A 144,179-nucleotide genomic window follows, 5' to 3' on the forward strand; every position below is an offset into this window, starting at 1 on the left:
AACATCTTAGTTTTCTTCTAATCTCTGAACAGTTTTGATTAAATAATGAGATTAACAGTTTACAAGTTGGGAGAGTGCTGAGCTAAATTTTCAGGAGAGTTTGGCTCTTTAAAGGGACTGAAATAATTACCAAGTAGTCAGGAGGAGGTTTGCGTGCTTTCTAAGGTGTGAGAGACATGCAAAGGCAAATTTTATGACAAAAGGAGAACAGGCAGTGCGGGGAGAGAAACTGAAGATGGGGAGATGAAAAATACTAATTTTTGGTGGGAACACTGGGATATAGAACGTGTGGATTAAATACAAAAACATGGATATAAAATGCTGTGTCATGTTTTGTTCCCATTTTGAAGGAATTCTTGTCTGGTGTAGATGGCTGCAAACCTACCTTGTCAGTAGGAAGAACCAAGGAGATCTTTCAGGCAAACCCTCATTTTGCTGGTGAGAAACTCCAACTGAAACGTGATTTGCCTCAGATCATGTATACATTGTTAATCGTGCCGCTGGGATTTGAACAATCCCCAAATCCGTATTTGCTCTGTCTCCCTGCCCAGTCTGAAACGCCTGTCCCCCCTCTGATGGGATCCTATGTTACTAAATGTCACCTTTCTGAAGCCTTCCCTCCACGCCCCTCTCAACTCCCTCATTCAGGCACAGTAATTTTTTTCTGGACTCTCGTTCTTTGTGTATACTTTGATTATAGCACACATCATACCGCACTAGCACAATTTGTTTTTTATGTCTTTTCCTCCTTGAGGGTTGGAATTGTGTCTTTTTACCTTTATCCCTAGCACAGGGACTGACTGGCAGAAAACCGGTCCTCAATATACTGTCTTCAGATTGGAACTCCACTTCTTATGAAATTTCCCAAAGGTGCTTTTTATAAACCGTGCCAAAGATAACCAGGCACTTTATGCTCATACCCAAAATTTTGGAAACATAGGACATTTAAATAGCTAAACAGAAATGTAAGATGTCTCAACTCAAAGTCCTCAAAGGACTTGGGTAATTCTAGGTCTTAGTGATCAGCGTTGAGGCCTGTGTGAAAGGCTGTTCTAAGAAATGAGCTGGAAAAGAGCAAAGCGAATTGAGCTCTGTTTATAAGGGCCCTGTATTGTATTTTTCTTTGAAGGGTCTGGTCTGTTTCTGCTCTACCTCCTTTCAATACTTTTTTATTTATACCTTGACAAAAGCAAAAAAGATTTGAGGCAAGTTTTAAGAGCAAGTGGAATAAATTAATGATAAAATAATTGTATTAGGGCCAAGGAGAAGAGACTGGAATCAAGACCAAAGGATAAGACAATGCAAGCATGAAACTGCCGTACATCCCAGAGTGCTTATGCCCTCTCAAAGGGGCCCAGGCAAAGTACGGTCCGTTCTGTGTTCCGTCCCAAGCTAGGGTCTCTGGATAATGTCCATTTCTTTTGTTACTCTGATCCTGTCTAGATAATGTGTGTGACCTGTGGACTAAATTGGAAAGTTAGCTACCAAAAAGTACTCTTCATAAAATAGTTCAGAAAAGTGGAAAATTTTTTCAAATAGATTTAAAATTGTATATAAATTGCTAAAGTATGTAAACATATGTGACCTAAATAATGTAGTAAGAAATGCAGTCCATTGCTGCAATCCTTCCATCTGCAGCTGGTCGTGAGGCAATAGTCGACAAGCATCCCCACTGTGATTTCCCTGTGTCTAATCCAAATTCACCTTCCATTTAGCTAACACCTCAATAGACTGGGGTGTTTTTCAGTAGGATGCTAGACTCTCTGGCTTCCTCCCACACTCCTGCCTCCTACTATTGTGGGACAGTAATGATTTCCCTATTAAATAGCCTAGTTCAGTCACCCTAATCAATATTGCGACAGTTTCCTCTCAGTGACATACCTGTGTATTCAACATCTGGAGTGGATCATTTTTAATACCCTTTTTGCTACAAAATTATTTTCAGTAATCATGAAATGATACAAAAAAGTACACAGTGAAAATTTTCTTTTGTTGAACTTCATATATGTATAATATCACAATTTTACAGGAAAATAATAGACTAAGTTTTAATATATTTTTGAGAGAAACCTACGTATTAGTCTGTTGTACAAGGAACAGTATTCCAATTTCTATTTTTGAGCCTCCTTCAAATTTATTAATGGTATTATCAAAATTGATCTTTTTATATTAATGTTCAAAAAACACTACACCCAGATTTTTCATCTGTGCTCACTCATAGGTGAAGACCACTTTTAAAAAGCACTTCATGAAGCAGCAGCTAAATTACAGGTAAAGCCTTAAACATGAGGATAAGTGTGTCAGAATTTCATAAAAGTCCCATATCACTGTATATTCCAGAAATTGCATTACTGTCAGTGTTTGTGCTTTTCAGGATTGATTCTAGCGACTTTAATACAAAAAACTCAAAATCTCAGAATGACAAAATTGAAACAAGTTCAGTTTCTTATTGTTTTGAATCTAGGGCTTCTGTCTAATGCCTGGAATGCAGAAGGCTGTAAGGAAGGTGGTTTCTACCCTCACAAGAAAAAAATGATCCACAAAATCACAGCTTTTCTTGAACCCATCAGAGAACTTAATAAACAAATGGACAAATCTAAAGAAAGGCATCTCAGACACTGGCAGAGTTTATACCTACTCATAGATGCTTCTAGATGGCCCTTTACTGGCACTGAGGAGCTAAGCTGGGTGCAGGTGGAGGCCAGAGATAAGCCTCTGGGAGATGACCAGTTGCTGCTGCGGGAAAGGAGCCAGGCCCCGCCCGAACTCTCCGCCCCTGAGTAACAGAACTAGCTGCTGGGAAAGGAAAGCAGCCTTCACCTCAGAGTAGAGTGAGATCAGAGGGGGCTGGGGAGAGAAGAAGACAAGAACCCCTGTCCCATGTGGAACCAGACCATAAGGACTCCTGCTGCTGAGCAAGGCCAGGCTCCCCGAGGAAGCCCTGCCCCTCGGTGGTTCTCTGCCGGCCTCTCTCTCCCTGGGCTGGAGATGGCCACGCTCTTGCTGTGTCCTGACATGGCTTTTCCTTGGTTTATGGAGGCGGAGAGAATGCACAAGCGAGTTCTCTGTGTCTTGTCTTGTGAGAACACTAATCCAGTTGGGTCACTGCTCCACTCCTATGAACTCATTCAACCTTAATGACCGTCTAAAAGCCCTGTCTCCAAATGCAGCCACATTGGGCTTAGGGCTTCAACATGTGAATCTGAGGGGATCTGCTGATCTTTTGACCACTGTGTCCACAGTCTGCTGAAGTCCCATCCCTTAGTATCGGCCAGATTTTCACTTCCTTCTGTCCTAACCAGGCACAAGGGCTAATGCAGATCACCCCCATTTACCTGAGTGCTGCCTGCAACTACTCCTGGCACCAACTGATTAGTCAGAACTCAACTCCAGCTAATTCAAGAAGAAAAGTTTATTAATGGGTATCGAGTAGCTCAGACTCTGGGAAATCGTGGATGTTATAAGCCAGAAGTAGTCTCACAGAACAGGCCTCCACTGCCAGTACCCGGGGCATCCATCCAGCCAGGAACGTGTGTGCCACCCAGGGTGGGATGTGGGACACTACGGCCCAGCACTTCCAGCTTGGCGTGGTCCTCAGTCTGTGGTGTCACGATCCACATCTCAAAGGGGTGGGCGTTTGGTTGACAACACTCAGGTCAGGCCTGAGTCTGAGCTCCAAGGGAGGTTGGGAAGGTGAATATATGGTGTTCTCAGCTTTTACAGAGGGAAATGGGCTCTGCCTCACGAGGTGGCAGTTGTTGGGTGGTTCCCCAAACACAAAAAGGGAACTCAGTATACCGATTGTCCACAAATGATAAACTTTTACTATAGGTATGGCCTCTGGGGCTGATCTGTATGGTATTGTGTGGAAGTGGAAACTTTGTACCCTGGCTCAAGAGAAACTAACAGAAGTGGGGTGGCTGGCCCAGAGCCTGGAAACCAGATACAACGAACAGGAACAAAAGTCTCAGAGTCTCTTCAATTGCTGCCCAAGGATATCCTTTTTTATTTTATTTTTATTATTTCAAATCCTCACCTGAGGATATTTTTTCCACTGATATATATTTTTTTAATTTATCTTTATTGTTGAGAGTATTACAGGTGTCCCATCTTTTCCCCCCAATTGACCCCCTCCACTTCGTTCTTACCCACCCCCTCCCCAGGCCTTCAGCCCGTTATTAACTGTGTTCATGGGTTATGCATATAACTTCTGTGGTTAATCTCTTCCCACCCTCAACCCCCCTTCCCTCTTTCCTCTGAAATATGACCGTCTGTTGCATGCATCAATGTCTCGGGATCTATTTAGTTGTCAGATTCTTTTGTTCCTTAACTTCTTCTTAAAGAAGACCCTTCAACTTTTCCTGTAGTGCTGGTCTGGTGGTGATGAACTCCTTTAGCTTTTTCTTATCTGTGAAGCTCTTTATTTGACCTTCAATACTAAATGATAGCTTTGCTGGGTAGAGCAATCTTGGTTGTTCCATGTTTTTCATCACTTTGAATATTTCTTGCCACTCCCTTTTGGCCTGCAAAGTTTCTGTTGAGGAATCAGCTGACAGTCGTATGGGTGCTCTCTTATAGGTAACTAACTGCTTTTCTCTTGCTGCTTTTAAGATTCTCTGTTTGTCTTTAACCTCTGGCATTTTAATGATGATGTGTCTTGCTGTGGGCCTCTTTGGGTTCCTCTTGTTTGGGACCCTCTGTGCTTCCTGGACTTGTAAGTCTATTTCTTTCCCCAGGTAGGGGAAATTTTCTGTCATTATTTTTTCAAATAGGTTTTCAATTTCTTGGTCTCTTCTTCCCCTTCTGGCATCCCAATAATACAAATGTTGGGCCTCTTGAAGTTGTACCAGAGGCTCCTTATACTATTCATATTTCTGGATTCTTTTTTCTTTTTGCTCTTCTGATTGGGTGTTTTTTTGTTTCCTCATGTTCCAAATTGCTGATTTGATTCTCAGCGTCCTCTACTGTACTGTGGATTCCATGTAAATTACTCTTCATATCAGTTCCTGTAGCCTTCATTTCAAATTGGTACTTTATTATGTTATCGATTTTCTGTTATTTCCCTAATAGCTTAAACATCCTTATAAACAAAATTCTGAACTCTGTATCTGTTAGCTGGCTTGGATCTATTTCATTTAGTTCCTCTTCTAGAGATTTCTTCTGTTCTTTCCTTTGTGACATGTTTCTTTGCCTCCCCATTTTGGCTGCTTCCAGATATTTGTTTCTATGTATTAGGTAGAGCTGCTCTGTCTCCTGGAATTTGTAGAGTGGCTTTGTGTAGTAGGTGTCCTGTAGGGTCCAGTGGCTCAGCCTCCCCAGTCCCCTGAGCTGGGCCTTCTAGGTGCTCCCCTGTGTGGGCTGTGTGCAGTGTCCTGTTGTAGTAGAGCCTTGGTTGCTGTTGGCATCACTGGGAGGAATTGACTCCCAGGCCAATCAACTGTGAGGACCAGATGCAACTACAGCCAAAGAGCTGCTGTGCTGGAGACACCCCTATGGAGCAGGATTTACTTCAGTGGAGCTTTGGTGTTCACCAAGTGCACCCCTTGAGTGTGTCACTCGTGGATGTGGTAGGGTTGTAATACAGTGTGGTCGAGTCTGATCACCAGGTGCACTGTCTCTGGGGCCTCCCTGGAGGTGCAAAGTTGGTCTCTGCCTTTGCCTTGCCCAGGGCCACCCAGCATGAGCTACATGCAAACTGTAGTTGGCTGCTACTTGTGCTGAGCTTGGAGGAGCCCAGGAGAGGCCAAGCTATGAGCCAGTGCAGCTGCCGCTAGTGCCAGACCTGGGGCCGCTTATCAAGCCGTATGGGGCCCGCTGCTGCTTGTTTGAGAGATTTTAGGAAAGTCCTAAGCATGAGGCTGGAGAGGCCACTTGCACAGAAAAGCCCCTGGCAATGGCCTGGATGAGCTGCAGGTGGGGAGGGGCGGGGCCTCCGGGAATCACGGGGCGGGGCCAAAGGTGTGAGTCAGGCGCTGGCGATTCAAACATGGCGCCCGCCTGCCTGCAGCTGTGCGGGGAGGACTCACCACGGGAGCCATGGCCTCTGGCAGCCCTTCTGCCTGGGAGGAAGCCGCCCTCCACCTCTCGCCCGATTTCAGGCAGGTTAGTTCCTCCCCAATGTCCCAGTTTCCTTTCCAGCTGCTGCCCGGCGCTGGGCTCAGAGGGAGCGTCCGAGTGAGTCCGTGCCAGGCCCTTTAGAGGAGCTGCTGGGGCTCCCGCAGCCTCCACCACCCTCAGGGACAGTCCCCGCTGGTTTCACAGCCCGAAGCTGTGGGGACGTCTCTTCCCAGCCCTGGAGCCCTGGGTTGGGGGCCTGCTGTGGGGCTGGGACCCCTCACTCCTCCCGGAAACCCCCACCGCCGAGATTCCCTCCTAGGTTTACCCGGAGGCACCGGGTGTGGGCCCGAGGCTGCGTCTCCGGGATTCAGCCCCGACCCGCCCGAGTCTCGGTGCTTCTTCAGCTCCCTGGTTGTGGGGCTTCTGTTCAGCCAGGTTTCAGGAGGCTCTGAGTGACGGTGGTTCTGTATTTTAGTTGTAATTTTGATGTGGTTGCGGGAGGCGGCGGGTGCAGCTGCTACCTACCCGCCATCTTGTTTCTCCCTCCAGTGATTTTTAGAGAGAGTCGAAGGGGGGAAGAGAGAGAGAAATGTCGATGTGAGATACATCAATTGGTTGCTTCCCGCACACTTGATCTGGAATCGAACCCTTAGGTGCCGAGGCCGACGCTCCAAACACTAACCCACAGCAGGCCAGGGCCCCCCCAGGTTATTCTGGTGGCAGCTGGGGCCGCCCACTGTGCTTGACCGGTGACGACAGCCTTGGCAGGTGAGCACTTGCTCTCCCGGCCCAGTGTGAGGTGCTTCCCGTATTTACCTCATTTTACCCTCGCGACCGTCCCCGGAGCAGTTACTATTTGTCGGGTGAGGAAACTGAGCTGTAGGAGAGCCTATGAGGTCTCCAGGCCCTCCCTGCTCCAGGTGTATCGGAAGAGAGGCGGATCCCCCAGAGTTTCATGAGGATGACCCAGCCCGCTGTCCCGCGGAGCCTGCGCTTCCCAGGCCTCGTTCAGACTCAGCTCCCACAGGCACTCCCCAGGCTGAGAAAAGGGAGCGGCCACTGTGAACCCGCTGGCCTCTGGTTAATGAGACCAGTGCTGGGCCCGGCCATAGTGGCGAGAGCTTTCAGACCCTCCTGGCTGAGCACCAGGCTGACCCCAGCGGGTGACCTGCGAGAAGTGGAACTCACTAATGACGGCGCTTTGCTGGTAAACTCAATTCGTGGTAACGGTGCTTTTGACGTGGATTTGACCACCTGTACGTAAGCAGATGCTGCTTTGCTGTGTATAGTCTCATTTATCTTAACCAGCTGAGCCACTCTGGCCGGGCTTATCTTCATTTCTTTAAGATACTGCTTGCTGAATGTGTACTTGGAGGCAGCAGAATTCAATAGGTGGTCTCACCCCAACTTCTGCCCAAGGTCTTGTGTTTATTACCCACTCCCTTGTCCCATGTTTCCTTCCAGAGAGGGTGTGGGCCTCTCCGTAACCTGGTGGAAAAGCTTAAGCAGGAAAACGAAGTTGTGTAGTCAGACCGTCTGGGTTTAAACTCGGGCCGAAACTGCCCTATTTTTGCTGAGGCCACTTGGGCTTATTTAGCATTTCTAAGCTTAAATGGATGTGTAAAATGGAGATGAACACAGTAGCTACTTTATTGGGATTATTGTGAGGATTAAATATGCCAGTATATGTAAAGTGCTAAGCTTTTGATAACCACCATTTTCATTAGCTTTTGGTGTGGGGTGAGAGACTAGGTGTTAGAACAAATAGCCTCTTCTGTGCCTCGCTTTCTTCATAGTTAAAACAGCCAGGGAGCTGGGCCCGAGTGACTCAGTTGGCTGAGCATCACCCTGTGCACTGAAAGGTTGCCAGTTCGATTCCCGGTCAGTGCACATGCCTGGGTTGCGGGTTTGATCCCCGGTTGGGAATCGTACTGAGGGCAACCGATGACTGTTTCTCTATCACATCGGTGTCGTCTGATTGTCGCTCTCTCCCCTTCTCCCCCTCCCTCTCCCTCCCCCTCTCCCTCCCCCTCTCCCTCTCTCTCTCTCTAATCATGTCCTCCGATGAGGATTAAAAGAAAAAAAAAGAAAGGCAGCCAGGGCAGTTGAGGCAATCAAGGAACAGCACTCCCTGGTCTGATGGTCATGGTGGGAAAGGTGCCGCGTGGCCATTTCCCAGGAGCCCGACTGAACCCTGCCCCGTGAGAGGAGGGGGCTTTGGGTGTGAGGAAAATAGAAAGCATCTCTGGCACTAGGCGTTTTGAAGCCCAAAAAAGCAACTCTTAATATTCTGGTCTCCACAGCACCCACTTCCAGCACAAATGAAGGCCTGTGTGCCAAGCTCACACCTCCAGGGGGGCCCCTCCGCAGCCTCGAGAGTTCCTCAGCTGGGCTTCCCGTGGGGCATTGCCCCTTCTGAGTATCCAGAAGAGGTGTTAAGGCCTCCAGGGAACCCCTTTCTCCAGCAAAACCAGGTTTGGCCTCCTGGACTCTGCATTATCTTAAGGCACATTTCCACCACCTCCTGGTTGCTACCACTTGACACTGGGAGGCACTCAAGCCATTCCTTCCAGGGTTTCTGCCGGAATTCACAGAGCAAAGATTTATCTTGTGTCGGCGCAATCTGTGCTCTCAGGATTACGTTTTCCTAGGACGCAGAAAATCGAGTTGCAATTCTAGCCCTTTCTGAGCCTCTCTGCTCAACTATTATTGTTGAAAAACATCAATCCTAAGCAGGGATATTAAAATGAAAGGGAGCTCAGGCAGAAATCTTTCTAATCTCCTCCCCACTTTCAGAACTCTGTTCTCCCAAAGTCAAATGGCAATGGACGTGCGTTTGCGCAGTGGCTTTCTTCTTGTTTCCACTTAATTGTTATGGAACATTTGTAATCTCCCTCCTTCTGGAGGAACTGTAAAATTTAGGTAACTCTGACCCTCTGCCACGATTATCAGTTAGAAATCATGCATCAATGAAGACCGGGCGCTTGGACAATGAACACTCCACTGCCATTTATGTTGCCATTGTGATGAAAATGTGGCATTAGGAGACTGGAGATTGTCTAATATTTGAGTTTCTAAAACCTTTGTGGAAGTTTTCCTCTGAATCAGCTTTGGAGACTGGGTTCTGCTTGACTGCCGCGGTGTGGTGGATGCCTTGTGATCCAGAAAAGGTCCTAGTTAAGTGGGTGTGAGGAGAGAAGGTGATCTGTCTAGTTTTGACCCCAATGAGCCATGACTTCTAAAAAGAGGCAGGATCTGCTGCACATAATTCTAAGCCAAGCTGCCGAATGGTTGATAAAGGCAGAGCCCAAGACTTCCTGGGCTGATTCTACACACTACATGTAAAGGAGCTCTGTAAAAACGGTCCTGTTAGGCAGTTTTAGGGGTACCAGCCTTCTGTCAGCTCGTAGCCTGAAGTGGGATGGAAAAGGGCAGGTTCTCTTCCGCCTTGGCAGCTGACCTTTCTCCTGGAGGGTGCGCGCCGTCACAGGCCAGGGGAAGCCAGATGCCAAACTGCCCAAACCTTCCTGAGGAAAAGGGTTTCAGGAGATGGGGACGTGGCCACCAGGGCGAGTATCTTCTTGAAAAGGTTCACAGCAAAACTAAAATGGGTGCTTGGGTCCCCACCAAAATTTGCTTCCTGGAGAAGCCCCCTAAGTCCCAAGGCTTACACAGTTTGTCCAAAGAAGACATAGGAATGATCGACACGCCTGAACTTGTGCCTGGGATGGGGTGCACTCAGGATGGTGGATGAGGCAGTGTGGAGGCTGGGACCAGGTGTTTCTGAGTCCGAGAGTCGAGCAACACTTTCCACACGGGAGCGCTCGGGTGGGGTTTGTATTGCTGAAGGAGCAGTCTTCCGGCCCTTCCCTAGCTGGAGTTTGCCCACCCTTATGATCACCTCTGCCAGGGGGCCCTCAACCTAGAGAGCCTTGTCCTGTATCAGGTCCAGCTCATCCCGGAGGTGGCACCTTCTCAGTCCAGTCATCTCTTTAGGGGCAGTTATAAGAACTGCACTTCTCTACACAGAAAAGGTAAGGATTTTCTGCTCCTAACAGCCTCTATCAGGGCTCTGAAGTCCAGACTTAATGTATCACCTGGAACAGCCACATCTACCTGTGTTGCCCTATTGTTTTATATTGTGAGTCCTTCGAAGGCACCTGTCCTAAGTGTTTTTGTCAGCCCCTGGCATTGTGCCTAGTCTGTACAGATGAAAATACCCAAAATTTAAGTCCTGATCAGCAGGCTGGCCCTTGGAAATGGAACCTTGTACGTGTTCCTGTTGGACTTTGAGCTAAGACCCTAACTTGGAGCTGTGGTTTGCAGGTTGTGTGATTAGACATGCTCATTTCCATCGCTCTACACTGTCGCTGGCTTGCAGCAAACTGTTGGCTTGTAGGCAATGCCATTACTACTATCTAAGCAGGCTGCAAAGCTCCTTGTCAGACCACTGGAGACTGCGTGGTCTCGTGTTTTCTACTGATAGTTTATCCATGTGAACAGGGAAGACAGCAAGGTTTTGACAACACAAGTCAGGTGTGGCACGATCATCCCGTTACGGGTAAAGTACAGAAGCAGGCCCGACAGCTTCTCTTCCTTTCACCTCTTATTCCAGACACATTTATGTAATCTACTTGCTCTCCATGAAGTAGCTTTTAAACTAAATAAGCATGCTTGAAATTTGTGATAAATAGATGTATCATAGATAGTACAGGTGAAAGGCCACTTCTAAGTTTTTAGGATAAAAACAACTTCTAAAGTTTCCCAAATGTGCATCAGAATCTATCATCTACTATGCTCTCCCCTCAGTCACTGAAGTTTGAAGGTGGCATTTGATTTCTTAGGAAGATCTGTAGGCTCCAGAATCTAAACAGAAAATATACAAAGACATTTCACCAACTTGTGACATACCAGGAGATACAGGAATATTCAGGTCTCCACACTACTATATAATGCTGCATTTCTTGATTTTATTTGAAACAATGCATATTTTTTTAGCATTTTATGGTAGGATTTTACACGTGTCATTTACACAAATTACAAGGTTCTGCTTCAAGTCTTTAAAAAAATTTTAAAAATTCAGCCCATGTGCAGCACAATAATATGCAAAACTACTTTACATTATACACACTTTTTATCAAAGGAGATACAAAATTCTGGCTTGTAGTTTTAGACAAATACAAGAAGCTTCAAACTAGACACAAAGGGTTAATTAACATTAAGTCTCAAAGATAAGTCTGCACTTTGTGTTGTATTTCTCTGAGATGTAAATACCAAATTCCTAAGGGATTTTACTTTTTCCTTTTTCAAAGGAAAACTGACAAACTTCCCTTACACAAGTCCCTCCCCATCAGCTCAATCTCTCCACCAGCCCCCTGTCCCTTCCCTTAGTGTCAGACACTTGCATGGTATTACAGAATCGGGGTGGGCCATGTACGGCCGTTTGTGGACCAGATCGTTCTAGTGAGCTCCGCTCCTGCAAAAGTCTCAGCAGCCACCGCTGATGCAAATGGTTCCGCTTCGCTGTTAAACAGGACACCACTAGGTAATCCAGTCAGCTGTGACGCTGAGAAATTCAACGATAGGAGTGGAGAGAAAGGAGGTCCCTACCAGTGTGCTTTTCATTGGTGACAAATTCATGGCATTAAGAATCAAGTTGTCTGATGCTAAGAGAACATTAAAATCTTTCTAAACAAAACACGCCCACTGATTGCTTGAGGGACTTCTCTGATGCTTATGCATAGATATTTTTTTCAGCATGTCGGAGGCAATATTTTATACGTTACTTCTAAAGGGTTATAAAAAGAGGCAATAAGGAAGAGTAGGGCTTTTTCTGCCCTCTTAAGATATTTTTCTATCACTGGCATCCACTGTTCCCTAACCACCATCTGATGCCTAAATGTGTGTATATATGCATATTTAAAAGAATTACCCATTTTTCATTCAGTCAATATGCAGCCAACTCTTGATTATCTATGAGAACATAAGTGACATTTACTACCAGTAAATTTCACATTTAACATAATCATGCTTTTTGGACACAGCTCATGTTCACTGTTCATCCCATGGAGGCCACAGCCTATCAAGACCAAGTTCTAATGCAGAATTGCTTATGTACTCCATCCCCCACCAGGGATGCGTGAGGAAGCTGAGTGACATTTGGCTAGGGCTTTGGGAAAGACCCTGAAGTGGAGGAGGGGGGCAGGCTCTAGCTCGAGTGTGAGAAAGGACAAATTTTTAGTTTCTCCTGATTTACCTCTTACAATATGCCTTCATTAAGTTAACGATTACTGCAAAATTCAAAACCTGAGGCATAGTCACTATTTTATATAGATAATGGAGAGTTGACTGTAATCATGTTTTTTTAATGACTTTAGCCCTTTCACATAAAAAATTTCACAAGAAAACATGATAAAAAGATTAAAAAAGACTACCATATGACATCTAGAAGCATTTATTTTATGCAAAAAACTTAAATATGATTATGTGTACACAAAAGTGCACACATTACCTATGCTGAACAATGCCAAGAAACAATATATTGATGCAACAGTTGTCTTCTAAAATAAACATTAAAACTGAGCCCAGACTGCCAGACAAAAGCAAAACACTTCTTTCCCAATAGCACAATGCTGAAAATTGATCGCAATCCTAAACACCTCCAACGTTCCTTACAGAGCTGCCCAAGTCCAACTGTTTTAAAAAACTGACTTTTTTTTACATCAATAAAAATCTGGTGACAAACATTATAAAACCAAATGCTGGACAGTCTTTACTCCTTTAAAATTCCAAATATTCCAACATAATCACAGGAGTAAAAACCATTTTTAAATGATATGCTTTATGAAACAATAATATGTACATTTATTGCAAATTATATTAAACTAAAATGGAGGGGGAAATCAAAATATGAAGTGATATGAAATCAACAATAATTTTAATTATTTTCTCACTCTGATAAAAATCAGAAAGCAACATTTATAAAATCGCCACCACATCACTTTTCATAGCAGGGAACGGAAATCTGTACATCTCATTTTTGCAGAAAAGTAGGCAGGCAGAAAGAATTATACATAAAAGTTTCCAAAAGGAAAAACAAATATTTCATCTGATCTCTTTTCTTCTAAAAAATTAATTCAGTAGACTTCTACTTTTTTCTTTGTAACAGGGGAATTCCTGGCTCTAAAACTGATGAATTTTCAGTGTCAGTGTAAGGACATCCTGTTACTTTCTTTAACATAAAAAATGCAGCATGGAAATTAATGGTGTATTTATGCCTTTAAACTCCAGATATGCAGGAACTGGAACCAAGTGTTAAGCAATTTGCTTAATTATTGACTTTTCATAAGAAAAGTCTGGGGGAGGGTAAAACAGAGTTGCTTTTAGCCTCTCTCAAGAGTTTCTGCTGTACATTTCCATCAGAGGACTGGTCATGAGAAAAGGAAGTAATAGTTTCTTTCAGTTTTCAAGGCAGAAAGTGTGTCTTCTGAAGTTAACTTATTTTCTGTTCAGGGACATTTTGAATCCAAGTGTTTGCAGAAGCTGGAGATGCTTCTGTTTGGCCTTCATTTTCTCCCTTTGCAAATGAGTTTTCTTTTTACCTTGGGGATAGGAACAGAAGAAAGTAAAGTTAGAAAATATGTAAACATGAAAAAAAAAATGGATTATTTCATTTCTATAGTTATAAGCTAAAATCTGAAAATATTATTTTTCACTTTTCCCCTGAGACTTTACTTGGTTTAAGGAATCTTTCCCTAAACTATATAAAAACTAAATGCCAGTGAGGAAGTTTTTCAACCATTCAGTGCTGCTACCCAATGCTCAATATGCTTACAACAATAGAACAAAATAAAAGCTATTATTTGAAATAATTGTCCTTTTTACTAATACTTTCAAAATATTGTTATGGAAGAAAAGTTACTGGATACTATGGCAAAATAAATTTATAAGCAGCAAAATAAGTTCTGACTCCTGAACTGGGTAAACAGATATTTTAGTATACTAAAAGAATAGAGAAGAAAATGTCGCTTAATTCTCTTAAGTTAGGAGTCCCCCAGGCTCTGGAGGCATGGAGGAGTGGGGCACGGTCTTTCTCTTCTCCCCCCACCTGCCCCTCCTTTCTGGGAGGAGGAAAGGCCCATCTAATAGGTGAGGGAGCAAGAGAGGAACAGGGCACGCAGGGCTTGGCCTCAACTAGACTTGTTCTCTTTTGCTCCCAAAAGGTGATTCTGGTTAGCCTGAAGTTGTTCAATTTAAGGGCAAGGCAGTAACAGCCACCTGGCCTACATTAGTCCACATTTGAAATCAGCCGTATCAGCATTAAGACTGTGTCTCCTCAACAACTTCAAACTTGGGAGAGAAAAGTAAGGGAGTTGTTTACTTATATTCCCAAACCCCACTACATATACATATCACAAAATACCAATGCTTTCAGAAAAGGGCTAGGTGATTAGGATTCTTACAGGGGTTATTAACTTGTGATTTTATACAAGATAGGTTTAACAATATGATATAAAGGATCCTCTACAAGCTGCCTGCTGCACCTTGAGGAAGCTTTCCTTTACTAGCTCTGAGTCCTCAGTCTCTTCCTGGCTGCTCTCTCAGACTTTTAAACGATCCAGCTCACTGGAAGAATTTCCTGGACTGGATTCTATGTCCCAAAGTGAATCTCCATCACTTCCGAGCACTTGGCTTCTGAAACATTTCATATCATTTTGATAAAAATTCGTTTGTTACTAAAAGAATAATCATATCAAACTGATATACAGTTGTTTAATACATGAGGATACACACTTAGGGGTTACTTTAATTTTAAGATATGAACCCATGTGATGTGAGAAAACTTTCTCAACATACAAATAAGCACAGGAGATCAGGAAATTCTTTGCTTAAAAGAATAGAAATCCCAAGATTCTCGAACACGCCACACTAAGCCTGCTAAGCGAAACGTATTAATCCAAAGATGGGAAAATTGTAATGTTATCCTATAGGGAATTTCCTTTAAATTTACAGTTTCCCCAGAAGTCCCAAGTTTAAGGACTGTTTCTTCACTGGTGTGGAAGAATTTGGCCTTAAGTGTAAACAAAACATCCTCAAGAATCAGCAGACCACCTGGCCAGCGTGGCTCAGCAGGTGAATGTCGACCTATGACCCAGGAGATAGAGGTTTGATTCCTGGTCAGGGCACATGCCCGGGTTGTGAGCTCAATCCCCAGCAGGGGGTGTGCAGGAGGCAGCCGATCAATGACTCTCTCTCATCACTGATGTTTCTATCGCTCTCTCCCTCTCCCCTCCTTTCTCTGAAATCAATAAAACAATATATACATATACACTTACATATATATTAAAGAATCAGCAAACCTATAAAAACACATTTTTAATGCAAAATGTTTGGAATTGTTTACCATTTGGATAACAGCTTAAAAACGTAAAAAAAAAAAAAAGTGAACTAAATAACTTAAATAATTATCAATCTTTCATCCAAAACTCAGAAAGCCAACATTAATTGTCCAGTTGTTCAGATACTGTTTCCTGACCGTACTTATACAAATGGCTGATTTTTATAAAAGTATAGAGTGAATTCAAGGAATTTTCTCACAAGAAGTTAACACTACCAAATGCAGCTCAAAATGTAAACAGGAACATTTATTGGAACATACACATGAAGACACAATAGCTAAGGGGATAAAATACATTTACTGCAAAAATCCAAAGGGATCTAAAAATTCTAATTGCTCAGCATCAACTCCCAGATTAAGAAGTAAAACCTAGCCCTAGTGGCTCAGAGCGTCAGCCAGCGGACTGAAGGGTCCCAGGTTAGATTCCAGCCAAGGGCTCATACCTCGGTTGCAGGCTCGATTCCCCAGCCCCGGTCAGGGCTCGTGTGGGAGACTACCAATCGATGTTTCTCTCTCTCTCTCTCTCTCTCCCTCCCTTCCACTCTCTCTGAAAGTCAATGGAAAAAAATATCCTTGGGTGAGGACTGGGGAAAAAAAACAAAAGCAAAATCTATGCCAGTAAATTTTTGTATACATACTATCCATGTTTGGTAGAATAAAATATCCATCCTTGAGTCAGTAAATAAATTATATAAGTAGGAATCATACGAAAAGTATTGTTTACCTAATGTTGTAGAGGAATTCTAGAGGGCTTAGCACTTGCCACACTATTATAAGTAATGGTTGTGGTATTAAAATGGCTCAGAGGCTACCATTTATCAAGAGTTCCACTTAACTCAGCTGGTGTTTGGTCATGGTTTGATTCCCGGTCAGGGCACATGCCTAGGTTGTGGGCTCAATCCTTAGTAGGGGATGTGCAGGAGGGAGCCAATCAATGATGTTTCCTCTCATAAATATTTCTTTCTTTTTTTAAACATATATATATTTAAAACATATCTTTATTGATTTCAGAGAGAGAGGAAGGGAGAGTGAGAGAGAGAGAGAAACATCAATGATAAGACAGTCGTCACTGATTGGCTGCCTCCTGCACGCCCCCAACTGGGGATTGAGCCCACAACCCGGGCATGTGCCCTGACCAGGAATTGAATCTCGATCTTCTGGATCCAAGGCCAATGCTCAACCGCTGAGTCACGCCCGGCCAGGCTCATAGATGTTTCTCTCTATCTTTCTTCCTTCCCCTCTCTCTCAAAATCAATAAAAAACATTTAAAAAATAAAAAAGTTCTACTTAATAGGGCTGAAGGATTAAATGAAGTAACAAAGCATCTAGACTATAACTGGCATATCCTAGGGCCTCAAAAATGATTTTCATTAATTATTTAATAAGTTTTAAGAATCATATAATAAGATATAATATAAATACCAAGTAATAAAACTGGGTGAGTTTTCCAGAGGTTGGTATTAGCATAAGGTATAGAGACTAGCTACTTTGAGGAGATCCTGTACTAAGATTTACAAAGAAGTACATGGAGTAAAGATGATTAGGGTAACATCACGAGGAAAGGCTCTTTGCAGATGTTACTGTGGAGACAGACGTGGCCAGAGCAGAAGCTCTTGCCTGTCTCTATGAATCTGACTTCTCTAGGCACCTCCTATAAGTGGGATGATACAGTATTTGTCCTTTTTGGTCTGGCTGATTTCACTTAGCATTAATTAATATCCTTAAAACTTATACATATTGTAGCATGTATCAGAATTTCATTCCGTTTTACGTAGTAATTATAAAAATAATTCTTGTCCTAGTCAGTCTGGCTCAGTGGATGGAGCGTTGGCCTGTGGACTGAAGGGTCCCAGGTTCAATTCCAGCCAGGGACATATGCCTTGGTTGCAGGCTCGATCTGCTGGGAGGCAAATAGTCGATGTGTCTCTTTCACATCAATGTTTCTCTCTCCCCCTTCCACTCTCTCTGAAAAGTAATGGAAAAAATATCCTCAGGTGAAGATTAAAAACAAAAACAAACAAACAAATAGTTCTTACAGTTTTACTGTATCAGTCAATAGACTTAAACTGAAAGTTATCTGTTCTCTTCTGGAGTTGACAAGCTGGGGAACTATATTCTTTTGAGGGCAAGAAGCTATCCATCTTGAATAATTTTGTACTGCCAATGTCTAATACTCTAATCACTAAAGTGTTTTTTTAAAAATTTAAAATATTTATTGATTTGAGAGAGAAGAAGGGCGTGCGGGGGGGGGGGAGGAAGGGAGGGATGGAGGGAGAGGGAACCATCAATTTGTTGTTCCATCCTCTATGCATTCATTGGCTGATTCTTGTTTGTGCCCTGACCAGCGATCGAACCTGCAATCCTGGCATATCAGGGCGATGCTCTAACCAACTGAACTACCTGGCAGGGCCTTAAGTGTTTGTTAAGAGTGAATGGGAAGTACAGGAGCAATATTGATGTGCCTATAATCCATTCAATTCTATGCAAGGGGATATTGTAAGCAATACAGTGTTTCTGGAGTAAGTTAGGTTTTGCTGAATAGTTCATCAGGATTCTAAGCCTAAGGTGATGTCAAAATTAAGGGCAGAGTTGTATATTAGGGTCAGAAAAGAATGGAGAAGACAAAAGGAAGCTTAGGAAAAAGTTTCAGAAAGAACTTCTATATGTGTTAATCATGAATTAGCAATCAATAATTTAATCAGAGGTTTCTGAAATATGTGTGCCAAATGTTGGATCTATTTTATTGAATTAGTGTAATTTAATGTTATTATGAACATCTTACTTAACCATCTAACTTCACTGAGATTATAAAACCATCAAAGAATTCTGTATATATATTTAAATATATTTTTATTGATTTCAGAGAGAGAGGAAGCTCGGGGAGGGAGAGATAGAAACATCAATGATGAGAGAGTCATTGATGGGCTGCCTCCTGCACAACCCCTGCTGGGGATGGAGGCCGCAACCTGGGCATGTGCCCTGACTGGGAATCAAACCTAGATCTGGATCATAGGTCGATGCTCAACAGCTGAGCCATGCTGACAGGGCAGAATTCTGAATTTTGAATAACATACTGCCCACTGATCTACTAAGTGGTATACTTAAGACTTCTAAGGTGCTTTTTCACTCTTAAAAAAAAAAAAAAAGACATTTTAAGGTTTTTAAAAAGGTCCAGTGCCATTTTAAATCAAAATCAATCTGACATGTAATGTTTGTTTAATGATGTTGGGGCATATGGTGTAGCTAAAAGTATAACACTGGGTTTTACAATAACCTAATTCAGAGACAAGGTCTGCTTACTACTGAGGTATTTCACCTGACTATTTTGGTTATGTGGTAAATGGACAGCCAAGGAGAGGTGAGGTAAGGTCAGGTCGCTCAGGTGGCCTCTGTGTGATGACCAAGTACTATTTTGTGTAGGTGAGGAATGGCTAGAATTCTCGAAACCCTTTACAGAAGTCTGGCAATCTCCAAGGAAACTGTTCTACTTTTTTGTACCCGAAAAGTGTATTAAGGGGTAAAGCAACTAAAATTCAGAACAATGGTTATAATAATTGAGCATTTATTCTGTGCAAGGCATTTTATTATTTATTTATAAATATGTTTTTATTGATTTCCAAGAGAAGAAGGGAGAGGGACAGAGAGCGAGAAATCTCGATGAGAGTCACTGATTGGCTGCCTCCTTAAAATACAAGAAACTTTAATAGCTCCAAACTTCAGAATTTCATAAATGATAATTTTTACAATGTACTTACAGATAGGCCTCAGCAAGATTGAACTTTATAAAAATACTGAAGCAGGGTGGTGGGAGTAGCCTGAGATGACAAAAGCTGGCTCTTTCCTAAAAGAAACTCAGATGCTTACACCCGATTCATGGAGAGATGATTTAAGTACAGGTATACAGGGAAAAAGACAGGGGGAGGGCTAAGGTCAAATTACAGGCCAAGTATGGGAGGGGCCAACTTCTAGGTCTCCAACTGGGGCTCTACTGTTCCATTGTGGAAAATCTGAAATTCCAGCCCATGAATGATCAAAGACAAGTATCTTGTGAGGTCATTTCATTGGGGGAGAGGTCAGTTGTTGATTTACATTAAAATTAACAAGAGGAATTAAAGAGTAGGAATATACCTTGTTCATGTGTCAGGACTATTTCTCCATTCTGGTACTTTTATATCTAAAGGGTTGCCATTTATTTTAAGTAAACCTGGTGCAAGTATGTGAAGAACACCAAGCAAAAGATTATATTGTCCTTGCTGATTTACAGAAATGTCAAAATATCATATCCTAATTAAAAAGTGACCAAAGGAAAAAAGGAGATCTCTCTTCAAATTGATGTCCTGGAGGATATGAAATCAAAACAAATGCCATCAGAACCTCCTCAGGAAAACCAAGAGCTGTTTATACTCCTGAATGCCTGCGTCTGGGGTGACTGACACATACTAAGTAGAGTTAAAAGTTCAGAAAGAATAGGTTAGTTACCTTTGTAAGTCAATCTGCCTCTCTGCTGGTGCTGCCTTTTTGGCCATGTCTTGCAGTTTGGGTGCTTTGGCATTACCTGCTTCCAGACCCCCGGGGCTTTCCTGAGTGCCCCCGGCTCTCTTCCTTCCCTTGCTAAGAGGTTTACTTATGTCATCATTTTTGGTTGCATTGCCCTGAGATTCAGACTTGGGTCGACGTCCTCTCCTGGGCTTTGAAGGGGCAGGTGTTCCCGATTCATCTACTTCCTCATCTGTTTTTTGTTGGATATTCTCTGCACCAGCTGCTGTTACTGTTCTTTTCTTCCCTCGGTCACTGCTGATGTTGCCCTGGGTAGCTTGATCAGAATTAATCTCCTAAAAGAGCACAAAACAATTCTATAAACACAAATTCTTTAAATGTCAATAATTTGTACTAGAAAGAAAGTATTCTGAAAGTATTTTAAAGGAGTTGGGATTCCAGGGCTTCTTGTTAACTACTTGTAGCCCAGGAGGAATGTAAACTCCTTGAGGGTAGAGATTTGAATGTGTGCTTGACACATATAATGTACTCAATAAATGCTTATTAAAAATGCATCGGCAGTATACATAAAACAGAAATCTCAGTTTTTCTATCACACCCATTCTAAATGAAAAGGTCTTAAAAAAAAAAGTATTTATTGATTTCAGAGAGAAGGGAAAGGGGGGGGGAGAGAAACATCAATGATGAGAGTCATGGATGGGCTGTTTCCTGCACACCCCCCACTGGGGACTGAGTCCACCACCTGGACATGTGCCCTGACTGGGAATCGAACCTTGATCTCCTGGATCATACGTTGATGCTCAACCGCTAAGCCATGCCGACTCAGCTGAAAAGATCCTTTTTATTGACAATATACTCTACATTTATCACTTTTCAAAAGAGAGGAGCATGTTTTCATAATTCAATATGCTATTTTTTTCTCTACAATGCACCTAACTACAATTATCTTTGTAGTTTTGCAACACAAACCTCTTTAATTTCTCACTCCTCATTCAAACTTCTGTCTCTCTCTCTCTTTTTTTTTTAAATATATCTTTATTGATTTCAGAGAGAGGAAAGGAGAGGGAGAGAGAGAGAAACATCAATGATGAGAGAGTCATTGATCGAGCCCACAACCCGGGCATGTGCCCTGACTGGGAATCGAACCCTGATTGCCTGGATCCTAGGTCAACGCTCACCCGCTGAGCCACACCTGGCCAGGCCAAACTTCTGTCTCTTCTTATTGTAACACTGATCATTAAGTTTCTACTTTTTCTGAAAATATTTTTGTCCTAGTTTAGCATACATATTACATGTATCTAGAATGTTTAAAGTAATAAATCCCATTTTAATATAAGAGACAATATTCTGTAGGAGGAACAATAGTTTTCAGAATGAAAGTGACCTTTATATAAATGATATTTAGGAATCAATTATAATTTTAATCACTGTTTCTCTCACATCAATGTATCTCTCGGGCTCTCTTCTCCAAACCCCCGTCCCCCCAAAACATATCCTTGGGTGAGAATTTTTTTAAAAAAAGTAATTTGAATTATGTTTGTTCTCTTCAATGACTTTATTAGCACTTTAAAAAATTGGGTTTCTTAACATGTCCTAAGGATTAACAACAACAGAGGAGATTCCTAAAGGATGGCACTGGCAATACTGTTTGCCCTAATCCACAGGTGTGTCTTGGTTCTTCTTTTAACCATCTCCCTTATTCATCCTTCATATTTCAATCTGATTTCCCTCATAGAGAACGTAACAGGAGAGAATGTGCCAATTTGTAACCATGCATATTCAGTCTGCTGAATATTTTCATATATATAACTAAAAAACTGGTTTATGAATCAAACTCTTTGAAAAACTGGCTAGCAAGAAACATTCCCTTAGATTTTTATCCTCTTTTAGTATACTAACAATATAGTTTTTTGAGCCTACAAGACCGAGGACCAGACCCTAAAAAGAAATGACCACATCAACTTATGGGAGATCTGACAAGGAGTCTATCAGACTTTTGCCAAAATACGACCAACCTGTCCCCGCTTCAGACTATAGTGAAATTTGTTAAAGCATTCTTTGGAAATGTGAAAGAGTTAAAGTAACAGTTTGGAACAATATATTATTATAGATCAATCAGAATGTAACATTTTAGTCTCTCAGAAATTAGAATTTAATGTCCAGTTTATTTTATATAGAATTTTACAGAAGAGGCTGGAAAGATTATGGATAGCTTTTTGACTTGATATACACTTGTATCTGTACCATGTCTTAATATGTACTGTATGTTTCACTGAATGTCTGTGGCAGCATGCAATTTTGCATCTAAATTTGTTTACATTATGACTGTTTAATTCTATACAAGGATCCAGCAATATTAAAATCGATTGCTTTCTGAGTTCCAAGAGTTTTGACAGTGAGAGGTTCCTTGTTAGTGAAATCCATGGACATAGTGAATATCATATAGCAAATGGCAAGAGTTTGGATGAGAGACTGATCTAAAATGTATCCTTGGGGGGATCACTTTGTAAACTATGTAAATGCCCAACCACTGTACACTGCCATACACCTGAAACTAATATGTTTCTGAATATCAACTGTAATTGAAAAACATTAAAATAAAAATGTATCTTTACCCATTTAGTTTAAGTTCAGATAATGAATCTGGATAGGAAAAATTCAGCTACTGTGGCATAACTGTATAGTCCTATATTTTAAGTCCCCAAAGGCGATTCCTAAAATATTTGATAAATACCATAAATATACGGTGGGTAATACAAAGATAAGTATGTCAAGAATATAACCTGTGTGAAGAAAAACAATAGTATTTTCATGTGATTCTTACTGAGGAATGCTATTAATTACATTCTACAGTTGGATGGAAGCTTAGAAGTCAAGCAATCTGCCCAAGTAAACACAGAGCCAGTGAGGAGCAGAGCCAGGATTCAGACTCAGGTGCATCTGATGCTCCTACCAATATTATACTCCTTTCTATCCTACCAAAAAATTGTTAAGAAAATTGGATGCTGTAGTTAAAAGGTCAACAGCAAAGAATGCAGGTTTTAAACAAAAATGCAAACACATTATAAAGGGTTAATTCATAAATTTAACTTTTAAAAATATAATAGAAACAAAATGATGTTGACCCTGGCAGGAGTCAATAAACTTTTGAAAGTAAGATTTCAAAAACTCAAATCCTTTTCTTTCAAGGTGTTGGGAGAAGCAGTGTGGGTTACCCTTATGGGTGACCACATAAACTCCTGTAAAATGAAGTCAGCAGCTGTGGGCAGAACCTTTTTTGGAGAGTGGAAGCACACTAAATATAGCAAGGGGTGGTATACACACTTGTAATAATATGTAGTATATATTAACCTCTTACTGTGGGATTCTTGTCCCTACCATGAAATTTGTAATAAGAATCATCATGGGAGAAATCTACTTGTTAAACTTTAAGATTTACCTTATTCTTTACTGGGTCAATATTCTTTACAGGTGTGACAGAAATAATTCTCACAGGGTTCTCTTCATTTTCACTAACTCCAGTTTCTGCTGCCTCTGAACTCTGTTCCCTGTTGAAAAATAAACCAAAGCTTTTTTTATGTCACCACATGAATAGAAAGTTTGTTTTCTCACTATACCAATAAAGAAACCAAGGCTAAGGCTGGTTTAGAAGAAGCAATGTTTATAAGATTCAGATTTGTGGTTAGAGACCACTCACACTGGTCTATCATATTGTGTTATTGATTTCCATTTAACCTTAACCAACGTAAGACAGAAATGGCTACCTAAAACCACCTGAGAGAAAGATTAGTTGCCAAGAAAAAAAATAACACAACTATTCTAAGCCTATCTCTTGGGGGTGAAAAACACTAAAACAAAACAAAAATACAATGATAGCTCACAGTATAGTTGTTTCCAGTCTGTGTTCCTAATGTTCTGCAAAGGTGGGGGCTGTAAGAGGCCACAGGGGATGTGATTGAGCCCCACCATCTCCATAAACAACAGATTTCACATTAATGTATACTATATTTTAGGGTTCTATTGATAAAAATGTTTTAAAACACCACCAGTTGAGTTTATTCTTAAAATTTCGATAAGAATAAAATCTTTAAAACCACAATATTTAATGTTGCTAAGAGTAGTCAGGTGGAAATTTTTATGCAGTAGCTACAATAGTAAATGTTTGACATGTTAAAATAAACAGGAATATTTTTTAAGTGGAAAGGTTATTTTTACTCAGCTCATGCATATAAATTCAATTTATTTAAGAATTTTCATATTTTCATAAGAGTTAAAATTTCATACATAGATATATAAAACATTTCCATGTGAATTAGTTACATTATAAATCCTTGTTTTTCCATTTAACTTTATACACATTTAAAATGCTGTAGTATTTACAGCATTTTACATTAATTTACATCATTAGTGCTACTTTAGCACTACTATTTTGTACCAAAATATTTCCTAAAGTCTATTTTTGTGATACAGTGCTTTAGGAAAAAATTGAAAGATGAACTGAGTTGTGAGTGACAGTAACAAAAACAACTGGGGAAAAAAAATGACCTTGATCGATTTCCGGTTGAAGAGTTCAGCTCTGAATTTACATTAATATTGCTTCCAGTCTCAGCTCCAGTGCTTCTAACATATGGTTTCCTTCCCGTTGCTGATAAAGGCTTGTTTACCGCACCTAGTACTCCAGTAGGTTTTGGCTAAAAATTAAACATACATATGTTATTTTATACCTTACTGAAAAGAATACATATAAATTTAGGCAAATGTAAGAAATATTGTTTAGCTTAAGCCAAGGAATTGTTATTTTAGAAAGTTAATCCTAAATTTGTTAGAAATGATAATTCTATAAAACTTTCATCTTAAATCAATAATTACAAGTCATAAGTATTATGTATCTCTAATTATTCTCTATTGCACAATTGAAATAAAAGTGCCCCAAAACACACTGAATATAATATGAATATAATATAACATGAATATAATACATAATAATATGTATTACAAATAAACTATTGAGTGTCTATCGTAATAGTTCAGATAGTGTTGATCAAAAATTAAATTTACTTTTGCTCTTTTAGATGTCATATTACTTTTATAGAATATAAATTATCTAATTCATTAATATTTTAAAATTATTTCTTCTCTTTACCTTACACACCTAATTTATTATACTAATTTTCAGGAAAATCTGCTTTGTGGATTCTAATCTTTAGAATCAAGATTGATGGGAACACCTGATCAAATTCAAAAGCGTGGTTCATAGCAAAAAAAGCCCAAGAGATAACCTAGCCAGTTTGGCTCCGTGATTAGAGCATCAGCCAGAGGACTGAAGGGTCCAAGGTTCGATTCTAGCCAAGGGCATGTACTTCCGTTGCAGGCTTGATCCCTGGCCCTGGACGGGACATGTGCAGGAGGCACATGTCTCTCTCACATCGATGTTTCTTTCTCCCCTCCTCCCCCTCTCCCTCTTCCCCTCCCTCCCCTCCCCCTCCCTCTCTTCCACTCCCTCCCCCTTCCACTCTCTTTGAAAAGCAATGGAAAAAATATCTTGGGTGAGGAGTAAAAAAAAAAGCCTGAGACGACAAATGCTTTAGACACCACGATCCACAACATGATCCCTAAGATCAGGAACTATAAAATCTGGGGGACGGTTAATGATTCTAAGAGTATCAAAAGTAATATACACGTGGAAACAAAGATACCCAGATTTTCTAGGACATACCTTTCCTGTTAACAGAAGTACTCTTGTCTCTTCTGAAATGTAACTCTTGTCATTACAGAAGTCCTATAAAAAAAACAAAACCCCAAAAAACACCCCAAAGTGAACATATGTATTTTTATTACATTTGTGCTTACCTATCAATCAAATAAAGCATATTTAATGAACTATACCATAAGTCTAGCTTTAAAATTAAATCAATGGCACATAAGACATAGGCAAATGTCTGAAATAAATTACTTAAATCTTATTGCATTTTTTCATATTTTGATTTTGTCCAAACCAAAAGGGTAAATACACGACCAAATTATAATTAAGTGAATTACAATGTATAACGTTCTTTGGCAGCTGTGACCCTGACCAGCTACTAAATGAATTAAACCAAATGTGGACACCGAAGACACCTTTCTGAAAATTATATCTAGAGTTCAAATTTGATACTTTGGTGTCTCTCTAATATCCTGGGAATAGCATACAAATAAACCATAATGGTGTCACAGAAACAAAATGATTTACTACAATCAAGTAGTTCACTAGTTTGTAAAGTAATTTTTTTCTTTTATTATGTTTCCCATCACATTAGTGTTACAGGAAAGAACAGAGGGCTTAAATGTGCCCATAAAGCCACTTTTGGCATGTGTTCTAGGCAAAGCTGTATCTGTTTTTCTTTTCTTTTTGCACAAAGGCTTTATGTCACTAAAATAAATGTTACAAAGTCTAGGCACCAAAGTTCATTTATTTTATTCATGAAGATATACTATAGCTTTACTAGGCTCACTATCTTAATATGTCTAGTTTTCTAGTGTTTCAATTTATATCAGATTCAAAGCAATATATCAGAAAAAGAAATGAGGAAAGTTGCTCACTGGAAACAGAAAAAACCCAAGTTATTATTAAGAAAGCTAAAAACACTAAGTTTCAAATATCAAATAAAAAACTATTAAAATTATGTGTAGTGACAAAACAATTTAATTCTTTATCACTATTGTACGAAGATTCTATTTGGGTACTATTCCAGGCATGACAGTCCTGGGTCAACAATAAAATAAATTCAAGAGCTCAGTTAAGAATGTGAAGGTGAGTAAATTCAATTAAAGGGCAAATAACTTTGCAATCCTTATTATTCCTATCAAAATCCAGGCACAGTAAATGCCAAATATTAAATCATTATAGAAAATCTGATTAAAATTTTTATCAAAGTATGGTATTCAAAGTAGGAAGCTCCATTTCCTGGAATATTCTTCTGTAAAATGAGAGAGAGAGAGAGAGAGAGAGAGAGAGAGAGAGAGAGAGAGAGAATAAAAAAAAGTTTTATAAAATGTTAATACTAAATCATTATTAAAGGAAATAGTCAAAAGAAAAATGTTCACTACTCAATATTCTTTCTCGCCTTGGTATGACTAATTAAAAAAGCTAGAAAAACTTAAAGGAGCTTGAGTTAGCTGGAAAACTTATTTACACAAAATCAACTTGCTGATTGCAGAATAAATGTATTATCATACTAGTAATTGTTCATAGATCAGTATCATTTGAATTTCAGAGATGAAGAGACTGAGGCTTAAAAGAGTTAACTTGTCTAGTCTCTCAAATTAGAAGTGGTTGATTAGAATCCAAATCTATCAATTGTCAAGACCAATTCCATTAATTCTAACTTTTTTATTTCATATATATAATGATATGTATGTGTGTATATATAGTCACACTGTATCAAACATTACATACTAGAAACATCCGGGCAGAAAAGCTCACTTAAGAACACCCTAAAAAGCTTGATTTGTATTGTCCGACTCTGTCAGGTGAGAATGATATTGTTCAGGGCTCTGGAAAACAAGCTCCCATTTCTTCAATGACTCACAGAGTTATCTTTAACTCTATAGTCAAGACAATCCAGTATTTACCACTAGGGTTGATGGTAACTGAAATTAAATCAGTTTGTGTGGTAGAAAAATGAGGGGAAAGAAAATTACCTTTTCAGGTTGTGTAAAAAATTTCGTTGGAAGGACTGGATCTTTTGGTGAATCTGCATTGCACAAAGCACTTTTACTACTTATGACACACAGAGCCACATCACATACTGTATAAAGTTTCTAGGGAGGAAAAAAAGAAAGATCATATATAGCTTTCAGTAGTGCAAAACAAACAAGAACCAATTCTACCCAATGCATAAAATGGAATCAAAAGAAGGATGTGTGGTTATTATTTATTCCTTGAATATTTCACATTTGGATTTGACATTTATTCTTATGTAGTCTCCTGGTAAACAAAAAATACCCCTTTAATTTAACATAAATGTCAAGTACGCATTAAAAACAGCAAACAAACAAACTGAAACAAAGGAAACATACAAAAAGGATATCTACTTGTCTATAACTCTTACTAAAGTGTGTAAGATGGTATAGTTATAAACTTTATTAGTTCTCAACCCCTTTGCTTATAGAAGTTTTAATGTCTTTTTCAGAGTAATAAACAGTCCTCAAATAATTCAACTGTAATGAAATGCAACAAAAACTGACTATAAATATGTATTTGTACAAACATTCTGTAATCTAATATATTACATAATAGTCAGAAAAAACAAGTGGGACAAGGGCCATAATTTTTCCTACAACATCTTACTGGACTAACATATCTTACCTCATTTGTCTTGGATTCATCTGGAGATTGGGCATCTTTTGTTAACTTGATGTTCTCTGCCATCTTCTTCATAAAGGCATGGCTATTATTTTCATTCTTTGTCATTAAAACCTCAAGCATGAACCATAGGCACCTAAATGGAAAACATATTATTTACCTATTAAAGAGACTAAATGTAGATGTTTTTGCTTAAATGGATTAAATATATTCTTGTAAAGTTCCTTTACTTGAATATAGTAAGAGTAAAATATAAAGAAAATCCTAATGATTAACAGAAACATCCTGTTAATAATATTCAATTCAAATGGAAAATTAAATCACCAAAATATTAAAAATGAAAACATAGCTTAATATGAGAAAATATGACAGTTTCATGGGGCACATAAAGACTGGCTGGTATGGCTCAGTTGGCTGGAGTGTTGTCCCGTACACTGAAAGGTCACGGTTTGATTCCTGGTCAGGGCACATATCTAGGTTGCGGGTCCCCAGTTGGGGTGTGTATGAGAGGCACTCAATCGATGTTTCTCGCATTGATGTTTCTCTCTCTCTCTCTCCCTTCCTTTCTCTAAAATCAAACATATCCTCAGGTAAGGATTAAAAAAAAAAAAAAGAGCACAAAGCAAAAGCCAGCAATGGGCAAGAAAGTAAGTATCACTTTCAAGTTTCTTGGAAGTCATTTGTAGGCCATCTCTCTCTTTCACCCTACATCATATACAAAATTCTAGTTTAGCCCTGGCCGGTGTGGCTCAGTGGTTAGAGCATAGGCCTGCACACCTAAGGGTCATGGGTTTGATTCCTGGTCAAGGGTACGTACCTCAGTTGTGGGTTTGCTCCCCACCCCCGGTTGGGGTGAGTGCAGGAGGCAACCAGTCAATGTATCTCTCTCTCTTGCACCGATGTTTCCCTCCCTCCCTTTCTCGAAAAGCAATGGGAAAAATATGTCCTCAGGTAAGAATTAACAAAAAAATAAAAAAATAAATTCTAGTTTGCATAAAGAATACTTTAAAAAAAATGTTTTTATTGATTTTTAGAGAGACAAAGGGAGAGGAATAGAGAGATAGAAACATCGATGAGAGAGACACATTGACTGGCTGCCTCCTGCATGCCCTCTACTGGGGATCAAGCCCGAAACCCTCACATGTGCCCTGACGGAATCAAACCAGTGACCTCGGTGCATGGGATGATGCTCAATTCACTAAACCATGCTGGCGAGGCTACCTTTTTTTTTTTAATGTTTTTATTGATTTTAGAGAGAGATGAAGGGAAAGGGACAGAGAGAGAGAAGCATTGATGAGAGAGAAATGTCAAATGGGTGCCTCCTGCACGCCCTCTACTAGGGACGGAGTCTGCAACCTGGGCATGTGCCATAACTGGGAATTGAACTGGGGACCTTTTGCTTCATGGGTGAATGCTCATCCACTGAGTGACACTGGCTGGACAAGAATACTTTTGGAACCAGTGTTTTGTAATTGTTTACTTGCCTTTCTTCTAGAGACAAATCTGTGCCTGGTGTAACAAATCTAATTTTGTATTGCCATAGTCTTACCACAAAATATTTTGTGTGTTCACACATATTTTTAGGCATTATCTTTTGCGGTTGGAAGTAAAGTTTGTTTAAAGGAGAGCCATTTTTACTACATGGCTTTCTAAATTGTCAAACTGAAGTAACTGAAATCTGTATTACTACAATCAGTAAAAAAAAAAAAATACTATAAAAAGGTTTTTATTCTAATGGGAATAGTAAAAACAATTTAGCATTTTTTAAAAAGTAAAAATAAGAATTCTTGAAAATCAGCATGACTTACTCTTTAATATCACGAAGCTGATCAACATCTTGTGATCTTGTAAAATCTGGATCATGTGCTAGCAGATGAATCATGTATGGAACTACATATTCAGGCAACAGTGACAATAATTTCTCTAAAGTGAAAGCATTATTATTAACAACAGTAATAAAAGTTTTTATAAAATCCCTCTCTAGTTTTGCATTTTAACCACTTCCATTTCCATTCCTCCCCACCCAGTTATTCTACATTACAGACAACATAAAACCTAATACTAAAATACTTTTATTTCTATTTTAAAGGCTATAAAACCTAAAGAATAAATATGATGACACAGAGGGTCCCTGGCAAAGCTAGAATAATTTTTTACTCATTGACATTTGAGCGAAGTGTTCTAATCAAGCCATACTACTGATCCTATACGAAAAATGCAGTTTCCTCAAACAGTACTATGCATTATAAAGAGAACTCAGAAACCAGAACTTTAGTTTTTAGTACATCAGAACTACAAAGATAGCATTCTATAAAAATCCCAGTGTTATTATAAACGACAGCAGAAATATATAAAATACTCCCCCTCAATGATATCTTGATAAGATACATTTGCACACCAGAAACTTTCAAAGTTACTTACCAGTAGCCATAGGGTTCTGTTTAATGTACTCCCTGCGTATACTGATATTTTTTAGTAAACACTGTCGTGCATGTGCTCTTCTCTCCTTCACAGGATCTTTGGCACACAAGGCAAAAATCGCCATATACTCCAATGGAAGAAGTAACTTCACAAGGGCCTTATGCAGTTTCTGAGCAAATATCTGTCTTACTTGGTAGCACTCATCCTACAGCAGCATAAAAACAAAAATACTTAAATACAATCCCTTTGTGCACATATCCATACAGTTAATGGATCTACACCCATAGAAAGTAAATGTATTTAATTTTGAAGGCCAAGTAATTGACAAAAATAAGATCGTTACTTACATTAATAACAAGTGCACAGAGCTGAAACTGTTCTGGGGTTATAATTTCATGGTAACAAGGTTCCTGAGCAAGCTTCATTATGGCACTACCAGCAGCTAATCGCAAGCGAGACATATCAGATTTACTATAAACAAAAAAGAAATAAACATTTCCTATAACCATTATCTTTCATAAAAATTCCCTGATCCCTTTTTTATTAAGATCTTCAGCATAATTTATACTTACAATCACAATGTACAAATATGGGAAAGCTACTTTGAATCCTTGGACTCAACACAGGTAAAAAGGCTCAAATTATTGTGACTATCTGATAATAAATGTATCTGCCTTCATTTTTAATTATGCTCTAGCTTAGATCCTCCATCACAGCTTAGAAACTCTGCTTACAATCACAACCACAATAACTGCAGCTCTAGGAAGAACATTAGGAGCTATATTTCTCATGTTAAGAGGAATTCACATTCTCTGTAGAAAATCTGATTTAAAAAAAACAGACCTCAAATTAAAAATCACCCATTAATTTAAAAATCTATTTCCAACTATTTTTAAATGCAAATGCATGTATACAAGCATGTAACAGAAATCTCACTTCAGCCTACATATGAAATGTTTGATGAAATGAGGAGCTAAAAACTAGAAATTGATTTGTACCAGAAAAGGGGAGGTATCAGACAAATACCCAGAAGGAAAGGATACCACCCTGGCCGATGTGTCTCAGTGGTTAGAGCCTTGGTGGGGACCTGGGTTGCAGGTTTGATCCCTTGCCCTGGTTGGGGAGCGTGCAGAAGGCAACCAATCGATGTATCTCTCATATCGCTATCTCTCTTTCTCCCTCCCTCCCTCCCTCCCTTCCTCTCTGTCTAAAAATCAATGGAAAAAGTATCCTTGGATAAGGCTTAAGAAGAAAAAAATCTAAAGGAAAGGACATGGAGATGAGAGCCAGTGTCTATCTCAGGCACCAATCTCCGTGGGGGAGACTTTCTTTTGCACCATTAAGTTTTAAAAGGGAACTTGGGAGGTCCATGCACTCCCACCTCCCTCTGCCCAGTGGACTTTTCACCTAAATAGTAAAAAGTGACACTGAATGGGATGTAAGAACCATCTTCTTTCTTCAACTTCTATGTGGAACACAGCATGGCTTTGAAGGCTGTAGGAAATGTGGAAATCTGGTCTGAATCTACAAGGGACTATTATGTAGCATACAAGAGGGGAAAACATGGCACTCCTGGATAACAAGACTGTCAAAGTGAGCACGGTAACAATGAGGAACCCTTAAATGGCTTCTGAGGCAATGATTTAGGAATTTAAAAAAAAAAGAAGCTGCTATTTGGGCGCTTCTCTGTGTCAGGCAGCATGAGAAACACTTCACAGGCTTTAACTTATTTAATTTTCATTCCATTAGATGAGGAAATTGAGGCTCAGAAAAGTGATAAAAGTTACACAGTCAGGACTGTAGAATGTGTTAAGTTTCTGATTCTACAGCCCAAGTTATACCATAGGTATGTAAAATCTAATTATGATCTGCCTAATATTTTATGATATTTGTGTTCCATAATTAACCATTCCTCTATCTTTTGCAATGATAAAAAAGCTGGAAAGAACGTTTGCGTGTCTTTTTTCTCCCATGTATCTTTTTGTATGACTCTTTTATTATTTCATGAGTGTAAAAACAGAGTGAAAAGATAACATTTTTAAGGATCTAGACACAAAATGCCAAACTGTCCTGCCAAGACTGTGCCAATATATACTCACGGGAGTAATGAGGGATCCCATTTCCCTGATCCCACGTAACAATGATTGCTTTAAATACACACACACACACACGCTATTCTGATAGGCAAGATATATCACTTAATTTTAAATTGTATTTAGTGACATTAAACATTTTTAAAGGTAAACTGGTACAACGTAGTCTTCATCTCCACTAAAGATCCTGCCTATTTATCATTGATTTGTAAGAGGTAATTTTATTAAGCCTTTGCCATGCACTGTACAGTTTCCCTAAATTTAAAACTACTCATTATTCCTAACTCAGCTCTAATCTTCAATCTGTTCATACAAAGCTATACTTGGCTTATTCTATGCTAAAAATAATTTTTCATGGTTTTCTTCAGTTTATCAAAGCATGCAGCAACTCTACTATAATTGCTCATTTCCTATCTCTTCCACTAGAATGCATATTCCTTGGAGGGAATTTTGCATGTTTGAAAAGCATAGCAGTACCTGATATGAGAGTACTCAATAAATACTGTATGCATAAATGAATAATGAAATCTGTCCTTAAACACCAATTTTAAAGCAGGAATGCATCTCAAGTAGAATTCTTTAGTTATTTTTGTTGGTGCTTTAGAAACCTAGTACATCAAGAATTTGAAATAAGCCAGGATCATAAAAACTTTGGCTTTTATTTTCCTCTTAAAAAGAATAGGAGAGATGGTGATTTCACAGATTTGAAGAAGTAAAAATGTGTAGAACTGAAAACATTTATTTTGCATTTGTAGAACCTTGTATAGTCTTCTGCAATCTACCAGGAGGTTGCAACTCTTTCTTTGAACCTCCACTGCAATTTTTATTCCTTTCATGGTACCAAGTCATTCCACTTCTTTAATCACTATACTACGGGTAAGTTCCCTGAAGGCAGGAACTGAATCTTATCTGTTTTTGCTACAATGCTTTTCACAGTGTTTTGCAAAGAGCAGTAATTCAACAAATGATTAACTGAACCAAATGCTGATGCTAACTGTAACATTACTATAGCGATTATGTCTAAAAATTTACTGGGAAGAGTTCAGTCTCCAGGAGTGAAGTAAAATATACCATCACTATTGAGATATAAACCCCAAGTGAGTATATAAAATCTGATTCCAAAGTACACAGCACAATTACAACATTCAATATTAATTAGGTAAATAATTCCTATGTAAGCTCTACCAACATTTTGAGCTAAAAAATTTAAAAAGCAAGAAAAATCTCACCTGATCCTCTTCTGCTCTGTCAGGTCACCCTCACTAACCAACATCGCTGATAATAACCGAAGAGTTGAATTGGCAGATTTAGACTGGTTGTTTTTCATACCCAACAGCCACCTTACCAGAAGTTTAATTGCCTGTACCTATAAAATATTAACATGCTAAAAAAAGAAAGCAACTTAAAAATTCCAATTAAATAAGTGAGATTCCTTGCCAGCAGACATGTTTTATTAGACAAGTCTGTAGAATAATAACAATAAGGACTAATATTTATTCTGTTTAATCTGCACCAGGCATTTTTCCTAGGGCTGTACATGTATTAACTTATTTACTTTCCAAGCAACTCTATGAGGGAAGTATTATTTCCACAGTAAGGAAACTAAGACATTATTATGACAGATAGCTTGCCCAAGGTCTGGCTCCTGAACTCAGGCCTTTCACACTTCCCCAATGTTTTCAAATTATTTGAAAATGTACTGTTTAAAATAAACTATACCAATTATAGTGATTAAAAGTAACTATAACTATTTAGATAGGCTGGAATATTTTTTGTAGTACTGAAAAACTATTTTGGCAAAACCATCAAGTCTAATGCAGTCTCACTTAACATTCTGATTAAAAAAAAGCAACCACCCTAGGAGATTCCATAATTACTTGTGGTTATAATTACATGGCGACTTATACTCAAAAGATTGTTACCAATATATGTGAAAGCACTAGCTAAAGGATCTAGGTATTACTGACTATATTATTGACAACTTGGAAAAAGGAATTGATGGAATATATGACGACTATGAAGTTACACAAGGTGAAACAGATTATCAAGGAAGATAATGGAGAAGTCGTTTTAAATCCCAACACTACCACTTTAAAAATCAGCTTTATGAAGTACAATTCACATCTACTGAAAGTTACCAATTCGATGACAGCCATCTGTTTTTGACAAGTTAATATTAATATGCTTGTAGGTAGTTAGACAGTGGTGGTGAGGCTAGACCTCCTGATGTTTTTGAGCATCAAGTCTGCAAAAATCTCTGAGTAAAACAGCCTCACAGAAATTGTTTTAGCAGGCAGGAAGGTTTACACAAGATTTAGACATATATCTATATATAAATAACTCAATGACAACTACAATTTCTTTTGAGAAACATACTTTTGATTTAAAAATAAAGCACCTCATTTAAAAATGATTAACTATTAGATGAAAAAAAGGCTATCTATGAATGTTCATTATTTCAACATAAAAATTATCAAGACCAAGACCTTTACCTTTGCTAGTACTTCAGGGGAAACCTCTTCATCTGGAGACCATAATTTTCCATTCTTCTCACCTGTTGACTGTAATCAATTGAACAAATTTAATTTTTAGAAAGAGTTTTAAAGCTTTGCTCATTTTTTTCATGTTGAACAATACAGTACTATAGGGAAGTCACCAAGCACAGCTTAGAGAAGAACTCTAACTTCCTGATTTTGAAGCTTACTAGAGGTCTACAGGAATCAAGACAGTGTGGCTGGTACTGATATTACGTATAGGCATTTAGAGCAATGAAGTGAAACAGAGAGCCCAGTAAACCCTCACATATATGGTTAACTGATTTTTAAAAAGAGTGCTAAGATCAATTATTAAGGAAAGATGAGTCTCCTCAACAAATGGTACTAGAAAACCTACATATCCACAGGCAAAATAATAAAGTTGTTACCTTATATCATATACAAAAATTAACTTGAAATGGATCAAAGATCTAATTCAAGAACTAATAAACTCTCAGAAGATAAAGGGGAAATTTTCATGATCTTGGATTTAGAAAATATCTGACAAGGCTTTAATACTCCAAAAATATAAAGAATTCTTGTAACTCAACAATGACAGACAACCCAATTAAAAGTGGTCAAAGGACTTTGAATATCCAAAGAAAATATAAAAATGGCCAATAAGCACATGGAAAAAAAAAAAACCCTTAACATCATTAGGGAAACATAAATCAAAACCACAAGATAATACTTCCCACCTACTAGGATAGCTATTAATAAAAACACACCAGAAAATAGTGTTGCAAAGATGTATTGGAATTGGAAGTCTTGTGCATTGCTGGTGGGACTGCAGAGCTGCAATGGAAAACAGCTTGGTGATCCACCAAAAAGTTTAACATAGAATGACCATGTGACTCAGCAGTTCCACTCCTAGGTATATACCCCAAAGATTTAAAAACAGGGACTCAGATGTTCATATTAGCATTATTCACAATAGTCAAAAGGTAGAATAATCCAAGTGTCTATCAACAGATGAATAAATCACATGTAGGCTACACACACAATGGATTATTATTCTGGCATAAAATAAAGTTCTGATACATACTGTAACACAACCTTGAAACCATTATAATCAGTGAAATAAGCCAGACACAAAAGGACAAATATTGTATGGTAAGAGGTATTAGAAAAGGGAAATTCATAGTAGAACAGAGTTAGCAGGGACTAGGGGGGAGGAGGCAATGGGAAGTTACTGGTTAGTGAATACGGAGTCTCTGTCTGAGATGATAAAGTTCTGGAAGTAGATAGTGGTGATGGTTACACAACAATGTGGGTGCATATTTTAGGTGGTACCTTGGGCCATTTTGGAAGAGTTACTTGGCTTTCCTGATTATCTCCCATGTATACAGGAGGTATATACACATTATTAAACTTGTTTTTTTTTAAAAAGAAAAACACCCAACAAAAAGAACAAGAATGAGGGTGAATATAGCATAGGTGAACTGTTCACTTAATGGTAAAAATGGCAAAGTTTATTTTATGTATATTTATCACACAAAAAAGAGCCATCTTAAATTAGGATACATCAAACAATTAAGTCAAGAGGTGCCTTAAATTTCACATTTGTTGCCAGCCACATCTAGCAATAGTGCAAAGAACAGCATGAAAATGTGGAACAGGAAAGAGACTTTGGCCATGCTCTTCCATTCTTGTCTATTACATCCAAATGGGCAAGGGAAAGGAGGAGGGAGTGTACTGCCAAGTATCTTTCTTTCTAAGTTCAGATATTGAGGGCTCGAAGACATCAGACAATGTGGAAGGATTAGGTAAACTGGGGAAGTTAGCTCTGAAGTGAAAGGCACCCACAATGATCCAATAGGTAAGACTGGTTTGTCTTTCTTAAATAACTCTTTAGCCCTGGCTGGTTAGATCAGTTGGTTAGAGTGTCATCCCGATACACCAAGGCTGCAGGTTGGATCCTGGTCAGGGCAAATACAAACAGCAACCAATATAGGTATAAATAAGTGGAATAACAAATTGATGTTTCTCTCTCTCTCCACCCCCCTTCCTCTCATTCTAAAATCAATTTAAAAATTCAATAACTAAAATAGAATACATAAATCTAGTGCCAAAGTGCAATGTAATTACATTTCAAAATCCTAGTCAAATACAATTCTACTTACATTAAAAAAATTTTTTTTCGGGTTAATCCTCACTTAAGGATATTTTTTCCATTGTTTTTTCAGAGAGAGTGGAAGAGAGAGAGGGAGGAAGAGAGAGAGGGGGAGAGATGTGAGAGAGACACATTGAATGGCTGCCTCCCGCATGCACTCTGACTGGAGGCAGGGAGCAAACCTGAAACCCAGGTATATGCCCTTCACCCGGAATCAAACCTGTGACCCTACAGTGCCCAGGCTGACATTCTAACCACTGAGCCACACCAGCCTGGGCTCCACTTACATTTTTAACAATGTTTGATGAAACAAAATTCTGGCACTCAAGTAAATTGTCCTTCAAATGTTAGGATAATAGCATTTGACTTCTATTTTTTACTTCATAATTCATCCATCTCATGTTCTCATTTTTTCTTTCTTAAACATTAATATCTAGTAACAGCTAAACGGAAGTCCGAATATCATTTGGAAATTAAATAAATAAGGAGGAAAACATACAATAATTTAACAGGGAAAGAGAATTATATATAGAAAGAAGCAGAAATGTTGTTTCTGTGATAAAGATGTAGATAGTAGTCTTAATCTCATGATTCTAAATTTAATTAAATGAGAAACTTACCCTGTCATTCATTAGCAGATCTTTCACAATAAAATTTGCTACTACAGATTTCATTGGGGAAGCAAACTGATCTGGTGCTAACATAGAAATGTGGCCCAATGAAACTAATGGAGTTATAAGTTGTTCTGGTACATCAGCATTCAGACTCCTACTGAGTGGCTATAAAAATAAAAGAGTCAAAATTACTAGTTTGTTTTGTAAATAGCTAGACATTCTATGGAAAGAGTAAATGTTCCCAAGTCCTTCTGAATTTTTCATGCTCAAACAAATCTGTTCTAATGATATGATCAAAAATAACTTCAGCCATATTAGACACTAGATTCTTATTTCACCTACTAAAATTGTTATAACAAGTCTAAAGAATACAGAAAATAGATAATAGGGGGAAAAAAGCCCAAAAGGTAGAAGTGAAAACAAGAACATTTCTGCGTCATCAAATCAGCATTATTTTTGAGCCACTTACAACAGGTTTGTTATGTTAGTGGATTTTTTATCCTGTGGGGACATTTTAAATGACCATGAATCATAAAAAATCAGAAGTTACCAGGTCCTATTCATATTGTATCCAATTTATGATAATAGGAATACCTTTCTAGTAGTGGAATCAGGACAAGAATCATACATAAGGAAAAGCCAACAGGACTAATTTTCAGATAGGGTGTCAGGTACTTTAAACTTGGTGGTTCAAAGTCATCTAATACTTTTTGAGGATAAATGGATGACTGAGCCAATAAAGTTAAAATTAAGTAAAATGTTCTAATACAGACACACAAAAAATCCTTCCATATGTAGTATTTGAACATATAATCTGAGTTAAAGGCTGGGAATATAGTGCTGAGTAAAACAGAGAGAGTCCCTGCTCCCATGGAATTTATATTCTAGGGTGGGATAAAAAACTAAAAAAAACCCCTACCTTCACAGACCATAAAAATCAACATAAACACACCCTACATATTATATATACCTCAAAAATCTGTGCAAGCTGGACTTCTTTATTTGTGAATATGGCATGTATACAGTGAACAGCCTGTTTTGCTTGGTGTGGAGTACCTCTCTTTGCTTTCTGATGTAAAATAGGAATTAAAGTCCTGTAAAAAATAAATCATAGTTAAAAAAAACAAAAGCCTATAAACTACAAGTAGTTCTTTTGGTTGCCTCCTAAGCCCTCTTCCATAACTATTTGGATGTATGCTGGTAGAAAAGTCCTCTTAAAAACTACCAGCTCTACAGAAAGATATAAAGCTCCTTCTCTGTCCCCAAGTATAATTCAAGAAATACAATACCTCAAGAAAAAGGCTACTTCAGGGGACAATTTCTGTTTTAAAGCCATCTCGTGAATATGGAGAAATAAACAAACCACCCTTAATTTATAATCTCAAACTTGCCCCATGCTGTATTTTTACATTTACTTTCTAAGTAGATATCACTAATTTTTCACTTCCCTTTCACAATCATCTTCAGTTATTTTAAAGTAGCCATGGGGGGGAAAAAGTAGCAAAAGACCAAGTTTTATTAAAAAGCTGAAGTGATTATACTATATGCAAGGACAGACACATACATATTGGTAGAAGAGTAATAAAAACATCTAACAATTATTGAGTACTTATGCCAACTACGATTCTAAGTATTTTTACATGAATTAATCCTCACAATCACTCCAAGAGGATTATCACCGTCAATAAACATATGAAAAAAATAAAGCACAAAAAGCCTCTTAAGGTAACAGAGCTAAGAAATGGCAGAGCTGGAATTTGAAGATAAGCATTTCTGCTCCAAAATCCATGCACTTCACTTCTGTACTGACAATGAAGGTCAAAGTAAAACAATCTTTTTATGGGACAATGTGGAAATACATTATTACAGTCTTAAAGCATTAAATGTTGATGATACGGGAAAAGTGGAATGAGAAAGAAGCATGTTTATATCAACCTATAAAAAATAGATATACACATCAAGTAGAAAGATAAAACAGTCATAAAAGATATATATAAAATGTTAATAGTGACTTTTTTCCTTAAAATTTTAAAAGTTTCAGCTTCTTACAATGAACATATATGTATTTTTCTAACGAGAAAAAAAATCTATAAAGCAAAATAAAAAGTTAAGGAAAGATACCTTATCATACATTTAATGCAATTATCCTATTTTATAGATTATAAGGTCAGTGGTATTAAATACAGTGGTAACAAAGGGTCCTCTTATGATAATGGAAGGCTAGGCATTAAAGAGCAATACCCCAGACTCCATGTCATGTACCTCAACAACAAAAAAATGGGAACATATGCTAGTCAGTGTAGGTCTGATTTGATATGAATATGCCATGTTTATCTCCATGTAGGTTTGGAATTATGAGATAGGGATTTCCATGCCCAAATAGCCTCCTTGATGAAGTAGTGCTTAAGTCTTTTCTTTCACAAACTCATTTACTAGAATAGTTGTTGTAAATAATACAAGTAACAAAGAAAGATGTGTTGTCCCAATTGTTGTTAAATGCATTATTAATTCTTCTCAGCCTCATGAAGTGATAATATATAAATGAACTTCAACCTTTCTTCTTGCTTTTCTGGTGTGCTGTAATTCCATGATGCCATCAGGGCTGTTACTGAGGTCTACAGCGCTGTGCTTCTGTTTTTCAGTGATTCTCTCCTTCCTTCCATATTAGTCTTTTAGAAAAAGGTTTTATTCTTTGTGTCCGAAGTAAACTATTTCACCTATACCCGTTTTCCCACTACTTCCTTTGGGACAGAATTCCTTCATGAGTAAATCCTTTACCTTAAAAAAATGTATAGCCCAGCCGGAGTGGCTCAGTGGTTGAGTGTTGACCTATGAACCAGGAGGTCACAGTTGGATTCACTATCAGGACACATGCTTGGGGTTTGGACTCGATTCCCAGTAGGGGGCATGTAGGAGGCAGCCGATCAATGACTCATCACTGATGTTTCTCCCCCCCCTTCCTCTCTCTGTGTAATCAATAAAATATATATATTTTTAAAAGTACAAATTTTCCTACTTTGAAAAACGAGAAACTATCCTACTGTGTCAATGATTTTTTTCTATAATGTACAGATATAAAGAGTCTTATCTCTAGACTATAAACTCCTTGAGAGCAGGGACTGACTGGTAATTCTTTCATATTAGCCAGTACAGCACTGACAATAAAGAGAATGTACAAAAGTACTGAATTATTTCTCAATTTTAACTATTTGTTCACAAATTTAATAAAAACCTTAGAAGCCATGAGGCTTCTTTTTCTATGATTACCCTGTGAGGAAAAACTGGTTTGATTTGGATATAACAAAAACTATTTGCATATACTCTGAACATCTGATTCAACACCTATCAGCAATAGTATTCTTCCTCCAAAAGATATCTCCCACATCTGATGTTTAAACATAGTCTCAGCACAAGTTTGATCCTAAGAAACCTCTTTAAGATGCCAAAGTGAAAATACAAAATGTGCTTCATTCTTATGAGAGGGGAGGTTATCCAGAGGGAGAGATCAAAACAATAAAAGCACCACTGCCAACAACGATGCAACTAACAAAATATTTTATTAAGCCCACTAATTGATTATCCTGTTATGTGGTGGGATATGAAGGTAGGAGTTATTGAATTTATAACTAGTTGGAGAGAAAAAGGTGAACATACATAGATTAGGAAAATGTATTAATCACAAATTCTAAATTCTGTGCTAACTCTTGATTAATATTAGTATTTTAAAATCATACTGTTATAAACAAAGTTTCAGTTTGTTCCTCCACCTATATGCTAATGGTAGGGGAGAAATGAGGCAGAGAAAAGATGAAACAAAGAATACGGAAAAGCAGCTTCTAAATAAAAGTTGTCTTTCTTCTCTCCTGTCTTCCTATGTGAAAGGGAAACAATGATCCTACGGCTCCCACACTTAGAAAACTTGTGTTTACTATGAGAAAAAATATACTCACGATCGTATCTGGGGCAGGTCTGTTTCTATTTTGTGGCCTGTATTTCTAAAAATTTGTATAGCAGCTTCTGCTACCTTGTCATCTTCCATCCGGAGGCACTGTAACAGGGACTCATAAGTCTCTGCAGAGTGGAACGAGGTAGGATGTGTGAAAGACAGAACCTGGAGGAACAGATACAGATTTAGAACACAGACAATGGTTTTAATCCATTAAAAGAATATAACTATAAACATGATTTAAAAATATGGGCTGCATAAGCTAGCTACACAGAATTAAGATTTCTATCTAGTAGTTAGGTGTGGCTAATGAGACGCTGACATAAATATTGTGAAGTAGATTCCTTAAGACAGTTGATATACAGCCCTTACCCTATTTTCTTCTTAATCTCTTAGTTTATTCTGATAGTGGGAATGCAGAAAATGTGGCTCCTCTTTTATGGTGTATGATGTTGTGATTTGAACAAAATGCTAACACAGAGCTTTATTTCACAGCAAAAGACACTCTATAAGGAAATATTTTAAGTGAAATCTATCACAAAATGTTCACTTATCATAACTATAAACAAAGAAGCCATTATTGTGAACTTTTAATCTTGACTACAGACATATAAATAATTATTTTCTACTTATTATCACCTAAATCCCAGCCTATCCTTAAGGAATTTATAGCAAGTTACACATGTCTACAAAGTTTATCTTCCATGAAGCGAAAACAATTTAGTTAGCATAATATTGGAAATAAGGGTTAAAGTTGAGAGGCAGGGAGAAGAGGTAATGGAATATATAGTCTTCATTAACTTATGCGATAATCATTTATTTAATGAGTAATTAAGTGGAGACTGTCCCATTTGGTGAGTTTTACAGTGATAATATTTAGTTATGAGGTTTTAATTACTTACAGAAAAAATGGAGAATCAAATGTAAAAAACCAAATCAAACAACCTATTAAAAATGTTAATCTTTGGGTGTCATCCCATGCACCAAAAGGTTGCTGGTTTGATTCCCAGTCAGGGCACATGCCCAGGTAATGGGCTCGATTCCTGGTAGGGGGTGTGCAGGAGGCAGTGGATCAATGTTTCACTCTCACATGGATGTTTCTCTCTCTCTCTCTCACCTTCTTCTTTCCTCTCTCTCTAAAAGAATGAATTTTTAAAAAAGTTTTAAAAAATGTTTATTTTAAAATATATCCTTATTGATTTCAGAGAGAGGAACGGAGAGGGAGAGAGAGAGATAGAAACATCAATGATGAGTCACTGATTGGCTGCCTCCTGCACGCCCCCTGCTGGGGTTCGAGCCCGAAATCCGGGCATGTGCCCTGACTGGGAATCGAACCCCGATCGCCTGGATCCTAGGTCGACGCTCAACCGCTGAGCCATGCACGGCCGGGCAAAATGTTTATTTTAAAGATGATTTCACTCTTAAAACTATTTAAAAACATAACCCTATTATTAAAAATATAATTAAGGTATTTCTCATGAAACAGCATATCAATTATTTCCATGAATAATATTTAAGACCATTCCAAAACAACCCTCTTTTCTAATGCCCATTGCACTGGTTTGTCTCTTCTCCCTTAGTTTATATGCTGTAGTGGTCTAAAAATGTCGTTTCCTTCCATTTCTTCTCTTTACTTCATCCAATAAAAGCTCTATCAAACACTGTTATCATATTAAAAGCAAGGTTACAAAGCCTTAATAATAACTTTCTGCCCCAATGGCACGCCACAGTCTGGAACCAACCTCGTCCCCCATTACTCCTCAGAGCAATCCTTTTCCCTAGGAAGGCTAGATTCCTAATTATCCCTAAAATACGCCAAATTTTATTCTCTTTGATGATGCTGTTTTCCCCCTAGATTAAGTCATATATTTTCTACAAAGTCTTGACTGACCTCTTACTAGTTGCTCAATTCTCTGAATATTTGGCATCAATTACAATTACCAATTGTTTAAAAATTCCTTGATCAGACAGATGCTGTCATGTAATATTCCTGTGAGCGTCCTACTACCCCAGATGCAGGTTTTTAAAAAGGTACTAGATAATTTAACACATACTGTTAAAAGCACAGCAGACATGCAAATGATGAATGAAAAAGCAGAAACCCAAAAATGTTATTTTATAATGTAAAATAATTACATTATTATAATGTAAAACCATATATTATTTTCATAAAATATTACCTCTACCAAAGTTTTAAATCTTTTGAATAGTTTTCAATGAAATAAAGCCTGACTCTTGCAAATCCTTAACAACATTCAAATTGTGATTCCTTGTGGAACCTAATGAACAAAATAAACTGAGATGAACAAAATGGAACCAGAAGCATGGATACATGGGACAGAAAGGCAGGAGCCAGAGGGGAGTTGGGTGGGGGTGACTGGATAAAGAAGTTGAAGGGATCAGCCAAAGAACATATATATGCAGATCCCATGAACATGGAAAATAGTGTGGTGAAGATTAAAAGAGGGGTGAGATGGGGGTAGGTGGAGATGGGCAAAGAGGGTAGGGTGGGGTGGGGGAAGTCTGCAATAATATCAACATTAAAAATTTTTAATAATAAAAAAATTGTGATTACTGAAATGCCTGGAGACAAAATTGTTTCAAAAATACCTTAAGAAGTTCAAGTCCTGAACGAATAGCTGTATCTGGACTTACACCCTCCTCTTCATCATCTGCTGTCCCCTCTATTGATTTGTTCATCAGTTTTACCAGTGCACTATTAATACAAGAAAATCTAAATTAGTAACACCACTAGATTAGTAAATGTCCTAATTGCATTGTGGCAGGACATACACAGAATCTAAACATCAGATTAAAATCTGTTCCTGGGAGGAAAAGTTACTTTGTAACTTTTTAAATTTTGCTCTCTACTTTGAGCTTATTTTCAGTTTATTACCCTACACCCTTGAACTCAATGTGTAATAACTCTACTGAAAAACAACAAAACTAAAATTAAATGACACACGTTAGAAATGTAAGTATAAGCAATTTAATATTAATTTTCATATATAAAGAGATCATTTACAATTTTTAGAAAACAGCTGCTAAATGGACAAAAGATAATTCACTCAAAGCAACAAACAAATACATGGGCAAAGGCATTCAATTAATCACTGGTAAGTAATTTGCTGAATTAGTAATTCCATTCTAGAGATGTCTGCAAAGAAGTAATTCATCAGGTACATCATGTTACATTCATAAACAGATTCACCAATGAAAAGCCATTTAATTGTCCAATATCATGGAATTAGTTTTTCTAATATACCTAATCACCACTAGTGTATTACTTGGTCAATAAAAATCAGACTGTAGTAACATGGTACTATTTTAAGTAAAAGCAGATGTGATTTTTAGTTTTGAGACTGTTTCCTTATCAGTAAACTGAAAAAAGTACTACCTTCTTTTGAGAACAGTAAATCATTACAGCAAATGGTCTAGTACATAGTCAATATTCAAAAAATGGAAGCTAATCAGAAAAGTTTTAGGTTAAAATTTTTCCCCTTTGGTATTACACATTTTAATAAAATTATTAAGAAAAAAGTTTAAGTACAAGTATATATATAATGCACAGATGTTAAAATTTAAAACACTTTTAGTACTTTCATTACCCCTTTAACATCACAAAAATTTAAAAACTTCAGTATCAAATTAATAAACGCATTTTTTATAAAACAAATTGGATATGTGAATAAACATTAGCTTGAAAAGAAATTTATATACCATACAATTCACCTATTTAAAATGTGTAACTCAATGGTTTTTAGTATATTCAAGGGTTGTACAATCATTACCGTGATCTAATTTTAGATTTTACCCCATTCTCAAAGTTCACCCACGTTGTAGCATGTATCCGTGCTTCACTCATTTTAATTCTGAATAATGTTCCAGTATATGTATATAAGACAATCTATCCATTCATCAGTTGATGGACATTTGGGTTATTATTGCTGTGTGGCTATTATGGTAATGTTGCTATAAACATTCATATACAGATTCTGTATAGATATATTATCTACAATTCTCTTGGGCATATATTTAAGAGTGGAATTGCTAGGTCATATGGTAACTCTATGTTTAACTTTTTGAGGAACTGCCAAACAGTTTTCCAAACTAGCCCCATGATTTTACATTCCCACTAGCAATATACAAGGCTTCTAATTTTTTCACATTCTTACCAATTAATCTTTTTTATTACAGCCAGAAAAAATGGCCTTATGTCCCTTCTGTGGTTAATCCCCTTCACCCAAGCTGAAAATCACTGATGTACTTTCTCTTGCTATTAATTTTATCTTTTCTAGAATTTTATATATTTTGTGTCACACATCTTTTATGTGACATAATGGCTTTGTAATTCCTCCACTGGTATTGGCAGAATCGGTAGTTTGTTCCTTTCTACTGTTGAGAAGTATTCCATTGTATAGATCTATCACACTATGTTTATCCAACTAACTGAAAGGCTTCAGGGTATTTCTAGTTTAAAGATATAAAAACCTGCTACAAAGTCTTTATGGCAGTCTGTACTTTCTTACAGGCAAGTATCTAGTATTGAGAAATTTTTTTTATCCTCACCTCCACTACTTTTCAGAGAGTGTGAGGGAGAAACATTGATTGGTTGTCGCCAGCACACGCCTCAACCTGGGATCAAACCTGCAACCTGGGGACGTGCCCTCACTGGCAAGTGAGCTGGAGACCTTTTGGTGCATGAGACGATGCTGAATGGCCTGAACCACACAGGGCAGGATCCATGCCCTTCTTAATCAACAGTAATCTGGATTTGTCCTTGCTACCAGAAAGAAACTGTTCTGGCTATTGTGATGCTTTTCCTTTTTCTAAGTCTAATGGATGCTATTTTACTTATGGGTGGCATTTCACCCTCTCTACCTTTAAGTCCCTCTTTGGAACTCTAGCCTGAGTTTCCACTTTAAAAACATTTTATTTTCTTATCCTCACCCATGGATACTTTTCCCATTGCTTTTCAGAGAGAGTGGAAGGGGGAGAGAGGGAGAGAGAGAAACATCGATGTGAGAGGGACACATCGATTGGTTGCCTCCTGCATGAGCCCCGACCAGGTTCAGGGATGGAGCCTGCAACCAAGGTACGTGCCCTTGGCCAGAATTGAACCTGGGACCCTTCAGCCCGCCAGGCAATGCTCTAACCACTGAGCCAAACCAGCTAGGGCAAGATTTCATTCCTTAAAAAAAAAAAGAAAAAGAAAACTCAAAGGTTGATTGATAGTCTATAGATTTAAATTTTCTTCTCTGTTCTTATGTTCTAGGTTTTCTTTAATGAGCACAAATAAACACAAGAACTCTAAAAAAATAAAAAAGCACTGAAGTAAGCCAAAGACTGGAAAATGAACAGGCCCTTCTTTCAACTTGAATGACGTATGCTTCTATTAGAAAGGTATACAGGGAACCATTTTAGGTCCACTTAGGGACCAAGAATTTAAATTTATAACACTGTAGTTTCAGATTATATTTTATTTTCGAGTAAATGTATTTCCTAGCTTACCTTATGGCTTCTGAATCAATATGCACAGGTGCAATTCTTTCCAACAGAAATTTGACCATCTCTAAAAAAGGATTTGTTGGCTGCTTAGGATTTGCAAGTTTCCGAGCTATTTCTCTCTATAAAAAGGAAAGAGTTTTACAGTAAGTATGATTCACTTTCAGGTTTTTCGAAGTAAATATGATTGTAGGCATCAAAAGCATTTAAAGATTAAGAACCAGCAGAAGTAAAAAAAACAACAAAACAAGCTTCTGCTTTAGACTCTTACTAAAATTATACACTCCTTAGGCAATCACTGCAAAATCTGGAATGTGGACAATGAAAAGGAGATAACATGGTGTGATTTATGCCTTTGTCTCATATTTCTCCCATTAAATTATAGTTTAATAAATAATTTTTAATGCTCTACTTTTGAAAAAACAATGCATACTATCATAGATATGTTTTATTGGTTTATTTCATAATTTGACAGAATAATGTGTTTTATTTCAGTAATTTTTTTTAAGAGATAGATTCATAAGTGTATACATATTTATAAAGATTTTCATTTCTGGAAGGACATAGCTGAGTTTGAATATGGTGGCATTACATCAAATAGATCCTACAAAGAAAGGTATTGCTGGAAGGGCCTAAAGAATATAGGACTTACTGATAATAGAGACTGAATTCCCTAAAGACAAGGTCAAAGTTACAATATGCTGGGCACTGGGGAAAGAAATTTAACAACAAGGCTTTTAACTGAGTATCTCTAATGAGTAAATGTAAATTTTAGCTGACAAGATAATGCATATTAAAGTGCTTTCAAACTATAAAGCAATAACAAATAGTCCTTCTATTTATAAGCTTTTTCTAAATACAAACCTCTTTTAAAGTATAGTTAACATACAATATTGTATTAGTTTCAGGTGTATAACACAGTGATTTGACATTTATATACCTTAAGTGATCACCCTGAAAAGTCTAGTAATCATCTGTCACTGTACAGTTATTGTGATATTATTGACTATATTCCCTACGCTGTACTTTACATCTCCATGCCTTATGTTTTAAGTTTGTACCTCATAATCCCCTTTACCTTTTTGCCCATCTGCCCACCACCCCAACCCTCTGGCAACTATCAGTTTGTTCGCTGTATCTCTGAGTCTATTTTGTTTTGTTTGTTCATTTGTTTAGTTTTTTAGATTCTACATACAAGTGAAATGATACAGTATTTGTCTTTTCTGACTTATTTCACTTATCATAATACCCGCTAGGTCCATCCATGTTGTTGCAAACGGCAAGATTTCATTCTTTTTTCATGGCTCAGTAATAGGCCAATGTGTGTGTACCACTTTCTTTTTCCATTCGTCTATCAATGGACACCTAGGTTGCTTCCATTTCATGGCTATATAAAATATACCTATGTATATAAACAATACTACTAGACATAATTACTGGTCTTTTTAGATCTACTTGATATCCTATATCCCTAGACTGAATAAAAAATACCTATTCCATGCTCTCAAACAACTGTGTATATACATCTTTTATAGTCCTTATACATTATCACATATTTAAATAATTATCCCGTCCTAATTCTTTCTAGAACAAAGTCAGACATAAATATATGAATTTTTCTTCCTCTTATCTTTTAAGGCCTGGTCCCATCACAGTATTTGTTATATATGTGTAATACCATAGAAATACAATTTATTTAAATCCTAAAGGGCAGTAAAGGGCCATGTATTAGGAGATATATATCTTTTAATGACCCTATGAAGGTGTTAATATTTATAGATGAGAAAAGCAAGGCTCAAAAATATTGAAGAACTTACTAAAGATCACATTAGTAGTACATGCTATGGAGAAATTCAAACATAGAACTGTTTCATAAAATGCTAAATAAATGAATGAAAGAAGTTTTCCTTCCTGATATTTTCAATAATATTGGTTTTCTATAAAATAAGGAGTCCAAGAATAGAATGAAGACAAAAGCATAAATAGGAATTACCTTATCTATAAATACATATACAGCAATGTAACCATTGCTGGTTTATTGACAATTGCTATTTCCACACTAATAAATGGGAGAAGATGCATAACATACAAGCATTAGAAATTTCTTATTTACTTAACGAATGTCTACCAAATACAAAGCACTTTAGCTTGTTCAATTCCTAGGACCAATCTCCCTGGCTTAGTTCTCCAGTGTTTTTCCTGGAATTTGGTTAAAGAGTGGTAAGTAACGAGAACTAAGCTGACCACAGATATACTCCCTAAGTAATTCAGAGCTCACAATATTGGTAAATTCACATAAATAAAATAATCTCTGTAAAGCAGGTTTTAATAAAATATAAATTTCTATAAGCATAGAAGAACAAATGTAAAAGTATAATTTACTAACCACACAAACATCTGCCTGTTTGCATGAACAGGTTGGGCTGATTAATAACTCCAATTGAGACCGCAGTTTCTCATCATCACCAAGAACCTGGTTAAATTTCTTTACAAAATCTTGTGCTTTCCCAGGGTCAGGCAAATTCTCTGTAAAATTAAAAGAGAATCAATATTATATAAGAAAACTACTCCAGTAAGCTAAAAAGAAGTGGTCTTAAAAATAATGCTGAGCCTAGCCAGCGTGGCCCAGTGGCTCGACCTATGAACCAGGAGATCATGGTTAGATTCCCAGTAAGGGCACATGCCCGAGTTGTGGGCTTGATCCCCAGGAAGGGGTGTGCAGGAGGCAGCTGATCAATGACTTTCATCATTGATGTTTCTCTCTCTCTCTCCCTTTCCCTTCCTCTCTCTGAAATCAATAAAAACATATATTAAAAAAAAAAGACACAGATGTTTAAAAATAAATAAATAAATAATGCTAAGCCAACAAGAGAAAATCAGCCTAACTGGTACTTAGAAATAAAAGTGCTAAGAAAAGGCCCATTTTCTCTTACTTAGATTAAATTGATAGTCCCATTGGGTAAATTATGTGTCTGTTTTGATGTTTATTATATATCTACTGAGTGAATAAACATACTCACTTGCTATGGTCATCAGTTTTCCAAACATGGCAGAACAGTTAGCCTCTGACTGAAATTTAAAACAAAACCAAAAGAAGTCATATGTGCAAACAAATTTCTGTAAGAAAATCTATGCTCAGTGTTAGATATACTTTTAAAGTTAAAAAAAAAATCACCATTTACCCATTAGAAAATTACCATATCTAGGATTATCAAATCTACACCCTAAATTGGTAACAAAAAATTGTGAAGCAGCAACAATTATTAAGTTAGGACAAACAGAAGGAAAGGAGATGTCAGCAGGAACAGGTATTTAAAAATTTAGAGTATGTAATTTTCATAGGGAAATTATCTTGCCAGAAGATTGAACTAGGATAACTTTGATATAAAACAATTATATCAAAATTACTATGAAACCATACACCAAAGAGAGTTAACTAATAATGTGAAGAGTGTAAGAGTTTTCTTCCTGAATAGAGTTCTTTTAGTTATTTTGTGGCCCATTACTTAACCTCAGAAAATCACCTCCCCTGCAAAATGTGCTTCCCTTTCTTCCATTACAATAAAGAATGACTTAAATTTGTATGAAACTTGAGTAATTTGGATCAGAAACTGGTAAACTGATTGCATGGACCATCTGTTTTTGCACTACAAAGTCAGAGTTTAAAGTTCACTAGCGAGTGTGTGGTTAGCAAAGCTGAAATTTTACTACCTGGTCATTTACAAAAAAAGTCTGCCAACTCTTGCTTTAGTGTCCATGGGCCCTTGAAAGGTTTCATTCTATGGTTCCCTGATTAAGAGCATGTATTCTAGCAAACACATTTAGAAGTATGTTAAGTGATTATTAAATTTCTTTCCTCTACCTTCCAGAGAATGTTGGGCATCTTTCTTCATTAATTTGACTTTGGCATATTTATAGGATTGACAGCTGATGTGATACTGATTCTCTACTGAAGGACCAAAAATCATGGAGTAAAAATAATTATTACTTCTAATATAATTTTATCTTGAGGTTTAATTCTAATTATTTGAAGATTGATAAACCATGTATAAATACTTGATAAACCAGAAAACACCATTTTCTTTCTTCGTAGTGGAAAATAAGATTTTGTTACACTCATCTGAAGTGGAAATTTAGTGTGGATAACTGGAGATTACGTTTAACTGACATTTGGAAAATAAAACACTTGAGATGCTTGCTTGCTTCATTATATATAACTACAGAAAAAAGAATGACTATAACACTGAATTTAAACAAGTCAGAACTTACTGTGGGCTGCTTGTGCAAATCCAAGAGTTCTCGTACATGACTTCTAAGCATGTTCTGACATTTCCACATTTCATTGAGAGCTCTGTAAATAAAGTTATAAATATGAAAAAAGTGCATAATATAATACTGGTAATTACTCAACTTTATTACTTTTCTTATTGCATGGTGTAGATGTATCATTCTTCTACATCTGCCTAAAATTTTAAGCACCAGAAAATTTATAAGTATTAAGGTAGTTTAATGTAAAATGGTAAATATAAGGCTTCTTATGAGAGAAAATATTTGAGAATTTTAGAAGAAAAAATAGCATCTTGTCAGGTAAATGAAGGGAAAGGCATTCTAAACAGAGGTAGCTAGAAATGTTCTGGTACAAACAAAGATAGAATGTTATAAAAATGCATGGCCTATGCTATAGAAAGGGATCAAATGGTGGCCTTTTCATGCTAGGCTAAGGGGCATGCATAAATGGTGGAGACTATTTCAAAATATGAATTTATTAGAAATGTAGATTTCAGGTGACACATTTAAATTGAGTGTGTTTAGCCCTGTCAAGTGTTGTTCTTAGAGCATTGGCCTGCGCATGGGAGGGTAGCACGTTCAATTCCTGGTCAAGGGCACATGCCTGGGTTGTAGGTCTGACCCCTGTCCCAGTTAGGAGGCGTGTGGGAGGCAACCAATCAATGTGTCTCTGTCACATCGAGGTTTCTGTTTTTCTCTCTCTCCCCCCAACCCATGCTCAATGGAAAAATATCAATTCCTCAGTTGAGGATTAAAAAAAATAATAATAATAATAAATAAATTGAGTGTGTTTATTCTAAACTCTTCTCTCCATGAAAGCAGATTTTCAGGTGCCCAGATGACCTCTGAGAAATTAGTCTATCCCTGAGTATTCTTTGCCAAATATTCTGTAATATACACAGAGACCAAAACTTTAGGCCAGGGGTTTACTACCTAGAGTGAATATTAGGAACCACTTGCAAATGTTTTTAATAAGGATAACTAATACCTCCTAACATGATATACTAAGATACAATGTTACCTCTGTGGAATTTTTTCTGAAAAAACATAATCTCAGTCTAATAAATACCAGGTGAACCTAAATTGAGGGAACATTCTACAAAATAATCGGCGTGCTCAAAATTCTTACAAAAAACCATCAAAGTCATAACAGACAAAGAAAGACCAAGGAATGATTCCATATTGAGAGACTAGAGACATGACAACCAAATATGCAATGTGTAAACCTACAAAGAGAAAATAAATATCCATGAAGAACATTATTTAAACAATGGAGGAAATCAGGATACACATTAGATTAGAAAATAATATTGTATCAATGTTAAACCTCTTGATTTTGATAAGGTACTCTGGTTATATACGAGAATATCCTTCTTCTTAGGGGATACAGACTGAAGTATTTAGGGATAAAAGAATCCAATGTCTTCAAATCACTCTCAAAAGGTATGAAAGAAAATATGTATATGGACATTCTACATAGAGCTGATCTGGATAATCTTGCCTGACAAAGAACCAGTCTGAGGTTTAGTATGGTAAAGCTCCAGCAGTGTAATTTAGACTCCAGTCAACAGGTGGACAAAAGATAATTTTGACATGGGAAGTTATTTGGATCCCCGAAACCATATTACTGATTCAGTTGCCAAATATGCCTATGCCTATAGGAATCTTCTTGCTTTTGACTTAACCTGATCTTATAAAATTTCTCTCTATATATTTATCTGAGGTTCTTGATTTAACCAGAAGCAACAACCCCCAAAACAATTAATTAGATCAGATAAAGTAATTTTATGAAATTCCAGGAAATAATTCAAACAATCATTAAAATGTAACTTACTTGACAGCATTTGGATCCAAACTAGCATATAAATAATACAAGCATTTCATTCTCTCTTCTGTTTCCAGGTTGTGGGGGACAAGATATTGAGCAAAGATTTTCTCTACCAATAGCCTATGAAACAAAAAAATACCAAAAAACAAAATTACTCTAAGAGATTTTTCTCTAGTCTATGAAATAAAAAAAAATCCCTAAATAACACTATTATTTTTTTTTCTAAATAGCCATTTTGTATTTTAACTACATCTTGCAAAGATAACATACCAATGGTAATATGAATGTGTATAAATACAATAAAAAGATCAGTATGTGATCAGTGATCAGTTCTTTTCCTTGGAGGTACAGTGGTGGTTTTTTTTTTAATATTTAGAGCTATGGTAGCTATTTGTGGCTCTACTTTTGGTCAGTATGAAACAGGTGTTCTAAAAGGGTTATATGTTTTTCCTAAACACAAGGTGCTAGGATACTAAGTTACCTATTCTTCCAATGGTCTGAAATTATAACAAATTACTTAACACTACATATATAAAACTATGATCTCAAGAATAGCTAATGCTCAAAAAGCCCCCACATTAAATTCCTTTGATTACAGTTCAGATCCTTTCTCATGTTGTCATTAAGAAAAATCAGGGGGATCTTCCTTCATACTATTTCCTGAAAATTTAGCTTTTCCTGTATACATCTGATCTCTCCTCTTTCCAGTCTTGCTAAGCTTATATTTATTATTCAATATCACTAGAATAAGATAATACAAGGGCTCTTCATTAATTAATAAAATACAAATCCAGTGATGCAAAGTAGTCAATCTAATTCAATAACACATTTCCAAGTATTTTGCAAACACCAAACATTATTACAATCCAATATAGAATAATAAGCAACATTCACACAATAAAAACAAGGTAAAGCCTCATCACATGAAAAAAATAATTGTAACTATGTATGAAGCATAAATATTTCACCAGACTTACTGTGGTGATCATTTCACAATATATACAAATATAGAATCATTGTGTTGTATATAATTATATCAATTATACCTCAATTAAAAACAGTAACACCTCTATTGGTACTTACAGTATTGCAAGAAGAAAAAATAATAATTAGAAATTATTAAATAGTGCTGTATTGCCAGGCATAGGTCAAGGGTCTTTACATTCATTATTTTATTTAATCCGCATGACAATTCTTTAAGGAAGGCTTTATTATTACTCCTTTCTAAATAAAACTGAAGTGGTAAAGAAGTTGTCAGTTGTGCAAGAGTACACACCTAATAAAGGGCAGAATGAACATCTGGTCTCTAATCTGACTCCAAAGCCTATGCCTATTTCACTATTACTATGCTACCTTAAAATTTTGGCTAGAGTCTTATTTAAACCTAGTATGTATAAATACACAGAAAATAGTTTCTAGACTTAGAATTACCAAAAAATTAAACAGAAATTGAATTTTTTTAAAAATTAAAAGCACTTTTATATTCAACCAGTCTATCAACATATTACTCACTTGTCATCGATGCTATTCTGATAATAAATATGCAGAAGTTTGTCTTTTATCCAGCTGACTTTCTCTGCAGCTTCCTTTCCTGCTTCACCATGAAGACAGTATTTCTTATAAAGCTGAGCCAAACCCATCATAGCTTCTTTTCTTACTCGCCACTAGAAAGTATAAAGTTTATTGGATGAGCTAGATACCAAACTTCAGTATACTTATTTGCAAAATTTGCCAATTCTTTTACTAGTTTGCATAATTAGACTTATATGTACAAAAACTTGCACAATATTTATTTTTCATAAGAGGCAGACAAACTGCTTAACCAACGATTCTGAATATGCTCAGACTTAGAAATCAGGCTACTTTAGAAATTATCCAGTGAAAATACTGCTAAGTCATCTGCCAATTTTTTTATTTCCCTCAAAGCCAAGCAACGGTAAATCTTACAGAGGATTTCATTCAATTCTGTCTAAAAAAAATTTGGCCAAGTTTTAGAAGCGATTAAAAGGTCAAATAAAGTGTGTTATGCACCCTGTAAACAAAAAAGGAATCATTTATCCTAGTTACATCCTATTTGATGTTAGCTCAGAACAAGAGCAAAATTTAGTACTGAGATACTGGAATACTAAATTGGAAAGCACATTAGTGATCATCTTAAGCGAAGTTCCTTACTTTATAGATTCAGAGGGCAAATGATTTACCTAGCCACCACATCCTAGTTAGGGAACAACTCTGTGGAACTTCTAGTTTGGGAGGGTTTACTAGTTGGAAAGAAAGGTGGAAGGAGGATAGTGGACAGAAAAGGAGACTATAAAAATGTAGAGTTAGAACCATGATTGTAAGGTGCAATAAAAGCAATAACCAAAAAACGTTTTTGTCTCAATAACAAATCAAAGAATACTAGCTTTAGTTTATTTAGATTAATATTCCCTTATACAATTTTTGTAGTGGATGGAATTAAAACTTTGTTCCTATACAACAGGTAAAAGATGGCTTTTGACATTTCTTACATGAAACCAAATAATTTAAGCAATAAAATCTAAGATTAAGTCCTGTCCTTACATTTTACAGAGAAAACAAATTTCAGAAAGGCTATACACAAGGTCATCTAATTTATTACACCTAAAATGTCCAGTAAGTGCTAGTATGATATCACATATACAGTCTCCGGAACATTCATTCCTCTTTCTGGAACTATAAACATAGACAGAAAAAGGAGTAAAATAACATAAACAGAAATACTTTAAACTGGTTGTGTGTGGGCTTTGGGGTGGGCCAATTACCAAGTAACCACTAAGGAGAGTATAATTTCATTTAAATTAAAGTCAAGGGGAAAATGCTTCAAAAGTCTGAATTACTGATATAGCTAAACAAGTTAAACAAGTATCCATGGTACATAACTGTTTCCTTTGACTATTTTAAAAGAACTTAAATACTTCTTGCTTTATTTTAGAACCAAGAAATACCACTTTTCTACCCTGAAATTATAAATAACTCAATGGATTTGGGAGAACAGGTTTTCAACTATGCCCCACATAAAATAGCACAGTGCAAAGGCAAACTTCTGTTAAAAAGCAGCATGTCTAACCAGCCTGCCTTGCATGTCTCTCTTTTGCTTATGGATGACACTATGCCTTAGCAATTGCTATTGCTGTTCCTAATACCACTTGTCCATATCAACCCATATTTTTAACTGCTTCCACATGGAGGAAATCACATAGAGAGTAAATAAACATACAACTGTCATTTCTGCCCTTAGATTGGCACAGCAATATGAAAACATCACTGTCATAGAAAGTGTGACATTCTTTTAGTTAAATGATTGACAGCCAGATCCACCTAAGTTATAGTCACTTCTGAAAATGCTAAATATAGGTAATAAATTAGATGATCAGTCACTATGCTTTTGAAATTCATCATGTAAATGAAAAGGTAAAATAGAACTTTAATTTAGCTGTTCTTTTTTAAAAGGTAAGCTAGAAGGTAAACCCATGCCTAAGATCTGAAAAGCTATAGAATCCACTGTATTCATTTATAAAGGAAATTTAAAAATATACAAAAATACAAATTATTACCTCTTTATTTGGCATTGTATTAATTTGATTTTCACACAGAAAACCTTTAAATAGGAAATAATTTCTATTGCACTTAGTAAATAATTTAAACAAAGTAAATTACAAAAGAATATGATTCCTTAGAGTTTACCCGTTTATCCAGTGTTCTTTCCCTTACAAAGCCAAGCAACTGATCATTTACTAAGGCAAGGTCTCTTTTGGCAGCTGTTATTATGGTAACAATGACATCATGACGAATAGCTTCTTCTGGATCATGTGATCTAACTTTCAAATATTCTGTAATAAGAGAAAAAACTCAAATGTTAGCTATGATAACTGTCACGTTCAGAATGACAGACTAATGCTTTAAGTTTTTGTCCATACTGACACAATGTTTGTAAAATGTGGCATGAATTAAAAATATTTTATTTTCGAGGAAGCAATACTCTATACTCTGTATACTAAACTACACCAAAGTGTTTACTACTGCATAGTCAATAAATAATGTACATCAACTATTCTGGAAAAGTCAGATCACAATGCAATACCTGATTAAACAGATTACAATTCAAATTACAATACAAATCAAAGGACTTAAAAGAAAAACAGTAAAAATACTTATAAGCAAGTTTGCTGATAGGCATATTATCTGCACATTACACAATATAAAACACAGAATTAACATTCTATGACCTATAAAAAAATTTTCTAATTATTTACAATACAAACAAAATCAAAACAAAAAATATTACTTCCTCTTTTTTGGTGAACAGCATTTTGATAGAAGCCATTTATTTGCTATTTCCAAATAAAAATATGTACATTCAAATGCTCTATGTTCAAGTGAAGAATGAGAAGTTCTAGTTTGGTCCAGAAGATAATAACTTTTCTACTCATTAATTGATATGTTACTATGTTTAATTTTCACGTGGTTATAATGATTTCATAAGATATCATAATAGCCTACTTCCTCAAACTATGATTTCCAAAAAATTCTACAGGATTACAATATGAAGATTTCAAATGTAATTTTATTGTATAAACATGAGATCACTCCCTAGTTCATGGCTGATACAGACCTGAAATAGTGCCCGAGTTAAAACCTAATTCAGAAACTGAAGTTAAGGTTAAAGGCCACATCTAAAAGATATTAGTGTGATTACTCTTATATTTGTAATATAAACCAGCTACCTTACCTGTGAGATCCTTTGCTAAATCTGGGTGATTCATTAAACAGTGACTGGCAAACTTCACACTTTCTAATCTCACAGGAACATGAATGTCATTAAATCTACATATAAAAAGATTGCTAAGTGTTAGTTGTAAGGCAAAAAATTATTTTTTAAAATATATCTTTATCGATTTCAGCGAGTGGAAGGGAGAGGGGTAGAAACAGCAATAATGAGAGAGGGGCATCAGCTGCCTCCTGCATGCCCCCTATTGGAGACTGAGCAGGCAACCCAGGCATGTGCCCTGACCAGAAATCAGACCATGACCTACTGGTTCATGGTTCAACAACTGGCCGAGCTCATAGATATTTTTTTCAACCTTACCATGAAGTTGCTAGAACATAATAATTCTAAGTTCTTGAGAATATTAAAAACTATTTAGTGAAGAGGAATGATATTTTCAATTTTGAAATCATGTAATACCAAATTATTTCAAAACACACATCTTGCAATTAGATAAGCTACAGGCCTAAAAGATATGCACTAGTAAACGAATTGCTGGACTGAAAAATGGCATGTGTTCAATTTCATGATTTATTTAAAAATATTAGGATTTTGAACATTCCTAGATGTTGCCTATTTATTCTAATAACATTATTTAGCACAAAAAAAGATTAAAAGTGTTACGTGGGTAAATAATAAGCTTTCTTCATAAAAATCTGCTCTCTAATTTGTTCTCCAAGAAAGACAGCAATACAGATACTAAAGAAACAAACATATATCAATTAAAATTTTGATACGTGTGCTTTTTTTTAATCAAGTGGACCATATTGACTGGCCTCCAAAATATAAAAGAATTCATAGAATTGTATGTTCTCTTACCGTCCAAGAAAACACTGCCAAAGAGGACGATTCTGTGTTGCCAAATCAGAATCTTTAGAACCAAACAATTTAGCTAAAAGTCGAACAACCGCTAATCGTTCTTCTCCATCATTGCTCTAAGGAAAAAGAAAAAAACAAATGAATGCAGCAATTTACTCACCAGATCACAGGAAATAAAATGAAACATTCCCAAGAAGCTATAATTTCATATTATGCTTATAATGATGAGAACTTTAAAATATATGCTCTCCTTTACTAAGCAGAAATTGCTGATTCTATGTTAGATCATCTGGTTCTTTGCTCTTCAAACCCTCCCAACTGCTAATTTATGCCCACTTCACTGCTTGTTTGCAGTCTACACAGACATTGTGGAAAAAGGCAATCATTCAATTCTAATATTCCCTAAGACTCCTAGAAAAAATTCTGTGAAAGGCAAAGCCGCAAATTCTCATCCTAATAAGCTTTCTTTACAAGACATTTTCCTGTAATTTGAGCTCCAACATAAACCCATATCAATTAAGGTTTTGATATGTGACCTTTTAAACAAGGATCCCCTACTGACTGGAGAACAAGACACAGAAGAATGTCATAATTCAGCAAAACTCATTTTAATAGAAGAACAAGAATGTTAAGAGGATCTAAAAGTGAACTGAATACTACAAAAAAGCAAAACTTAGTTTTTGATAAGGGTGTCCTATTTTCTTGTCTTGACTCAATATATCTTATGAAAATTCTGTTCCAGTTTCACTAGTGATATCAAGTCTTAATATAAATTAAATTATTCTGAAAACATATGGTGTGAAACTTTTTAAAAAAATCACATATTTACTACGAAAATAAAGACAGTAACTAAAAGCAACTGCTGGATTTTTAAGTTCAAATATAATGTCTAAAGCAATACCAGAAATCCAATAAACAAATATTCACGGGTAAAGGCAGTAAGTTAAAAAGCAAAATAAAGACCATGGTGTATCTTTACCTTATGAATATCTTAACTTTCAGGAATAGGGATTTTATGAGTAAAATAGGCACACGTATCAAACATGTAAAAGTGAAAATTTAATCAAGCTTTAAGATTTATAATTACAAAATTACTTTCTTTGGCAAAGTTTTTCTCAAGCAATGTGACAACAATGCAGATTAGTGCTGCTTTTTAATAAGTACAATTGACTACTCAACATGATTTTTTTTTTTTAAGAAATCAATCTATCCCTTAAACGTCAAACACTAGAATAAGGGGAAATTATATTCTACTTGCAAGTGACAACTTTTGTGGCTTAGTGATCATTATCAAATGATGTGACATTTCACATCTATATATTTAACTACTGAAATAAAAGTAAGTGAGAACTCACCCCACTGTTCAAAATTTTAAATAAATTTCTTGAGTGAGGTGGGAATATGATTATAATGATGGTAATTCTTTTGTTACAAAAATAATCATGCAAAAATGATGTACAGCGATATTATCAATCTATCCCAAAGTGTAAAATTATCTCATTAAGATATTACATAATACAGTGCTTGAATACAAATACATATAAATCTTAATAATTAAAACAGTGGACAAATATTAGGGATTCTGCATCAACAATTTACCAGTGACTTTCTAAAAAAAAACCTCAAAAGGCTACTCTTAGTTTTTAATTTCTCTTCATTCTAGGTAGAAAAGGTAAATAATTATTATTACTTCTAATTGCAAAGTAACTGATTCAGAATAATTCTCTGAAAAATTTCACTCCAACCAAAATAAGGCAATAGTAACTGTTTTTAATTAAAAAAAAAAAATGTATCTTTATTGATTTCAGAGAGAGGAAAGGAGAAGGAAAGAGAGCCAGACAGAAACATCAATGATGAGAGAGTCATTGGGGATCGAGCCCGCAACCCGGGCATGTGGCCGGACCGGGAATCAAACCCTGATCGCCTGGATCCTAGGTTAACGCTCAACCGCTGAGCTGTGCCTGGCTGGGCTAAATATTTTTAAATTTTTATTGATTTTTAGAGAGAGGAAGAGAGAGAAACATCTACGTGAGAATAAAACATTGATCGGCTGCCCCCTGCATGCCCCCTACCAGGGATCGAGCCCACAACCGGGGCATGTGCCCTGACCGGGAATCGAACCAGCAACCTTTTGGTGCGTGGGATGACATCCAACCAATTGAGCCACACCCTGAAACATATGAGAATAACACTTTGTGGACCTATGCAGTAGACAGTGTATATACTGTAGTTGCATGCAGTGGCCCAGTGTAGACTAAAATCAAACAAATTGTAAGCTGTGACTCTTTAACTATTAGAAGCTGTAGCTATATGATTCAGAGACATAACTAATGAAAAATCACCACAGTCGTAAAAACTTCCTAGGCTATCTGCTTAGCACATACTGGTAACTCAAAATGGGGCACCCTAATTATATATAGATAGTACCTAAACTACTCTGAATCTCAGTTTCTTCATTCATGATGAGAAAAGTAATACTGGTACAGTCTAGGGTTGCAGTCAGGAGCAAATAAGAATACAGGTGATGGCACCTGTTGTAAGACAATAAACAAATATTCCATTATTACTATTATTTAGATACAGTATTAGTTCAGTATAAAGTCTAAAAAGATGTGAATTTATCTAGGAACATAGAAAAACAAAAATAAATGGCTTTGTGTTTTATATATATGGTATTAAAACAGACTATATAGAAATAACAATAATTCATTATAGTGTTAATTTTTTAAAAAAAGGAATGAGAAGTAACTGGGGACTGTGGTAAACTGAAAAGCTCATAATTCATTTAAGAAAGTGCTACAACCCAGTTTTAGCCATTTTGTTGTCATGTAGAAATAGGACTCAATGTTGCCAAATTATCTGAGTTTTTTTTATTGTTGACACTATTACAGATGTCCCCCGTAGAAGAAAATGCATCCATCTGAACTTTTAAACAAAAGTTGGCTTTTAAACTTATTAATCCAGTCAATGTTAGTAACTAAAGAGAGAAGTTTTTTGTTATGAGATTTTAAAAAAATCTATCAAATAAAACCTATTTTCAGGCTGCTTTCAGCTTGCTAGAAACCTCTGCTTTAGATTAAATGAACCTACAGAAGAATGGGGTATGAACAACCACTACAGCTTAGCTTCCCTCAGTTTACATAAGTGCATACACAGACATCTAAAAGTTAAGTTTCTAAATCCTTCCCACAATCTATCATGGCAATCTTGTTTAAGGATTAAAGATGCTTGACTTTTCATATTCAGACTATGAATACATTGGGGGAAAATATTTTAATGCTTTATACCTAGAAATAATTTGGCATGGAAACATCTATAGGCTGTTGTGAAAATAAACTCACAATAAAGACGATGTTCTCTATATAACATTTTCCACACAGCAGAGTTTCTTAGAAGCCTGGTACCAATTAGTCCTTTATATTAAATAACAAATGCTTGTAATAAAGATAGTTTGGACAATTCTTAATTATCTATACATATTTCAATAGCCTAAAATACAAAGTTTTAATCCTGAATCTGTTTTAACTGTGTAACATATGTCATCTGTGTAACATAACCGAGCCAAATATTTCATCTAAGTTTGTTATCTCCAAAATAAAAACTGTAATGTTGGTCCTAATTACACATAGCTTGATTTAAGAATCAAGTAAGATACTGGATACAAAAAGCCTTTCAAAAAGTCTAGAATATTAAGCAAACAAAGGTATTATCTTGTGTAAGCTATGATAGGGGATCAAGTGTCAAATTTAATATCTTTTGAGGAGTTATAAGTTTCTTATTTAGTTATAAAAAAAATACACCCCAAGTCCTAAAGTAAAATTTTTGTCCTTGATCTATACTATGAAAGGGTCATAGAGTTGTAATCAAGACCCTGTGAGCACTCAGTTTGAAATCTTTTGATATTCAAAAACATACCTAAATAATAAATAACATTGAATAACATGCATCATCAGTTTCTGGGATACTATATTTCATATCTATTATTTGTGTCACTGTGTTTATCAGATATTTAACAACTATGTAAGTTATAATTTTGCAATGTATACTTGACTATGATCTAGATAAGAAATACTATTTTATTCAAATTATTCAAAAATGTATACCTTAACTACACACGAAAAGATAAATTGAACTCATATTTTTTAGCTAAAGAAAAACTAAGTCATATATATTTTTCTCTTAAAGTTTAAAGGGCTTAAAAATTATAGTCAGTCCTACCTTCAGTTTGAATTCAAGCTGCGGCATGACAGATAATAATAAATGAGGATCTATAGCAAAAAGTTCCTGAATCAGATCAAATACATGTTCTGACAAATCACTTACTGACGATCTTCCCAGCACCAGGACTTGATTGAAAAACTATAGGAGATATTAAAACAAAGATAAAATATCCATTTCATTTAAAAACTTGGATAAGTTTTTTAATAAGCATGGGTTAAAAAAACTATATAATTAGACATTACATAAACAACAGAAGGGGTTGAAACAGATGTTTCAATTAATACATGATATGACAGTCACCAAAACAGATAAAATAAACCTCTAAACATCAAATTATGAATACTGCACAGAGTAGAAAGGTAAAGAAGAACTGGATTGTTAGCTTTCTTTCAAATTAGGATGACATTTCTAGAGATCTTAATTTTCATTAAAAGAAAAACTTAGTTTATGTAACTCATCCTTGAAAATTTTATAGAGAAATTTCCTAATAGCAGAGGAAACATTTTAAGTCTTAATTAATCTTTTTTATTTTTATTTGAATGTGACCAATTTTTCCATGACTTTAGTAATAAAGAATATTTAAAGGTGGGGATGATTTTTTAAATACTCAGAGAAAGTCAAATACATTGTGAACCAGAGGACAAAGAGAAGGAAAAGTTGATGATATAAAAGCTAACTGATAATTTAAAAGAATGTTAGGCTAAAAAGAGAATATCGAGAGCACAATTAAATGACACCTCCACTCCCTGCCAACACACATACACACTTAGAAAGTATTAAATTTAAAAACGCTAAAGAGGAAGTTGTATGCAACTGATACAGGCATATATTTTTCTGGTAGTATCATCGAAATATATTTGGTTTTGAAAAGCAGCATACTTTTGTTCTAAATAGATGAAGCTGTATAGGCTAAATAAACCTGTATGTCAAACGTTCTACTAAATTAGTACACAGATTAAGAATTACACAATTATGGAACAAATATAGGCAGAAATACATACATTGGCAATGCATGCCTCAATAGTCTGGACTGTCCTTTTCAATAGGACTTTTGCGAGGTCAAAGGACTGTTTATTTAAGTTCTGAAACACAATAAAAAATACGCAAAGTTACAAATGATTTGGTGAATTTATGATAACACCATTAGATCACTACAGTCTTTAAATCTACAAAACATAAAGCAAAAAATACAATGGAATCCCATTCAGGGTTTTATGCAATATCCTCTAGTAAAGTGCCTTTAAATGCAGAAATTGGTATTGCACAACTATGAATCAAAAACTAAAATAATACATTAATTAGCCATAAAGTAGATCAAGTTTAACTTTACTAAACTCAAAATCGACCTAAGGCTTTTTTGTTTGTTAACCAACTAGAACTGGCAATTACACCCATGTATCCTAAACACACCCCCACACCCCTCTTTAACCCATGACCAGTATTTCATTGTCTAATCAACATGTGCTCTGAGGAACAGTAGACTGGAAAGTTTTCAAAGTAAAACTGTCAATAAATTATATTTTTGAAATGCTGAATACTGTGTTCAACTCTTCAAGATTCCCAATGCACTGTAACATATTAAAGGGTCTAAAAAAGACTAGAAAAAAATACATACTTAATTTTTATATTATTTATTTTTAATCCTCATCTGAGGATATTTTTTCCATTGCTTTTCAGAGTGAGTCTGTGTATGTGGGGGGGAAACAAAGACACTGACTGGTTGTCTCCCACACTTGCCTGGACCGGGGCCGGGGATAGAGCCTGTAACTGACTTGGCGGAATTGAACCCTGGACCCTTTAGTCCTTGGGCCGACGCTCTAACCACTGAGCCAAGCCAGCTAGGGCAATACTTAATTTTTAAAAACTTATTGAAAATGGAATTCTTGGGAGAGTATCTATTAACATCTCTATACTCTGAAGTTTTGGACAAAAATTTTGCACCTCTCCCAAAAAGAAACTGGGAAGCTCTATACTCTAGGTCAGTAGTCAGCAAACTTTTTATGCCAAGAGCCAGATGGTAAATCTTTTAGGTTTTGTGAGCCATATGGTCCATGCTGCAGCTACACAACCTGCTGCTGTAGTGTGAAAGCAGCCATTGACAAAATAAAAAGAAATGAGCATAACTGTGCTCAAATAAAACTTTATTTGCACAAACAGGCAGTGAGCCAGGTTTCTGACCGTTGTTCTAGGCTTTTACTCCACTGGCAAAAGGACAAGATTAGCTCAAAATTAAGGCAACCTTTATATTTGTTACAGGGGTATATTATTTCCTACTCATAAACATACTAACTAGAATATAAACACCAAATGCACTATCTATTCCTCTCAATGTTTTTCCTCTTATTTTATCTGATATATACTATCTCTGCCATACTCTCAAAATTTTGGCCAATTAGATTCATTTAAATCAATAAAATGCAAATAATATTTAGAGAATTAGAGAGTCTAGAGAGAAGAATTTATAATTAATTACATCTAACATCTGATAAGAAGTTACTGAACCATTAGAGGAAAAGAGTAGAAGGATAAAAATGAATAGGGGGGCAGGCCTAAGTATAGCCCAGTGGTGGAGCTTGTGGGAAGCAAAATCCTTCAGCTCCTTAGGAGGGCCTAGCAGAGAGAAACAGAAAAAGGAAATGGAGGAATGCACAGCTCTGAATCATCCTTTCCCCTTAACATTAACCCTAGTTAATGTTAATAACTATGATTAGCATGAACCATAGTTCCTGCTTCTGCCCAAATCTTTTTCTGAAAGTTCCTAAGAAAAATGTAGGGTATGGGTTCTGAGAAGAAATACAAATTCCTATGCTTTATATCTATGTTACAAAGGAAAAATACATTTTCTTTTCTTAAAAAACAACAAACTAACCAAGACAGTACTCTAACCCCTTATAATTCCAAGATTATATGAGTAGTAAATTTGAAACATTTTTAATTTTCCAGAAAATAGGTAGCGCTTAACTGAACGAAAATGTTCCACAATATAATGTTAATCAATGTATCTTCTAAAAACAATAAGAGCTGCAAGATTGATGTGTGTTACATTTTGTTTGGGCTGGATAATCATAGTAGGAATAATTACGTGGGCTCGCAAATGGTGAATAATTATTTTTAATGTGTGTAGTATTCCCTTTAAATATTAACTATTAATATTTTCATATATACAGACCTTATGCGCAGGAATGAGGTTAATAAGAATGGAGTCTAATAATTCTTGAGTTACTCCATCACCTTCCATGATGATAGAACTCATCAAGTCTAGCATGTGCATTTGTACCTTCTTATTGTGGCTATTGCTAAAAAAAAGAAACGGAAGGAAAGAAAAATAAAATCAAGGCATACAAAAAGAAAATGAAAACTTTTCCAGTTAAAAAAAACCCAAATCTATGTCAGATGTATAAGGATTTTCAGTTCAGGGAACCATGCCAATAATGACAAAGATTTGGCTACTCTACTTACTTTCTCCTTCTGCTGACTATTACAATAGCCGTAAAGTATTGTTGTAAAGTATAAAACAAAGACCTTTAAAATGAATTCAGTCCTTATACAATTAGAATTCAAGCAGTGGGTTAAACTCAATAACAAAAATGTCAACTTGAAAGAACATCTTGGCTTACATGGCCCCAGATTTTAAAATGTGACAAAATTTTAAGTATGAACACACATACAAAAAATGACAGATAATGAGGATAGATAGTTTTCACCCTTTTATCCTTTTAGATCTTAATACATTCCCCAAAATAAAACTAAATACACAAAAAAGCCTAAGCAATAAATTACACGTAAGTTATGGTACATACATTTGTCACTAGAAGTTTTAGTTCACCAATACCGAAAATTAAAAGTCCGATATAAAATGCTTACCAGAACATAGGACTAGAAGGTCCTAAAAATGTCATCCTGGTATCTCTCAAAGAATTTCAAATAAACAAAAAAATCAAGAAGGTATAGGGCCAAGAATCAGTTTTGGTCCTGCTTCCTTAGCCAGTGAAGAGTCAACTGTAGTCCTCAATAAATATGTCTACTGCTGATACAAACTTACCTAAAGAGATTGGCTACAAAACTATTATAACTAGTAGAACTAGATACCCAGGCTTCTCTCCTTATGACTTCTTAACTAAAGACTTGACTTATCCATTTTCACACTTGTCAGAATTATGCAAAGACAAATCAAGAGAAATATTATAATTTAGTTATACTGCTATAGATACAGGAAAGTTTAAATCAAGACAAACCTAACTTTTAACACAACTTATGTATCTCTCACCTATAATTTAAAAATTTTTACTTGAAATAATTTATAATAGACCTGCTGGGCACTTAGTGGTAAAATGCAGAGATGAAAAATTTTAAAGTTGGTGGAAAAAATGTCATGTCATTAGATACACAGTTTTCTATAACATTTAGAAAGACACCCTTTTTGCATGCTCTCTCAAATATCTTCGTTAAGTCTTCTAAGAAAAACATTTCCGTATAACTTTGAAATATCTTAGTGTATATGCATAGCAAGAAAAGACAAACAGAAATGTTTCAAAAATAACTTACTTGATTACTGAGAAGAGAGTCCTAAAAAGCTGAATAAAAATTTCATTGCAATCTTCCAATTCGAAGCAGATGTTATATGATTTAACCCAAGCTAAATTCTTAAAAAAAAAAAAATAATTCACACACAAAGAATAGTTACACAAAAGCAAATTCATTAATAAAATTTAATTTTTAGAATTAAAAAATCCATTTAAAGCTTATAAAAGTCCAACATATAACATTACAATTGTTAAAGTAGTTGTGTACTCTGACCTTTAATAAGATATATATCTGTTGTCATTAACCTTCTCTAATTGAAAAATATGAAATTGTTAGACATACATAATATACAACATATAAAAAGCAGTGAAAATTAATTCAACTTAATCCCTTTTTGGATTAGAAAAAAATAAAAACAGAAGGATGAAAATAAAGTTTTAAATAACAGTTTTCCCAGTGGAATATACTTTTATCTTTTCAGGATATGAGGAGGGAGCAAAAAATAAAAAAAATAAAAGATGTTTTATTAAGTGAGCTTTGTGTAAAACAAAAAGATTCATTTTACATTATAAAGTTACTATTAAGAATTTTCTACTACATGAAACGGTGATATTTTTAAAATAAAAAAATTTTTTTTACCTCTAATAAATAAAAGTATCTATTAAACTGTGGACTCTTTGTATCCTCCAAACCTTTTAACTGTCTGGTAATAAACAAAAATATGTCCTGTTAAAAAAAGAGGAAAAATATATTAATTTAGACACAAATATTTATCATTCTTTCACAATACATAATTGTGTGTGCAGTGTAGTCTCTCTTATAAACTACAAAAAAAGAAAAGTCTCCTTTAGCCAAATGACTTGGGACTGGCCTATTCAAAATAAGAAGAAAAGAGCAAATCATATAAAATTACATCCTTTAGAAGCAAAAATAAAGAGCAGGATTTGACGAGCTCTAGGGAGATCTAGGCCTCCTCTCAGGCTGGTGCTCACCAAGGCGTAGGCCACGTTTAGTTTGAGCACCACCAAGATCAAGAAGCCCAGTGGCGAGAAACCAGATGAGTTCGAGTCTGGCATCCCCCAGATTCTGCTGAAGCTAGAGATGAACTTGGACCTCAAGGCCCAGCTATCAGAGCTAAACATCAAAGCAGCCAAGAATACTGAAGGTGGTGGTGGTAGGAAAGCTATTTATAATCTTTGTTCTGGTTCTTCAACGGAAGTCTTTCCAGAAAATCCAAGTCCGGCTGGTATACAAGTTGGAGAAAAAGTTCAGTGGGAAGCACATTGTCTTAGTTGCTAAAAGGACAACTCTGTCTAAGCCAACTCGAAAAAGCGGTATAAGGAAAAGTGTCCCAGGAGCTGTACTCTTGACAGCCAAGCATGACATGATCCTGGAGGACTTGGTTCTCCCAAATGAAACTGTCAGCAAGAGAATCTGAGTGAAACTGGACAGCAGCTGGCTATAAAGGTACATTTGGATAAGGCCCAGCAGAACAACATGGAACACAAGGTTGAAACTTTTCTGGTGTCTATAAGAAGCTCATGGGAAAGGATGTTAATTCTGAAATCTCAGAGTTTCAGTTGTAAACAAAAATGACTAAATAAAATATTGTTTTCAGTAGAAGCAAAAATAAAGATTATTACTGCTATAAATCTTTAGGCTATCTCATTCTGAGAGAACCATAGGTTCTACGTCTTTTTTTATTTTATTTTACTTTATTGTTGAAAGTATTACAGATGTCCCCCATTTACCCCCCTGCCCCCGGTTCTGTCCTGTTACCTTTCTTCTACAACAGAACTTCCATTTTACTATCTTCATGGCAAACAATTATTTTCATTTTGAGGACCTGGACACAAGTCTTTCCATTACTATTTCCTACATGTAAATAATAATTTTCAGTACCTACTTTTGAATTTGATGTGTGACTTCAAAGATGTGTGGAACAAAAGGTTGTACTTTTCAGGATGATAGTGCTTCATTACTTAATTAGCTTTCTTTAGAAGTTTTAACCAAAATAATATTAATATGGGACAAACTCATTTTAGGACTACTTAAAAAAGAAAGCAGGCATCCTGGCTGGTGTTGCTCAGTGGTTAAAGTGTAGGCCCACATACTGAAGGATCTCAAGTTTGATTCCTGGTCAAGGGTACGTCCCTGAGTTTCAGGTTTGCTCCCTGCCCTGGTAGGAGGCACGTGAAGGAGGCAACCAGTCGATGTCTGCCTGTCTGCCTGCCTGTCTCTCCCTCTATCCCTCCATCCTTTCCTTCTACTCGCTCTGAAAGGCAATGGAAAAAATAACCGCAGGTGAGGATTAACCAAAAAAATAAAATAATAAAAAAATAAAATAAAATAAAAAATAAAAAATAAAATAAGTATATATATATTCAAGGTGAAGGCACTGGGGTGGGGTGCTGGGTGGAGGGAGTCAATGAGGGAAAAAGGGGACATCTGTAATACTTTCAACAATTAAGATAAGTTTTAAAAAATAATTCAAAATATGAAATCAGCTCAAGATCAAAACAGGAGCTCCTCAAACATTTCAAACAAAGGCAGAACCACCAAGATGAACATAGTTTTGCATGTAGAATAACTTGCAGGGAAAAATAATCGTTTGAATATGTAAGTTCTGTTATACTATTGTTTTAAAAGGTGTCATTAATACACTACTTATCCCTTCAATTCAGCCATCTAGGCTTTGTGATGGGTTATCCTGAAGGTTAGATATGAGCAGACAAGGACTAACTTTGATCTGTACTTTTCAGTCTTATAAAAAAGACAGTCATTTTTGTAGATATTCAATAAAAATTGAATTAATAGTTTGTTTTGCAACTTATGATATAATTTTAAAAATTTTTTTAAATTGATTTTTTAGAGAGAGAGAGAGAGAAACACTGATTTGTTGTTCTACCCATCCATGCACTAAAGAGTTGATTCTTGTATGTGCCCTGGCCGTGGATCAAAGCCACATGCAACCTTGGCATATAGGGACGACACTCTTACCAACTGAGCTACCTGGTCAGGACTTACGATATAATCTTATGACAAGATAAATAATAAAAAAGCTATGTTCCTAAGGATAAGAAAACTATAAAAGGGAACCAATTTTGTAAAGATTATATTTACCTTAAGTTTATCGTGGGAAGTATATGGAGCTTCTGGAGCATAGATTCGAAAGATGTCAGCCAAACAACATGCTACAAGGAGACGCACATCTTTATTGGGATTCCTGAGGAAAAATTCAGATGCAAGATGCAAGGCCAGTGGGAGATACTGCTGTTTTTCATCTTCTGAGTCCTGATCCATATCCATAAAAGTTTTTACTACCATCTGTAAAAATGTATAAAAGAAAAAATGTAATCAACACCTGACATTCAGAAATTAGTGGAGGATATATATATATTTTTAAATTATCATTACAACACAAATGAATAATCAATTAGTATTAGAACACCACAATCAGTTTTTTGTAAATCTTCAGTTAAGAATTTCGGTAAAGCCCAGCTGGGCGTGGCTCAGGAGCTGAGCATCAACCTAGGATCCAGGAGATCATGGTTCGATTTCCGGTCAGGGCACATTCCCGGGTTGCAGGAGGCAGGCGATGATCAATGACGACTTTCTCATCACTGATGTTTCAACTTTCTCTCCCCCTCTCCCTTCCTCTCTGAAATCAATACAGACATATTAAAAAAAAAAAAAAAAAAGACACGAGCATGAACAAGTTTCAACTTTTGTATTACTCATAGACACATTTATCTGTATTTGTACCAGATTTATGAAGAATATAAGACTCTCATTATTCATTTTATATCTAGCGCAGGTAAAAAGTTTTTGGCCTCATATGCACAACCAAATTCATTTGATATGGAATATCATCAATTATGTTTCTTTTATATTTTATTACTAAAGCTGCCTTGATTTAGGCTCCTTAAAACTGCTATTTTATTCACACTTTAAGAAGTTTCCAATTCACAATAGAAAACCATGTTTAAATATTTTTATGTACTTGTACTTCTTATCAAAAGCTTTAATTATAAAATAACCTCTGTTATTTATGGTTATAAAATTAACAAATACACATTTTAGAATTACTCTAAAATGCAAAAAAAGTATAATTTTTAAAATTTATAATTTCTCAATGTCAGATAATTACTATTTACATTTTTGAGTATGTTATGTTGGTTTGTTTTCTCTGTAAAGATGCAAATAACCACACTATAATTCTTTATTCATTTATCAAATCACAATCATTTCCTTCTGCATTCAAATTTCTTTAAATAAGTCAGACTTTACCAAGCCAGTCACCATTGTCAGACACTGAATTTGTACATCGATTTCTATTTTGCCAAGACTTTTTATCGTGAGCAAGTGTTGAATTTTATTAAATACTTTTTCTGCACTGATTGAAGTGATCATTTTCCTACAAATTCTGTTAATAGAATAAATCCCACTGATTGATTTCCTAATTTTAATCCAAGTTGCATTCCTAAAATAAAGCCAACTAGGTCATAATACTTTTGTGTATTGCTAGGAGTGATCTGCTATTATACAGGGTAGGGCAAAGTAAGTTTACAGTAGTTTATATGGAAAATAATACAATTAATAAATAACAATACAAGAATAAACTGTTTCATGTACTCAAAACTATAAACCAACTTTTGCCCCACCCTGTATTGTTTCAATTTTGGCATTTATATTCATGAGAAATTTACCTGTAACTTCTTAAGACAACCATGTCAATTTTAGCACTGAGGTTATAATGACTTAAAACAAACTGGTAAGTGATTCTTCTTTTTTTTCCATTTTATGAAAAGTTTGTATGACTGGTTTTCTTTTTCTTCCTTAAATATTTAGTGAAGTTCTTTTGATTGAAGAAGGAATCATAATGGAATTTAGAAAATATTCTGAACTGAATGACAATGAAAATATAAACTATCAATACTTGTGGAAGTATTGCAGTTAAAGTTGTACTCACGGGAAATTTATAGCCTTAAGCATATATACTACAAAAGCAGAAGGAATGAAAAATCAGTGAGCTATATTTTCATCTCAAAAAGTTAAGAAAATCACCCAGCTGGGCATGGCTCAGCGGCTGACCATCGACCTAGGATCCAGGAGATCAGGGTTCGATTCCTAGTCAGGGCACATGCCCGATTGCGGGCTACAGCCAATCAATAACTCTCATCATTGATGTTTCTATATCTCTCTCTCCATCTCCTTTCCTCTCTCTGAAATCAATAAAGATATATTAAAAAAAAAAAAAAGTTAAGAAAATAAATTAAATAAAAAGTAGGTAAAATCAAAGGGGGGGAATAAAGAACAGACATCAGTGAAATGGAAAATAAACATACAAAAGAGAAAAACCAACAATGCCAAACACTGACTGTTGAAAACCTATGAAAAAGAGGACATATTATTATACATCCTAATAACAATACATGGGAGGGGGGAGGACCTGTCACATAAGGTAGAATATCTAAAAAATCCTACTTCTACAAAAAGAAACTGAATCTGAAATTAAAAACCTTCCCACAAAGAAATCTCCAATGCCAGAAAACTTCATCAATGAAAAGTCCTAAATAAGACAACCATATATAGATATGTATAGTATTAGCTATTCTGCTCAAAATATCAAGCCCCTCCTTGCTATTCTGCTGTTGCAGCTTCATATCTTAGTTTAGTTACAGTCACACTCTGTGAGAATCTGCTTTTAAAATACAAACATCCCTGTGAGAGTTAATAGTTAGTAAGCCTTATATCTTAGTTATCTATTAACATTTTAGTAGAGATTGTTATATCTAGTTGGAATTAAGAATGATACAGCAGGTAAATTTAGGAATTCTTAGAGAAGTAAAGGAGCATTAAAATGGAAGTTGTGAAGAGATTAAAGATAATCATAACATTCACTTTGGTAGGACTAGCCACTCCACCTGAAACAATCTTATGTAGAACCCTTCTACATAGACATAATTCACCTACCCTCAACCAACAAAACTCATATTCACAGATAAGTAACTAAGACAGTTTAAATCCTCATGCAAGCTGACAAAAGTCAAAGGACAGAGCACACAAACCATAGAGATATTTGGCCTTTATCTTACAGGCATGAAAGAGCCACTGAATTGTTTTAAGCAGTAACATAATATGATCAGATCTGCATTTCATGAAAATTCTTCTTCAGTTAAGAGGTAGCCAATAAAGGAATGCCTCACTCACAAGGTTGATGGATCCATGAAAGCTAAGTCAGCAAGACTTTCAAGTCATTAGACCAACTATTAGATGACTTTCAAGTCATCTAACCAACTATTCTGAAGCAGTCAGAGCAAGTTCAGTGGGAGGTGAGAGATGAAGTGAAATGGGCAAAGTATATACTCCTAAACATCGTAACTAAGGAGTTTAAAAAAAAATTATATTGGATATGGAGTCACAAAAAATGTGTTGTCAGCTGAAAGATGAAAGATATATTTCTCAGTAACAAAATACTCCAAAACAGTAATAAACATTTACTTACCACATAATTTCTATGAAAAAGGATTTGGAGAGTGGCGTAGCTAGGTGGTTTTAGCTAGGAATATCTCATGAGATTGTATCATCAGTCAAGGTTACAGTCACCTGAAGGGCTTGATTTGTTGAATTACGGATGAAATAACTAGTTCAGATAATCTCTACATTTACACTAATCTTTCAACAGCAAAATCCACCTATCCAGGGTAAAAACATGTAAGCTTTGGAGTTCAATAAACCTTACAATTTTCATATTAAGTAGTGGTTTACTCACTAAGTACATACACATGGAATGTCAGAAAAGAATGAGCACTGAAATATTTGCCAAAATACTCCTTTCTAGTATCATATAATTATTTGTAACATAAATTCTTTGATCTAATATACATTTAAGGTGAAATCTGAGAGAAACAAAGCAGGGGCATACTTAATGCCTAATCCATTAGAACTACAAAATTTAAAGTTCTACCTACTACACATTCTAATTTTGGAGTTCAACACATTAGAGCAACTTTTGAACCTAGAGCTCAAAGATCAAGCAACTTACTGACCAAATCAATAATATTATTCCTGTTTTCCTGTTGTACCTAGATTGTAAATTTTTAAAAAGAAAACACCAGTATTCTTAAGAGCCCAGGACTGCTAATTCCAAGTGATTTAGCTTCATACTGAATACAATAATAAAACTTACACTCCACTGTTATCACACCTAGTTTAGGTCCCTCTTATCTCGTACCTGATTTTAGTCTCCTTAATTCTCAAAATCAAAGGCAGAGCTACCAAATAACTCTTAAAATATCTATTTTAAGGTTATCCTAATTCAAACAATGATTTCCCACTGCTCAGTACCTTATGACACTTAAAACAATCAGTTTATAGTTTTATCTTTTATGGGTATATATACGTATATATGTATATACAGGGGGCAAAAGTAGATTTACAGTTGTTTGTAGAATAATACAATAATTAATAAATAATAACACAAGAATACTGTGTTTTACGTACTCACAACTCTAAGCCTACATTTACCTCACCTGTATACATATGTATATATTTATATGTAAATATAAAATGTTATATTAATTTCAACTATCTATCCTTAGAATCTTTACAGATCTCACAGAAAAAAGAACTTAGAGAAAGCTCCAACACTTACTGAAGAAATATGTGAATGTCTTAGAATTGCTTTTACCCCTCATAACACTTTTCACCTCAAACACAGACTTAACTAAAACCTTACTTGTCCTTAAAGTTTTTGCCCAAATTCTACTTTTTAAAAAAATTTATCTTTATTGAAAATATTACAGATGGCCCCCTTTTCTCCCCTCCCACCCTGCTCCCACCCTCTTCTTCTTTTTTTTAAAATTTTAAGTATATCTTTATTGATTTCAGAGAGAAGAAGGGAGAGGGAGAGAAACATAGAAACATCAACGACTCGGCTGCCTCCTGCATGCCTCCAACTGGGGATCGAGCCTGCAACCCAGGCATGTGCCCTGACCAGGAATCAAACCACAATCTCCTGGATCCTAGGTCAACACTCAACCGCCGAGCCACGCCTGGCCAGGCTCCCACCCTCTTCTTGAAGCCCTACTTGCAACTCTAGTCTTAAGGATCACTGACTCCTTTGAACTGAAAACACTGTACCAATTAAAAAGCAATTATCTCAGTGTCTCCTTGCTGTGGTTATTAGTATAAATACCATGTGTCCTCAAGAAGATTGTGATCTCCTAAGGGCCATGGGCCAAGTTGTACATACTATTCTATATTAGTCTTATAAAGTAAGATATAAATGCATAACATATTATGAATGAATGAAATGTTATTAGTTTACTTTTTTACATACTCTGGACTTCTTCAGTGGTTGACCAAGTCTGAGAATAGAAACCCCTCTGAAATTCTGATTTGTTAATAGCTATGCAATAAATATACATTTCAAGACTAAGTGCTAATATTAAGATAAAACAGAAAATTAAAAATAGAATTACCACATGATCTAGCAATTCTACTTCTGGTATTTATCTGAAAATAAAAACACTAACTCAAAAAGATATGTGCATCCTCATGTTCATTACAGCATTATTTACAATAGCCAAGATGTGGAAGCAACATAAGTGTCCACTGACAAATAAATGGATAAATAAATAGTGGTGTGTGTGTATGCACACACTGAATACACACAGACACAGAATATATACACACACACTGAATTATTAGTCAGCTATAAAAAATAATGAAATCTTGCTACTTGAAGTAACATGGATAGACCTTGAGGGCATTATACTAAGTGAAATAAGCCAGACAGAGAAAGACAAATACTATATGACTTTCTTATATGCATTATCTTAAAAACAAAACCAAACACTAAGCTCATAGATGCAGAGAACAGATTGATGTTTGACAGAGGCAGAGGGTGAGGGGTGGGAGAAATGAATGAACTGTTTGTGGGTTGTTTTTTTCCATTTAAATAAACTGAATAATTTATAATTTTCAAAAAAGAAACAAAGAAACCCTGCACCTGAATAGGAGGAACAAACAACAAAGTATCAATATAGCTATTTTATTCCATTTCAACAAATTAAGTTATTCTTTGGGAAAAATTCAATAACCTGTTTTTCTAATAAACCACTAGAGACTACTTGAAGATATAATTTGTTTTGCTACTAACACAGTTAAGTCAAAGTTAGTATTCGTTAATGAAGCAAGGATATTATTTCATATCTAAATTGTATGGTATGGAAAAGTTAGATGCTACACATTCATTATCCTCTCCCTGAACTCCAAACCCAATTCTACCTGAAAGGTTCATTCTATGAGCCCCAAACATTTAATAAGCATATGCTATAAAACTATACTTTTAATAATTCCTGAAAGTTTCTAAATTAGAGGAAATGGTTTACTCCATTTATTTCTACCTTAGAGATAACCAGTATGATTAAGGTTCTAAAAATAACCTGAATACTGGTTACAACAGAGACAGTCATCACAGAAGCTATTTTTAGCTTCAAGGGAAATTTCTAAGGTCCTAAAAATATTATGAGTAGCCTTAAAGCCTTATAAAGTCTAACACTTACATTGAGGCTTCAAAGGTTTTGACTTTTGGTTTTAACATAACCTTACATGTTCTCTATCTTGGGTATTAGTGAGGTAAAAGGACAAAACCAGTGAAGGAAACACAACGTAAACCAATGAATTATTCTACAGTTTGACCCTTATATAATTAAGAAAATTTTCAATTCAGAAACCATATTTTTAATAGGTGAAATATTTATAATAGTGCTTATAGCTATCACTTATTGAGTTCTTTCTGTGTGCCACACATATTTCAAGTAAATTAAATGTACCATTAACTCATCTAATACAATGATTCCTTGTGGGAGGATTATTATCATCCCCATTTAATAGATGAGAAAACTGAAGCTAAGTAGTTTATTCACAGGCATAAAAATTCAAATCCAGACAGTGTGATAATTAACTCTTACTTACTTCTTACCACTCTTAACCTATAGTATATATAGTGCAGTATAGGACAAGTGGTAATGCAAAATGACTAGAGAAAAATAAAAAGAAATATACAGAGCTATATCTTACATAGTACTATAACTTTTAAGTGCTGTAACTATTATAGTGCTATTACTATTAAGTGGTCATGTTACCAGGCCAAATAAAAAAGCCCACCTTTCTCATAATGTAGTTAGGTGAAGACAAAAGTAGAGAATTTAGATAGGAGCACAGAGCAGCTCAATAGATGACTTTAATATATTAATTTAACTAAGTGTTCTAGTTTTCCTTTTCCTTGATAAAAGTGGATCATTTGCCTTACTCTTAAAATGATCAATCGTTATTACTTAAGGTCTTTTTACTAAAAAATGCAATGAAAAGCAGTTGGCTTTTCTTAAGGTTAAATGAATTAGGATTTGGAAGAAAGGAAAAATGGGGTTCAAGCAGACAAGTATATATATGTGGGGGGAAAAACAGATGGAATTAATTACGGTCCAAGCAGTAAGAGCCAGAGGATAAGCAAAAGTAAGTCCAGGGAAATTCCCTAGGGGCAAGATGAAAAGGGGATGGTGGGAAAGAGTATACAGCAGCAGAGAAGTGAAACTGGGCAAAGGTTCCCTAAATCAGTTGCCAGAAAAATACTTCTGCCCAGAATCACTTGAAGACTGCTAGAGAAAGGAAACAACAAAAGCAGGTTCTTTGACATCAACAAAATAAACAAATCTTTAGTTTGACTAAAAAAAAAGAGAGAAGACTCAAATTACCAGATTCTGAAATGAAAGAGGGGATACTACTACTGAACTTATGGAAAAGGATTATAAAGGAAAACTACACACAAAGAAAAGCCCATGCCCAGATTTAATTCAGATTTACTGCTGAATTCTACTGAACACTTCAAGAATACCAATTTTCCCCAAACTCTTCCAAAAATAAAAGGTGGTAAAACACTTCCAATTTGTTCTATGACGTCAGTATTAACCGGTTTCCAAAACTAGACTAAGATATCAGAAGAAAAGAAAATTCTAGACTAATATATCTTATGTATATGTATGCAAAAGCTTCAATAAAATACTAACAAACCAAATCCAGGAGCATACAGAAAGAATTCTATACTATGAACACGTGGGATTTATGTCAAGAATGCAAGGTGGGTTATTTAACATTCGAAAACCAATTAATGTAATACATTATTAATTAAAAAACCCAAAAAACAAAAACAAAAATCACATGATCTTAATGGATGCAGAAAAAGCATTTCACAAAATCCAACACCCTCTGATGATAAAAATACTCAAAAAACTAGGAATAGAAGGGAAATTCCTCAACACGTTCAAGGGCATTTGTGAAAAATCCACAGCCAATATAATACTTGATGGTGGAAAACTGGATGCTTTCCTACTAAGATCAGGAATAAGACAAGGGCATCTGCTTTCGCCACTTCTATTTAATGTTATACCGAAGGTTCTAGCCAGGGCAGTTGGGCATATTAAAGACATAAAAGGCATTCAGATTAGAAAAGAGGTTTATCTCTATTCACAGATTATATGATCTTGCATATAAAAACTCCTCCTAAGAAATCCATTAAACCAATTAGAATTAATAAATATGTTTAGCAAAGTTCCAGGATATAAGATCAATATATAAAACTCAATCAAATTTCTAACTACTTGGAATAAACAATCTGAAAATGAAATTAAGATAACAATTCAAGCCTAGCCAGCTTGGCTCAGGGGTTGAGCATCGACATAGGATCCAGGAGATTTGAGGTTTGATTCCTGGTCAGGGCACATGCCTGGGTTGCGGGCTCGATCCCCAGCAAGGGGCGTGCAGGAGGAAGCTGATGGCAATGATTCTCTCTTATCATTGATGATTCTCTCTCCCCCTCTCCCTTCCTCTCTCTGAAGTTAATAAAAACATATTTAAAAAAATAAAATAAAAAATAAAATCTGCATCCACCTAAAATGAGTAAATTTGGCACTTAGAGCTCCACCTTGGCCAAGCAAGAAAAGTCCAAATTAGGAATATTAAGAGCACAATAAATCTAACTTTGATAAAAAACATAAGCAATATATAAATAATTAACATTTGGGCTTTTCCATACTAAAAAATACAGTACAGGATGCAGGGGGGGATAAATAAGCAGAGCGCAGATGGTTTTTTTAGGGCAGTGAAAGTATTCTGTATGTAATTATTTGTCCAAACCCATAAAATGCACAACATCAAGAATTAACCCAGGTAATCTATGGACTTAGGGTGACTGTGATGTGTCAATGTAGATTCATCATTGGCAACAAAACATACCATTCTAGTGAGTGACTCTCATAATGGGGAGGGCACGCATGTGTGGGGAAAGGGGGTATATGTTTAAAATGTCTATACCTTTCCCTCAAATTTGTTATGAAACTAAAACCACTCTAAAAAGAGTTGTTTTTTAAAAAACACAAAAAACAAATTATGTTTTAAAGGATTACTTAATGACATGGATATACTCATATTGTTCCATGAAAATTAAAATATATTTACACTATAATTAAAATTTTATTTAGTCCTGGCTGGTGTGACTCGGTTGGAGCATCATCCCCTACACTGAAAGGCTGTGGGTTTGATTCCCCATCAGGGCACATACCTGGATTTCATGTTTGATCCCAGTCGGGGTGAGTATGGGAGGCAGCCCATTGATGTTTCTCTCCCCCCGCCCTTCACTTTCTAAACTCAGTAAGCATATCCTTGGGTGAGGATTTAAAGAAAAATTTTTTTAAAAAAGGAATCTAGCCCTAGCGAGTTTGTCTCAGTGGTTAGAGCATTGGCCTGCGGAGTGAAGGGTCCTAGGTTCAGTTCTGGCCAAGGGCATGTACCTTGGCAGCAGGCTCGACCCCGGCCCTGGTCGGGGCACATGCAGGAGGCAACCAATCCATGTGTCTCTCTCATATCGATGTCTGTCTCTCTCTGTCTCTCTCTCTCCCCGCCCTTCTACTCTCTCTGAAAAGCAATGAAAAAATTATCCTCGGGTAAGGATTGAAAAAAAAAAGGAATATAAACTTTGAGTGATGATGATGTGTTAAGATTGGCCCATGGATTGAAAAAAACATAGTACTCTGGTGATGGATGTAACATGTTGGTGAAAGAGGTAGGGCTAGGGAGGAAAGGCAGGGAGTTGTTGGAAACTCTGCACTTCCCACTTAATTTTGCTGTGAACTGCTCTAAAAAATAGCATCTAGTGGATAAAAACAAGCATTAACAATTAAATAATTAAAAAAAGTGTAGAAAAACATAAAGAACAACCGACACAGCAGCAGTGTATATAAGGAGACCACTTTGTTTCTGGAATAAGTTTAAATCATGCTTACACACATCACTCTTCAGCTCAAATGTCTGAGTGATTTTTTTAAAAATTCTAATTCCTTTCTTGTCATTTAAGGACTTAATTATAATTTTTAAAATCAGATAAAATATCAGTTAAAGGATGAGAATTGAATATAGTAGGCCAAATTGCATAGCATTACTCCCAAGAGATCAAAAACCAATTTTATTTTATTACTGCCTGATGATTTTTACTACTTTCTTCAAAACTATTTAGGTAGATGCTTCAAGAAGAAAACCATTTTCTATACTTCTCTCAGAAACAGTAGTCTTCTTATGTACACCAAATCAATCCTTATGACTATCAAATTAAACACTTTTATTCAATGATTTTCTTTTTGCAGATGAAGAATTCACCTCTATGTATAGTAGCTAGATGAAGGTTATTTAATTTAACAAACAACTGAAATTACAGAACAATTATACATGGCCACTGAATTTAATTTTCAAGTATTAACCTTAACAAAATAATCTGGCATCAATTTACTATAAACGTTCACTTAGAAATCCTTCCACAGAAATTCTAGGAAATTTTGGACAAACACACACTGAATATATGTGATAAAAATCCAATTCATATTACAATAATCTAGTATATAAAATTCTACTAATCATGCTTTTAAATTTTACTCATCTGCAGCCTTGACACCTAGAGTCATATGACAAAACTCTTCAGACAGTATCATTTTCAAATGGATTACTGTTCAACAAAGGTGCTATTTGGTCTGGACAAGAGGATAGAAAGACTCCACAAACTGATCACAAAGAAAGGGTGGTATTCATGTACTTAAGAAATTGCTTGGTCAGGCTTAGACACACCACTCTTCAGCTCGAACGCCTGAGATATTTTTTTTTTAATTGAAATTTCTTCCTTTGACATTTAAAGACTTTAACAATTTCATAGGTACTATCCTCTTTTTCCTCCCAAACTATTCTCTTTTAAGATGTTTTAGCAAAACTGTTCTACTCATTTTATTCAAACACAACAAGCTGCTATTTATCTGTATGGTATGTTTTACCGCCTATTTGCCTACCAAAGTCTGAGCCTTCAAATCCCAGTCCAACTGTCACCTTCTCCATGAAACTTTTGACCATCAAAATTCTTAGTATTTCTTTATTCAAAGAAACATATGCAATCCTAGCATATGATTGGCATTTAACTTATAAAATATATGATAATCTTGAATATTCTTCATATAACTGGAAATCCATTTCAGGGCTACTCTATTATAAATTCAGTTTCTCCAAATGGACCAATGCTATTTAAAAGTTGGATTTATCGGATCAATCACAGTGTTCCTACTTTGGTAGAGTTTTAAATGTGTGATTTTAATGATAATTTTATAACATGAAAAACAACAAATACATATTATGGCAGTTCCCAACTTTTAAACAATCACATAATATTAAAAAAAAATGATATATTTGTGACCCCCAAAGGCTGAGGGTCTCTATATTTAGGCACACCTATAACTATGTAGAATTACACCAGTTGGGAGGCTCTGCTTTAATGTAAAAGACCAAATGCCAACAGTAAGGAAAAGAAATTCCTTTGTTATGTTTGTGTTTGTCTTCCTGTTGAAACTGTTATCTAGAAATGTCTTGATTTGTTGTCTTCAAAAAATAAAAACTTGGTAGTTTTTTTATATAATGTATAAACTCCACTCATTTTCTCTTTCTGACTGAGGAATTCAACTAGACATACTTCCATGTGCCAACAATCTCAGCAAAGTGGTGTTTAACTTAATTAACTCTGAAAACAGAAGCTAATAGAAACAAAATTCATTGATGTCCTTAAATCTGTTTTCCTCGTGCAGCACCAGTCAGTTTATCTTTGGATATCTACAGATTTCTGATATAGGGAAAATAAATCACGTACTGGCGTTCTATATACCAATGTGGTTTATTTCATATATTATTTTTAATTAGTCCTCACCTAATTTCTATTTAATTAAAGGTCTTTTTTTTTAATCCTCATCTGAGGACATTTTTTCCATTGCTTTTCAGAGAGAGTGGAAGGAGAGAGAAAGAGAAACACAGATGTGAGAGAGACACATCAACTGGCTGCTTCCTGTACACAGCCCCCGACCAGGGCCGGGGACCAAGCATGCAACAGAGGTATATGCCCTTGACTGGAATTGAACCCAAGACACTCTTTAGTCTGAGGGCCGATGGTCTAACCACTCGAGCCAAATCAGCTGGGCTTAATTCAAGGTCTTGAATTAAGACCTAAATGAGGGTCCAGTCGGGTGTGGGTCAGCGGCTGAGCATCGACCTAGGATCCAGGAGATCGGGGTTCAATTCCCGGTCAGGGCACATGCCCGGGTTGCGGGCTAAGCAGCCGATCAATGACTCTCATCATTGATGTTTCTATCTCTCTCTCCCGCTCCTTTCCTCTCTCTGAAATCAATAAAGATATGTTTAAAAAAAAAAGACCTAAATGAGGTTTGACGATTTCATTATCTGTTACTAATAATTTGTCTCCATCTAGACCCCCTCATTTCATTAAACAAACTTAAAAAAGTCACTCAATTTCCTTTGAATTTTTAGGGAAGTCTAACAGAGTTTTTACACCTCTAAACTTCAGTGTGATACATTTATTTAATCATTCTCATAAAGAATTTCTCTTGATTTCCAACATATTAACTTGCAAATTTGAAAGCCAATTTAAAAGTATTATTTAATAATACATTATTGAGAGGCTGGACATTCTTATACTTGCTGGGGAAATCACTAAATGGTACAACTCCAATGGAGGGGGAATTTGGCCACCTCTAACAAAATCACTCGTATTTACCTTTTCACCCAACAATTCCACTCCTAGACATTTACCCTAAAGATACAGCTCCACAAATACAAAACAACATGGGAAAGAGGTTAATCACTTTAGCATTATTTATAATAGCAAAACATTAGAAACAATCTTAAACGAAACAATGAGAGACTAGTTAAATAAGTTACTACTATGGCACATCTATACATGGAATACTATAAAACCATAAAAAAGAGATTTCCAGATATGAAGTGATTTCCAAGATATATTAAGTGAAGAAAGCAAAGTGCAAGAGAATACATACAGTAGTCTATCTTCTGAGTAAGAAGGGAGATAACACAGAAAGGATAAACCAAAAACTAATGAAAATGATTATCTATAGTAGCTGGTAGGTGGAAACTGAGTGGAAGAGATAAGATGGGAGTAAGACATCTGAAAACTGTAAGTTTGACTCTTGAACCATAAAAAATTAAAAAGAATGGACAAGTGCCCAGCCAGCGTGGCTTAGCAGTTGAGCACCGACCTATGATCCAGGAGATGGAGGTTTGATTCCCAATCAGGGCACACGCCTGGGTTTCGAGCTCAATTCCCAGCAGGGGGCATGCAGAAGGCAGCCAATCAATGACTCTCTCATCATTGATGTTTCTATCTCTCTTTCCCTCTCCCTTCCTCTCTCTGAAATCAATATATTTTTTTTTAAAAAAAGAATGGACAAGTAATCCGTAACACTGAATACAAATATTCCTACAACTCAACAACAAAATAACCTGATTTAAAAATGAACAAAGGACTTCAATAAACATTTCTCCAAAAGATACACAAATAGCCAACATGCATAAAAAGATGCTCAACATTAATCATAAGGAAAATTCAAATCAAACCCACAATGAGATATCACCTCACACCCGTTAGAACAGCCATTATCAAAAACAGAAAATAACAAGCATTGGTGAGGATATGAAGAAAAATGAATCCTTGTGCACTGGTGGGAATATAAAATGATGCAACCACTATGGGAAACAGTATGTGGGGTGGTGTAATATAATCTGTAAAGAAATATATATTTGGTCTTCGTCCATAATTCCTGGCTCACAGCTCTAGGAACTCTTGGAACTCCCTAAGTGTTGAGGGTGAAAAAAGGTTATCTTTCATTATGTTAATGAGGTGACTTTTGGAAAGTAGCCAAAGATGAAGGCTAGTTGGTACTAGAGCCAATCATGTGATGAGAGGGTTGTAATGTTCAGTCCCATCCACCCCCACCTTCAGGGAGGGGAGAGAGGCCATAGGTTGAATTAATCATCAATGGTCAATGATTTAATCAATCATGACTATGTAGCAAAGCCTCCATAAAAACTCAGGAGAATGGGGTTCAGAGAGCTTTCGGGGTGGTGAACACATTGGAGATTCAAGGAGAATGGTGTCCCTGGAGAAGGCATAAAGTTCCATACCCCTTCCCACATACCTTGCCCTATGCATCTCTTCCATCTAGCTGCTCCTGAGTTATATCCTTTTACAATAAACCAGTGATCTGGTAAGTAACTTTCTCTGAGCCATTCTAGAAACTTAACTGAACCCAAGGAGGGGGTTGTGGGAACCACGGATTTATAGCTAGTTGGTCAGAAGCACAGATGACAACCTGGAATTGAAAGTGGAACTCAGCTGGGGGGGGAAAGGGGCTGGAACCTCCAATCTGTGGCCAGTCTGTTGAAACGACAGGTCAACTAGGCTTGAGTCTCACATCTAAAGTGTGTGTTTGCGGAAGGGGAGAGTCTTGTAGGACTGAACCCTTAACCTGTGGAGTTTGATGCTATCTTTGTGTAGACAGTGTCAGAATTGAGTTGAATTCTGGGAAACACTGCTGGTGTCTGAGAATTGTTTATTGCCATGAGAGGACTCCACCCCCAACTGTAGAACTAGGTCTGGAAACCTAATTTAGGGGGTTCTTCAAAAAACTAAAAATAAAATTATCATAATCCCAGCAATATATAGTCTGGATATATGCAAAAGAACTGAAATAGGATCTCAAAGAAATGTATGCATACGCATGTTTATTGAAGTATTATCTCAATAGCCAAGAGGTGAAAGCAACCTAGACATTCATCAATGGATTGGTAAATAAAGAAAGTGTGATGTGTAGCCCGGCCAGGTGTGGCTCAGCAGTTGAAAATCAACCTAGGATCCAAGAGATGGCCGTCTGGTTCCTGAACAGGGCACAGGCCCGGGTTGTGGGCTCAATTCCCAGTCGGTGGTGTGCAGGGGGTAGCGGATCAATGACGGCTCTCTCATCATTGATGTTTCTATCTCTCTCCCTTCCTCTATGAAATCAATAAAGATGTATTTTTTTAAAAAAGAAGACGTGTGATGTGTATATATACAATGCAATATACAGCCTTAAAAAAAGGAGGAAATCCTGTCATATTCTTTTTTTTTTTTTTAAATATATCTTTATTGACTTCAGAGAGAGGAAAGGAGAGGGAGAGAGAAAGGTAGAAATATCAGTGATGAGTCATTGATCGAGCCCACAACCCAGGCGTGTGCCCTGACCAGGAATCAAACCCTGATTGCCTGGATCCCAGGTCAACACTCAACCATTGAGCCATGCCCGGCGGGGCCCTGTCATATTCTTACAACATGGATACATCTTAGGGACATTCTGCTAAGTGAAATAAGCCAGTCAGAAAAAGACAAATACTGTATGGTTCCCCTTATACGAGGGAATCTAAAGTAGGCAACTCTTAGAAAGTAGGGTGGTGGCTGCCAGGGGCTGGGAGGAAAAACGGGGGAGTTGTCCAACGGGTATAGAGTTTCAGTTTTACAAGATGAAAAAGTTCTAAATATCTTATTGTATTAACAATGAGTATATAGTTAACACTAGTATAGTGTACATTTAAAAATGGTTAAGGTAATAAATTTTATGTTATGTGTTCTTACAATAAAATAATCAAGCAAGGATTATATCTGTCAGTGGAAATAAAGAGTTGATAGATGGACAGATAGAATACAAACAGAAAGAAATTGTATATAAATTGATAACATAACCACTCAGACAAAGAATTCAAATTCAAGTAACTAACAAACATGGTACTCTATATAAACTTAATGGGACAGGAAGAACTACAAAGAAATCTTACAAAGAGATACTGGTATAGTAGGTCTGAGTTTTTTTGTAGGGTAGTACAAATAAATTTATCAAACTTAAGGAAAAACAGTTTACACTGTAAGAGAAGGATAATACAAAGACAGAATGGAGGAAGTTTAGGATAAACTTTGTGGTGCTAGATTTCAACTGACAGTAAAAGAATAAACTCATGATTGCAAGTTTATTTCCTAGCTCTATATACTGAAAAGGCCTGAAGAAATCACATCCTAGTAACAACGTGAATACAATGCCCATGCCCAGATCTTGGTTTATAAACACCATCCCCTACTAAAATGGAAATAGGGTTCTTTGGGGAAAATGACCCATCCAAATTTTGGGTCAGGGAAACCCAAGGTGAACATCTTGAGGTAGAAAACAAAGAAGTGCTCAAAGACTCAGAGATGCATATAAGAAAGACAGAAGTTTGGAAAAGATACCCAAACCAGCATGCTCAATAGGGACAATTTGACTCTAAAAGGAATAAAAACAGTAGTGGATTATAATGCACTGAATAAAGAATCCACGAGTAATTTATTTTTATTTTTAAATAATTATTTTTTATTCAATATTAACTCATTTTTTTTTTCAGTAACTAACCAACGGTCCAAAACTTGAGAAGTTAATTTACATTGACCAAAAAAGAGATAAAATATAAAAATTTAAGATACATATGATCCAGAATGTAAACATTATTTTCAATATCATGCAATATAAACAGCATATCCATGGCATGCAGAATTTACAGCCTCTTTCTATTTCTACTTCCACTAATGTCTTTATTTACTTTTTTTATTGTTCAAAATATTACAGATGTCTCCTTTTCCCCACTGACCCATTCCATCCTGCACCCACTCCCTGCCCCAGGCCTCTACCACACTGTTGTCTGTGTCCATGGGTTGTGCATATATGCACATAAATTTCTTGGTTAATCTCTCCCCACCCACCCACCTCCACCTTCCTTCTGAGATTTGTCACTCTGTTCCATGCTTCTATATCACTGAATCTATTCTGTTCACCAGATTATTGTGTTTAGGTTCTATATGTAAATGAGATCATGTGATATGTCTTTCTCTGCCTGGCTTATTTCACCTTGCGTAATTTTCTCCAGGTCCATCCATACTGTCCCAAAGGGTTTGAGATCCTTCTTCTTTACAGCTGCATAGTATTCCATGGTGTAAATGTCCCACAGATCCACTCATCTACTGATGGGCACTTGGGCCGTTTCCAGATCTTAGCTATTGTAAATTGTGCTGCTATGAACATAGGGGTGCATATATTTTTTCTGATTAGTGTTTCAGGATTCTTAGGATATATTCCTAGAAGTGGGATCACTGGGTCAAAAAGCAGTTTGAGGAACCTCCATACTATTCTCCATAGTGGCTGCACCAGTCTGCATTCCCACCAGCAGCGTACCAGGGTTCCCCTTTCTCCACACTCTTGCCAGCACAAGTCGTTCGTTGATTTGTTGATGGTGGCCATTCTGACAGGTGTGAAGTGATACTTCATTGTGGTTTTAATTTGCATCTCTGATGATTAGCGACGTTGGAGTATTTTTTCATATGTCTCTTGGCCATCTGTATGTCCTCTTTGGAGAATTGTCTATTGAGGTCCTTTGCCCATTTTTAAATTGGATTGTCTTCCTCTTTTTGAGTTATATGAGTTCATTGTAACTTTGGAAATTAGCCACTCATCAGATGCATCCTTGGTAAATGTTCTCCCATACTGTGGGGTTTTTTTGTATTTTGAGGCTGATTTTTGCTGTGCAGAGCTTTTTAGTTTGATGTAGTCCCATTTGTTTGTGTTTCTCTTGCCCTAGAAGATGTATTGGTGAAAATTCCACTATGTGAAATGCCTGTGACTTTACGGCCTGTTTTCTTCCAGGATTTTTATGGTTGTGACTTACATTTAAGTCTTTTATCCACTTTGAATTTATTCTTGTGTATGGAGTAAATTGGTGATCTAGTTTCATTTTTTTGCATGTATCTGTCCAATTTTCCCAACATCAATTATTGAAGAGACTGTTTTTACTCCATTGTATGCTCTTCCCTACTTTGTCAAATATTTACTGACCATAATGGCGTGGGGTTTTTTTCTGGGGTCTCTGTTCTGTTCCATTGATCTGTATGTCTGTTGTTGTACCAATACCAGGCTGCTTTGATTACAGTGGCTTTGTAGTATAGTTTGATAACTGGTAAAGTGATCCCTCCAACTCTGTTGTTCTTTCTCAAGATGGCTACAGCTGTTCAGGGTCTTTTTTGGTTCCATATAAACTTTTGGAATATTTGTTCTAGCTCTATGAAATATGCTGTTGGCATTTTAATAGAAATTGCATTGAATCTAGATTGCTTTGGGTAGTATGAACATTTTAATGATATTAATTCTTCCAATCCATGAACATTGTATATTCTTCCAATTGTTTTATATATTCCGCTATTTCTTTTTTCAGTGTCCTGTAGTTTTCCGAGTACAGGTCTTTTACATCCTTGGTTGTTTATTCCAAGGAATCTTACTTTTTTTAGTTGCAATGGTAAATGTTTTTTAGTTTCTCTTTCAGAGAGTTCATTGTTGGTGTATAAAAATACTGTCAATTTTTTAATGTTAATTTTGTATCCAGCTACCTTGCTGAATTAACTTATCAAATCTAGTAGTACTTTGGGGGAGTCTTTCGGGTTTTCAATGTACAATATCATGCCATCTGCAAATAATGAGTTTTACTTCCTCCTTCCCAATTTGGATACCTTTCAGTTTTCTTCCTGTCTGATAGCTGTAGCAAGGACTTCCAGTACTATGTTGAATAAAAGTGGTAAAAGCGGACAACCCTGTCTTGTTCCCATTTTTAAGGGAAATAGTTTTAGTTTTGACCATTGAGTATGATGTTGTCTGTACGTATGTCACACATGACCTTTACTATGTTGAGGTATGATCCCTCTGTTCTCATTTTGTTGAGTTTTTAAAATAAAAAATGAGTGCTGGACTTTGTCAAATGCTTTTCCTGCATCTACTGATATGATGACTTTTGTCCTTCATTTTGTTTATGTGATGTATCATATTTATTGATCTGCGAGTATTATACCAGCCTTAAATCCCCCAAATAAATCCCACTTGCTTGTGGTGTACGATCTTTTTAATGTATTGCGGGATCCGGTTTGAGAGTATTTTGTTGAGGATTTTAGCATTTATGTTCATCAGAAATATTGGCCTGTAATTTTCTTTTTTTGTAGTGACTTTATCTGGTTTCAGGATTAGGACGATGCTGGCCTCATAAAAAAGCTTGGGAGTTTTCCCTCCTCTTGAATTTTCTGGAATAGATTGAATAGGTGTTAATTCTTCTTTGAATGCTTGGTAAAACTCACCTGTAAATCCATCTGGTCCTAGACTTTTGTTTGCCGGGAGTTTTTTTACTGCTTCAATTTGATTAGCTGTTATCGGCCTATTCAGGTTTTCTGATTCCTCGTGATTCAGCTTTGGAAGATTGCATGCTTCTAGGAATTTGTCCATTTCACCCAGGTTGACCAGTTTGTTGGCATATAGTTGCTCATTCTTACGATCCTTTGTATTTCTGTTCGGTGAGTTGTTATATCTCCTTTATCATTTCGGATTTTATTTATTTGGGTACTCTCTCTGTTTCTTGGTGAGTCTGGTTAAAGGTTCATCAGTCTTAATCATCTTTTCGAAGAACCAGCTCTTGGTTTCATTGATCTTTGTATTGTTTTATTAGTCCCTATGTCATTAATTTCTGCTCCGATCTTTATTATTGCCTTCCTTCTACTTCCTTGGGGATTTTCTTGCTGTTCTCTTTCTAACTCTTTTTGTGTTAGATGGTTTAGTAGAGCTTTTTCTTGTTTCCTGAAGTATGCCTGTAATGCTATGAACTTTCCTCTCAGGATTGCTTTTGTTGTGTCCCATAGATTTTTGATTTCTTCCTTCATCCATTTGGTAACCCATTCATTGTTGAATAACATGCTATTTATCCTCCATGTGCTTGAATATTTTTGAGTTTTTTTATAGTGGCTGATTTCTAGTTTCATGTCATTGTGATCCAAGATGTTTGATATGATTTCAATCGTCTTGAACTGGTAGAGACTTTCTGTGTGCCCTAACATGTAGTCTATTTCTGAGAACATTTCATGTGTACTTGAGAAGAATGTGTACTCTGCTGCTTTGGGATGAAATGTTCTGTAAATGTCAACTAAATCCATTAGATCTAGTGTGTCATTTAAGGTCTCTGTTTCCCTGTTGATTTCTTGTCTTGATTTGACAAAAAATGATGGCAGTGTGGTGTTAAAGTCCCCCACTATGACTGTGTTGCTGTCAATCTCCCCTTAAAGTCCACCAAGAAATTTATATATTTAGGTGCTCCTATATTAGGTGTATATATATCTACATGGGTTATTTCCTCCTGTTTGATTGATCCCTTTAGTATTATGCAGTGACCTTCTTTGTCTCCTGATATAGTCTTTATTTTGAAGACTATTTTGTCAGAGATAAGTACTGCTACTCCAGCTTTTTTTCATTTCCATTTGTATGGAATATTTTTTCCACCCCTTCACTTTCAGCCTGTATAAATCTTTTGCTCTCAGGTGGGTCTCTTGTAGACAGCATATACATGGGTTCTGTTTTCTTATCCATTCAGCTATCCTATGTCTTTTATTGGAGCATTTATTCCATTTATATTTAAGGTTATTATTGACATATACTTATTTAATGCCATTTTCCCCCTTTATGTCGATGTACCTCTCAATATTTCTTCTTCTTAAAGTAGTCCTTTTAGCATTTCTTGCAATTCTGGTTTGGTGGTACTGAACTCCTTTAGCCTTCTTTTGTCTGGGAAGCTCTTTATTTCACCTTCAAATTTTAAGTGGTAGCCTTGCTGGATAAAGCAGTCTTGGTTGCAGGTTTTTGCTTTTCATTACTTTGAGAACTTCATGCCACTCCCTTCTGGCCTGAAGTGTTTCTGTTGAGAAATTTGCTGTCAGCCTTATAGGGTTCCCTTGTAGGTCACTGCTTGTCTTTCTCTTGCAGCCCTTAATATTCTCTTTGTCCTTAACATTTGCCATTTTAATTATGATGTGTCTTGGAGTGGGTCTCTTTGTGTTCCTCTTGTTTGGAACCTTCTGTGCTTCCTGAACTTGTGTGGCTTTCTCCTTAACCAGCTTAGGAAAATGTTCTGTCATTATTTCCTCCACCAGGTTCTCTATCCCTTGCTAACTTTCCTCCCCCTCTGATACCATGATGCAAATGTTGTTTTGCTTCATATTGTCCCAAAGTTCCCTTAAACTGTCCTCATGCTTCTGAGTAGTTTTTCTGTGTTTTTTTTTGCTGTTCTTAGTGTTTTTTTCTACCTTATCTTTTAATTCGCTTATTTTATCCTTTGCTTCATTGAACCTGCTTTTAATTCATTCCAGAGTATTCTTGATATCAGATACAGTATTCTTCATTTCTGCCTGGTTCTTATTTTCAAATCTAGCTCCTTTTTCATGCTTTCAAAGTTTCTGGATCTTCCCATTAAGTGTCTTGCTGTTCTCATTAATTTCCTTGAGCATCTTTATAACCATTAATCTGAACTCTATCTCTGATAACTTGCTTAACTCCATCTCATTAAGGTCTTTTTCTGGTGATTTTTCCTTTTCTTTAGTTTGGGGGTTGTTTCTTTGTCTCTCCATTTTAGTAACTCTTAGTGTTTGTATCTGTATATTAGATATACTTGCTGTCTCCTAGTCTTGTGGGTGGGATTTTGTAGTGTACATTCAGTGGAACCTGGAGGTGTGTTTTCCTTATACTTCTGAGCTATTTGCTCTAGGTGTGTCCTTTTTGTGGGTGTCCCTTTTGTGAGTTCTTTGGGCTCTTCTGTTGTAATTGGGTCTAGATTGTTGTTGACCTACTTTGGGGAGGACTCTCCTCTCAGGTTGGCTAACGGTGAGGCGCAACCACAACCACATCATGTGAGCTGTTGTACAGGGGTGACAGGGCTAAACACAACCAAACTGCCAGGAAACAAATAGTAACTTACAAAATATCCTGACAATCACAAGGAAAACAACCCAAGCGAAAGTAGAATTAGGAGAGCAAAGTGAGAACACAAATGCTAAAGCAAAAAAAAAAAAAAAAGGGAGAGAAAGATATTATTGCTAATAGTAAAAAAAAATAATAAAAATAAAATAAAATAAAATAAAAAGTGAAAAATAGCCCAGCCAGGCGTGGCTCAGCAGTTGAGCATTAACTTATGATCCAGGAGATCACCATCAATTCCCGGTCAGGGCACATGCCCAGGTTGCGGGCTCCATCTCCAGTTGGGGGTGTGCAGGCGGCAGCCAATCAATGACTCTCTCATCATTGATGTTTCTATCTCTTTCTCTCCCTCTCCCTTTCTCTCCTGAAATCAATAAAGACATATTTAATAAATAAAAAAAAGTAAAAAATAGAGAAGCTACTGGGAGATAAAAGGGGCAGAGAAGATTCTGAAAGGAAAGAAGGGTGAGCAAAAAATAAGGATAGAGTAGTAATAAGAAAATGGTTGAAAAATAAAAAATAAGAATAAAATAAACAAACACAAACAAAAATATAGGAAGACAGAATAAAAGGGGAGAAAAAGAAAAGGGGAAAAAAAGAAAGTTATGTTAAGTGAACAAGAAGAGAGAGAGAGGTAAAACAAGGACAGGGAAGGAGGCTAACAAGAGATATGGAGTAAAAATAGAGAAAAGCAATAAACTTTTTGGTTATAATGGTAATATCCCGGCTATAAAGCAGAAAATATCAAGAAAATCTTGATAATAGAACAAAAAAAACACACAAAACAAAACACAACAAAGCAAAAAAACAAGCAAAGCAAGACAAAACAATTTTAAAAGAAATTAAATTAAAAATCTTTAAAAAAATCTTTTCCTTTTCTTTAAAAAAAAAAAAGTCTATCAGGTGAGTTTCATCTAGGCAGCTTATTTTGTCTGAGGCTTACTGTTCCGTATGCTGATTCTGGGTCTCCTAAGAGGTACTTGTGTGTCAGCCAATGTCAAGAGATGTCTAGGTTTGGTTCTAGTTTCCTTAGGTAGTTGGCTGATCTAAGGCTCTCTGTGGACCACCTCCCCCTGTCAGCTATTTTGCCTCCCCCTTGTGGTTGCCAGGTCTTCTTCCAAAGTCTTCTGATGAAAGTCTTTAGGGTGCAGGCTAGCTAGTGTAGCTGGGGATATTGCTCCCCTTACTTAAGTGGTTTTGCTGTCAGGCACTCACTGTGAGAGAGTTAGTCTCTGCTCCACAGCCAACTCCTCAGTCTCTACCATATCCTCCAATTCTAGTTCCCCATACTATGGCCTGATACAGGTTCAGGCTAAATTCAGTCTGTTGTCTTTTCTGTATGGGCAGTTTCAGTGGCCTGGACTCAGTGGGTTTGATTAAAAAAGACTCCAGTGAGCAATTTGCCTGCCCAACCTCCAGAAGGGGTTTTAAGCTTTTCCTCCAGTTCCCAAACAATAATCCCTGAGAGTCTTACTCATAATGTTGTCCTGTGAACTGTTCACCCTTCCCCCTCAGGACTGTGCCCTGCAGGCGATATCTGGGGCTTCAGTGAGCTGAACCAGCCCCTTTCCTGTTGTGGGTGGTGCTCCTAGCCTGTGGGAAAGGTAGTTGTGCTCCGCCCCCCCTTCCCCAGATCTGGTTGGCTGATCTCACAGGACTCTGAGTTCAAACTGTTCACAATGCAGACACAAATCCCAGCTTTCGCTGGTCTATCCCACCAATGCAAGCCAGGAAGGTGGATGCCCGTTTAGCAAACAAAGACACACAAAGCAACAAACAGGCAGAGAACCTGCCCTGTGTGGTCCCAGGGCCCCTGTGCCTCAAACCAAGCAGGAGGGGTCACAAAGCCAGCCCCACGCAGGTCTCCTGCACAGCTGATCTCAGTAAATCTGGAGCAGCTCCTTGCGTGCTATCCTGGCTTCCCTCAGAGCAGGTAAAAAATCTCCGCTTTACCCACAGGCAGCTCCGGCGGCTGGAGTCCCTATCCACCCTGCTGGCAGCTCTGGTCCCTCTCTGGCAGCAGGAGGGCTCTCTTCCCCTTCCCAGTGCCACACAGTTCAAGTGCTTTCTGGGGTTCTACATAATGCCTTACAGCAAAGCAGAGGGTCCCTGTAGGTTGCTGCTGAGTGCAGCCCTCTGGCTCTTTCTATTTGGAAGTCACACCCTGCAGGAGAGCCTTTCTTGTGGTCAGCACCTGGGGTGAATTTCTCCTGCCAGCGCTGCCACCATTAGGTGCGTTGCACTGGGAAGGCGTGGTCCCTCCTCACAGGTACACTGTTCCCCTGGCTCCCTCTGCCCAACGTGCACGGGTTCTCCTTCCATTCTCCTCTACTCTGGGTTTGTGATCCCAGCTTTTGGGTGCCATTCCACACTCCCACCAAGGGGAGAGAGCTTTGCAGCCTCTAACCCTCGGGCCTTGCAGCACAGCACTGGCTTTGGGGGGACTCTCCCTTTCTACACGCCCCCCCCCCCCCCCGGCTCTATGATGTTTCTTCAGTGTTCCTTACTCAAAATATGTCTACTCAGGTATATTTCTCTTGTTTTTCCAAGCTGGCTACAGAGTATTTTAGCTGTAAGTCCAGTCTGTGGCTGGAAGCAAGGGCAATCTGCTTCTTGTCAGAGTGCTGACATCTTCCCTCCTCTGCCATACTGCTGTTTTTGAGATTAAATGTTTTTCAAGTTTGTACATATACTACAAAGTGTATAGTTGGTATACTTTGAGTTGGCATGAGAGCTCCTGTGATAGATTAAAGATGGCTACAAATTCTTTCCTACTTCTCCACTGAGAAGTAGGGTTTTCTCCCCTTGAATGGGGGTTGGGCTATGGCTATTTAATTTTTGTTTCTTGGTTTTTTTTAAACTTTTTTGAGCTATGACTACTTCAACTAGTAGACTAAGTTAGAACTGGCACTGCCAATTCTGAACCAAGCCTTTAAAAGTACTGGCAACTTCCTCCATACTGCCTTGGAGCCCTGAGTCCAACTACCCTACTGGAGAGACCATGTGAAGAAGCCCCAAGTCTACAATACACAAAGGAAAAAAGGCCCAGCTGAGTCCACCAAGTGTTTCTTTAAACTGTTTCTACCAAGGCACCAAGTGTTTGAGAAAACCCAGTGTGAATCTTTTAGACGTCTAATCACCAGCTGAAAACCAGAGTGAGCCCAGTAAGCAATGCGGAGCAGAAAAATAAGTCAAGCCCTGCCCGAATACCTGATCCACAAAACTGTGAAATATAAAGAAAAGTTGCTCATAGTAGCCAAAAGGTAGAAGCAACCTAGGTGTCCATTAAATGACAAATGAATAAACAAAAGATGCTATATACATACGATGGACAATTATCCAGCCTTAAAAAGGAAGCAAATTCTGCCGCATACTACAATGTGGAGAAACCCTGAAGACATTATGCTAAGTGAAATAAGCCAGTCACAAAAGGACAAATATTGTATGATTCCACTTATAGAGTAGTAAAATTCACAGAGACTAAAAGTAGAATGGTAGCTGGCTGGGCCAGGGGAAGGGGAGAATAGAGTTATTGTTTAATGGGTACAAATTTTCAGTAGGGGAATATGAAAAAGTTCTGGAGGAAGATAGTAGTGATGGTTGTACAACAATGTAAATGCCACAGACTGCACACTTAAAAATTATTAAAATGGTAAATTTTATGATATATATACATATTTTTTTACCACAGACAAAAAAGTTGCTATTGCCCTGGCTGGGTAGCTCAGTTGGTTAGAGCATTGTCCTGATACACCAAGGTTGTGATCAGGACACATACAAGAATCAACCGGTGGATGTATAAATAAGTGGAACAACAAATCGATGTTTCTCTCTCTCTCTCTTCTTCCCTTCCCCCCCTCAAAAAAAAAAAAAAGTTGCTGTTAGAAACCACTGAATTCGGGGTAGTTTGTTACACAGCAACTGAAAACCAGAATAGTTATACACAAATAGAAGTCTAAAATAAGAACTGTGCTTCACTATTACTTCACAAACACATACTGGCTATATTTTAGAGTTTGATTTTAAGAAATCTTGCTTCTGAACTTAATTTCTTAGCAGAATCTTCTGCATTAATAAAAAATTAAAATATGTGAGCAGAATTCAGAGTTGAAATTATATACTGAATTTTATGTAAAATTAACATACTGTGTTGGCAATTAGGAGTGAATAAAAATCATTTATGGAGGTGAAAATAATTACAACAAAACTAAGTATTTCTGGGGTCCACCTGGAGGAAAGGGAAAGAACTCATGTCCTTCCTTCCCCTAATCTATTCCTCCCCTCTCCCAACCTAGGTTTGATGACAAAAGGAGGATGCCCACCTTAAATCAAGATCCCCATATCCTAATTCCTACTAAACTATCAAACAGACAAGACTATAGAAAGCAGAAGTGAGAATGTGGGGAAAAGAGAGAATTACTGAAACAAAGAGAAAGATTACAGACAAATGCAAAAAAACACAGAAGACAGACCTGGTGGGAGAAAAATGGGAGACATTTTCAGAACAATAAAACCCTGTTATTTCATCTTTCCTAATTGTTGGCAGCAAGGTAATTATTTTTATTTGATTCAATGACAGAATAAATATAGCCGGTTTGGTTATGAAGTTATGACCAGAGAATTATCTAGGGCACTGAGCTGAGACCAGGTAATCAGAAATGGGTATCAGAAACAAATTTCACCCTGCCCATCAGGATCTCCTTTTTAAAAACCAAGGCTTATCAAGGGCCTCCCATCTCCAAAATAGCAAAAAAGAAAGGAAGAAAAATGAGTGTGGCACATAGCTCTGTAGTAACACATGATCAGAGATAAACTATGTATAACAAACTGTGGGCAGAATCACTTAATGCAACTTTGTATGACCTCTGCATTAGTTTCCGAATCCTTAACTATTAAGAGGAAGAGTATCTGTGAAATATAGATCACACTTAATGTAACACTGGTAGCAAATGGTCTGCTGTCTTTCAAAACAGCCAACTAACTTTAGTATGGCTTTTAATACTTCTGTCAATTAATATGTAATTGTAACTTATCTAAGTAACCAAACTGTTAATGCCAGTTTTCAGCTTTATGTGACTGGGGTTGGTCAGAATCTCTCAGACTCAGTTTCTTCATCTGGAAAATTAGAACAAACCCAAATAAACTCTAAGCTATCTTTTAGTTCTAAAATTCTAAATATGTATGTTATCATCTCTGGTATACAGGTAAGGTACTTAAGTTGCAATTCAAAATCTTTCAAATTACCTTTCATTTTAAAAAATAAGAATATTTCTCTAATCCAATATTAATACAAAGTATTCATTTGTTCATTCAACTAATATTTGTTGAGCACCTAATTATGAGCCAGACATTAAACCTGGCACTGGGAGGATAAAAAATAAATATAGGTATGGTACTTGTACTCACAAAGCTCACAGAGAAGTTGCGGAAACAAACCAAATTAACAGATGCATAAGCGTAATATCACAACTATAATAAGTGATATGAAGGGGTTAAAAGAGTATATAATGAAGAATCTGAGAGACTTTCATTAAGAACAAATAAATGACAAATGAAATGAGAGGAATGGTACATATGGCCTACATAATGTGGAATTTGTCTAGGCAGAAATAAACATGGCATGTTCAAGGAACTGACAGAGGCCAGTGTGATTGGACATAAAAGTATTTCCTTAGAAGTTGAAACGTCTTTTATATTAAAGAATAGCTTAGCTCATCAAAGACATACTCTAAGAATTATTTTCAAGGAAGCTTCAAAGCATCACAATAGTTTCTCTCTCATGTTAAAAAATGCTGTCCTGTATCTCCCTGGAAAAGACCAAACTAACTCGCATTGATTTCCTTTCTTTTCATTTTACTGTTTTCAACTGAATAAAAGCACCCAAGAATGTTTTTATTGACTTTTAGAGAGGAAGAGTGAGGAACATAGATGTGAGAAACATTGATGGGTTGCCTCCCGTACGTATATACCCCAAACAGGATTGAACCCACAACCTAGGTATGTGCCCTGACCAGGAATTGAACCTGAAACCTTTTGGTATACAGAACGATGCTCCTATCAACTGAGCCACCCAGCCAGGGCATGAAAACCACTACTTCTTAGTTCTACTCAGATTCCTTAGACAAAAGCAGCTATAAGAATAAAAATAAATATGATGCTATTGCCTTGGCTGTGCCACTAACCTGCCCTATGACTGATTTGGTAAGTGTCACTTGGCCACTTGGGCCTAACTTTTGTCATCTGTAAAATAGGGGGCGTTCCAGAATTTAAGACCTTTCTAACTCTAAAATTATGTTCTGCTGTAAAAATGCTTTGTTCTGTTCTTTAAATTGAAGAGAATTAGACCAAATATCTCTGAATTCCATTGTGCAAGATTTTGTCTTTAAGCCCTCTTTTTTTTTTTTTTTTTTTTTTAAATATATCTTTATTGACTTCAGAGAGAGTGCAGCAGAGGGAGAGAGAGATAGAAACACCAATGATGAGAGAGTCATTGGGGATCGAGCCCGCAACCCGGGCATGTGCCCTGACCAGGAATCGAACCCTGATCGCCTGGATCCTAGGCTGATGCTCAATCGCTGAGCCACGCCCGGGTGGGCTAAGCCCTCTTTTTATCTATATATCGCATCTGAACATTACTGCTATATTATAAAAAGATACTGAATATATAAAACTTGCCCATATTTAAGGGTCTAATAAACATAAATTATAAAAAAATAGTTAAATACTGTTTAAAAAATCTGTACTTCAAATGAGACAGTAATACTTTAACTAAACAAGGGTACCTAAAAAGTCAAAATAGGCTGGGCCAGGTGTGGCTCAGTGGTTGAGCACCAACCTAGGATCCAGGAGATGGCGGTTCAATTCCGGGTCAAGGCACATGCCAGGGTTGTGGGCTCAATGCCCAGTCAGGGGCATGCAGGAGGCAGCTAATCAATGACTCTCATCATTGATGTTTCTATCTCTTTTTCTCCCTCCCTCTCTCTGAACCAATAAAGACATATCAAAAAAAAAAAAAAGTCAAAATAGTACTAAGTCAAAATAGATTTAGAAAGGTGGGTGGAAAACAAAATTTTAAGAATTCTTGAGAAAAGCAAAATTTTAGCATAGGACATTCAAATTAGTTGATATGCATGTCAATTTTAATTTCCAAAATAACTCATAATGGATACTCTAACCCAATGCTCATGCTAGACTTGATTCTCTGTTCATCTATGGTTAACAATATTTCTGATATTTAATCAAGTGGAAAATGTATATATAGCCATAACTTTTTAAAAATGTACATTTTTAATATATTTTATTGATTTCAGAGAGAGAGAGGAAGGGAGAGGGAGAGATAGAAACATTAATGATGAGTCACTGATCGGCTGCCTCATGCACGCCCCCCCACTGGGGATCGAACCTGCAACTCGGGCATGTGCCCTCACCAGGAATCGAACCTCAGTCTCCTGGATCATAGGTTGATGTTCAACTGCTTAGCCACGCTGGCTGGGCTATAGCCATAACTTTTTAAAACCAGATTATCCATCACTAGAATTCAAGTTTCAATATTCTAAAGATGAATACCAAAAAAATCCATAAATTTTTTACTTAACAGTTTTATATTCCATAATTTTTCAGCATCTCAAAACACTCAATATAACCTTAAGAAACATCAATTAAGCACCTCACTTCATATATAATCTTTAGTATAAAGATTTACTTATTTTTAAAATTTTTATTTATTGATTTTTAGAGAGGGAGGGAAAGAGAAAAAAGAAACACATCAATTTGTTGTTCCACTTATTTATGTATTCATTGGTTGATTCTTGTATGTTCCCCTGATCAGGGCTTGAACCTGCAATCTTGGCATAGTAGGACCACACTAATCAACTGAGCTACCTGGCCAGGGCAAGATTTATTTTAATGGAAGGTATTGTGTCCAAATCCTTCCAAAGAGGTAACAAATAATTAGATTTTAAACACTAAACTACAATAATCCTTTAAATATTCATTAAGCTCTCACAAGATTATTAACATTTACTAGGCACTCTACTAATATCTAAGAGCAAAGGGGCAAGATCATTCCCTAAAAATACATTTCACCAAGTTGCTCAAGGTAGAAACACTATCTACATTGTTTCTTCCCTCACCTCCCACCAAGTCTGATTCTAACTCTGAATTATCTCTTGGATCATTCCCTACCTTTTCATTCCCACTATGACTGCGGTACTTCAAGATTTCAATACCTTTTACCTAGACAATTATTAATAGTTTCCTAGCTGGCTTCCTGGCTTCAATCTAGCTCTAATTTTGACAACCAAAAGGTCTTCGGCATTGGCAAATGTCCTCTAGGGGTCAAAGATGCACTGGTTGAGCCCTGGCTGGGTGGTCCAGCTGGTTGGAGCATAGTCCTATACACCAAAGAGTGGTGGGTTCGATTTCCAGCCAGGGCACATACCTAGGTTTTGGGTTCGTTCCCCAGTCAGGACAGTACAGGAGGCAACCAATCGATGTTTCTCACATCTGCTGTTTGTCTCTCACTCTATCTCCCTTTCTCTCTCTCCAACATCAATAAAAACATACCCTCTAGTGAGGATTAAAAAAAAAGTCATGACTTAAAAAAAAAAAAAGATGCCCTAGTTGAGAACCACTGCATCAAACTGATTCCCTTAACAAGAATGGAATTTATTTTGTAAGGCTGTGGCCACAATCTATGTCCATGCAACACAGCAAAAACTTCACCAACATAAAACTGAAACTTACACCTTTCACCTTAGGACCACCATGCTTAAACTAAATCAGCTGATTCTTTATAAAAGGAGCCGTAATACTTTTTCTTACAACCTCTTTCAACACGTGGACCTAAAACATCACCTTACTTCAAGCCTGAATATTGAAAAGTCAGTACCTTCTGTCAAAGTTTAACCATACTATATGCACATTTAAGTTTCTGCATATTAGAAGATTGTGACAATTTAAAAAATACCTTTTGTACTTAAATCAAGTCTCTTCAGAAGTTGATGAAAACAGGACTTCCTAGACTAATTACCTACATTTAAGGTTGCAAGTTACTTTGAACACTATTCTCATAAATATTTCTAGAAAAAAACTTTAAAAGTTGAATTCTTACGCTTAAAAATCAGTAAGATTCAAAACATAACATCCCTTTGAATTGCTCATAATGGTCATGCCCCCCCCCCCAGAACTTTTTCAAAGATACAGCCAACATAGACCAATACCTTTCAGAGGGGTTAAGGAGTAGACGACAAGCTATCTAAAAAAAAACCCTGGCAGGTGAAACGCTAAAGGCCAGGCCTCCTAGTGTGGTGGTAACCACCACAGGAGAGGGCACTTCCTACCTCACACGTCTGAAATGTAGACATTTTGTCCTGACTCTCACCTTCAGTCGTTTGATCATTTCGTCTGTGGTGATCTTGTCGGTGATCTCCTTTACCCCCGGAGGGTAAGCAATCTTCCCGTCGGCACTCCCGACGCCACAGAGGGCAGTGGCAGGCTTGGGCTGCGCGGTGAAGTCCATCCTGGGGGACAACTTTTCTTTCACAGTCCTCTACCGGCCTCTATCGGTCAGAAAACAAAAGTTCAGCGGGAAAGGGGCGACTTTGTAACCTCTTTTTTCATTTCAAAAATCTCTAATCGGCAAAGGGCCCTATCTCCCGGGAGGCCGGGGACTCGGCGGCAGCCCCGCCACCCGCTCCTTCCCGGGGCTTGAACCTCGGCGGCCGCCCGGCTGCCCCCTCCCACGCGGGCCCCGCCAGCCCCGGGCCCACGGGGCTCTCCCGCACCATCCGCTGGGGCCGCGGGAAGCGCCGAGCAGCGCAGGAGTTTCCCATTCCGCCTTTCACAATGAAATCCATCCCCAAGCACCGAGGTCCGAAGTTTGGCGGCCTCCGGAATCTGGCGAGGCAACCAAGGCCCCAGCTCCATCAGAGAGAAACGCTGATCCCCACACGGCCGGTCCCCTTCGGGAAAGGAGACGCGAGGCCTATAGGGCTCGGCTTAGGCCGCAAAACTAGGGACCCGACTGGACCCACACGCAGCGGCGGCTCCCCGGAACGAACGCCCTTGCAGGGCCCAGCTTCGGGACCCCGGCGTCCCCGCCACGCTCCCGACCCTCCCCTGTCCCGCTCCCCGACCCCCGCGGGAGGGGAAAACAAGCCGCCCTCCACCCCAAACCCCACGCAAGGAAGCGGCTGACGCGGCTCCGTACTTAACATTTTGTTCCTTCAACTTCGGCTAAGGGACCCCAGAGGCTTCTGTCGCCCCCCGCCACTGGGCGCCGTCCCGCGCCAAGGCCTTACCAGTACCTCCGGGCAGCCCCGCCGGGCCTCGGTCCCGCGCCCCCCCCCCCCCGGATCTCCCCTTCCGTCCCCTCCCTCCACTAGCCGAGGGCGGGAGCCGAGCCGCCGCCGCCTTTACCTCCTCCTCCTCATGCGGGCGGAAGGCGCATCCAGCGCCCGGGCCTCTGTCAGGTGGTTGCGCCGCCGCCCCTCGTCGGGCTGCACACAAAGCGGCTTCGTGGGTCCCGCCGCCGCCGCCTCCCGCCCCGGAGCGGCGCTGGGGCTGGCGGTGCCGAGGAGCAGCCGCCGCGGGGGGAGACGCGGAGCGAGTGTGCGCTGGGCGGGGAGACACTGCCGCTCTCCGTCCGACCGAGGAAGAGCAGCCTCGGAGAAGCCTCCTCCGGGACCGTGTGCGCGTGTGTCCGCCCCGGACCCCCGCGGCCCGACCGCCCGCACCTCGCGCCCGCCGGGTCCGCCGACCCGGACCCGGACGCCCCTCGCAGCGGCGCGCGCACCGCCGTCCGTGTCCCCGGGAGCCGACTCCTCGCGCACACACCGGCCGGTCACGCGAGCGGTGCGAGAGCACGCGAGAGCAGGGCGCGCGCCTCGCTCCCTCCCCTTCCTCCGCCGGCCGTGCCTCCGCCTCCCTCGGGCCCGAGGTGCCGCGCGTGGGGCGAACAGCGCCGCCACCCGGTTGGCGCCAAGACCTGCCGCGCGGAACGACTTGGGGAAGACAAGACCCAAAGGGCGAGCAGAGGAGGAGCCCCGGTGGCGGGAAGCGAACCCGGTCCCCGCGGCCTTCTGAGGGCAAGCAGGACGAACAGAGCTTTAACTTACGTCGTGGAAATGAGTTCATGACTTTTGGGGGTCATCCTGAGGGGCGTGGACGGAACTGGTGGAAAAACGGTTAATTACTCGGTGAAAATGAACTGATTTCCTCCCTAGGGACGGAAGATCTGCAAGCTGAGGAAAAGTTTTGCAACTTGGCACAACGTGGGCTGCTCATTCTCTACCTTCTGACAACCAACGAAGTTACCCCTCTACTCTTTAGATTTCTAAAGTTAATATTTTGAAAGCTGTAAAATAGAAAAATAGCGGAGTCCAGTGGTTCCTAGGCTCCATTCTCAAACCGTAGAACCCAGAAATAAGCACGTTTACAAGTTAGCTAGATGGTTCTTGTGACTTATGGAAGAACTCATTTTAAAAAAATGTTATACACAAAATAAACCGATGAACAAAATAGATCCAGAGACATAGAAGCATGGAACAGACTGACGAATCTCAAGGGGAAGGCAGGCGTGGGTGGGTGGGTGGGGAGACATTACCCTAAGAATTTATATGCATATATGCATAACCCATGGGCACAGACAATAGTCTGGTGAAAGCCTGGGGGGAGGTGTGCAGGGGGGAGGGGATCAATGGGGGAAAAAGGGACATTAGTAATACTTTAAACAATAGAGATAATTTTTTTTAAATGTTATACATATACCAAAGAATAACTTTCATCCAGAGGAAAACCCAATGCAGTGGGTTTGAGCAATTTAATGTAAAAAGTTGAGCAAATGAAACTTAAAGGCACATGCATAATTTCAGAAGATGATCTTTGGGAGAAAAAAGAGTAATACTAAATAGCATTCAGCTTTTGAAACTGACAACGGCCATAGTTTAAAATTACATGCGATTATTTATTTAAATTATTCTTGATGGATATCCATTGGCCTTTTCCACATCCTTTACTTGATCTTAAATGTTACAGCACTTACTGAATTGTTTTTAGGGTATTCCATTTATCTTGGAATCTAACGTGCCTCAGTTGCTGATTTGCTAGAACTCTGCGTAAAGGCTGTGCTTTGTTCTTGGGCATTTAGATAGAGTAGCAGGCAGAATCCATTCAAGATTGTCTTTATCCAAACTATTAAATCGCCCAAAACCTTCTCTATTTTTAGGCTGTCCCTTTCACAGTGTTGTATTTTGTCATTTTAATAACTATAGAGTGATGCTGCCTGGCTGGGCGTGGCTCAGTGGTTGAGCATCGACCTAGGATCCAGGTGATCGGGGTTCTGATGCCCGGTCAGGGCACATGCCTGGGTTGCGGGCTCGATCCCCAGTCGGGGACGTGCAGGAGGCAGCCGATTAATGACTCTCTCATCACTGATGTTTATCTCTCTCTCTCTCCCTCTCCTTTCCTCTCTCTGAAGTCAATAAGATATATTAAAAAAAAAAAAAAAAAAGAGTGCTGCTTTTATTGGGTGGCCAGTTATCTCAGTTGGTTAGAGCATGGTGCTGATAAAGAGGGTTGCTTTGAGGGGTCTGCTGACTCAGTGGTTGAGTGTTGACCTATGAACCAGGAGGTCAGGGTTCAAATCCCGGCCAGGGCTGGGTTTGAAAGAGTGATACTTTTCATTTTCATTCTCATTCTTGCACTAATTTACCCATTAGTTATTTTTAAAAATATGTTTTTTATTGATTTTTAGAGAGAGAGGAAAGGAGAGGGAGAGAGAGAGATAGAAATATAGATGAGAGATACCCATCAGCTGCCTCCTGCATGCCCTCTACCAGGGATCAGGTCTGCATCCCGGGCATGTGCCCTGACGTGGAATAGAACCTGCAACCTTTTGGTGCACAGGAGGATTCTCAACCAACTAAGCCACACTGATGGGGCTAATTTACCCATTATTAAATGGAGTTTTGTATATGTCCACAAATTTTAATTTTATGTAATTTATTATTTTGCTAATATTGTTTGACTTTATGAACTCAAAAGATAGTAAGCCCCAATGATTACAACACATAAATAAATTAAATTTGTATCATCCTAAAATTCAGGAATTCTGAAATTCCTGTTTTTACTTCTTTTCTTAAACATTTGTTTCCACTTACAGTTAATGAGATAGACTCATTTGTGCAACAATTATTTTAAGAGGACCTAGTATTCAAGGCATTGTTTTGGGCACTGAGAAAAAAAGCGTTAGTGGGGAGGGGACAAAAATCCCTGCTTCTTTGGTGGAGCTTAATTTGTTTGGGGAGAGATAAAGTAAATAATAAATAAATAAATAAATAAATAAATAAATAGCTATGGAGGAAACTAAAGAAGGGGGGATGCAGATCACATATAGCCTTTTAGGCCTTTGGCCTTTGACTTGTACTGAAATGGGGGAATTATTGCAGTGTTTCAAACAGGGCAGGGACATGATGTGATTTAGGTTCTATGAGCTACACAACCTTGCACAAATTACTTCATCTTTCTATGCCTCACTTTTCTCATCTGTAAAAGGGGGATAATTTTATTTCAGAGGGTCAGTATGAGGAATAAATAAGTTAACATTTGTAAAGTGCCTAGAATAGTTACTGGCACATATAAAGCTCCACATAAATTATATATGTGTATAATGAATCAGTACAAAGCTCCACATAAATTTTATATACATAAAATTCATTATATATATATAATGAATCAGTGTAGGTGCTGGGTTGAAAATAATGTATAGAAGTAGGGTTACTAAGTATAGGACAACTGCAAAAATTCCAAGGAGAGATGGTAATAGGGCCAGGTAGTAACAGTAGAGGTAATGAAAAATGGCATAAGAAAAAGAGAGAAGTCCAAAAATTAAGGATGACTCCAAAGTTTTAGACCTAGGTAACTTGGATAAAGTAACCACTAACTGAGAGGGGAAGGACTATGTTTGGAGCAGATTTAGGATCAGGATATCTTTTAGACGTCCAAGCTATTTAAAAGTTAATTTAACAAACAGTTTCTGAGCTCCTACAAGGGGTAAGACATTGTACTAGGTACTGCGGAGATATTTTAAAAACAAAGACAAAAAGTCCCTGCTCTTGACAGGATCAGGATCCACTGGAGAAATCAGACATACACTAAGGCAAGGCTGTAATATATTCTGTAATAGAGTTTTGAACTACACTGTCTGTGAGCCTAGAAAATAGGTGCTATGGTAGCTTCACAAATGAAGGAGCATTTGAGGCTGAGCCTTGAATGGTGAGTTATTTTGGTGAGAAGTTGTTGTGGGGAGGGCAATAGCTAGCAGAGATAACCACAAGGTGAACAGAGGCCTGGAGGTAATTACATGCAATTTTTTTTGAGGGGTGGGAGTGGGATGGAGTCTGGTGTGGTTAGAAAAATGATTGAATAAAGGAGTGGCTTTGTGAGCCTTGTTCCAGCCCCACATAATTACAATCAGCCCACCTCCCATATACACACATCCAAGCATACAATTTATGTACAGAATGACATCTAAGGCAGTTTCAGAATAAATCCCTAAACCCATATTTCAACCATACTGCTAACCCAAAATTCTAACTATATAGAAATTCTAGGTCCAAACTCTAAAGCAGTTCTGTCCAATAGAAATTTCAGGAACAATGTAAATGTTCCATACCTGCATTGTCCAGTACAGTAGCCATAGCCACATGTGACTCTATAATACTTGAAATGTGGCTACTGCAACCGGGGAACAGAAGTTTTAATTTAATTTAAATTTTAAAATCTAAACAGCCATATGTGGCTAGTGGCTACTGCATTGGACTGTGCAGTTCTAGGGTATAGAGTTTGTAGGAGTGATTGACAGAAGATGAGGGTAGAAGATAAATTCTGTTTATACTGAATGCTGTAGATATTGAGCACAGTGATAGGTTAAAAGGATAAAATGGGGTAATAGGAGACTAAAGCCATTTTTAGTGAAAGTGAACTAAAGTAAAAATATAACCAAACAGATAAAATTGCAAAAATATTTAAAATATTTAAAGCAGTTTTTAAAAAGATGTTTATTCTATTTATCTGAAATTACTTGATTTTCAATTTGAAATGTAACTTGCTAAATTTATCCTGAGTAGTTTTACAAATTATAAATAGGAATCATCCATGTATTTCTCTGGTCACAGAGAAATTTTAACAATGTCATATTCACTATGAAACTAAAAAAATGGTACTTTAATTTTAGTGTCTTTCCAGATATCACTGACAACTTGGCTTACATTTGTTAAAACTTAAATATATTTAGGCATATGATAATAACATAACTATCTGTAATGAATGAAATGACTTATGACTGCTTAAAACAAAAAATATGAAGTCTGAATCATTTTGGTCTAGTACGACCAAGATGTTAATGATTAACTTGTTTGTCATAGTAATTTAAAATTTTATTTGAGGGTGGGAGCAGGGTGGAGGGGGTCATTGGGGGAAAAAGAGGGACATCTGTAATACTTTCAACAATAAAAGTAAATTTTAAAAATAATTCATTTGAATTCTGTCTAATATCTTAGTCTCCATGAACATCTCTCTTCAACTTATTTATTTATTTTTATTAATTTTAAAAATTGATCTTAGAGAGAGGAAGAAAGGGAGGGAGAGAGAGACAAACATTGATGTGACAGGGAAAGATCAATTGGTTGCTTCCTGCACGTGCTCACAACCTGGGTATGTGCCCTGATCGGGAATCAAAGCCACCACCTGATTGGGAGTCAAACCTGCCACCTTTTGCTGCAAGGGACGATGCTCCAACCAACTGAGCCACACCAGCCAGGGCTATTTCTCTTCAATTTAAAGTGTGAAGTCTGAAATGCCGTCATTAGTAATATTAGCTTTCTTAGAATTGTTTAATCAAAATTAAGTATTATTTAACAAGCAAGGAAGTAAACTAAAACTAAATATTTTCAAATATGAAAGAAACTACAGGTATAAGCAACATGGGTAAATCTTAATGACATAATATGATAACCTGTTTATAAAATCCAAAAGCAAGGCTCAGGGTTGTGGTTAACCCTGAAGTACAAGAGGGAACAGGGAACACAAGGGGACAAGATGAGAGAATGAATCAAAGATATAATCTTTTAAAATTATTGATTTTAGAGAGAGGAAGGGAGAGAGAGAGGCACATCAATTTGTTGTTCCACTTATTTATGCATTCATTAGTTGATTTTTGTATATGCCCTGATCGGGGTTGAACCTGCAAACTTGTTGTATCAGGATGACACTCTAACCCACTGAGCTACCTAGCCAGGGCCATGGGTAGATATACTCTCTTTAAAGCTTTATTTTGGGGCAGAGTGGTGGCTTTTCATATGTTGGATTATAATTAATCCAACTCAGGGCACCTGAAGTCCAGAAGAGACCAAACAATAATAAGACAAACTCAAGAAATTTCAAAAATATATATCATTTAATATTTTTTGAGTAATATCCCCAAAAGTGTCCTGATATTTTTTCTAATTGTGGTAATAAAGTGAGAAATTATTTGGATTTATATTTTATACGGATGCCACTTTGCAGCCCTTTTTCAAGTTGCTAGTATTAGGACAATAAATAATTATAGGACTGAAAGAATTTTCAGGGTAATTAAACTTTGAGTAATCACATTACAGAGTATTTTTATTATGAAGCTTGGGATGTCAGCCTCTTATTGTTTTATACAATTAAGCTAATTAAGAAAGTAAACTTATGAAAAATACTTCTTCACTACTGTAAAGGCAGAAGAGATTCATTTATCGAAATGTACTAGAGAGGATAATCATTGTCTCCCCTCTGCAAACTCTGTTTAAAAATTTTTTATTTATATATGAGAGAGAGAGAGAAAGAGAGAGAAACATCGATTTGTTGTTCCGCTTATTTATGCATTCATTGGTTTTACCTGTCCAGGGCCTGCAAACTCTTTTAAGAGAGTTGTTCCTATCCCAGCCCTATACTGTATATTTTCTCGCTCTCCCCCTCTCTCTCACAGAGCCCCCAGCTGACAGAGCTTGCAATGATACCTGAACCAAGAAGATGGAATTCATAGGCTGAGCTGAGCCAAATAAAATATCATGAGAGAGGCTATCTGTGAACTAAGACTCAGCAACAGATGGAACTTTTAGCTGAATTATATCAGTGCAAAACTGTAAAGGCCTTTAACTTGCAACATACGTATATGCTAAGGAAACCTGAGCTGCCCTAATTTTTATCTTAATTGTTCAGTTTTCCTTGGACTCCACATAAGAATTATTTCCTTACAGTAAAAATCCCTTTTACTTGAGCTAACTGAGTAAATTTCTGATCTTTAAACACCAAACGACCTGATTTAGAATAACAATTGGGTTTCATGAAATCTTAACCATGACCCGTGAACTTAGCTTTACTGGGATGAATAGTGTCCCCCAAATTCATGTCTACATGGACCCTCCAGATGTGACCTTATTTGGAAGTAGAGTCTTTGTAGATGTAATTAGTTAAAATAAAGTCATAGAGTGCGCCCTAAATCAATGACTGTTGTCCGTATAAGAAGACATGCGGGGAGAAGGCCAGGTGAAAGTGGAATCAGAGATTGGAGTGATGGAGCTGCAAGCCAAGGAACACAAAGGATTACCAGCAAGCACCAGAAGCAAGGAAAGAAACAAGGAAGGGGTCCTCCCTTTAGCCTTCACAGGAAGTAGGGCCCTGCTGACACCTTGATTTCAGACTTTGGGCCTCAAGAACAGTAAGAGAATGAATTTCTGTTCTTTTAAGCCACTGTGTTTGTGGTACTTTGTTACAACAGCTCTAGGAAACGAGTATACCAACCATACTTGCAATTTGTCTTAAAATGGGTTGGTTGGTTGGTAGCTGTAAGAAAGCAAAAGCATTTTACCTTCTGAGAGACAAATTACATCATTCTCATTTTTGGAACTAAATGTTTGCTTTTGAAAGAGGCCTGTAGAAGAACATTTATAAAGTTGTGACCAACAATTTATCTTATTTCTACATTTTTCTCAATTGTATTAAGTTTGTGAATCTCGATTTATCTCTAGAATCTTCATTTTCATTTTTCATTTACTCATATTCTTATGAAATAACAATGTGCAAGCAAATATTTAACTAATTATACAACTAAGATGGAGAAACTGCAAAAGTGGAACTGTTGGTTGGCAGACAACTCCACCAAGCTTTGGCTCAAAGTATTTATTTGTCAGCTGATATGCAAAAGTCTAAAACTGGAATTTTAAAAGCAGTTTAGGAATGAGAATATGTAATGTTCTAAATGAGGTTGTGCAAAAATTCAATGGACTAGAGGCAAAGTTATCTGGTTTAATAATCAAGTAATTATTTTCTCTTCATTTTATTAAATAAGAATTTTTCTAAGTGTAATTTTTTCTATGACTGTGACCACTAAGTGTCATTAGAATAACCATGACAGATTGTAAGAATGAGAAGCTGAACTTCAAATTTCTGGTTTAACTAAAAATGTAACCACGTAAAAACTGGTAGCCAGCACTATCTGAGTTGTCCAAGGAATGTGCTGAATTTGCGCAACTTTTGTCTTCTGAATTTTTCCAAGTAATTCCAGAAACTGAATAGTTCCTGGAATGTGGACTACCTAGATAAATACTATTTTAGAAAAACTCTTTAGAGCTCAGTTATGCATAAACTTGTCCAGAGACTAAAGAAAATTAAGCAGTGAAGCTGCAGGAAATTTAAAAAGAGCAGTTTCACCTCCTAATCATAACAGATTTGTCATGATTTTCAGGGGATAGGAAGTTTCCTGTTAATTGAATTTTTGACAAATTAAAACCCACCCAGAAAACTCTGTTTCTTTCCAGTCCATTGAAAATATTTTAGTCTACATCAGTTCTCTTTTCAGTCTTTAAAAAGCACAGGATAGTGAACATAATAGGAAATGTTTGGTGTTTGAACATACCCCAATGCTTCTGGATTTGTCAATCTGAAAGCCACTTTAAATTTGCAAAATTGTAGTTGTAGAGTCAGAGATTGATTGAGCCTAACATGTACTGAGACTAGAACTTTCCTTGGAAGTTAATTTCCCTTCCATGTGTGTTGGGTTTTTTAAAAATGGAATGGGGAGAGGTCAGTTAAGAACCTCTGTAAGCCCTGGTGTGTGGGGCTAAGTGGTTAGATACTTAGCCGAGCACTGAAGGGTCTCTGGTTTGATTCCTGGTCCAGGGCACATACCTGGGTTGCAGGTTCGATCCTCCCCCATCCTGCGGGGACAACCAATCAATGTGTCTCTTTCACATTGATGTTTTTAGCTCTCTTGCTCCTTTCCTTCCACTCTCTCTAAAAATCAATGGAAAAAATATCCTCAGGTGAGGATTAATAAAAACAAAACCAAAAGAACCTCTGTAAAACTGGGTTTTTCTTTTTAACAAAAGCACAAGAGAACAAATCCACTTTTGTCTACTTTTCAGTAAGTTTAAATCCTTAAGGGGTACAACATTACACGGATTTTGTGTCCAATGGCATTAGCAGGAAGGTTGCTTTGGGATTTAGCACGAACCATGCCACTGTTTCCATGAGCACAGAGTTACCTTTCCCCAGATTACTCTGGTTTTGTTCAGTTTGCCACCAGGAGTCACTGTGTTGTTCTTGCTTTATACACATAAGCACATCTTTTTGCCCAGATAGGATTCAGTTTTATCATGAGCATAAACACCCTCAATTTTAAGAAAAACAGTGTGCTTCCTTCGGTTCTGGATACCCTGCTTACAGCCAGCAAAAATGGCCTTGGACCACAGACTTCCAGGCATATTTGTCATTGCAGAAGTCCTGTTCCCAGCAGGCCCCCATGGGCTCCAAATGGAGAAAGAGCTAAACTGGGTTTTGATACATCGGCTCATTTAGCACTTGCTGTCTGGCAAGTTCTGTGCTAAGTGTCAAGGGTGCAGAGATGGACAAGACATTGTCCCTGTATTCAACAGGCAGTTTGAAATTTTCTTTTTAAAAAATTTTTTTATTGAGATTGGGCTGAATTCTTTTTAGTTAATCCTCACCTGAGGATATTTTTTCCATTGATTTTTTTTTTAGAGAGAGTAGAAGGTAGGGAGAAGGGGGAGAGAGAGAGAGGAACCTTGACATGAGAAAGACACATCGAATGGCTGCCTCTCACACCCCCCCGAATTGGAGCAGGGATCAAACCTGCCCTGGATTGGGAATTGAACCCAGAGCCCTTTGATCCAAGGGCCAATGCTCTAAACACTGAGCCAAACTGGCCAGGGCTGAAGTTTTCTTGTGTTTTGCTGATATTACTATATTTCCAAGATTTTATGCTATCTTAATTTACTAATTTGGAAAGCAGAAGTATGGATGGAAGACAATGGAATTGGGGCAATAGTGGGGAGTGAAGAATTTTTCTTAGGTGTAAGCAAGGAGAAAATATTAACCATGGCTGTCTCTTGTTAATGGGATTATGGGACAGGCTTTTTCTCTTTCTTCATACTTTCATGTGCTTTCCAAACTTTCTGAAAAAGTTTTTCCAGAATAAAATGGTTTCAAAATGTTTAAAATTGGAAAATAACTTGATTTTTACAATGTGACAGACAAAATCTACGACTACTGAGATAAAGTACCTAAAGTGCTTAGCACAATGGCTAGCACAGTTGTAATTATTGTGTAAGTTAGCTAGTTCTCTTTGGTTGCAAGGGACATAGCACTCACTGCAGTGAACAGAAAGGGCATTTGACAGTGTGACTGAGTGCAGAGGAAGCAACAGAGACTCTTTTAGAATATTGACATGTGAGGGTGTGGGAGGAGGTAGAAGAGTAAAAGGGGGATAAATGGCGATGGAAAGAAACTTGACTTGGCATGGTGAACACACACTACAATATACAGATGATGTGTTATAGAATTGTACACCTGAAGCCTGTATAATTTTATTAACCAATGTCTCCCCAATAAGTTCAATAAAAACACAATATTGACACACGAAGGAGATTGATCTTTGCAATGTGAAAACTCTAACTGTATATATTCCACTGATAGGATCTCAGCCCAGATCTCATCTAAAGTGAAATAGAGCTGAATGTGCCAGAGGTGTAGAAGAAGAGACAGGATCCTGGAGAAAGGGTGCAGGTGTCATGGAGAGAGAAGAAAAGAAAGGGAAGGGCTAAAGTGGAGGACATTTTTTCTTTGCTAGCTGAGAGAGGAGGGAATAGCCATGTAGAACAGCTAATTGAGCCTAGATGGGAGGACTCCTGCCCATTGAGGGTTGGTGAGGCTGATATGAAAAGAGTAGAGGAACTCTGCCCAGCCGGGCGTGGCTCAGCGGTTGAGCGTCAACCTAGGATCCAGGCGATCAGGGTTCGATCCCCGGTCAGGGCACATACCCAGTTGCAGGCTTGATCAATGACTCTCTCATCATTGATGTTTCTATCTCTCTCTCTCCCTCTCCTTTCCTCTCTCTGAAATCAATAAAGATATATTAAAAAAAAAAAAAAAGAGTAGAGGAACCCTTTCCAAACCCTTATTCTCTGTGACTCTGAGTTAAGAGATCTGACATTGACATGAAGGCACTATTGTGTTCATTCTGCTAGAATACAAGCTGTGTGAAGGTAGGGATCTTTGTTTATTTTGTTCACTGATGTATCCCACATGCTTGGAACAATGCCTGGCATCTATAGGCACTCAATAAATATTTGTTCAATTGAATAAAAAGATTCTGGACTATGTGCATATGCCTGACTGGCTAATAATATAGTTACTTAATATTGGACTGTATCACTCCTGTCTTACCTATTTAAGGCATAGTGCTGGTGCTTCATTAGAAATTAACCAAAACATTTGTCAAGTGACATGCATAAAAAGAAGGGAAGAAGCACAGCCGTTTGGCTCAGCAGTTGAGCAACAACCTATGAGCCAGGAGATCGAGGTTCAATTTTCAGTCAGGGCACATGCCTAGGTTGTGCGCTCGATCCCCCGTAGGGGTCATGTAGGCGGCAGCTGATCAATGATTCTCTCATCATTGATGTTTCTTTCCCTCTCCTTTCCTCTCTCTGAAATCAATCAAGATATATTAAAGAAAAAAAAAGATTATCTTAAAAAAAAAAGGAAGAGATACTTTAAGGGCCACAGCCAGTAGTATTAGATTTTAACAGCTGTTAAACTGAACTCCATTCCAGATATGGAAGGAATTAAGGTCAACAATGGAGTAGAATTAGATTTTTTTAAATGCTATTAAAATTATTTAAAATATAGAATCTACTGCTCTCTTCTTCTTTCCTTTTCCCAGTATTTATCCAATCATGTCAACTCTAAAATGGATTGGCTCACTGTAAGACCTAGGAGAAATGGGAGAACATTACACACTAACTTGAAAATGTTTTAATAAAAATACCATTGTTTTAATTAACAACATAAAAATGCATATAAATAAATAGCTTCTTATTATATTTGAATATGAAACTGCATAGGCAGGATTAGGAGTATTTTATTATTCAGTCAACTGATTAGTTTTAAGGTTTGAGGATATCACTCTAACTTGTGAAATTCTAAGAAGTTGTGAAATGGAGTTTTGGGAAATTTTCCAACAAAATTACTTAGCTCAATGACTTACAAGGTTATTATAATGAAACAGTTATTTTAGTATTTATTCATAATGTACCCCTCAACCCACAAAAGATGAGACATAGTTCACAAAAGACTTAGCTAGAAAAGAATCACCTTTTATTGTGGACACCAAGGGCTTTGTTACTGCGTAGAATGTGTCAATCTTGGCTCTCCTCTTAGGATAAATTTTCTCACCAGAGCTCCTTTCTTGCAAATAGGATTCTTTACCTCTTCCCACCAGTTTACTAGGTATCTTTAGACATATATGCAGTGGACAAAACTTGGACTGAGGCTGGGAGCCCATCATCATCATTATCTTACCTGTGCATAGTACTTTACAGTTTAAAAAGTAATTTCACATCCAATATCTTGTTTAATGCTATCAACAACCCAATGAAGTAGGCAGAAACGGATTTACAATGAAGCCAATGAAGAAAGGTTTAGCACCCCTTGGGAAGGATCTTAGCAGAGTCCACCGTCATAAGATTTTGTAAAATTTGCAAAAATTATTTTATTTTATTATTTATTTTTTGTGTGTGGCTAAATAGCACTTATTAAATTTATTGGTGTGACAATGGTTAATATGAACATATAGGTTTCAGGTGTGAGTTTCTATGTTACAAGATCTGTATATTGCTCTGTGTGCCCACCACCCAAAGTCGTATCTTCTCCTATCACCATATATTAGGACCCCCTTCACCCTCACTCTCTTCCCTCTGGCAATTACCACACTGCTGTTTATGTCCACGAGTTTCAGTTTTATATCCCACATATGAGTGAAATCATATGGTTCTTAGCTTTTTCTGACTGACTTATTTCACTTAGCATAATATTCTTAAGGTCCATCCATGTTGTTGCAAGTGGCAATATTTCATCTTTTCTCATGGCTGAGTAGTATTCCATTGTCTGCATGCACCACACCTTCTTTATCCAGTCCTCTATGGAAGGACACTGGTTGTTTCTATGTCTTGGCCACCGTGAATAATGCTGCAGTGAACATAGGGGTGCATATATCTTTGTGAATACATGTTTTTGAGTTTGTTGGGTATATACTCAGGAGAGGGATTGCTGGGTCGTATGGTAGCTCCATTCTTAATGTTTTGAGGAATCGCCAGACTGCTTTCCATAGTGGTTGTGCCAGTCTACATTCCCACCAGCAGTGAATGAGGGTTCCCTTTTCTCCACAACCTCTCCAACACTTGTTATTGCTTCTCTTGTTGATAGCAGCCACTCTAACAGGCGTGAGGTGGTATCTCATTGTGGTTTTGATTTGCATTTCCCTAATTACTAGTGAGGTTGAACATCTTTTTGTGTATCTATTGGCTGTTTGTATGTATTCTTGGGGGAGGAGTTTGTTCAGGTCCTCTGCCCATTTTTTGATTGGGCTGTTTGTAAATTTGCAAAAGTGTTAAGTACAACAGATTAAGGCTACTGTCTCTATCCACTCTGACTACTGCACCTTAGCCCTTCCCTCATGCTAGGAGGCAGTGGAGTGTCCTTAGGCATTTTGGGAATCTGGCTGAGGGGAAGTTGAATCTGGTACATTTAGTTTGAATTTGGTGGAGTATATTTATATAGTTTGCAATCATTTCCATGTGTAGTTAAGTTAGTGCCAGTTGTCCTAGTGTAGAAATGGCTTCCAGGACTCTCCTACTGAAAACTGTTAATGAATGTTGACAATGCAGAGTATTTAAGGTTTGTCACAGCACAAGAGGTCTCCAGATGCCTTGTAATCTTGTACCTCATTCATGAAAGAAACTTGATAGAGGGTTTCCCAAATTTGCTGATGATCCTAACAATTTATATATTGTTACTAAAACAAGTTTTGGAGCCAAAATAAACTCTTAAACACTAGCAAAAGGAAAAAAATTGAATAACCAGAATAAACTACTTATTTTATTCTCTATATAGAAAGTAATATAACAAAACCACTGTCATATGAAAAGATGATTAAAGATCACCAAATTTCTAGAAAATGAGAATATGGACTCATTCATTTGGTTTTTAAATCCACAAATATTTATTATCTGCCTACTGTATTGTCTTTTTTCATTATTTTTATTTTTAAAAAATTTATCTTTATTGTTGAAAGTATTACAGATATCCCCCTTCCCCCCCCATTGATCCCCACCACACCGCATCTGCCCCCCCCAGGCCTTCACCACACTATTGTCTGTGTCCATGGGTTATGCATATATGCATATAAGTTCTTTGATTAATCTCTTCACCTACTTCCCCCTCCCCACCTTCCCACTGAGATTCCTCAGTCTGTTCCATGCCTCTGTGTCTCTGGATCTATTTTGTTCCTCAGCCTATTTTGTTTATTAGATTCCACATATGAGTGAGATCATGTAAAACCGCCTACTATATTTTCAAAAATGGTGCTAGGGGCTGGGAATAGAACAGTGAATAGATATAATTCCTGACATTGAGATATTCACAGTCTAAGGTGGAGCAGGCCCCTAACAAGTAATTGTATCAATATTTATTTATTTATTATTAGGATAATTGTGATAAAAGGGAAGTGTAAGGTGCTCTGAGAGCTAACCTAAGTCTGGGTTTTAGGGAAGGTTTTTAAGGTTGCTTTTGTATAAGGCTTCTTTAATTGAGTATCATGTTTTTTATTTTATTTTATTTTATTTTATTTTATTTTATTTTTTAAAAATAAAGTTCTTTAATAGTCTCCACTTAATTGGTTTATTTGTTGTTGATAAATTGGCAGCACAAGGAGGGGCCAAGGATGTGCTCCCAGGCAGGCTCCTGTGTGTCTGGGCTCAGGCAGGAGATGCTGCCTGGGGAGCATAATGTTTTTTAATTGCATCCATCCTGTTGCATGTATTTGTAGGTGTTTGTTGCTGAACATTATTTCATTGTAAGGGTATACTACAATTTATTTACCCATTCATCTGCTGATGAACATTTGGGTTATTTCCAGGTTTGGGCCACTATGAATAGAGCTGCTATGAACATTCTTGTACAAGAGATGTGAGATTTAGTTTCTCCCACCTCACTGTACTGTAGAAACAAAAATATGCTCTGTGTTGTACAGAAGTTCTAATAAAAGTGTAAAGAACAGTTCAATACCCACCTGATCTTTTGTTGACCTCATGAATGTACTTGGTTTCTCAAATCTACAGATAAGAGGAGCTGGATCAGGTAATTCAACACAGACACAGCAGCAGCCTGGCCTGAGTTCCACATCATCAACAACTGATACATGAACCAGACTTTGAGATGGAGGATGTCCAGGTAGGAAAGGGTTCTTGCTGATGCCTAAAGGTGGGGAACAGATCTCATCTACACCCGTCAGTCTAAACAGGAATCCATAACTACTTTAGGGACTCTTTATCCCCTGCCAAATGGTCTTAATCCTACTTCCCCTTGCCCCTTTCCTACTTCCCCCAAGGGACTGACCTGATAACAGTGATCTGTAACTCTAGCTTTACTCTAGAAGCCCTGGGACTTTTAGTGTATCTGCATATTCTGCAGAAGCAGTTGCGGCATGAAAACAACTCCTGTGCTGGCCCTGCTAGGGAAAGTCAACTGCAACTCCCACATGCATCTCTGTCTGATTATTCCAATTTCAGTCACTGTGCCTGTGGCTTTAAATTGAAGTACAACACTGTACAAACAGGACAGTATCAAGAATATCTGTCTTCAGTGAATTTTTATTTCTGCAGGTAAAAAAAAGGCAGTATTTTGAAGCATTTTTATTTTCTGTCTCATAAGAGACATCTTTCTTGCAGGAATTTTCTTTCCAGAGAGGATTTCTATGGCCTTTTCATATTTTTCTGTACATTATTTCTGTTTCTGCTATATTTTATGCTGTTTCTTCTTTATTTTATACTCTTTTGTTTTGCACAAAGACAACACCCCATCCAAGCCTCGTAGATAATTCATACTTTTCTCACATTCCTATTCCATCATCTTCTCTAACTATTCTCTAGATTCCCTTCAAATGGATCTTTCTTTGCTACTGGCAGGGTTTTTCCTTTCAGCCTTTCTTTCTTAGAGTCTAACTACCGCACTTGAGTATGTACAGTAAATAATAAGGAGAGATTCTTTTTCTGGTAGTATTGTGAACTGATAACTGGAAAAACCTCCCTATAAAACATCTAGAAGTGCTGGATAAAATACAAGAAACATTCTTTTAAAAGAATAGTTGAGCCATCAGGAAAGTAGGTGTAATAGCCTGTGCAATGACCACAAATTTCCCCCATCCCAATATCACAATGCACATCCCTTTGCATTGTGACTTTGCTGCTGCTTGTCTCAAAAGATGGTCTATTCCCTCACCCTTTAAACATGGACTGCCCTGGTATTCTGACACCAACTGGTGTGCTGCAGTATAATTTAATTCTAATGCTAACCATTGGTCAGTAGTGTCAGAATCCATAGGTTAAAGGTCCTGATCTCCAAGTAGGCTTCTCCACTTCAGATGCCAGCCATAAGTGGAGTCCACCAGCCACCTGCACTTCTGACCAACAAGCTACAACTATGGAAGGCTCCTATGACCCCCTCTTGGATTCAGTAATTCATTAGTATGACTCATGGAATTCAGGAAAGCACCATACTTACAATAACAGTTTTGTTATAAAGGTTATAAGGCAGTGCCAGCCAATTGAAGAGACACACAGGAAGAAGTCTGGGATGGTTCTGAATGCAGCGCTCCTATGCCCTCTCCTTGTAGAATCAGGTTGTGTCACCTTCTTGGCACATCAGTGTATTCACTAACCAGGAAGCTCAACTGAGCTTAGGGGTCCAGAGTTTTGGTTGGGGTTTCATTACACAGGCATGATTAATTGAATCATTGACCATATGATTAAACTTAATGTCCAGCTCCTCTTCCCTTGCTGGAGATTGAGCTGGCTCAAAGCCCCAACCCTTTAATCACACAGTCGGTCTTTCTGGTGACCAACCCTATCCTGAGTCATTTTTCTGATAGCATAAACTTAGCTGTTATCCAAGGGGCTCACGGATAACAAAGGCATTCTTATTACTCAGGAAATGCCGGTGATTTAAAGTCTCTCTCCCAGGCACCAGGGGAAAAGGCTAGTCGACTTCTATCTTACGCAACACCTTATAACCAATAGGATATGGTTAAAATGATGTTAAATGACTTTTGAAACTAGGCCGTTAGAAACCTTACAGTTGCCCTAGCCAGTTTTTCTCAGTGGTTAGAGCATCAACCTGAGGACTGAAGGGTCTTGGGTTCAATTCTCAGTCAAGGACATGTACCTGGGTTGTGGGCTCCATCCCTGGTCCCAGTCGGGGTGCGTGCGGAGGCAAATAATCCATGTGTCTCTCTCACATCAATGTCTCTCTCCCTCTCTCTTTCTTCCACTCTCTCTGAAAAGCTATCGAAAGCCCAGCTGCCATGCCTCAGCGGTTGAGCTTCGACCTATGATCCAGGAGATCGAGGTTCGATTCCCAGTCATGGGACATGGTCCAGGCTGCTGATGCGATTCCCAGTAGGGGGCGTGCAGGAGGCAGCCTATCAGTGACTGCGATCATTGATGTTTCCCTTTCTCCCTCTCCCTTCCTCTCTCTGAGTTCAAAAAGGACATATTGAAAGAAAAAAAAGAAGTTGGTCTAGCTTAGTCGAGGATAAGAGGCTATGTAGACAAGAACTGAGATGCAGAAGCCAATGGCAAGCACTGACTGCCAGTCATGAGAGTGGCCACCTTGGACCCTCCGGCTGAATGCAGCTTTATTAATGATCCCAAGCAAAACCAGCTCAGGCACCCTTGGGTGAAGGTTAGGTGGAGTTTTCCTATCTTAATAACAACGGGCTTGAATTTTAACAAGGCCTTGACTTCTCATGAGGTAGGGAGCTGAGATTAAGTCCCCTTAATAAAGCTGAGACTTCCAAAGGCTCAGTGACAGGTGGATTGAGAAAAATTCTGCTTCCTGGAATAAGGAAAGGACAAATAAGTGTGTCTGTTTTGGCCTGGGTTCTAGATGGTAAAAGGCAAATAATTCTTTTTGAATTTATAACTACTAGCCCAATCTGACCTCACTTAGACTTAGAGTTTGAATGTATAAAACCAGTATATTAGTATCAGTTTGGGAACTCCCAGTTAAAATTTAACATAAAAAGTGGTCTGTGGGTAACGTGGCCATCTATCTATATAGAAAATACACAGAAACGTACTAGTTCTATAAGTGATTTCAACAAGCTCTCAGGATATAAGATCAACACACAAAAGTCAGTGTTATTTCTTATTAGCAATAAACCATTGGAAATTAAAATTTAAAAATATTATTTTCAATAGAATAAAAAAATCATGCAATATTTAGGGATAAATTTAACAAAATATGTGTAAGACCTGTATACTGATAATTATAAAACTGTTCTGAGAGAAATTTAATACCTAAGTAAATAGATATATTGTGTTCATATATCAGAAACTTAATATTGTTAAAATGTTAGTTCTCCCTAAATTGATCCATAGATTCAATGTAGTACCAGGCAAAATCTTGGCAAATTTTTCTTGGTAGAAATTGACAAGCAGGTTCTAAAATTTATATAGAAATGCAAAGGACCCAGAATAGCCAAAACAATCTTGTAAAGGAAGAACAAAATTGGAAGAATTCATGTGACTTGATTTTGAGATTTACTAAAAAGCTACAGTAATCAGGAGAGTATGATACTGGCATAAGGACAGATGTATAGATCAATAGAATAGACTAAAGAGTCCAAGAATAGAACCCCCACATATACAGTCAATGTTCCAAGGTAATTCAATGGAAGAAAGAATAGTCTTTTCAAAAAATGATGTTGGGGCAGTTGGGTATCCATAAGTAAAAAAAATAAAGCTTCATTCTTACCTCATACCAAATAAAAAGTGAATTTGAAATGAAGCATAAACCTAAACCTAAGTTTTTCCAAAAGAAAAGTTAGGTTGAGAAAAGATTTCTCTTTTTTTTTTTTTAAATATCTTTATTGATTTCAGAGAGAGGAAAGGAGAGGGAGAGAGAGAGACAGAAACATCAATGATGAGAGAGTCATTGATCAGCTGCCTCCTGCACGCCCCCGACTGGGGATCAAGTCCACAACCCGGACATGTGCTCCAACCGGGAATCGAACCCTGATCGCCTAGGATCCTAGGTCGGCTCTCAATTGCTGAGCCACGCCTGGCCGGGCTGAGAAAAGATTTCTTACATAGGATACAAAAAGCACAACCCATAAAAGAAAAAAAAATATGAAATTGGACTTCAAACAAGTCAAATGTGATTGCTTTTTGAAAAACACTAAGAAAATGAAAGACAAGCCACATACTGAGAAAAAATATTTGCAAAATGTATATCTGCTAAAGAACTTGTATCTAAACTATATTTTTAAAAAACTCTTACAACTAAAAAAAGAAGAAGAAAACTCAAACAGTATAATAAAAAAGATAGTCAAAAGGTTTGAAATGACAGTTTAAAAAATAAAATATATAAGGGACAATCACATGAAAATATGCTTAACATCATTAGTCATTAAGGAAAAGCAAATTAAAATCACAATGACATACTATTACACTAGAATGGCTAAAGTTAAAGACTGATAATACCAAGTGGTAGTAAGAATGTAGACCAGCTGAACTCTCATATTGCTGGTGGAAGTGCAAAACACTCATTTTCGAAAAGCTTGGCAGTTTCCAAGTAGCCACTTTGGAAAGTTTGACAGTTTCATACAAAGGTAAACATGTATCTATCATACAACCCAGGAATTTCACTTTTAGGTATTTATCCAAGAGAAATGACAACAAATATCTATGTACACAAAGATTTATATATAAATGTTCATATCAGCTCTGTTTATAGTAGTCAAAAACTGGAAAGAATCTCAATATCCATCAATTGATGAATAATTAAACTAATTGTGGAATATCAATAAAATGAATGTTACTGGTATACTTATCAACATAGAAGAATATAAAAAATATTATGCTAAATGACATTATTAGAAACAAAGGATAACATATTACACGATTCCATTCATATGAAATTCTAGAAGAAGCAAAGCACAGTGACATAAAGCAAATCAGTGGTTGCCTAAGGCCAGGGGTGAGGGACAGTGACTGTAAGGAGGCACAAAGGAACTTTTTGAAGAGATGGGAAAATTTTATATCTTAATTATGGTGGCAGTTACATGACTGTTTACACTTGATCAAAACTCATTGAATCGTACACTTTAAGTTAGTGAATTTTATTGTGTGTAAACTATACCTCAATAAAATTGATGGAAAAAAGTAGTATGTTGTTAGTGTGCTCCCGACAAACACAAAAACTTCCCTGGAGGGCTATACCCTTAACTCAGGCTTCACAGGATTTCCAAAAATAAAGCCCAGCTGAACATGAGATTACCATACAAAAATTTCAAAACACAGAGGGAAACAATTAGCCTCCATCAATAAAGAGAGAAAGAATAATCAGCAAAAGGAGACCCCCCAAGGATCTCAGATAGGCTATTCAGTAAAGCTTATAAATTAAGTATATATTAAAATTATAAAGACATATAATAAGGAATTGAAAACATTAGAAAAAACAAGACCTTATTGAAAAAAAGATCAGAGCTTTGAAAAGAACGTTTACTTCTCCACAAAAGAAGGAGAAGAAAAAGAAGAAGAGGAGGAGGAAGAGGGAAAGGAGGAAAAGAAAGAAAGAGAGGAAAATCACAAACAGAATTTCTAGAAAAGAAAAAAATGTAAACATTGTTAAAATTTTTGGACAGGCGTAACAGCTGATTAACTAAAGAGAGAGTTAAGGAACTGGAAAATTGATCTAAGGAAAATATATAGACTATAGTATAGAGAGCTAAAGAAATGAAAAATATAAAAATTTAAGAGACACTAATAGAGCAAAAAGAGCTAATATATTTCCAAGAAATTCAGAAGTAGAATAGAATGAAATGGAATATTCAGAGATAATGACTCAGAATTTTCCAGAATCAAGTGACAGTGAACATTTTAAAAAATATATATATATCTTTATTGATTTCAGAGAGAGGAAAAGAGAGGGATAGAGAGAGAGAAACATCAATGATGAGAGTCATTGATCGGCTACCTCCTGCATGCCCCCGTCTGGGGATCGAGCCTGCAACCCACGCATGTGCCCTGACCGGGAATCGAACCACTATCTCCAGGATCCCAGGTCAACACTCAACCGCCGAGCCACGCCCGTCAAGGAGACAGTGAACATTTTAACATGTCTTGCAAGACCTCAAATGACAACCCCTCTTAAGCTTCTTAATTTTTACTGTCATCGCTCCTCCAACTTTACATTTCACTCATTTATTGGGATAAACAAACAATACAAGAGGTGGGGCAGCTTGCTTGTGGAAGTAGCAGGATATTGTTAGAGTAATCAGTTTCAAATTAGTGTTTCGCTTTGAACCCTGAACATTGTACATGCTGTTTCCTCTGCCTGACATATAATATTTTATTGATGTGCCACTACACTGGTCACATTTTTTATTTTTAATATTCCAGTTAAATAGCTGGAGCCTCCATTTTGTGGTTAAAGGATAGTTTATTTTCTTCCAAGTGTTTCTTTACTCATGAAACATACAATAACCCCAGGGGTTTACTCACTCCTGAGAACAATGGCCTCATAGAAACCAGAGAGCCTGTTTCATTTGCTCTTTATGGATTGCTGCTAGGTCAGCCATAAAGAGACTGGGCCACTGAGTTTCCCAAGGAACCTTGGGGGCTAAAGCTCAAATATCCACCCTTAAAGCTGAAGGTCTGCTACAATTGTCATAGCTACTTCTCTAACCACTACCATGAGTCAAAAGGAAGACATGGGGGACTCACTGTAATGTTTGTCTGGGTCTGTGCCCAAGGATATGTCATGCTTACCCCTCTTCCCGTAATCTCAGTAGCTGTTTCCCACAACTTCCCTGTGCATTTCCTGTATGACCCTAAAGGCAGGAGGGTTAGCAACAAAATGAGAAGACCCTTTTCCTCCTCGCTAGAGTTGGTCCAAATCACCACAGACCCAGGCTTCCAGCACGTGGTTCTTCACACACACACACACACACAGAGCCCAGAGCCAGCCTCCTCTCCGTGGCATGTCCCCAGGGCCAGGATTTAGGTCACTAAATCCTGATAATTCTATTTACCTTTTTTTTTCCTTCTTCTAATTTATACTCTCTTTTTCATCCCTTCTGCAACCACCCTGTCTCAGATCCTAAACATATATTAGCCAGACTACCATGAGTCTCCTAATTAGTCTTCCTGCCTTTACTCTTCAGTCATACTGCTCTGCTCACCTCCTTGCCACAACCATACTCCTACTCTCCTGAACTCCTTTCATGCTATTAGTAGAGGGACCTAAATTTCAAAAATGATTATGTTCTTCTGATAAAGTCACATCATGGTGAGTTAGAAAGAGTCCGTTTTAGAGCTAGCAAACCCGGATTCCATAGCTTACTAGCTAGTTAACATTTCTTTCAGTTTCCTTACCTATAAAAGAGATAAATAATAGTATCTGTCTTATAAGATTGTTTTGAGGATTAAGTTGTATAATACGTGTAAAGTTCCTAGCACAGTATCTGGTATTAATGAATATTCAAAATAATGGTAAGTGTCTCCATTTCCCCTCTCTTCTTCCTGATTACCTATGATTAAGTCTAAATGTTTCATTACATTAAAGATGTCTGCAACATCCCTACATCTAAAACGGAGCTGGCTCACTCACACATAGTCCACCTGTGAACATTAAGCGCTTGTCTCTGGTGCTCACCCAGAACATTCTTGTTCTTATTGTCCAGGTACAGGCATTTTTATTCTTTGGCTTCTTACTCAGCAAATGTACATCAGACTTTAGGGTTTTCTGACCTGTTTGGAATCCTTTCACCACCCAACTAGTCTCTGGCTAACTTCACTTGATTTCAATTTTGCATTCTTATGAGTAGTTGAAGCTTCATATAGAGGCACTCTCATCAATCAACACTATCTGGGTATAATCTAGACTGAGTTTCTCTCCCTTCTCCTGACCCCCAACTTCCACACCCCTTAGAATCTCCTTTCAGTTTTGGGGATTGGACATGAAGTCCTCCAGTATCTTTCTTTGCCTATCTCACCACTATCCCTCCTCCTATATATGCCAGCTATCCTTTTTGACATTTTTGTTTATCCATACCATTTTCTTTCTTGCCCACTCAGCAAACTCTAACTTAAGACCTGTTTCAAGCATTTCTTCTTTAGTAAAGGCTTGCTTTACTCTCCCCTTTTCCCTCCCCTGAAGGACACTCTTGTCTTTGACATGGAACTTCTAAAACTGGAATGACAGGAATGGCCTACTCCCTGAGCTCCCTGTGCTTGGATGTCCATGGAGGGATCTGGCGCCCCCAGCGCGCACACGCGAATCCGTATGGAGCTTTTCCTGATGTTCCACTACACTTTGTGTAAACATCTGCCCCGACTGAATGTGTTCTGTCACCCAGCTTTGCTCTTCCCCTTTCTCCTTGTATGTGTGATGACCTAAATTACATGCCATAATAAACCTCAAGTTATTCTTTTTATTTTGTTTTTGTTTTGGGGTGAAGATTCAGTTTCAGTCTTTTGGATCTAGGTTTCCATTTAAGTATTCGTCAAGTATTAACAGCACAAGTAATGGGTTAACTTTAGACTAGGAATTGGTGTGTAGGGGGAATACAAGAATCTTTATTTTATTTTATTTTTTGGATGAAATTTTTATCTATTATATATTAAACATTCTTGCTGCTGCACTGCAAAGCCATAGCAGATTTGAGGCTCTGTTGAGGGCCGAATTATCTCCAAGTTGAGAGATGTCTTTGGGTTGAATTAAGAGCCCTACCCAAAACTGAAGTGGGGAGGGGGAGAGCCCTTGCCTCCAATGCCCCATCCCACTCTCCCCTTAAACCCTCTGCCTTTTAAAAGCAACTCGTTTTCACTGCGATGTTGGACACTACAGGTATCTGTCCCCAGGCCAGCAGGGACCTCTGAAGCCTTCTTCACGGCCTGGCTTCCCCTTCCCATCCTGTGTTTTTTTTTTCTAATAGATATTCAGGACTTTTATAATGTCATAGCTATCCAGGACTCCACTCCCTAAATTTTAAGAACTTTAATTTGAAAGTTTAAATTGAAGGTGCTGTTTGTAGACACTTAAAACCCAATGAAAGCCCAGCCATCATGACAAATCCTTGAGTGTTGTCTTAAGAAAATGATGCTGGTCATCACAGCTTCAGCATCTCCTGTCTTTTGATGCTCACCTCCCCCTGCTGAGCTCAAAGTTTCCTGGCTTTTCCTTCCCTCCTCTCACTCCTTTGCTGTCCTGTGTAGTGATTTGGTGAGAAAAATTGCCTACCCCCTTCTTCCCCCCCCTGCACTACATATGAATTTCAAGTTTTATTATTGTAATAAAAGTGCTTTATGCTGGCTTTTCTCAAAAAAAAAAAAAAGTTGGCCAAATTTATGTTAGGTAGCTTACAATTTTATAGACTCCTAATTGATGAAAGCATGTATTGCTTTTATAATGAGAAAATATACATTTTTTACAATGGATATATAAATAGACTCCAATTTAATAAATTGTTCTTTGCGTAGCTGTTTTTGAGGAAAGTGAGCATCTTCACATTCACTTACTATAGGAGAGCTGAAATTTGAAGAGGGTTTTCAATAATGAAGTGAGAACATGAGAGATAGGAGGCACAAGACTTCTAGCCAGAACACTGTTGTGAAATGCACACAAAGAATTGGAGGCCTCTCTGGAAAGAGAGTGCATCCAGCATAGGTGGAATTCAATCCCTCAATTGGCATCATTGGGGTGGTACCTCTCCCTGAATTTATGGGAAGCAGGCCCATCATCTTAAAAAAGCATTTGTGCTCTGCACAAAACAGCTTGTCAAAATGTTCATTGAAAATTAGATTTTAAAAATTAACTTGTATGCAGAGAGTGAAATGAGGGATCCTTTCCTTGACTTTAAAAGGAACATAAGATAGAAGAACAAAGATAAAAAAAAGATTAAGAAGCGTGGGAGGGAGACTGGGTAATTCAGGGAGGCATAGCTCTTAAATGTGCAAGACAAATATATTCCTGGTTGTGTGAGAAATAATTAAATCCAATTAAGGATTGGATTTAACAAATTATAATTTATTACTAAATTATAAACATCTTAGCTTCATTGCAATCAACGCTACTTGCCATTAATGCTTGATTTGGGGTCAAACACTGCTATTCCTGCTCTTGTAAAAATATGCCAACTTCACCTTTACTGTAAGAAGCATAGGGAGGGTAGAGAATACCATGAGTAGTTTAAAAAAAATACAGATGCTGGTCCCCACCACAGACCTACTGAGTCAGAATCCCTGAAACTAGAGTTTCTTTTTTTTTTTTTTTAATCCTCACCTGAGGATAATTTTCCCACTGCTTTTCAGAGAGAGTGGAAGAGAGAGAGAGAGAGAGAGAGAAACAGTAATGTGAGAGAGACACATTGACTGGTTGCCTCCCACACTGGGGCTGGGGATCAAGCCCACAACCAAGGTACACGCCCTTGGTTGGACTCGAACCCGCGACCCTTCAGTTCATGGGCCGATGCTCTAACCACTGAGCAAACCCGGCTAGGGCTAGAGTTTCTTTTTATTGTTTTTGCTTGTTTGTTTTAAATCAGTTTATTGAGATGAAATTTAAATACAATGAAATGCATAGATCTTAAGTGTTTAGATAAATGAATTTTGGCAACAGTGTACATTCAGTAACCAACATCCAAAACAAGATATAGAACATTTCTGTCATCCTCAGATTCCCTTGTGTCCAGTCCAGCCTACCAGAGGCAACCATTCTGAGTTCTATCACTATGCTCGGATCTTTAAAAATATAGATAAGTGAAATGAATCAACATGAACAAATCTCAAAAAATAATAGTAAACAAACAATTTGCAGAAAAATACCAAGAAAATTATTTCATTTCTATGTATCATATGCAACTTAAAACAATGATAGTTATTCTTTGGAGACATATGCATGGAGTAAAAACATAAAGATGTACATGGGAATGATAATCATTAATTTCAGGGTAGAGGCTGCCTTTGATAGAGTAGGAAGGCCTAAGAATAAAGAGGAGGGCTCAGAGGTTTTAACACTGATATTTTATTTCTTAAGATGAGTAGGGAGTTCATGAGTGCTCTTTATATGTGTACCTTTATTTATGTCTGAAATATTTCATAGTAAGATGATTAAAACTTTACAGGGTATTTTATAGTTTTAATGATTATATAAGTAAATATATTTCAAAAATCAGAATTAATGTGCCAGCATATCCAAGGAGCACTTTTAACCTCTATTTTGGCCTTTATCCTATAATATACTATAATCTATTAAGTACATTTACTCCCTGAAGGCACAGATAGTGTTCTATTTAACCTTTTAGTCCTCTGAGTACCTGATATTATATGCATAGCACACATAGACAAGAAACAGTTTTAAAAAACAGAAGAAACTAAACATACTAATTCACTCACATTTTTGCATTTCACATTTGCAAGTTTTCTGTCACTCTGCAATATTTTAAGGCCTCCTGATGATATCTACAAAGATCTTGGGGTCCAAAAGGAAAAGAGCATGCCCAAGGGCCTAGTAATACCCATTTCATGTCAGTCTTAGTATGTCACCACTATAATATGTAATATATTAGAGAAGGAGAGACATGGTTGATGCTAAGAAAAAAAAGAAGATAAAAGATTCTCGTTTGAAATACACAGACTTAGTTCCAGGAAAATCCTCAAGAATTACTCAGCATGGTAATTACTAAGGGGTAGAGAAAAGGGTCATTTAATCATGTCAGGGAAGGCTTTCAGGGAAGCTTACACATGAGTTAAGCCTTGAAGGGTTCTCTGTGTCTTTGTACATGTCTCTTTATAGTATTTTTTTGCACTGTATTGTACCTACTTACAAGTATCCCCTTAATTAGACTATGAATGCCTAATGGTAGTTAGAATCTTTCCCATTTTTGTTTCTCCTGAATCTAGTACAGACATACCTTAGTTTTTAAATATATCTTTATTGATTTCATAGAGAGGAAAGGAGAGGGATAGAGAGATAGAAACATCAATGATGAGAGAGTCATTGATCGGCTGCTTCCTGCACGCCCCCTGACTGGGGATCTAGCCCGCAACCCAGGCATGTGCCCTGAATGGGAATCGAACCCCGATCGCCTGGATCCTGGGTCGACACTCAACCACCGAGCCACACCCAGCTGGGCCAGTCATACCTTGTTTTAACTGAGTTTTGCTTTATTGTGCTTCACAGATGTCATCTTTTTTTTTACAAATTAAAGGTAAGACTCTCCACCAGCAAAACTATTACGTCTCGCTTTTTTGCCCTAGTCAGGAACCAAACCCGCAATATCTCCAAGGTATTCCTGTAAATGGCATTACCCACTGAACATTGGAATGACAACAAGAAAGCAAGGAAAGTAGTGGAGATGAAGAGAAAAGAAGATGTACTTTGCATATGGCAGGGAAGAAAGGAAACAAATATGCAGAAAGGAGATTACAGGAAAGGAAGTAAAGGTAAGGGGTGCTAATTAGGATTAGGTTCAGCTATGACAGACAAAAAACCAAAATGGCTTATAGAAAAGAGAAGTTCATTTTTCTCTTAAGTCTAAAAAGTCTGGAGAGGGGTATTCCAGGGCTCATAAGGGCCTTGAAAATTCTTGTTACTTAGACTTAAGATGTCATCTTCACCTCGCGATCCAAGATGGCTGTTCAACCTCCAGTCATGTCCTCATTCCAGCCAGTAGGCAAGACAGAGTGTTGATACCCTCCCTCCAAAGACACTTTCTGAATGTTGCACACATAACTTCTGCTTACATCTCATTGTCCAGAGTTTAGACATGACCACACCTACTTGCATGGGAATTTAAAAAACATAGTCTTTATTCTACCTTTAAGGTAGCACTTTAAGTCTTCCCTTAAAGGAATGCCAGTAGACTGAGTATCCACAGTGAAAAAGAGTAATTGTCTCCATCCTAATAGTTAGTGGGGAAGCAGATATTAGAAGAGGTGTGATAAGTTCTGTATTGGGGAATAAGGGTGCTATGGAAGCACCACAAGGTGGGACCAACCTAGTCAAGATTTTGAGGGAGGGTAGTCCAAACTTTCTTGGAGGCTGAGATAATCATATTGCGCTCTAAAGGATGAGTAGGAGAGCACAAGCACAGAGAGTTCCATTGCTTTAATTTCATTTCTGTGCCAAGACCATACTGTCTTAATTGCTGTAGTTTTATAAAGATTCTGATAAGACAAGTTCCTCCACTTTATTCCTCTTCACATTATTTTGGCTCGTCTTAACCTTATCTTCCAATATCAATTTCAAAATCAGCTTGTCAAGTTTCAGGAAAATCTCTGATAGGATTTTGGTTGGGACCACACAGAATTTATACCTCTCGCCTCTTATTGAATTCTTCTTATACACACTTTAAGTGGCAGCTTTATATTTTACCTTCCTCCTAAAGGCCTTACTGATGTCCCAGATAAGGTTAAAATTCCTTTCGATATATTTCCACAGCACTCTGTACATCCCGTTAAGTAACACAGACCAGACTTATAATTCTATACTCAAAGGCTGTCTTCTGGGCTGGAAAGTTTACAGGAACCACGTCTGTCTGGTTCACCACAATATTCTCCAGAACACAGTCTAAAACAGTTTGTGCTTAAGACACACTTTTCTTTTTTATTTAAATTAAAAATTAAAAGGAGTGCTAGCTGGTAGGGGTTGAAAGGCTGAGGGTGTGAATCTTTAGCAAGTAACACATGAGAGGAAAAATCAATGGGGTGAGATCCCTGAGGAGGTTGAAAGAGCACTGTAAGGGGTTGGCCTCATGGAAGGGGAGGAATGCTTTGCCTATTTAACAGGAGAAAGATCAAAGGATGGTTAGTAGATGAGAATTAATAGAGTTTTTTTTATTATCGATTACTCTTGTTTTTTATTATTTCTAGTAATCTTCCATTATTACTGGTTTTTTTCCATCTAAAGTTAAAGATGAGGGAATTTGGTCCTAGTGAGGAAGAGGCAGTAGGATTGGGGATGTCAGAGTAGGGAAGATCTATAACCTATGAAGAATGGCTGTGTGAACAGAATAGGGGAGCCAAATATTGAGGGATCAGTGGAGATTGGCGACCATGGAACTGAAATTCATGGTGGTCCCCATTACACTAATATGTACAGTATGTTTTCTCCTGGTGTACACAGCAGCACAGGCACACATATAGATAATATGAACCACTGGATTGATCCAAGGCTGGGATTTTCCCCAGACTGGTTGGTGCCAGAGAAGTTCAATTGAGCCAATGAGTTGAAAATATTGGCCAAAAGTGGTCGATATGATAACCACAGAGAATTTTATTCAGCAGAATTGGGGAGGGAGTGTGGAAGGAGTACAATTATCTTAAGTAAAAGCAGTCTGAGCAGGAGACAAACAACCTCTCAGGGTTTGCCAGTGGGTGGGAGAGGGGAAAGAATGAGGTAGACCCAAAGAGAGAAGGAAGGGGCAGTCCAAAGGGAGAGAGAGCCCTAGCCAATTTGGCTCAGTGGTTAGCGCCTCGGCAGGTGGACTGAAGGCAAGTACCTCAGCTGCAGGCTTGATCCCTGGTCCTGGTCTGGGTGCATGCAGGAGGCAACCGATCTCTGTGTCTCTCTCACATCGATGTTTCTCTCTCTCTCCCTTCCACTCTCTCTGAAAAGCAATGGAAAAAACATCCTTGGGTGAGGATTGAAAAACAGAACAAAACAAAAAAACAAAGGGAGAGAGAGGGAGAGAGAGAGAAGAAAGAATGGGAAAGAGAGAGAGAGCTGGAGGAAGGGAGAGAAGGAGAAACAAAGGAGGGAGAGAGGGAAAAAGAGTGGGAGGGAGGGAAAGAGGGAAGGAGAGAGAGACTAAGAGGGCATTTTATCTGCTTTATGACAGAGGTCCATTCCAGGTCCCCTGGCTACATTTCCAACCCATGGATTCGAGAGAATCCTCTGTATCCACATAGTGAATTTTCTTTTTTGGCTGAAGGGAGTTAGAACAATTTTTGTTTCAAAATAAGTCTTAATTAAGACAAGAAAATGTAATATAGACTCTTGTACTTTTCATATCATGCTTTCTTCTTGTTTGGGGGTTGGAGAGTAACGTAGAGCCAAAGCTGATTAGATCCTCAGGCACTTAGGGCACTTCTGTTAAAACCATCTATCAGGCCTATTGCATAAGGCTCAGGGTTCTGGTAGATGACTTTGGGGCCTCTGGGGCTTGGAGTCATCAGCAGGTTTTCCAAGGATCCCTGGCTCCTTGCCTCACTGACCTTGTTCAGAAGCAGCCAGGACTTCATGCCTGGAGCTGTTGGGGCAGAAAAGTAGCTTCTGTGATTGGCTGAGGATCTTGTCCTAGGTAGAGGGGAATGTGAGCTGGCTCCAAGATCTTTCCCCACTTGTTTCCTATCGCACAACGCATCAGGTCACTCATGAGGTAGGTCAACACTGCCTCAGTCATCCATCTCTTTCCAGGCTGTACCACTTTGAGATCACAGTATTACTGACCCTTGTGTCTTTCTTCCCAAAGCCATCCAGACACAAGTTTATCAAAATATTTACCTTCTGTTTCCTACTTCCTACTAACAATACTAGACACTAACAATGTGGGGCTCTGAGGCTGCCTGTTTTAAAATTTATTTGATTGATTGATATTTCTACAAGGATTTTAGTTTTAGTTTCCCATAACAGTAATGTACAAGCCTCTTTCATTCTTTTCTCAATTCCTCCTTTCAATTTAACAAGCTTCTTTCAAAGCAGGTTCTATAATGAGTCCTTGATGAGCAGAAAAGGCTGTAATGTTATTAATTTAAGTTCCATTAAGTGATATGTCATAATTTATTTAACCATTCCACTCTTGTTGGACATTTAGATTGTTTTCAAAATTTGGTTTATAATTAATTACTGGAAAGGAACATTTATGTATAAAAGTTTTTCTTATTTAGGAAAATATGGGATTTCTACTTAATTTTCCAGAGTTTTCCATACCACTAGCATGTAAATATTATTTGCTGCTGAGCCTAAAAATGTAGAATAATTATATGGATCACCTTTGCACCCCTTTTTACCCCTCTGCTTAATTTTCTTTGAACCTTTGACCAGGTTCAAAGAATCTCCTCTTTCATCCTCTCCCTGTAAAATTCGTATGAATTTAATTTTTCACACTATCATTGCCATTCCCTCCCCATGTAGCCCTCCCTCCTGGAGAAGTCTGTCCTCCTACTCTGATCTCTACTGATTTCTTTCTAGAACTACTACACAGCAGTCATCCTTGGACTGCCCAGTTTCCTAGATCTGATGACTTACTCTTTCTTGGTTTACTCCCTTATTTTGCTAGAGTGCATCTCCAATAACATCCTGAAAAAGGGTGCCAAGAAGAGAAACCATTTTGATACTCTGCATGTCTAAACACAGCATATCTAAATTAAAAATCATTTTTGAATTTTGAATTTTGAGGACAATGATCCATTGTCTTCTAGCATCCAATGTTAAGAAAATCAACATTATTACATGGGTGTAAAATCTTATCTCACTGAGAATATTAATTTACTTTTTGAAAAATGATTCAACTGTCTGTATTATCTGTTTCCTCTGAGTTCTCTTTTTCTCTTCCTGGTTTATTTGCTTTGATCTCTGTCCTTACTATTGGAATCTCCTCAAAGATCTGGTGATCCTTGGATGTTTTTTCAGATTTTTAAATGAATCACTATCAGGATGATTGGAAACCCTGTGAGAGTGGGCAGGTCTTGTCAGTTTGTGGGCTTATTTTTAGATTGAGTGGGTGTGGGTGTGGTCCCCAAATGTCAGGTCCCCAAATACGTGTAGGTATTTTCTCTGTTGCAATTTCGTGTATTTAGAGAAAGAGCCTCTAATCTGCTGTCTGGGAAGGATAAGCCTGGCTGTTGGCACCATAGCTCAGGGGACTGAAGAATCTCACAGTTCAGTACGCAGACTTTCGTTAAATCCCCACCCCTGCCCTCTTCCTGCCTGGTGCTCCTCCAGAAGCCTCTCAGACATGAAGTACTTATGAGAGTGGGGGGAGGTAGTTGCCAGACTGGGAGTGGGGGAGGGGCTTGTAGGGCTAACTGCTGCTTTTTCTGGCATTTCAGACGCCCTGCCATTGCTTTCAATGCCTATTCCTACCCCAGTCTTCCAGGGTACAGGCTTCAATTCCTAAGCCTTCCTAGGATGGGTTGTCTTGCTTCTTGAGGGTGTTCAGCAAAATTTGGCTGCTTCTGCTCTGCTAATTTAGTTATTATTCTTCCAACTGCTTTTTGTCTTCATATGTTGTAGGTTTCTGGGTACAGATATTTCCCAGTTTGTTTGAAGATGTGGTTTGTGTTTCTGTTTCTCATTCTGGTTGTGTTTGGAGGAGATTTTCAAAAGAAGAGGTTAGAAAGGCCAATGCTCAGCCATCTTAATCCTGGAAATTGTGGAGGTGACATGCTAACATTTGCTGTGATCATCGCTATCCAAACTTACTTGGAAAAAAATACAGAAGTATTCTGAAAGCAGTTCTGTCTGCACGTTCTCTTTGCTCAGTGGCGGTACCAAGCAGCACTGTGCCCAGCTATATTGGAGCTTGAGACAACAAAGAAAATTAGTAATACTGATTCCATCTTTATTTAAAATTTCGATGTTTTGTTCATTATGGGGAGTTTTGCACCAATTTTGATTTTTAAAAAATATTGCATTAAAATACGATTTATCTTGATTACTGAGTTTTTTTAAAACTCCTTTAATTTTACACCCTAGGTGAGTGACTTACTTGCTTCACCCTAATCCTGGTCCTGGGGGGGAGCTATTGCATTCTTCATCAGCTATACCCTCCTCCCCCATAAATGACAACAAACACACAATCTAAGTTAAAGCAGCTTGCTTGGTGTGCATCAGCTTTAAGACGAATCCTACAGTCACTCTTCCAATCAGTTTGCCTTTCTAAGAGTTCCTAAGTAGGTATTCTTGAGTTCTCTCCTCTGTTCATAGCAAGAGTTGGTCTCTTCTAGAATAATATAGGATTGGGTTATATTATGAGTTTCCTCCCAGTATAATTGAGATGCCAGGGCTTTAATGATTCATGTTGTAAAATGTAAGAGGACAGATGTGACACTGACATAATACTGAGTTCCACAACTTTTTTTACTCAGAGTATGTGACATCTGCAGAATCAGAAGCATTTCCTCTAAATTCTCTAGCATTGATTTTTCTGCTAAAAACCTTGAAATGAAGTAAAAGAAGTGAAGATTCTTAGGGTATTTCTACACCCACTATTACCCATGGGCAGACTCAGAAAAGGATCCTCCCTTGCTGATTATAAGATTTTTGTTGGCTGTGAGGGAGATAGAGGAGGAAGGTGTTTTGGCTGCTTGGGGGCACTATGATGCAATGAGAGTGAGTTTTTAACAATCTTTTGAGTTCTTGTTTTAACTACCTATAGTGATGTGGGGGAGTCTTTCAGACCACTGGGCACTTCCACAGTGAAGAACAGTCATGTTGAAGGCATCCTCAGTCCTGGTATATTTACAGGAAGTCTTCACTATTTTGGAATGCTCTGTCTGTAGGCCATAGAGGCACCTTACTGCCATAATACACCTTTGAGGAAGATCTAGAGGAGAGTGCTACTCAAAGTCTCAGTGTGTGCACTGTGGACTAGACTATTTAGTTATTGAACTAGTATTGCCTGTCTATATCCAGATAATCATAGAAATTAAGAACATTTAGAAACAATTATAGCAACTTGACAGAATAACTCATGTCTGTTGAATTTAATAATAAAAACATAGCTCTAGCTGGGTAGCTCAGTTGGATAGAACACTGTCCCAATTCACCAAGGTTGCGGGTTTGATCCCCAGTCAGGGCACATACGAGAAGCAACCAATGAATGCAGAAATAAGTGGAACAACAAATCGATGTTTCTCTCTCTTCCTCCCTCTCTCTCAAATTAATAAATAAAAATTTAAAATATAATAAAAACATCAGCTTATATTTTCAATGTCTTGTTTTTAAAAATCATTTTCTAGTAATTAATTTTTATTACATTTTACAAAAGTTGTCACATTACTGCCCTGGCTGTGTGGCTTAGTTGGTTGTCTTATAAATTCCAGGACAAGCAGAATAGGGAAACTAAGACTGTTAGTTAAACAGCAGTTTGCAGCCACCAAGTAAATCCAACCTTCCCTAAACCAAGGTTTGCATTTCTCCTCCCCAACCAGAGGGTAAATAGCTTAAATCACCCTACTCAGGAAGACAGATAACAGAAATCCAATTAGTGCCTTTTGCCAACCACACCCAAGGACAGACAAATTAAGAGCATAAATCTCATTTTGGTACACTAGCATAAAGCTGATGAATGTTCTACTATCCTGCCCTAAGACCTCCTCTAAACACCCAGCCTTTAAAACCCCTGAAAACAAAGGTCCCAGTGCGTTCTCCCTCCAGGGAGCACACCAGTACTATTCCCATTCCCTTCCCTTCTTTGACCCTCACAGGCCCTTATCTCCTAAAGTCCAAGGGACCTCATGAGACTTGCAACCAGGGGAGTAATGGGCAGCGGCAGCTCATCCTGGGGTACCCCTCCAAAACTGTCTCCAAGGCCCCCTTTTCTCTGACTTCCCAGTGAGCCAAAGCAGCCCAGCCCAGGCTCTCCTGCGCCTCTTCTATACCCTTCCTGTTTCGCCGTCCTAAGTGTGTTTGAAGAGGTCACTAAATTCCTGCTTGCTTTTCTACACTTGGTCTCTTTTTTTTTCCCTCCCCCAAGGATATTTTTTCCCATTGCTTTTCAGAGAGAGTGGAAGGGAGAGAGAGAGAGAGAGAGAGAGACATCAGTGTGGTTGCCTCCTGCATGCTCCCTGGCCAGGCCCAGGGTCCAGCAACCGGGTTACGTGCCCTTGGCTGGAATGGGACCCAGTACCCTTCAGTCTGCAGGCTGACGCTCTAACCACTGAGCCAAACTGGCTTGGGCTACACTTTTGTCTCTTGATCAAAATCTTTCCTGCAAGAAAACAAGAACTGAGGTCTAGTCATCTCTCCGGTAACACTTTTAGGGCACATGTTATGTCACATACATTTAAGAGAAGCCTATAAAAGAGTAATAATAGAAGTAACCATGCAGCACAGTAGTTTACTGGAAAGAGTTCACTTTTTAAGAAAACAAACACTTTTTCTGAGATATCACTAACATACCATAAAATTCACCCATTCCAAGTAGGCAGTGGTTTTAGTATATTCACAGAATTGTGCAACCATCACCATAGTCTACATTTGGAACGTTATCAAGCTCTAAAAATGAAGCTCCTTACCCATTAGCACGCACTCTGTTCTACCCTGCCCTAGCCCTAGGCAACTTACTAATCTACATTCTGTCTCTACAGATTTGCCTTTTCTAGACTATAGTATACATGGAATAATATGTGGCCTTTAACATAATGTTTTCAAGCTTACTCTATCTTGTAGCATGAATCAATATTCCATTCCTTTTTATAGCCAAATTTCTTGGTTCCCTTTTACAGCAATACCAGATTTTATCTACCTATTGGGTTGTTTCTACTTTTTGTCTATTATGAATAATGCTGCTATGAATGTTCACGCACACATTTTTGAGAGGACAAATTGTGTTTCCATTGCTCTTTGGTATATACCTGGGAGTGGAATTGCTAGAATGCATTGTAACTCTATGTTTAACTTTTTGAAAAACTGCCAGGCTATTTTTCCAAAGCAGCTGCACTATTTTACATTCCCAGCAGCAATGCCTGAGTGTTCTAATTCCTCCACACCCTTGCCAATACTCATTATTGTGGTTGTTTTTTTTTTCCAGCCATGTGTTTATTTATTTTTCTACAACACATCATCTGTACACTTGATTGTGTGTTCATCACCCCAAGTCAAGTCTCCATTTACAACCATTTATTCCCCCTTTCCCCTCCACCCCCCTCCACCCTAGCAATCACCACACTGTTTCTGTGTCCATGAGTCTTTTTCTCTTTTTCTGCTCAATCTCTCTACCTGCCCCCCGACACAATGCAGCACCCCCCCCAACAGCTTTGTCCATCTTTTTAATGATAGCCAACTTCGTGGATGTGCCGATTATTGGCTTTTAAGTCAATCAGAATATGTTCAAAATGCAAATATGACCAACTCATTTCCATTCAATGGTTCCAATGTTTTTTCAGAATAAATTCCCAAGGTGTAATACAACATAGGAAGCCTTCCATGTGACTATCCTTAACTCCCTATCTCTGCAGCCTCATGTTCTACCTCTTCCCTTCTTTGCACTTTATACTCTAGCCATACTAAATTGCATGAAGTTTTCTGCCTATAATTTTCTGCCTATATCCTCTTAAACTTTGATTCTGCTTTTCTCTGCCTAGATCCCCCTCCCAACTTTTTTTGTCTAATTTTTACTCATGCTTTGAGACTCTGCCCAAGCATTAATTTCTCATGAAGTTCATCTCTAAATTTCCAGTTTTATTTTCTTTCTACTAGATATTAGCCTATTAATACAGTCCTATGAGGCAGGAACTGTTATTATGCTAATTTTATGCATATGGAAATTGTCCTTTAGAGAGAGCCAAAGACAGAGAGAGAGATTAAGTAACTTGCCAAAAGTCACACAGTAAGGGAGTGACACAGATTGAATTAAATGCCATTCCTCTGTGCTCTCACAGCAACCTCTGCAGGTAAGGGTTCTTTATCACATTACAGTTATGTCTCCCCAATTCAATCATTCATTCATTTAACTATTCATTCCCCAGATATTTATTTATAATTTACCATATGTCAGGCACTGTGGCAGGTGCTAGGGACACAGTATCAACAAGACAGAAAGGTTCCATATGAAATCCACTGTAATTAGAGTCTACGGGAGTATGCAAACAATTCAATTAAATGAATATGTGCTATAGTAGCAAATAACAGAGGAACATAATTAGTAGTTAAGGAAGCCTGGAAAAATGATTTTGAAACTGATAAGAATAAGGATAACTAGGGGTTAGTGAGGTAGATTAAACATCTTTTGATGTTTGCTTTAGAGATTATGGGTAGTTTGTCGTATTGTATTAGTACTCTATTGTTAGGCCCCCAAATTTGGTGACTTAAAAAACCAAATTTTTATTATCTCAGTTTCTGTGGTCAAGAATTTAGAAGTGACTTAATTGGGTGGCTGTGACTCAAAGTCTCTCATGCAGTTGTCATCAAGATATCTGTTGGGGCTGCAGGCATCTGGAGGCTTGACAGCACTTGACTGAAGGATCTGCTTCCAAGATGACTCACTCACATGGCTGTTGGCAAGAGGCCTCATTTCCTCACCACAAGAGTCTCTCAGTGGGGTGACTAGTTTTGAAATGTGGCAGCTTCCCCCAGATCTTAGAGAGAGCAAGAAAGCCACAATGCCTTTTATGACCTAGTCTTAGGAGACTAGCACATTCTATTCATTAAAAGTGAGTCACCAAGTCTACCCCATACTTAAGGGGAGGAAAATTAGGCTTTACATTTTTTAAAGGAGGAGTAGCAAAGAGTTTGTAAACATAATGCAAAACCACCACATATGCTCAGAAAAATGACAAAAAAAAAGGTCAGCATAAATAGAATTAGAGTGAAAGGAGAAGAGTAATGACCAATTAAGAGAAGACTGGTGAGTGATAACACTGGGAAGTTCCTTGTTGCCCTATTAATCTTAGTGACTTAGTTTTTATTTTAAGGGCAATGGGAAGCCATTGAAGAGTTTTTTTTTTTTAATCTTTAAAAAGTTTATTGAAATAGAATTCATAAACCATATAATGCACTCATTTAAAGCATTCAATTCAATGACATTTAGTATAGTCACAGAAATGTGCATCTATCACATCATAAATCAAATTTAAAGCATTTTTATTAACCCCCAACCCTTAGTTGTTGTTATCCCTTATCCCACCTGTCCCTAGGCAACCTCAAATCTACTTCTGTCTCTAAAGATTTGCCATTCTAGGCCTTTCATATACATGTAATTATATAATATGTGGTCTTCGTGATGGGCTTCTTTCACTAACCATGTTTTCAAGTTTTATGTTTGTTGCATCATGTATCAATACTTCATTTCTTTTTATGGCTGAATAATATTCCATTACATTGGAACCACATTTTATCTGTCAATTGATAGACATTTGCGTTGTTCCCACTTTTTGGCTATTATGAATAATTTTGCTATAAACATTCATGTGCAAGCTTTTGCGTAGGCATGTTTTCATTTCTTTTGGGTATATATCTAGGAGTGAAATTGTGGTTGAGTTGTATGGTAGCCATGTTTAACTTTTTGAAGAACTTCCCAAACTGTTTTCCAAAGTGACTTCACCATGTGAGCAAGAGCTTTTACTGAGGTTTCTGTGGGAAGGAATAGGAAAGGCTTGGGGGTAGGGGAGGGCAGATTTAGGATTGGCTGGGTTGAATATTGCCACAGGCTCTGAGGCATAGGGACTACTCTTAGTTGTCTGGTACCTGGCCCTTGGGGAGTTAGGGAATTAGGGTAGAGAAACTGTAGTGTGGAATGTAAGAGCCTGATCAGATAAAGGAGGTGGTTACCGGTATGGCCTCTGGACTGCTTGATTTGCTTGCAGACAAGTCCTTTATTATTTCTAAGATTTGGCTTTTTTTTTCTTTCTCCTCTCCATTGCTTTTCAGAGAGAGTGGAAGAGAGAGAGACACAATGATTGGTTGCCTCCCACATGTGGCCCGACCAGGGCTGGGATCAAGCTGGAATCGAACCGGGGACCCTTCAGTCCATGGGCCAATGCTCTAACCACTGAGCCAAACCGGCCAGGGCTATTTCTAAGGTTTGACTAACCCTGGGAGCCACAGGTGCTTTAGGGTCAGCAAGGCCCGCAGATGTCAAAGCATCAGAAACACTTGGTTATCAAAATTCCCTTTATGGTTAATGATGTTGAACATCTTTTCATGTACTTATTGGCCATTTGTATATTTTCTTTGGAGAAGTGTCTAGTCAGATCCTTTGCCCATTATTAAATTGGCTTATTTGTCTTTTTATTATTGAATTGCAATAGTTCTTTATACATTCTAGCTAAAAGTCCCTTCTCAGATACATAATTTGCAAAAAAATTCTCCTATTCTGTGGATTAAGTCTTTTGAAGCACAAAAAGGAAAGATTTTAATAGGGAAGTGACCTAACCAGGTTTACATTTTAGAAAGAATACTCTGTTTGCAGTGTAATTAATTGTGTGTTAGTGAGAAGTAAACCCAGTTAAGAGTCCATTACAGTGATACAAGAAAAAGATAGAAGTGCCTGGAATAGATCTATAGTTAGTGCAAGAACAGAGAGAAAGGGGGTTTGGTAGTGCTGCAATGTCTAGGACTTGGACATTGATTGCCTATTGATGATTACAAAGAGTGTAATCAAGAGAAAAATCATAAATGAAGACCAGGTATCTTTGGGCTGGGCAACTTCAGGATGCATTGAAAATATAATTAAAGGAACATTAGAGATGGATTTTCCTCATATAGTTAGTATTTTAAGCAAAATTTAAATATATGAATTTCTAACTCCTGAAACTGAAAGGAATATAATGTAAAAGGAACATAAATATATTTAATTAATTTTTGAGAGAAACCAGGAGATGCTGTTTTGGATGCAAGGAGTTCATTGCTACAAAAAGTAAGTGTTTCCCTGTTCTGAAAGTGTTATGATGTTAATTTCCATTTGATTTTAGACAAATGTGATTTGAATACTGGTTGTATTGTTTTTAACAACATTTTAGAATTATCATTGAACAAAGCATGAAACAAAGTATGAAAAAGGATTAATTCATTTATATCTGAAATCTTAGATTAAGTGAAGGGAAAAAGTTTTAAAAAGTGTTTGAAAATAGGCTTCTTGAGGAGAACCAAGTCTGGTGACAGATTGATAATTGAACACATTGAATCCAAAGTTTATATGAGCCCTAGTGGGTTTTGCTCAGTGGTTAGAGAGTCAGCCTGTGGACTGAAGGGTCCTGGGTTTGATTTCAGCCAAGGGCAGGTATGTACCTCGGCTGCAGGCTCCATCCCAGGCCCTGGTCAGGGTGCATGCGGGAGGCAACCAATCGATGCGTCTCTCTCACATTGATGTTTCTCTCTCTCCCTTCCACTCTCTCTGAAAAACAATGGGAAAAATATACAGATAAGCAAACAAAAACAACACAGTTCATATGAGATAGTCAAGTGAAGACTGGCTAAAAGGTATTTGGATATATGATTCTGGTTCCCAGTGAAAATATCTAAATTGTAGTTCTAGATTTTGGTGTCATTTTCATACAGTTGGTAATTAAAAATAATTAGATATAT

The 144,179-nt window shown here is 37.4% G+C and overlaps 1 protein-coding gene and 2 pseudogenes across 5 annotated transcripts; 1 reads left to right on the plus strand and 2 right to left on the minus strand.

Moving 5' to 3' along the window:
* Positions 1–11,007: 11,007 nt before the first annotated feature.
* On the minus strand, positions 11,008–104,075 carry PDS5A (PDS5 cohesin associated factor A). 3 transcript variants are annotated; one of them, XM_081146406.1, is made up of 33 exons: positions 103,686–104,075; positions 102,649–102,826; positions 71,110–71,313; positions 68,626–68,712; positions 68,008–68,105; positions 66,632–66,758; positions 64,464–64,544; positions 63,460–63,600; positions 59,242–59,357; positions 58,387–58,481; positions 57,342–57,487; positions 55,149–55,300; positions 53,643–53,756; positions 51,791–51,872; positions 50,542–50,590; positions 49,908–50,047; positions 47,528–47,643; positions 44,627–44,732; positions 42,021–42,181; positions 39,041–39,164; positions 38,077–38,235; positions 35,302–35,370; positions 34,039–34,175; positions 31,064–31,187; positions 30,717–30,921; positions 30,104–30,218; positions 28,299–28,431; positions 27,632–27,751; positions 25,668–25,730; positions 24,497–24,642; positions 23,391–23,499; positions 19,934–20,286; positions 11,008–13,658 (listed from the first exon to the last, which is right to left on the minus strand). In XM_081146406.1, the coding sequence occupies exons 2-33, from the start codon at positions 102,784–102,786 to the stop codon at positions 13,655–13,657; spliced, it is 4,014 nt and encodes a 1,337-aa protein (XP_081002532.1). In that variant the 5' UTR covers positions 102,787–102,826; positions 103,686–104,075; the 3' UTR covers positions 11,008–13,654. The 3 variants fall into 3 exon arrangements, with proteins under 3 accessions (XP_081002532.1, XP_081002533.1, XP_081002534.1); XM_081146407.1 differs by lacking the exon at positions 103,686–104,075 and adding an exon at positions 103,477–103,537; XM_081146408.1 differs by lacking the exons at positions 11,008–13,658; positions 19,934–20,286; positions 23,391–23,499; ... (4 more) ...; positions 30,104–30,218; positions 30,717–30,921 and having other exon boundaries at positions 31,069–31,158; positions 103,686–103,777.
* Positions 68,842–69,572, plus strand: LOC308561227 (small ribosomal subunit protein eS7 pseudogene; annotated as a pseudogene). Its single transcript has 2 exons — positions 68,842–68,880; positions 68,989–69,572. The product of its transcript is annotated as a small ribosomal subunit protein eS7 pseudogene (transcript).
* Positions 104,076–112,722: 8,647 nt separating the features above from the next.
* On the minus strand, positions 112,723–113,096 carry LOC308557296 (large ribosomal subunit protein eL33 pseudogene; annotated as a pseudogene). The gene has a single exon. The product of its transcript is annotated as a large ribosomal subunit protein eL33 pseudogene (transcript).
* Positions 113,097–144,179: the final 31,083 nt, after the last annotated feature.

The sequence above is a fragment of the Miniopterus schreibersii genome (genome assembly GCF_964146895.1).
Source record: "Miniopterus schreibersii genome assembly, chromosome: 1".
NCBI lineage: Eukaryota > Metazoa > Chordata > Mammalia > Chiroptera > Miniopteridae > Miniopterus > Miniopterus schreibersii.

Coding starts and splice junctions, on each gene's coding strand:
- PDS5A (XM_081146406.1), bottom strand. CDS start 102,786: ATGGACTTCACCGCGCAGCCCAAGCCTGCCACTGCCCTCTGTGGCGTC. Junction 50,048..50,541: donor AAAACTGATGACCATAGCAA/GTGAGTATGTTT, acceptor TTAATTTTACAG/AGAATTTGCCTGACCCTGGG. Junction 42,182..44,626: donor CAGGACTTGAACTTCTTAAG/GTATTTTTGAAA, acceptor CTGTTCCTCCAG/GTTCTGTCTTTCACACATCC.